The following is a 139693-nucleotide window of genomic DNA, read 5'->3' on the forward strand; positions in this document are numbered from 1 at the left end:
ATCCGACTAGAAACCATGAGGTTGCGGGCACCCTGGCCTCGTTCAGTGGGTTAAGGATCCGGCATTGCCGTGAGTTGTGGTGTAGGTCGCAGACACTCGGCTCGGATCTGGCCTTGATGTGGCTCTGGCGTAGGCCGGCAGCAACAGCTCGGATTAGACCCCTGGCCTGGGAACCTCCATATGCCGCGGGTGCGGCCCTCAAAAGACAGAAAAAAAAAAATCCTTTCCAATCTCGCTTCCAGCCCAGGAAATCCATTAGTCGCGCCCCTGAAACTTGACCACGCTCTGGGGACACTACGCATGCTCCGTCCCTAGCCAGCCCACCTCCGTGCTGAATGGGCACAAACCATTTCCACTCGTCCTACCGAGTGGGTAGGCCGCAGAAAATCTCTCGCAGGGGAAGGATGGAAGTTGCCCTTCCGCTTTCCTGAGGAATGCTCATAGACTCCGACTGACGTCTGAGTATGAACTCTGGCACAGGTGATAACTCGCGCTTCCGTATCTCCTCATTCTGTGGAGCCTCTGACTGGATTTCCACCCCCCCGGTGCTGCGTTGGTGTCGTCCGACCCGGTCACGTGGGTGATAAGATGGCGGCCCCCAGAGCGCTCAGTGAGCGTCGAGGTTGGTGAAGAGGTGGTGGCAGCGGCGGGGGCCGGACGGTCTGGTAGGTCTTTCGATCTGGGAGCTCGCTGGAGCGTTCTGGTGGCGGGGAGCACAGGGTGGGGTCCAGGCCTGGCGAGCGGGAAAGAGGAGGGCGCCTCATTTGGAATCCCGGCGCTGTTCGTTGGCTGGTGGGGGAGAGTAAAAGGGCCTCCTCCGACAGGTCCCGGCGAGATCTTTCCCCTGAGTTCTGGAGACCCTGTCTCTGAGGATCCATTCGCTGAAGAGTCAAAGTGTGGGGCGGGGGTCCCAGATAGGGCGACTCCTTTCTCGGGGTTCTGGAAAAACCAGCCTGTGAGGGGTCCAGTACTGGGGATCCACGTAAACAATTCTAGAGACATCCAGATGCTAGGAGACTCTTCCAAAGAGCTTTGAGAAGCCTGTCCTCGCTGGGGGATCCTGCAAGCAGCCCTGAGGTATGCCTTGTCGGAGCGATCCCTCTTTGAGAAAGGTGTCTGTCAGAAGTCTTTTTGTTGGGAATTCTTGGTTTAGAGGGGCCAGATTTCGGGGATCCTGAACTCTTCATCCCTTACTAATTCTTCTTGTCTGTCTCTAAGACACACCTTCGCAAGAGTGAGCGGATCCCCAGATTCTGACTTGGCTGAGGGCGGGTCCTCCAACCCCACGCCCACACCCTTGAAAAATGGGCCTGAGGTATGAGTGGCAGGCTTCAAGTGGTTAGGTGTGCCACTTCAGAGCACAGAGATGGGTGTTGGACTCCCTGCTGGTATTTTAATACCAGCGCTGGTTTATCAAGTGCATCCTAAGTGCCATCCATGGTACTCAGTGCTCTACGAACATAACTTCATTCATAGCAACTCTGTGAGGTTGGTGTGGTCAATTCATTCAAGGGCACTTTTTGAATACCTGCTACCATGGTGACAGACGCTGTGCTAGGTCTTGGGGTCATGGCAGGGAAGAAAATAGTGTGTGTCTCTCCTTTGTGTCTTGAGGGAGGCCCTGCATAAATCGGGAGTCAGGAGTCCTGAGTCCTGTCTGACCTTGATTTGCTGTGTGACTCCAAACAGGTCACAGCTCATCTGTGTAGAACGAGGTCAGGTCTCAGTGGTCCCTAACACCTTGCCAGCTTGCTCACCCCTGGCTTCTGGGGTTTCTGTTGGTCCCTCTTTTCAGAGTCACCTCCTTTGATAGTCACTTATGCTCAGGCAGCCGCACCTCCCTCATTAAACCAGGTCTGCCCTGCCAGCACCACTGGGAGCTACAGCCTGCTTGTCAGGTTCATGAAGCATCCTTGTTGGTCTGGAAGATGGAGCGGGGTGGGGGTGGGGTGTGGGGAAATTTCTCCCAGGCTCAGCTGTGTCCTTACATTTTTTTTTTTTGGCTGAACCCATGGCATACGGAACTTTCCAGGCCGGGGATCAAATACAAGCTGCAGCTGTGACGTAGGCTGAAGCTGCAGCAATGCAGGATCCTTAATGTGCTGTGCCACAGCGGGAGCTCCTGTCCTTTCATCTTAACTCATCTGTTCAACATGGGGTATGTGGTTTAGAGCTTGACTCTGGAGCCCAGCTGCCTGGATTGATAACTCTTCACCCTGTTCCTAAGCAAGTGATTCGGCTCTCTATGCTTGTGTTTTCTCTCCTGTTAAAAGGTGGCGATCCCATTGCTTGTCTTAAAGGGTTATGGCAAGGATGAAATGAGTTCAGGAATTTAAAGGGCTCAGAGGAGACGCCTGGCACATCACACGTCCTATGTAAATGTCAGCTGCCGTTATCCTATGACCGTTGTTCTTACTGAGGAACTGTGTGCTGAAAGTAGGGGTGACTAAGAGAGACTCCATCCCTGCTTCATATTCTAGTGAGGGATAAGATGGACCATAAACAGCTAAACTGTATCAAATACAGTATCTTGTGGTGGTGAGTGCTTCAAAGAGCAATAAAGCAGAACGAGACTAGAATCGGAAGGGCTTCCCTAAGGAGCTGGCATTTGCCGTCTCAGGGATGAGCATGGTGGCCTTTGGGGAAGATGTTCCTGGGGAGGAGAACAGCCTATGCAGAGGTGCCTGGTGTGTTGAAGGAACACTGAGGAGGCCTGTTTGGTCGAGTGAAAGAAGCTAAGAAGAGAGAGGAGGTGATGGTGGCACATTGTGCAGGGCCTTTGAGACAATTAAGGAGCTTGAGTCAGGAGGCACCATAGGAGGATTTTGTGAGGGAGGCACTGGTCCAGTTTATATACTGAAAGGGTTCTCATGTCAGTTACCAATGCTTTGTAAATTACCCCATACTTAGCAGCCTTTAAACAATAGTAAACACTATCTCACAGTTTCTGTGGACTCGGATCTATGCCTGGTTTTGTTGGGTGGTTGTGGCTGTAATCTCTCATGAGGTTGCAGTGCAGACACTGGCCAGGGCTGCATCATCTGAAGGCTGGATCAGGCCTGGAGGAGCTGCTTTCAGCCTCTTCCTCTCTCCTGGCTGTTGGTGGGAGGCCTCAGTTCTGGGCCCCTGCATGAGGCTAGTTGAACTTCCTTACAGTATGGCTGCTGCCTTTCCTTAGAGCCAACAAGGAGAAAGCCAAGTGTCTCTTACCACCTACCGTCAGAAGTCACACTGCTGTTTCTTCCTATCCTGTTATTCACCCAGGTCAGCCCTATTCACTGGGGGTGGGGGGGACCAAGGGCACAAATACCAGGAGGTGGGTGTCATTGAGGGCCAGCCTGGGGACCAGTTACTACAGTCCCTCTGGCTGCTGTGTGGGGAGCAGACCAGCAGAGGTCATTGCTGATGTATAGGCCAGAGGCCCAGAGAGGGAAAGCACCTTAGGAAAGGCCACACAGCAAGTAGGCAGGGCGGGAGCTGGACTTTCAACCAGGCTGGTCAGCAGGTAGAAAACCATCCCACTGATGTCCTATCTCTGAAATAAAAAAATCAGCAAGCAACAAAGGGCACCTCTAACCTGGCCTCTCATTTTCTGCTGCAGGTCCTCCAGTCCCTGAGTCCCCTGCTTTAGCCTAAGCCCAGCAACTTGAGGAAGGCAGCAGCATCATGGTGACAGAGCAAGAGGTGGAGGCAGTGGGGCAGACGCTAGTGGACCCTGGGCAGCCCCTGCAGGCCCGCTTCCGGGCCCTGTTCACGCTTCGAGGGCTGGGAGGTCCAGGAGCCATCACCTGGATCAGTCAGGCCTTCGGTGATGACTCGGCACTGCTCAAGCATGAGCTGGCCTACTGCCTGGGCCAGATGCAGGACTCTCGGGCTATCCCCGTGTTAGTGGATGTGCTCCGTGACACCTGCCAGGAGCCCATGGTGCGCCATGAGGCAGGTGAGCGGCGGGTCCAGGCCTGGGCTCTGTGCCAGGCGGGCTCTGTGGGGGCGGGTGATGTGGATGTTCAGATGATCTCTATCCCCAGAGCTCAACTCTGCCACCAAAGCAAAAGAGCCATCCTAAGCCTCAGTCAACACGTAGGTGTGGCTGCAAGCCAGTTCGGCTTTAGTGGCGCTGAGGTTTGAATTTCACAATCCCTTCTCGCCACATAAAACGCGATCACTGGAGTTCCCGTTGTGGCTCGGTCGTAACAACCTGATGAGTATTCATGAGGATGTGGGCTCGATTCCTGGCCTCTCCTGAGCCATGACGGGAACTCCCCCAGTCATGTTATGATGGAAACACTTACGTAAGTGCTAAGGAGGGAAATAAACCTGGGAACAGCGGGTTCCTATTGTGGTGCAGTGGAAACAAATCTGACTCCTATCTATGAGGATGCGGGTTGGGTCCCTGGCCTCGCTCAGTGGGTTAAGGATCCAGTGTTGCTGTGAGCTGTGGTGTAGGTTGCAGACAGGGCTCGGATCCCGAGTTGCTGTGGCTGTGGTGTAGGCCAGCAACTGTAGCCCTGATTTGACCCCTAGCCTGGGAACTTCCATATGCTGCAGGTGTGGCCCTAAAAAGCAGAAAAAAAAAGCTGGGAACGGATGGGGGCGCGGGAGGTGCCACTGCACTTTTTTTGGGGCGGGGGGACACCCGTGGCATGAGGAAATTCCCAGCCCAGGGATTGAACCTGCACCACAGCAGCAGCCTGAGCCATGGCAGTGTCAATGCCAGGTCCTTAACACACTGTGCCACAGGGGAACTCTGGTCCTGCTGCTTTTTTCTTTTTTTCCTTTTTTTTGTCTTTTGCCTTTTGTCTTTTTATGGCCATACCCGCGGCATACGGAGGTTCCCAGGCTAGGGGTCGAATCGGAGCTGAAGCCACAGGCCTATGCCACAGCCATAGCAATTCGTGATACAAGCCAAGTCTGTGACCTACACCACAGCTCATGGCAACGCTGGATCCTTAACCCACTGAACAAGGCCAGGGATGGAACCTGTCTCCTCATGGATGCTAGTCGGGTTCACTAACCGCTTAGCCATGATGGGAACTCCCAGGTACTGCTGCTGTCTAATCAGTGGACAGAGATCGAGTGAAGTAGGGAGTTTTCTAGGTGGATGTCTGGGGAATGGTGCTCTAGGTAGAGGGCACAGCAGGTGCAAAGACCCTGCGGCCTGTCTGCTGACCCTCCTTGCCTGCGTCACAACTTAAAACCTTCAGGTTTTCAGGGCTCTCCTTAACAGGCTCAACCAGACTGGATGTTCTTGGCTCCTTGCCACCAGTGCCCCCAAGTTGTTACAACACACTTGTCTGCATCTCCCCTCTAGGCCATGGACTCTAGGGGTGCCGGCCAGGGCGGGTTCCAGCCAGGTTCCAGTGATGTCTGATTTCTGGGGAAGGGACTCTAATTGGTGCAGCTTGGGGGCTGGACCAGCTCCTGTTCTGCTCTGCCACAGTTGGGGCGGTGGTTGGGGCCACAACGCAGGATCCAGGCAGAGTGGGGGGTGGGGCACGAAGGAGGCCATGGTGCTGGTTAGTGCCTCTCCACACCTTCCCACACTGCCGAGGCATCCCTGGTTGGTTTCCCAACCAACCAACGAGAACTTTGCCCTGTTCTTCTTAGGGGAGGCCCTGGGGGCCATTGGGAACCCGGAAGTTCTGGAGATCCTGAAGCAGTACTCTACTGACCCTGTCGTTGAGGTATCAAAGCCTGGCTCTCCCTCCCCCTCCCTGTCTCTGGTCTAGGAACCAGCCTCAGACTCTGTGGTTGCCAGGGTGACCACCTGGCCCAGGGATGCTGAGAGAGGCCAGCTAGCTACTGCCCCTTTGGACAAAATTGCACTCTTTTTTTTTTTTTGTCTTTTTGCTATTTCTTGGGCCACTCCCGCGGCGTATGGAGGTTCCCAGGCTAGGGGTCGAATCGGAGCTGTAGCCACCGGCCTACGCCAGACCCACAGCAACGAGGGATCCGAGCCGCGTCTGCGACCTACACCACAGCTCACGGCAACGCCGGACCCTTAACCCACTGAGCAAGGGCAGGGATCGAACCTGCAACCTCATGGTTCCTAGTCAGATTCGTTAACCACTGCGCCACGACGGGAACTCCAAAATTGCACTCTTGATTCACACGTAACCCCTGCCCTGCCCTGCCCTGCCCTGCTCGGCCGGCCCCGCCCCCTCTCACCTCTGTCCCTCAGTGTCCACAGGCAGCCCCTCCACCCGTGGGAGATCCTCTAGCCTCCCCCAACCCGACTTCTGTACTTCTGCTGCCCCAGCCAGCCTCACCCAGAGTCTGCTTGCTGCCTGCTTTCTTCTTTCTTTATTTTTTTTTTGTCTTTTTGCCTTTTCTTGGGCCGTTCCTGCGGCATATGGAGGTTCCCAGGCTAGGGGTCCAATCAGAGCTGTAGCCACCGGCCTACGCCAGACCCACAGCAATGCGGGATCCGAGCTGCGCCTGCGACCTACACCACAGCTCACGGCAGTGCGGATCCTCAACCCACTGAGCAAGGGCAGGGACCGAACCCGCAACCTCATGGTTCCTAGTCGGATTCATTAACCACTGCGCCACGATGGGAACTCCTCATTTCTTTTAATAACAGCTTTATTGAGATACGTGACATACTATAAAATCCACCCTTGAAAATGTACACTCTTAGGTGGATTTTAGTACATCCACAGTGTTGTGCAGCCATCACTTCTGATTCCAGAACATTCCATCACCTCAAAAGGAAACACTGTCCCCTTTAGCAGCCATTCCCCACCCCCTCCCCTGACAACCAGGAACCCACTCTTTGTCTCTGTGGATGCGCCTGTTCTGGTTGTTTCCTGTCCATGGAATCCCACACTGTGTCCTTCTGTCTGCTGCTCTCATTGAGCATCCTGTTCTCAAAGTCCATCGCATCTCTGGCAGCCAGGGGGTGTATGTAAAACTTAAATCTGTTGACCTTTTCTGTGCCTAAAGACTCATGGCTTGTCATGGCCTGTAGGACAAAATCCTAAGTCCTCACCTTAGCCCACAGGCCCTCAGTAGTCTGGCCTGGTCCCTTCAGGTCACTTCTGTTACTGCCTCTTTCCTGATGGGTCCAGCATGTCCTGCCCCAGGGCCTTTGCACTGGCTGATTCCACATGACGCCCTCTCTACTGGTTCTGATGTCCACCTCTGAGTGAGCCCCTCCTGGCCTACTGTCCTGGTCACTCCCTAATCACAGCAGCCCCTGCTGCTTTGTTTGGAAGGATTAGTTAGTCCTCTGCCCAGCTCTGCCCCTGCTAAACCTGGTGGCCGGGGGAGGGCCTGTCACATATGCCCACCCTGTCCCCAGTAGCCACCTGTGTGCCCTTCTCCCCCCAGGTGGCTGAGACCTGCCAGCTGGCTGTCCGGCGGCTGGAGTGGTTACAGCAGCACAGTGGGGAGCCTGTGGCTCAGGGGCCCTACCTCTCCGTGGACCCCGCTCCACCCGCCCAGGAGCGTGATGTGGGCCAGCTTCGGGAGATGCTGCTGGATGAGGCCCAGCCACTCTTTGACCGATACCGAGCCATGTTTGCCCTGCGTGACATTGGTGGCGAGGAGGCTGCCCTGGCGCTGGCTGAGGGTGAGGAGGGGTCTGCGGTTGGGGGTCGGGGTCAGGGCCTGCATCTGTGATACCAGCAAGTTGTCCCAGAGCACATGTGTCCTGGTCTCTGCATGAAAATACCCATCCTCAGGTGGGCAGGTATGCTTATTACCCTCTTTTCTCTGTGAGGAAAACCAAGGCCCAGAGAGGCAGAGAGACTTGCCTGAGGTCACACAGCGGTCTGAGTGACAGTGGAGTTGGGATCTGATCCCTGACAGCCTGGCTCTTAATTCCTTAGCCCTCTTTTATCACTGCCATTTTCAACCCAACTTTGTATTGAGCCCTGTGCAGGCCTGGGGTGCTGGGTTCCCCCCCACCTGCAAAGGAGAGGAGGTAACTTGGAGCATCCCAGGGTCCCCTGCCCAACCTCTTAGGCCCAAGGTGTCCTGCTTCCCATCCAGCCCCTCTCTGCTCTGCCCTCCTGGAGCTTCCTGTCTGTCAGGGACCCAGGGAGGCTGGGCAGGAGCCAGGTGGTAGGTTTGTTCTGGGGGGTGCTTGGGGCAGTGGCTGCACAATCCTCCTCAAAAGTGGCATCTGATCACAGGCAGGCCAAACTGTCCGGCCATGAGTTCCCCATCAGGAGAGGCAAGGGCTGTCTGTGAGGCTGTGGAGGGTGAATGGCCAGGGACCCTTATCATGTGTGGGAGCATGTAGAAAGCCAGAAGCACAAATGTACAACACATCTGAAAATGACACTGGGAGGTGTGGGGACCACACAGAAGTCCAGGGGGAGGCAGGGAGGGACCCTGGGCCTGGGAAGGAGCAGGCCAAGTCCAGCACACCCACAGGCAGGGAGGGAGGGCTGAGTTCCCAGTGTGGCTGGGTTCTCACTGCTTCTCTTGCCGGGAGACTCTGGGTCCCGTGAGCTGTGCTAAGCACCAGGACAGGGCTGCGGTATTCTTGAGACTGGAACCCCCTTTCCACCCCTTCAGTCCCTTCTGACTCCCAGTGCCCCACCCCAGGTCCCCTCCTGTCCCGACGATGCCCCCAGGCCTTGACCCTCTCTCCCACAGGCTTGCTCTGCGGCAGCGCCCTCTTCCGCCATGAGATCGGCTATGTCCTGGGCCAGCTCCAGCACGAGGCGGCGGTGCCCCACCTGACGGCGGCCCTGGCACGACCGGCTGAGAGCCCCATGGTGCGACACGAGTGCGCGGAGGCCCTGGGGGCCATCGCCCAGCCCGCCTGCCTGGCTACCCTGCGGGCCTACGCGGCGGACCCCGAGCGCGTGGTGCGGGAGAGCTGTGAGGTGGCTCTGGACATGTACGAGTATGAAACGGGGCCAGCCTTCCAGTACGCGGATGGGTTGGAGCAGCTGCGCGCACCCCCCTCCTGAAGCTTCACCGGGGTCTCCCCTGTGGACTTCGCATTTAAATGACCTCACGTATAAACCACGTTGGAGTGAATTGCGTCTTGCGTCCTGTCTCCTGGCTGCTTTGGCATCTTGACCCCCCAGGGAACTGCAGGCTTCTGGGGCCAGGCTGAGGTCTCTTCTCTCCCCCACTGAGCACAGGGCTGCAGTGTCGGTGTGGGACGGGGCATCTGAACAGGGGCAGGGCTGTGCTTGGGGGCATTGGGATGCTGTGGCCCAGCTTTGCTAGGAATGTGGGGGTGTGGGGAAAGGTGCTGGGGGGAAACCCACCCCCTTCAGGCTGAGTAGGGTCTGGGGGCAGCAGAGTGCTGTTCTTGGGGTAAGGAGGTGATCCCTGGGTCGGGTGGGCTGGGCTGGAGCTCAAGGCCTGGGGAGGGACGAGCAGGTCCCAGGATACTGCCCATGTGGACTATTAAATTATTTTTGTCAAGTGATGACTCTCTGTGTTGTGGGGGTGGCAGAGGGAAGGGTCGGGTGCTCTAAGGAAACATCTTTTTCTACTTTTTTTGGCCTCACTAGAGGCATATGGAAGTTCCCAGACTAGGAGTCAAATCAGAGCTGCAGCTGAGGGCCTACATCACAGCCATGGCAACAGCAAGACCAGACCCGAGCCGCATCTGCGACCTATGCTGCAACTCAGGGGAATGCTGGATTTTTAACCCACTGAGCAAGGCCAGGGATTGAACCTGCATTCTCATGGATATTAGTTGTGTCTTTAACCCACTGAGCCACAACGGACACTCCTAAAGGAATATCTTTTAAGTGTGGAGGGCCAGGGCCTTTGGAGAGCTCAGCTCTGGGATCTGCCCTGCTCCAGATGCTGTGCTCCTATTTCACCATCAGTTCCCAGAAGTAAAGCCTGCCCAGCCAGCCTTCTCCAAGGGGGTTGAGGGGAATAGCCCTTCAGCTGGCCCTCCCCAAGACCTTATCTTCACCCAGCCCATATTGGGGGCATGGGGGAAAGGGTTTAGTGGTATGGCCAAGAGCTCGGGCTATGGGTTCCCATTCCCACTAACCTCCCCTACTTCCTCCACATGCAGTCTCAAGCAGCCCACACACCACTCTATAAAATAAGTGTTAACAGTAGAACCTAATTTCACATTTGACGCACTTTCCACACCAAGCAATTTTCCCATTTCTCCTTGGACATCAGTTGGGCGTCCTACGATTCAGTTCTGTTCTGACGCTCTCTACCCAGAGTCAGCGAAGACCCTACAGGTTCAGGGCTCAGTCCTGCAGGACAGCCTCCACTTTAGACGCCGGTCCCAAGACCAGGCCTCCTATACTTCTGGCTATAAATTGGGGCTCCCACCACCCCCTCACATTGCATGATTTGTGAGAATGGCGCACAGGACTCCGGAAAGCATTTTTCTTACCTGTTGATCATAAAGGAGGCAGATGAACAGCCAGGTGAAGAGGCACGGGGTCCAGAAGGTCCCAGAACACAGGAACGTCTGTGGAGTTTGGGATGCATTCCTCCTCAGACACTTCTGTCCACCTGGAAGCTCTTCAAGCCCCTTCCTTTAGGGTTTTTGTGGCTTTTATGGTGGTTCCATCATGTGGGCACCACTGATTATATCATTGGCTATTGATGATTAGCTCAATTCCCAACCCTTCACCTCTCCCTGGGGGCAGGGGGGCTGAAAATTCCATCCCTCTAATCCCAGGGTCAGTTCCCTTGACCACCAGCCCCCATCCCCAAGCTACCCCTGCCCCCGTCCTCGTTAGCATACATGCAGGTGTGGAAAGGGGCTGATTATGAACCATAAAGTTCGCTCCTCTGGCCCCCATCACTTAAGAAATTACAGGGTTCTAGGAGTTCCTGTCGTGGTGCAGTGGTTAACGAATCCGACTAGGAACCATGAAGTTGAGGGTTCGGTCCCTGCCCTTGCTCAGTGGGTTAACGATCCGGCGTTGCTGTGAGCTGTGGTGTAGGTTGCAGACGCGGCTCTGATCCCGCGTTGCTGTGGCTCTGGCGTAGGCTGGTGGCTACAGCTCCGATTCGACCCCTAGCCTGGGAACCTCCATATGCCGCAGGAGCGGCCCAAGAAATAGCAACAACAACAACAACAACAAAAAAAAAAAAAAAAAAGAAAGAAAAAAAAAGAAATTACAGGGTTCTAGGAACTCCATGCCAGGCATCAGGACAAAGATCAAACACTTGTTATTTCACGTGAGCCTCAGGTGCTGGCTGGGAGCCACTTCCACCATGTAGTCCCTGGACGCCAGCCCCATTTGCCAATTTGGCCATCATTTCAGCCATTCTCCCTTCCCCCGGTTTCTCTCATTGCCCATTAGCATAGGCAGGCTGTAATTTCTTAAAAACAGAAAAACAGCAATCACCTGCAGCACTTCCTGACCCCAGCCTTTCAGCGCTCACCCCCATAAGCTCTAGAAGGTTGTCAGACTCTCACAAGCTCTCATTTCCCTTCCTTCTTTCCTTCCTGTCTTCAGAACTGTTCTTGCTTACAGGTAACCTCCCAGTGTCCAAATCTAATGGTCATATCTCAGTCTGCACTCCACCCCTCTCTGCAGCCTCTGACCCAGCCTGCCCTTCTACTCTAGGGAACTTGTCCTCCATCTCCCCTTCCTCTCCCTCACTGGCCCAGGTCTGGACTCTCAGGCCCCACCCATACCCCACCCAAGTGGCCTCATTCACTCTTGGAGCTGGTATTCTATGTCCAGTGACAGCCACAGCCCTGACTGCAGCAGGGGCCTCCTCTGAGTTCCCGATTTGGGGTCTAGTCTGGGCATCTCCACTTAGACATTGATGAGCATCGCAAACTTAGCATGTCCTTGGGATTTCCTCATGTTACGTTCCAAAGTAGGTCCTCCTACAGGAAGTGGAAACGCCATCATTCCAGGTGCTCAGCCTGAAAACACTAGGGTTTGGTCAGTTTAAAATCTATCCCTAAAACAAAACAAAGAAAGAGAAAGAGGGAGGGAGAAAGGGAGGGAGGGAAAAAGACAAAAAGAAAAAAAAATAGAAAAAAACAGGAAAAGAAAAAAAAAGAAATAAAATCTACCTCACTTCTGCCCACACCCAACCTCCCGCCCTGCCTCCACCTGGACCAGAGCAGTCCCTCCCCACCAGAATCCCTGGTTCCTACCCTCACTCCCACAGTCTGTCCTCTACATAGAAGCCACCAGAGGGCGCCCAGTGAACCAGTCTCGCCCTCGGGCATCCCACCATCCTCAACCCCAGTCTGTCCTCCCCGCAGCTGCAACTAGAGGGCACCAGTGAACACCCAGGTCAAGTCCAGGCACGGCCGCTGCAGGGCCTTTGCACCTGTTGTTTCCTCTGCCTGGAAAGCTTTTCCTCCTGGTACTCCCATGACTAATTCCCTTTGTCCTCTAGGTCTTGGGTCAAATGTCATCTGAACATGGCCCTGTCTGCTCTACTTAAACTTTAACTCCCCTCCAAGCAGTCCCACCCCTTAAACCATGGTCTCCCCCACCCCCAAATCACTTTTCATTTTCTTTCTTTTTTCTTTTTTTCTTTTGGCCTTTTTAGGTCCGCATCCAAGGTACATGGAGGTTCCCAAGCCAGGGGTCGAGTTGGAGCTGTAGCTGCCAGTCTACACCACAGCCACAGCAAACGTGGGATCTGAGCTGCGTCTGTGATCTACAGCACTGCTCATGGCAACGCTGGATCCTCAACCCACTGAGTGAGGCCAGGGATTGAACCCGCAATCTCAAGGTTACCAGTTGGGTTCGTTAACCACTGAGCCACAACAGAAACTACACTTTTCATTTTCTAACACATCATTTATTCTAAGGCTATACATTTCTCAGAGTCTATGTCCCCGTCTTGAACATCGGATCCATAAGGGCAGGGAACGTCATCCCAGAAGAGGGAACAGCATGTGCAAGGGACCTGAGGTGGAAATGAACATGCAGGGTAGCACTTGGTGAGGCTGGAGCTGAGTGGGGGGGGTGGGGGGTGCTGCGGGCGGAAGTGATTTGCGATGTGATCAATCCAGGCAGATGGTGGCCACGGGGAGCCCCAATCCTCTTACCCAAAGCTCCTTAATACTTCCACCACGAGGGTCACCTCCCGGCCTCTCCTGCGCTGGGTGGCTGCCATGCCAGGGCGGGCGGTCGAGGAGGGCATGGAGGGCTGGAGCCCAGCCCCGCCACTCTATGAGGAGTACCATCCGCCACCACTGGACACCATCCGCCTGCCCAGGTACGTGCTGTACCTGCTGCTGGCTGCGCTCCTGGTGGTGGCCGTGGCCTATGCCATTGTTGGGCATCTCATCAAGGACCTCGCCCACGACCTGGCCGGTGAGCCGCTATGCACCACGAGTCTGGCTTGGCCTAGTGCTGGACCACTGGGCGGGGGGTGGGGGATGAGGGGGTGGTCCAAGGGCCTCTCCTGGCCAGGGAGGGAGCCAAGGGGCGTGGCCCGACCCTGGGAGGCTTCTGACCAGCCTCCCGCCCATAGACTGGCTTTTTGGCCCAAAGCCAGACCAGGAGGACGCCCCCCGGGAGCTGCCGGAGAGCCCAGAGGGCGAGGATCTGGAAGAGCTGGACCTGCAGCTGGCGCTGGCCTGGCGGGGTGACGAGGATGCCACCTATGGGGGCGGCGAGGGGGCCCCTGCAGAAGCCCCAGCCCGCATGCCCCGCCGCCCCTCCATCGCCTTCAAAGATCCACCATCCCGAAGCTCCTTCTGGAGGCTGGGCTGAGCCAGGGGAGCCGGTTTAAATGCCGTTGTAGAGACGGGATGTGTGCCCATCAGAGCCCTTCACTTATCTGCAGCTGCCTTGACAGAGAACATCCTTGTTCTTGGCTGGCAGGCGCCAGTGGTTGGAGGCTGGTTTATTTCTAACACTCCTGCTCCCCCTGTATTCCCAGAACCTAAGCTACCCAGCCCCCTCCAAGCACTTGGCAACCTGTAAACCGAAAACGCTAAGAAGCTTTTTAAAAATAATAATAATTATAGTGGCCAGTCCTTAGCTAGTGCTTTGAATGTGCTGGCTGTTGTGCTAAGCAAGCCCTTTCCTTGTATTATTTCACTGAATCCTCTGAGGTAGGATTTATCGACCCCATTTATCAGGTGGGAAAATGGAGGCACACAGCCCAGGAATGACTTGGTCAGAGGAAAGAGAACATTTTGCGGACCGAGGCCAGCCCAGCCACCTGCCTTGAAAAGCAGCAGAAGCCTGCTCCGCTGTGCTCCTCCGCCTCGCACAGCATTGCTGCAGGGCTGCGGGATCCAGCCGTCTCTGAGGGTCTTGACTTCCCAACTGGCGGCACGGAGATTTCCTTCCCTCCTGAGTTTTGCACAGGACAGGGCACACAGGGGGAGCTTCACCTGTGCCTGCCTGCCTGGTTGCAGTCGACTTGTCCCGGAGCTCCGCGGAGGCCATTGTGCACAAGGACAGCTGTGATCAGCCCTCAGGAAGGGAGGGGCTCCGGAAATATGCAGGCCCTCTGGCCCTGCACTGTGGGAGCCATGGGGCTGGCATCCCCCAGCCCCTAGGGGCCCTGCCAAGGGCTCAGGCCTGGAGAAGGGCCTCCCCACTCTGGCCTTCTTGCCACGTGACTGGGCCGTGGCTGCCCCGTGGCAGCTGGGGTGCGGTTCCCCCTTCGCCCAGGCAGGCTCCCCTATCTAATCAACCTGGGATCAAGGTTGACAGGAGAGCCTAGAGCCTGAGTCATCAGCTGCTCGGGCGGCGAGTGGTGGGGGTGGGGGGGGCATTCTCCGGCCCCACGGGAGTGGCTGGGCTTGGAAGTGGACTGTGGGCATGTGGCCCATCCCTGTGCTCAGCCCTGAGCTGGCTGCAGGTCCCCAGGGCTCAGGGAGCCGGAGGGAGGGGGGGCGGGAGGCGGGGGAGGAAGCAGTATAAGCAGGTGGTGAGGGAACCCACGTTCATGTCCCAGCTCCAGCTCTTTTTGCCGGGTCTGGTGCTCCTGGCCTCCATGGCTTCTCTGCAAAGTGCAGGTGGCAGCATCTCCTGGGATGTGTAGAGAGGCAAAAGTAATGATGGGGAAACACACTGAGTGGGGAAGGAGGATCAGGGCCGCCTCAGCAGGGAGCCTGGAGGACCATGAGGCTGGCGGTCCTGGGGCGGGGCACTGGGATCTGAGTTAATTGTTACACAGGGTCCAGAGTCTGCCCTCCAGGAAGGCGGGGGAGAGGGGGTGGGATGCCAACCAGGTGGGGCACAGGGAGGGCCCCTGTGCTGGGCCTGCTCCGCCTCCAGACCTGCCTGCCCTCTTATCAGGGGCTGGGCAGGGCTTCCCCTGGCTCTGACCAGGACTGCGCACTCCAGCACCCTGGCTGCTGGCTCCTCGGTGCCATGGGGACCCTGGAGACCCTTCTTCTGCTCAGCGCCCTGCTCCTGTCGCCAGCTGAGGCCCAGCAGGGTAGGGCTCTAACCTCTGGGGCTTGGGAGGGCGGACAGGGGAGGAGGGGTCTGGGGATGGGCTTGGCCGTGGGCGGGCCATCTCCCCATCTGATGAGAAACTGAGGCACCTGAGAGGAGGGGCAGGCAGAAGAGGAATGGGGTCAGGCCCCTCTCGGAGGCCCCCTTCCTAACTCCAGCTCTGAGAGTACCCCCCAAAACACCCCTCTGAATCCCAGACCTTTTCCAAGACCCCTCTGTCTGACCATTCCCAGCCTCCTTCTCCCTCTCTCCTTTTGGGAGCTCCTTACCTTGCCATTTCTGAGTCCCCTCCCTGCCACCTTCCGACAGCCTCAGAGTATCGCCTGAAGCCCTGGCTGGTGGGCCTGGCTGCGGTTGTGGGGTTCCTGTTCATCGTCTTTGTCCTCATGCTGACCAACCGTCTCTGGTGCTCCAAAGAGAGGTGGGAACCCCTTTCCCCAGCCTCCTGGCCGCCTATCCCTGGGCCCCCCTCCCCTGCCCTCCCCCCTCTCTCCAAAGTGCTGGGCACCTCCTCCCACTTCATGACCCTCTCTGGTCCCTTTCCCCATGTCCCCATTTCCCTGCTCCACCTATACCCCACACCGAGGACAGCCATGTAGTACACGCTTATGCTTCCTGGAGTCCCCCCCCGCCAACTTGGGGGAGACAGACTGAGGCTGTCCCTGCTCTTGTCCTTCTCCCAACCTCACCCCTCCATCTTTATCTCTTCTGCAGAGCTGAGGATGAAGAGGGGTCCATACTGAGAATGAATACCAACCCGTATGAGAATGTGGACTTGAGGTATGCCTGTGTGGTGTGTATAGACATGGGGGGGTTCAGGGGGGTCTGTGTGAGTTCCCTCCTCAGGAAGGGCTCCTTAGGGGCTCTCCTCAGGGGAGGGGTAGGTGTGCAAGATGACCTCTGCTGTCCTTGAACACCTCAATAACATTCCTGCCCCAGGGCCTTTGCACTTACTGTTGATTCTGATTGATAACACTTTTCCCCATATCATCTGGCTGGCTCTGTCCCTCCTTGAGTCCCTGCTCAGATGTTTCTTCCTCACAGAAGCCCACTCTGCCCATCAGCCTTCCTGACACTCTACCCCACAGCCCTGTATCTTTCTCTGAACATTCTGCCAGCTGAAATTATCTTTGTCATTTATCAATTTCTCAGCACTAGAGAGTGGCTTTCAGTAGGTGAATTAGCTTTGGTCCTGGCTGTGTCCCCAGTGCCCAACACAGAGCCTGGCACACAGTAGGGTCTTAACAAAGACCTATTGAACAAGGCTATGGTGTGGGATTGTGTAGGTGTCTCTGCACAAGTGTGTGAAGTGGTGTGGATGACACTCTTGGACTCAGCATCTCCCATGGTCCTGTTTCAAGACACGATTCTGACAGAGGGCTCAAGGATATGGTCAGGGCTAGGGGCTCTGCTGGGGCAAGATCCCAACTTGGGCAAAGGCATGAGGACAGGAGTAGGAGTGCAGGAGCTGGAAGGAGACTATCCTAGAAGAGTCTCAGCTGAGCTCAGGATGCACCTGAGGGAGAGGTGCAGGCTAGACTATGCTTTGTTTAAGACCCAATTCAGCCCTAGTAAAATGTGATTCCTACTCTGAGGATGTGTTGAAGGCTCTAGATCTCACAGGTGCCCCTAATTGGTAGTGTTCTCCCAGGCTTGTTCCTTCTTCCTTCCATCCATCCATCCACCCATCCATCCATCCATCCACTCATCCATCTACCCATCCATCCCTTCATCCATCCACCCATTCATCCACCCATCTGCCTATCCACCCATCCGACCATCCATCTTATCATCCATCCATTCATCCACATATCCATTCATCCATCCACCCATCCATCTATCCTCTCATCACTCATCCTTCCTTAGGGCAATTGAGACTTAGTTTCTGCCTTTGTAAAATGGAAAAAACAATGCTGACTTGTTAGGGCTGTTTTGAAGATTAAACAAAGATATATAATATATTTTTTTGTAAAACACTCATCACAAGGCCTACCATAGGTAAGTGTTCATTAAGTGGCAGTGACTCTGTTCCTTATTGTGGTCTGGGGCCTTTGTGTCCCTACAGTAAAGAAGGCAAGAAGGAGAAGAAAGAGAAAGAGAAAAAGACTAATAACAACAAAAAGGCTGAGGACAAAGAGTCCAAGAAGAAAGGAGAGAGCAACTTGGGGCTGGAGCTGGAGGAGAAAGAGGAGCCCCAGGACGAGGAGAAAGTCAAGAACACGGCCATGTGAAGATTCCACAGCCACCACCTCCAGGCAGCCCCCCAGAGATGCCACTTCCACGCCCTAGAAGCTATGACCTGGACGTGAAGCCAGCACAGTGACTTCATCTGGGGTTGAGAGTACAGTGCCCTGAATGAAGACACTTGGGACCCACCCTCCCCCCTCAAGGAAGGCTCTTTGTGCATTATGTGGTCTATATGTGTTATGATTGGTTCTGCCTGGTGATTCTTCTTGCACTTGAAGAGCATTCCTGGTTACCAAGAAACCCCCAAGCCGCTGCAGTCTCGTGGCTCCACTTGCTTCTACCCACCATCTGCTTTCTTTCCTCTCTGCCTGATATCTGTCAGCCAGAACTTCCTCCCTCCCACTCAGCCTCAGGACCAGTATTGGCCAGAGGCTGCCTCTTGGGGAGCCTTTCAGAGGGCTCCCATCATCCCTCGGGACTTAGTTTCTGCTGTGGGAGACAGGGTGGGGGCAATGCCCCGGCAGGTGTGGGAGACCAAACTCCACAGAGCCCAGATGCCCAGGGCAGATTAAACGCTCCCCCTGTGATCTTGATTCTGTTGTCCTGAGTCCTGGACTTTGAGCCTGAAGGCCTGTCTCCTAGGAAATCCTTGCCCCCCCCCCACCCCAGGGTTTTGGGTCATGTGACTCCATTTCTGGGAACTGGGTCCTGGAGGGTGGAGGGCCCCAGGGTGCACTATCTTGGGAAGAGACAAGCACTCTCCTCTCCCTGTTTCCATCTTCCCTGTTTTCTCCCCCCTCTTCTCACTTTCTCTGGGCCATGGACCTTGCCCTGCATGTTAACCATTTCCTGACGAGAACTCTGATAAAGGCTGGCAATTGGGGCTCCCTTGTGGAGCACGTAGCGGTGGGGTTGGTACAGGAACCAAACTAGAAGGCAGGGAGTTTCTGTCTGAGGACATCCCAGGATGGTCCACCAGGGGGCAGAAAAACCATAAATTAAAAAATGTAGCAACCGCCGTAATAGGTGCTGGGGCTGAACACCTAGCACCCTTCTGGTCTCAATCTCTGTCAGTAGGCATTTAGTCCCACTTTCCAGCTGACACTTAGAGACTTAGTCTCTTCCTGAGACTTAGAAAGAGATAAGTCACTGGCCAGATCTCCCTGACTGCTGTTGGCAGAGCTGGGATGGAAGCCCAGGCTGCCCAAAGGATGGGGCACATGCAGGCTCTGGCTAAGGTGAAATTTGGAGGTTCATGTCCCAGGATGGGAGAGGGTTGTGGTAGGGGGTTATTTCTCCTGGCTAGCTGGGAGAACACTATCCCTCTGGAATGCTGTGTGGCCCCAGGGAAGTGGCCTGACCTCTCTGAGCCTCAAGTTGGTTCCTATTCTGCAACGTGAGGACAGGAGTTCTGACCACCTGACTGCGAAGCTTGAAGGAAATGCAAACGGCTTAAGAGTCATTGCATGGCCTGGCACATAGTAGGTGCTCAGAAAATGAATTCCCCACATTTCCAGAGCCTCCCCTCCCTTGGCTCAGGCTGTAGGGAGTGACTAGGTCAGGGTGGGCCTGGGGTGGGGAACCCAGTGCTGGGATGCTTGAGACGCTGAGCCCCTCCCCATGGTGCCCGGAACCCAGGGAGGGGAGGCCCACCTCCCACTTCCTGCGGCACCGGCCACACCCTGCCCTGGGTTGCCCTGGGTAGGCCACTTCCTACTCCTCAGAACTTTCTGACCAGGGGCGAGGACAGGTGGAGCAGAATGGATATATTCTGGACGACCCCTGGCCAACTCTCCCTTCTCACAGCTCTGGTACCGCGGCTGGTTCAGGCCCAACCCTGTAAGGTCTTGGGAGGGACTGGGGATGGGGTGGGGAAGCGAGTCCCAACCGGGCGGCCAGGCCGCTGACCCCACCCTGCTCCCATCAGCAGTGGCCCAGCGGAAGCCGTGGCTGGTGGGGCTGGGGGCTGCGCTGGCCTTCCTCTTCCTCATCTTTATCCTCACCTTGGTCTATGCCATCTGGTGCCGCGAGTCCCGGGACAGGTAGGTCCTTATCCTTCTGAGCCCCTCCCTCCAGAAATCTCTCTCTCCCCTCTGAGCCCCTCCCCTCTCTGAGCCCCGCCCCTCTAAGCCCCTCCTTGCGCCGAGCCACCTCCCTCTCTGAGTCCTGCCCCTTTAAGCCCCTCCCCGCGCCGAGCCCCCTCCGCTGTCTGAGTCCCGCCCCTCTAAGCCCCCCGCCCCTCTCGGAGTTCCGCCCCTCTAAGCTCCTCCCCGTGTCAAGATCCTCCCCTCTCTGAGCCCCTCCTCTCTCTGACCATCCTCCTGGGAGGTCGGGCAGGACCGGGGAGCTATTCTTTGAACCAGAATCCACGCGGGCCTGACATAACCTCAGTTACTTCTCTGCTGTCTCCCTACCTGCAAAACGAGGATGGCTTCCTTACAGAGAACCCCATCCCTAACATGTGTTTCAAATGGGGCCTGTAAAGTCTTTATCATCCCCACACCAACTGCATCCACAAATCCATCCATCTATGCACAGCCACTTATCCATCCACCCTCTAGCTGTCCATTATCCATTCATCCACTCATCTTCCCGCCACCCATCCGCACGTCCATCCCCCATCTCTTTGCTCGTCGTTCACTCATCCACGGTTTTGACACCCAGGAAGCCAGAGAGGCCAGACGTTAAGAGCTGAGTTTTGGCTCAGGCAGCTCAAGTGCAGGCTTCTGCGCTTCCTTTGAGTTCAAACAGGGCTTGTGTCCCAAGCTGCCTGAGCCTCGGCGTCCCCTTCTGTACCAGGGGAACAGGAGGGGGATGCTGCAGGACTCAGAGGTTCTGCGTGAATTGTAAGAGGCCTGGAACACTGTTAGTCCTTATTAACTTGGGTTATCTGGGCTCTTATCTCCACAGCAATAAAGAGAATGAAGAGAAGACTGTGAGAAAGGAGGAGAAGGAGGGGGAGGACGACTGGGGGCTGGAACTGGAGGAGAAAGAGGGGCCACCAAACCATGAAACGGTGGTGAGCTCCTCCATGTGAAGGCGTCCCAATCACCTCCTCCAGGCAGCCACCCGCCCCCATGCCTCAACACCTTCTCCACACCCTATCTGCAAAGACCAGGGGAATGACTCCGGCTGGGACTCGGGGTAAAGCATCCCTGAGTGCAAGGACTCAGGACCTGCCCCTGGTTCCTCTGGGAGGGCTCTATGTGCATCACGTGGTCATCATGTACCCCTGCCCAAGCCTGGTCTCCACCTAATGATTCTTCCTGAGCTTGGAGGGCACCCCTGGACAAGGAGCCACTCACATTCCTGAGAACCTCCCCACTCTCTCATTTCTCTACCCATCTGCATCACGGGCTCTCTTTTTACTCACTGATTTCTTCTCCTGCCTCTGATTTCTCTTGCCCTTTGGATATCATCAGAGAAGCCAGCTCTACCACTCGTCCAAGTGCTTTTGAGGCCCTGCTTCAGTGAGGCCCTAGGAATAAAGTGGATCCCATCCCCTCTCCTGGCCTCAATTTGCATTTCTGCCATGTGGGAGCTGGGGGAGCCCCCTGCGCCTCCTATCCAAGCCCCCTTTTCACTGGTCAGAGGGATGGTGGGGAGAAACCATGCAGATGGTTCTTCAAGTCTTAGCAGAATCCAGGGCAGATCCAGCCCTCCTCCTGGTCTCGCTTTTGCTGCTAGGGAACTCGAACTTTGAGCTGGTTCAGAGCAGGGCTGTTTTCTGGGAGATGAGGGCCCCTCCTACTCTGTGCTGAGTTTCAGGCCACTGTCCTGGAAGCTGGGACTCTCAGGGACCCAAGTGAAGGTGCAGGAGTGGGAGTGAGGGGATTCTGCATGACTACAGTCTCTAACTGTCCTGCGCTTCTGGTGGTGGCTCCATGGTGAAGGAGAAGGTGCTAGAGTCTCAACCTCTTTGCTGTGTGGCCCCACGGCAAGTAACTTATCTTCTCTGTGCCTAAGTGTCCTGTCCTGTGAAAGGCAGGATAATAGATCCTTCATAAGTTGTCTTGAGGACTGAATGAAATACTGTCCACAAAACCCCTGAGTGCTGAACCCAGTACCCAGAAGACGTCTAATAAACGTCAGCTTTTTCTACGCTAAAATGGTAAAGATGTGTGGGCCTCCTCCCTCAGACTTGGGGGCTCCTGAAGGTCAAAGGGAGTGTTTCCAGACAGCAGCTCTGGAAGCGGAGAAGTTTTCTGCGTCAGGTCTCCTCTGTGCGTGGCCTGGGGCTTCGGTGGGTGGCGGTGCTGGGGGCGGGGCAGGGGCGTTGAGGGGGGAGAAGGGAGGGGCTGTCAGGGCTCCTCCCTTTCCGCAGGGACAGGATTTCCCCACTAGGGGGCGCCTGGGGCTTTTTTTTTCAGTTGTCACAAGCCTGCCCCTTTTTATGGCATTCAGTGGGAAGCCAGTACTGGGACAGACCCTCAAAACCAAAAACTGCTTCACCCCAGAGGCCCATGGCCGAACGACAACAAAGGCTTTCCTTGAGATTAAAGGCCAGATTGAGCCCCCTATCCCTGCTGGCCCTGACCCCAGAATGAACCTCCAGACCGCAGCTGAACACTCCATCCCAGCTGAACCCCCATATGCCGCTGGGCCCCCACTTTCAGCTGAGACCGTGACCTCCGGACTGAGCCCCTTACCCCGACCCCTTCCCCTCAGCGAGTATGAGTTATTTTCTTTTTTTTTGTTCCTTTTCTAGGGCCACTCCCGTGGCATATGGAGGTTCCCGGGCTAGGGGTCTAATCGGAGCTGTAGCCGCTGGCCTATGCCACAGCCACAGCAACCCCAGATCTGAGCCGCGTCTGCGACCTGAGCCACAGCTCACGACAACGCGGGATCCTTAACCCACTGAGCAAGGCCAGGGACCGAACCCGCAACCTCATGGTTCCTAGTCGGATTCATTAACCACTGCACCACGACGGGAACTCCGCAAGTATGAGTTCTGTACCTGTTACTGGGCGGTGTGGTTGGGCTGGCACCTGCCTGGGTGCCTCTCAGTGTGTCTCGCAGTCTCTCCGTGCCTCAGTTTCCCTGTCAGTGAAAGGGGATATAAACGTCCCTCCCTGTCCCTCCCGGAGGCTTGGAGGTAAGACGGAGGGAGCTTGTGCAGCAAAGAATTTTTTTTGTTTTGTTTTGTTTTTCTAGGGCCGTACCCACGGCATATGGAGGTTCCCAGGCTAGGGGTAGAATTGGAGCTGCAGCTGCCGGTCTACACCCCAGCCAGAGCAACCAACGCCAGCCAGATACGAGCCACGTCTGCGACCTGCACTACAGCTCACGGCAATGCCAGATCCATAACCTACTGAGCCAGGCCAGGGATTGACCCTCTGTCCTCTTGGATGCTATTCAGGTTCCTTAACCGCTGAGCCATGATGGGAACTCCCAGCAAAGAGCTTTTAATGCACGTCTGGGGGCGGTGGTGGCAGGGGGCGTGTCTCTGGGGGACTTGAAATGAGAGGCAGGCAGGATAGGGGATAGGGATTCAGATCTCAGCCCCCAAGAAAGTGAAGGGACTGCCCCCCACGCCCATGGTGCTTCCCTGACCCCAGCCTTTGAGGGGTCCCTTTGGCTTCAGGGAATGAGTTGGGCATGGACACAGCCAGCTCTGAGTGGTCAGGGGTTGGGTGGGAGAGGCTGGGGGATTGGAGTGCTGGGAGGGCCAGCAGGGGCTCTGCCCAGGCAGTTAGGGAGGGCTTCCTGGAGGAGAGGGTATTGGAACCAAGTTAATTCCCACCCCCTCCTCCTCTGCCCACAGCCCTCCAGGGCTCCCATCTGCCCGAGGGAAAAGCCCAAGTCCTCCCATGGCCCACAAGGCCCTGTACAACTTGTTCCTGTCCCCTCCCTGCTCCCACCTCCTCCCTCTCTCCCCTTAGCTCCCTCTGCTCCAGGCACATGAGCCTCCTTCCTGTTCCTCCAACACACCAGGCACAGTCCTGCCCCACGGCCTTTGCACTGGCTGTACCCCCTGCCTGGTAAAGTCTCCTGTCAGGAGGTTGTTTCCCTCCCTCTCTTCAAATCTCTGATTAAATGCTCTTTCCTCCCATGAAGCTGACTCTCCTACCCCTTTATTTGTCTCACTGGTGCTCACCTCTTCTGACATACACTTTTATTTTTTGGCTGCACCCGTAGCACATGAAAGTTCCCGGGTCAGGGACTGAATCTGAGCTGCGGCAAGGCTGGATCCTTAATGCACTGTGCTAGGCTGGGGATTGAACCTGCACCTCAGCAGCCACCCAACTCGACGCAGAGAAAATGCTGGATCCTTAACCCACAGTGGGAACTCCAGACATACTTATTTGTATTGTTTATTGTCCTTTCCCCCCAACTTGGAATTGTAAGTGCCATGAGGGCAGATCATTTGGGGTGTTTTTTCTCCATTGTGTCCCCAGTACTTGGTACCCAGCAGATACTCAGGAGAAAAAATACTTTTTTTTAGGGCTGCACCTGCAGCATATGGAAGTTCCCAGGCTAGGGGTCAAATCAGAGCTGCAGCTGCTGCCTATGCCACAGCCACAGCAGCGCGAGATCCGAGCTGCTTCTGAGAACTACGCCGCATCTGTGGCGATGCTGGATCCTTAACCCATTGAGCAAAGCCAAGGATTAAACCTACATCTTCATGGACACCAGTAGGGTTCTTAATCCACTGAGCCACAACGGGAACTCCTACTCAAATAAATGGGAGTTTGCTAGGTGGGAAAAAAAAAAAAAAAGAAAAAGGAAAGGCATTCTGTGCATATATAGAGCACAAACTGTCCTTGGAGCCAGGTAGGAGGTGAATTCCCTGTGCTTGGCACAGAGCAGGTGCTCCATGGATGCCCATGAAATTTGTTGATCAAAGAGTCTGGGGAATTCTGAGACTGGTGGGGGAGGGAGCCAGGCTGGGGAATAGAGGGAAGGCTTCCTGGAGGAAGAGGGTGTTGCTGTGGGACCTGAAGGATTCTACACAGATAGGGAGACAGTGACGGGCAGAGGGGAAGCTGGAGCAAAGGTGTGTGAAATGGCCCACCCCAGGAAGGGAACTCCCTTGGGGCAGGGGGGATAGAGGAGCTGCATCCACAGTGGTTGTAACCACAAGGTGTCCAGATATTGCAAAATGTCCCCTGGGGCACCTCTGATCTGAAGGTCTCAGAACACCCGCCAGCTCCCTCAGGGTTGGGGGTCCCTGTTTCCTGAGGCCACCTGCCCCTTGGCTTGGGCACACAACGCAGAACAGCTCAAACAGAAAGGAGGACCCGAGACAGCCAGAAAGAGTCGAAGCATAGCTTGTTTAATTTTTATACATTTTTTCTTTTTTCTTTTTTTTTTGCCTTTTATTGAATCTTTTATGGAACCCCCCCTTTCATTTTTTTCTTTTTTTCTTTTTTTTGCATAGGGAAACAAACAAACAAAATAATAACAGCCAGAGTCACTTTCTGTAAATGGTACTTAGGTAGGCGCGTCCGCGGAAAACCGAAATGACTGCTTAATATACAAGGTTATGATCGGAGTATGATGTGAAGGAGCAGGGCGGGGGAGCCGGGCCAGGAGAAGGCTGGGCCTGGCTCTGCCCCATGTCCCCTGGTCCCCCATCCTGTCCCCACCTTAGGGAGGAGGAGGGGCAGGAGGTGGGTAGTGGGCCTGGCCCGAACCTTCTCATGACATGGGTTCATGAGCATGGTGTGTGTGTGTGTGTGTGTGTGTGTGTGTGTGTGTGTGTGTGTGTGTGTGTGTGTGTGTGTGTGTGTGTGTTTATCCGTTGTGTGCAGCAAGCAGAAAGCGAGAAACAGAGAGTAAACTATCCTGGTAATATCGGTAAAATACAAAATGGGGAAAAAAAAACTCAAAAATTATCTGAGGGAAAAGAATGAACAGCAACACCACTAAAAAATCTTAGAAAGAAAAGAGATGAAGAAAAGGGAGGAAAGAAAGTTCAGAGAGGAAAATGGGTTTCTCCCTCTCTCCCCACCAACCCACCACTGCCCCCCATGACCTGCGTTCTGTCCTCAGGCACTCTGCCTTTCTGTCCCCACGTGCGGTTCTGGGAGGGGGGAGAGGCCAGGACCCCTGGATTTGAAGGGGCTTTGGTTTCAGGGGGGCCTGGCTGGGACCTGAGGTGGGAGGATGGGGTGTTGATGCATTTGGGGAATGGGCTTTGGGGGCTCACAACTGGAGGGGGGATGAGGTGGCCCGGACCCCTTTCCAGTGGGTCCCCTTCTAGCCAGGTGGTGTGAAGCAAGGGCTGCAGGGAGAGTGGTGGCTTGGGCGTGTGTGACTTCCTTCCTCTCCTGGAGCCCTTAGTCCCGCTGGATCCCGCCTCCTCTTTCCTGAGGCCTGGGGGACCCCCAGGGAGTGGGGGAGGAGAACCCCAAAGCCACACCAGCAGACAAGTGAGGCACTGCTTGGGAAAAGACTGTTTTGGTATCGCTGGCAACAAGTCCTGCTGGGATTGCTTTGGGTCTGTCTCCCCGTCTTGCTTGGGGGGAGAGGGTGGGTGGGGGGTGGGCCTCCGGGGCCAGCTCGGACCCCACACGCTCTGAAATGCTTAGGGATGGATGGACGCGGGGGAGGGGGTGGGGGTGGGGAGGCGGTGTCAGTTTGGAGTTGAGACTCTCAGGAAGTGTCCAAAGGGGCAGAAACGGAAAGACAGGAGGATGCAGGGGAAAAGTAGGCCTCAGAGAGAATCCAGGCCAAAATAAAAAGTAGCCACTGTATAATCTGTAGTATGAGAAAAGAAAGTCCAAAAGTATATATATATATATGTATATGTATACTCTAGCCCTACACTGGAGTCAAAGTACCGTTGGAGAAGCCAGAGTGGGGGTTGGGGACCCTGTGTGTGGTCTCTTCCAGGGGCTAGACGGGTGCTCCCGGCCCCGGGTCCTGCCTCACTGGCCGCTGTCCAGCCATATCTGCTTCCTCCTGGAACACTGCTGTCTCTGGGGACAGAAAGTTCTGGAGCTGTCTGCTGCTTGGGGAGCTGCAGCAAGGCACTCCCTCCCAAGTCTCTCCTTTGGGGTTCCTTTCCAGTCTGATTGTCTAGCTTGGAGTGGGATCTGGGCTCAGGGCTCTGCCAGAACCTGAGTTCCAGCCATGGGCATGGGGGACCCCAGACGGCCCCATCTCCGCGAGGGCCGGGTCTGCTCCCTCTCAATACCTCCCTCTCCACCTCAGCTGGGGTCTGGTGCCCTCATCCAAAGGGAGAAATGGGGCAACCTGCATCTATTGGGGAGGTCTCCCTAGTCCACAGCAAGGGCTGGATCCCAAGGTCAGGCTAGGGGACTCTCCATGGGATAGACAGTGGGTGAGTGGGTGACAGTGGGCTTGGGAGGGGATGGGGTTTGCCAAGATATCAGTTTCATACATGTCAAAAAACCACCCAACACACCCTGCAGGCCCCCCGCCCCCGCCCCCTCCCAGACATGAACCCAAAGTGCAAAGGCGGGTTCGGGGTCTGGTTCCTAGTGTTTCTGCCTTATTCAGACACACAGCTGGGGGCCAGGAAGGGTGGTGCTCTGGGTGCTGTGAGGTGTGGGTCATGAGGGACAAGATGGTCCCAGTGAAACCCTTGGGGAGGGGTCCTGTGGGGATGTGCCACCCACTCCCTCTGCCACTGGCTGCTCCCACATCCCTGGCGTGGGCCTGGGGAGTGAAAACCAGCAATCAGCCCTGGGGAAACTGACAGGCATGGCCTTGGGCTCTCAGGCCAAAGGGCAGTCCTTAAGGGCAGTGTCAAGGCCAGTGGAGGCCTCAATCTGGGCTCTCCCTCTTCCCTGGGGCTTGCTGAGGTGTCTTTTTGGAAGAAAACATGGCATGAGCATGTGGTGGTGCATGAAAGCCAGGGCCTGTCTGCAAGGCCCCACCTGGCTCTGGAGACAATTCGAAAATCTGAGGTGTAGGCTGGAGGATGAGTGGGGACCTTTCTCCTGGTGTATCCCCATGGGAGATGGCTGAGGGGCGTGGGGGCGGGGAGGGCCAGTGGTGGCCAGGAGGGATGGCCTGAGGTTGCAGGACCCAGCCCTTTGGTCCTCCTGCCCAGACACCCCACTAACAGCTACTGTCTCAGCTTTGGTTGAGTTAAAGTCAAGGAAATTGGGGGGGGGGGGGTGGAGTGGAAAGAATCAAAAAAAAAAAAAAAAGGAAGAAAGAAAGAAAAAAAAAGAGAGAGAGAAGATAAAACCGAGGAAAAGACAACAGCATGGCCAGCCCCCAGGACAGGGCTTGGGACGCGGTGCCCGCGGCCACTCCTCACGCCCTGGCCCCCTGCCGCCGGGCCTCCAATGGCTGAGCTAGACCTACAGGTACAGACAGACAAATATTGCATATATCGGGTTTGGTTTTCATCTTTTTGTTTCACACCAGACCCCCTCCACAGTCACAGCTGGAAGACTTGGTGGAACTGGGTGGGTGGGGCAGGAGGGACCTGCCACCCAAGGCCAGTCTCCACGGGTGGGTCCTTTGGCAAGAAGGAAGGGGCTGCACAGGGGGACGGAGTGGGGGGTGGGACAGCGATGTGACCCTGAGCCAGGGGGACGCCAGCTTGCAGGAGAGGTGGGTGGGGGAGGTCTGGCTGCCAGCAGGGTGGTTCCCCCGTGGGGACACTACCTGGGTCGTGGGTGCACGCGTGGCGTCTGGGGGGCTGGCCAGCGGCCCAGTGAGGGGAGAAGCCCTTGCTGAGGGCCCACCCCTGAGGTCTGTCCGCTGCTTGTGGGCAGGGGATTCAGAAATGACCCCTCTGGAGCCCGAGGGTGGGACCAGGGGTTGCAGAGCACCAGGGGGCACCCCCAAAGCAGCAGGAGGCGTGGAGACAGAGCTGAGGGTGGGCTGGGGGTAGGGCGATTGTTCCATGGATTGATTTTTTAGCAATGTGATTTTTAAGCATGTGATTTTTCTTTTTTAAATTCTTAATTTCTTTTACAAATAGAAATACGTCCCTTTTCAATTTTTACTTTTTATTTCATGTCATTGTCTTTTTTTTTTTTTTTTTTTAAACTACACGAGCAGTGCATGCAGCTATCTGTGTGCGCTGATATTGTTTAAAGGTAATACTTATTTTCGGAAGGCAAGGCACATCATGTGGTAGAAAATTTCGTGCAAATTAGGAAACATGGAATTTTTTTAAGGTTTTTTTTTGTATCTTTTTTTTCTTTTAAAGAGGAGGGGGTAGGGGGAGGGCTGGGGGAGGGCTGGGGAAGGGAGATAGAGCCAGGTATAATTTGCCATGCAGTTATCAGCCACCGCGAGCTGACGTCAGGAGCCAGGTCACAGGAGTCCTTGACTAAGCACCATGCAAAGTTAGGTAGCTGGGGGCCCGCCAGGTGCCCCCTCCCCTACCCCGCCTACCCGCACCCTAAGGTTCCCAGCTGAGAAGCTTCCAGACACCACCAACTGCACGACCCATCCCTCCTGCCCTGCCAGAGAGCGGCCCATGCTTTGGTCCCCAACAGCCACCTGGTGGAGGGGCCCTGGGGACAGCCAGACCAAGGGTTCTGAAACCCCTCCGGACAGCGGGAGGGGGGCTGGTGGGAAGGGTCTTGGGTCTTTCTCCTTATGATCGAGTGGGTTTGCCAAGCCCCTTGGGCTCGTTTGGGAGGAAAGTCTGGTGTCTGGGGAGGTGGGAGGAGGCTGACCAGGCCCGGGGTACAGGCAACCGGAGGAGAGGGCCAGGCTGGGAGCAGAAGAGGTGGAGGCCCTGCCCAGGGCAATGGCTTTGACCTAGGCCCAGGGATGGGGGATGTGGTGGGGAAGAGATTCCCCAGCGCCAGGCATGGAGGAGACCAGTTGGGGCTCAGACGGATGGGCCTGGTGACCCTAGAACACCTAACACCCCCTCCCAGGCCCCCCCCACCCAAGATGGCCATCCTGGGGTGGGGGCAGGGATGGAGCTGGGCAGCTGGGGTGAGGGGGCACCTGGTATCCCCAGGTTTAGTGTTTTTGGAGCGGCTCAACGGAAAACGCTTAGCGGATGAGATCCCCTAAACGGCTGCAGGGAGCCCGGAGGCGCTGACCCTCCCCACCCCCATCCAGAACCCTCCCTGTCCAGGCGCCATGTGGACTGCACTCGGCCTGGCTTTCTCTCCTTCTGGTGGGCCAGCTGCAATGAACCTCCCGGTTGTGCCCCACTTTGGGGAGGGGGATGAAAGTGCAAACCATGGTCCCCTTTTGGGCCGGGAGGCACCAGGGAGGGGGTGTTGCTCCAGGATGTAAGGCACTGGCAGAGGAGGTGTGGGGGGGGGGGCGCACCGGCTTCCCCAGATCCCACCCCTGCGCCACAGCATGGCAGGATGCTGGGGGGATGCCCAGCTCTGCCCCTTGGGCCCACTTGGGGCGGGGGTCCCATCTCTCTAGCTCCCAGGGAGGCATAGCAATGAGGGGTCAGCGACGGGAGGGACCAGGTTTCGGGGGAGGAGGGCGGAGGATGCCCACGGCCACTTGCGTCCCAGCTGGACAAAGGGGAGGGGGGCGGGCGGTGGGAATCAGGCACTTAAACCACTCGCTCTCACCTCCCACCTCCATGGGCTAAGTGGGGGGTCCTCCCCTTTCAGGGCTTGGGTGGAAGGAGAGTCAGAAGGGTGCCCCCTTGGGAGCTCCGGGTCTCTCCCCTCCACCGCCCCCAGCCCCTTCCTCGGAAAGTGCATTTCTTACAGTGTGTGCAACTCGGAGCCCTCCCCCCCTCCCCCAGGGGTGTGGGGCCGGGGCTGGGGTGCGGTGGGGTGGCCTCCTATGCTTGGGGTGGGGCTGGGGGTCATTTGCATAGAGACATCTCCCAAACCGGGTGGCGTGGGGCTTCGCGAAAGACCAAGTCCCCAGTGCGCTCTGGGGCAGGCGGAGGTCCATGACTACAGGACACTCCTGAGAGTATTGGCCACGTGTCCTGGGCCCCTGGCGACGCCCGGGGTCTCCCCACAACCCTCTTCTGCCCTCGTCACTTCCCTGCCCACCTTGGCCTCTGTGGTAGCCTCCAATGCCCGCTGCTGGGGTCCTCCACGGCCCCGGCCCCGTGGGGCCTGCCTCCCCACTTGGCAAACAGTCGCAGGGGCCCAGCTGATGTCCAGTGGAGGTGGCCTCACTGGGTGTACCGCCCTGTTGGCCGGGCGCGGGCACCAGGCTGCGCTCACCTGGTCCTGGGCGGAGGTGGGAGCGGCCGTCCCTCCCAGAGCAGCAGCAGCGAGAGGAGATGAATAACTTAGGGAGGCCCCTTCGCGCCGGCTCCCAGGGGTGGCAGGGCCTGGCCCTCTGGTCCAGTCCATCCGGCCGTGGCTTCCCAAGAGTCTGAAGCGTTGCCATCTTTACCTTTTGTCTTCTTGGTTGGGTGGGTTTGTTTTTATGTGTGGCTTTTTTCTTTTTCCCTTGTTTGTCTTTTTTTTTTTTCCTTTTTTTCTTTCTTTTTTTCCTCCTGTGTGTATGTGTCTGTATGGTTTGTCTTTCGGCCGGGCTGGGCGTCGGCGGGGTGTTCTTGCTTGCTTTAGCTTTCCACCGAAAACGTGGGCCGGGGGCCAGCTATGCAGCCCCCCGGGGATTCCCGGGACGAAGGAGCAGGGCGTGGGAAGAAATCTTTCTTATCCCAGATACCAGGACTGGGTGGCCCAGAGAGAGAGAGGGAGAAAAAGACAGAGAGATGGGGGTCAGGCTCTGACAGCTACTGCCCATACCCACCACGGCCCCCCGACCTCCAACCCCGGGACATGTGACCTCTGTCTCCCCTATCCCAGATCTGTCATAACCTGCTGGCTGAACCCTGGGCAAGTGACCTTGCCCCTAAACAGTGCTGCTACATAAAAGTCAGGATGCCCAGGGAAAGCAGAATTCTGGATACAATGAAGAGACCTTTTAACACAAGTATATCCCTTTCAATTTTGGGAATATGCTTATGCTTAAAAAAATTTTTTTTTCTTCAATCCTTCGATTATCTGGAATTGAAATCTTCATTTTGCTTTTCTTTTTTAGGGCTGCATCTGTGGCATATGGAAGTTCCCAGGACAGGGTTCCCTACACCACAGCCACAGCAACACTGGATCCAAGCCACGCCTGCAAGCTACACTGTAGCTTTTGGCAACACCGGATCCTTAACCCACTGAAGGAGGCCAGGGACTGAACCCACATCCTCATGGATACTAGTCGGGTTCTTAACCCAGTAAACCACAACAAGAACTCCTGGAATTGAAATCTACCTGAGCATCCTGTAGTTTTGTTTGCTAAATCTGGCAACCCAACGCCTTGGGCCTTGAGTATAAAACGGGGCGGGGGGGGGGGGGCGATGGTTGAATTTTTATGAAGCACCACCATATTGAGGCTCTGGCACTACAGTGGCTTGTTTCCTTTTTTGTTTTTAACATTTGCCTACTTAATGGTTTCCCCAGAACACCCACAAAAGAGGAACCCTTGCTTCCCACTCTGTTTTGCAGAGGAAAAACCAGGCTCATAGAAGTAAAGTAACTTGCCCAGGTCCACCAGTGTGGGAGGGGCAGAGCCGGAACTCAAACCCAGGCCTGTGAGGCCCCAGCTGTTGCTTGTCCCTTGCCTGGGGCTGACCCCTTAGCCTGGCCTCTGGGGGGGTCATGACCCCCACTTTACAAAAAAGGAGACGGAGGCTCCAGGACAGGAGGCCGGCCTGCACAGACTGCCCCGGCCTGGGTCTCCCCAGGGAAGCGGCTGTACAGCCCCTTCCCCTGGAAGTACATCTTCCGCCCCACACTGCTGAGGTCACAGCAGAGCTGTCCCCCCAACCCCTGCTGTAAATCAGTAACACCCCTTCCCACCAGGCTGCCCTCCAGCCGAAGGGCCATCCCATAGAACTGGCGCCGAGGCTCCCAGCCCCCCACCTCCAGCCAAGTTCAAGTTCATCTTGGCCATTACCTCATGTCTGGTTTCCGTTGGCAACCAGACAGATTCTGGGCGTGACCCTCCCTGAGGTGGCTGGCCTCCCCTAGGCCCTTCCTCCCTGCCTCCTCCCCTCCTAGGCTCTCTGCTAGGCTCTGGCCGCCCTCTGTATTGGGGGGAGGGGGGCAGACACCCTCAATATCCTTCCCCATCTGCAGTGCCAGGGGCAAGGTCTGGGCTCTGGCATTCCCCTGACCTGGGCGGAGCCACCAGTGTGGCTTTGGGCACATGGCTTAATCCCTCTGGTCCTTGGTTTGCTCATCTGCTGAATGGGTGTGATGCTGAAGGAAGCTGATGGTGTCTGGTGTAAGCGGGGTGGGGGGTTGGAGAGGGGGGGTGTCAGAGCCCACAGGCCCCATTCTGGGGGCCACAGTGAAGGACGGCTCAGGACTGGGGGGATTGACTGTGAGAGCCGAGGGGTGGGGGGATACAAAGTGCGCAATGGATCAGGGAGAGAACAAGTGACATTGATCATGGGGAGGGGATATCGATCAGGGGGAGAGGCCCTGACTGGGGGCAAGGCAGGAGAAGGAAGGGCACGTGGCGGCGAGGGGGCGGGGGCGGGGGTCAGAGGAAAGCAAACCCACCAGGGCTAATGAAGGCAGAGGAAGTGCTGACTGGGCCAGAAATGAGAGGCCTCTCAGCACTGAGCCCTTTGCACAGGGGCTCCAAGAGGGGGGAGCGGGTCTCCCGGCTCCCTCCTCACCTTTCCCTCCCTCTGGGGTCTTCTGGGGCCTTGGGCACCCTTAGTGCAGGGACATTTAGTGCAGGGCCTGCCTGCATGGTGCTGGAGGGGTCCTCCCTCAGACTCAGACTGAGGGCCTTGCCTTCCCACAACCCCTGGGGGCCTGTCACCCACCTGTCACCTTCTGTACCTTCTCCCCCCACCGCCACCAGCCCAACACAGTTCTTTCCAATTCCCAGCCCTGGCTGTGCCCCTCCCTCCCTCTAATCCCTCCCAAGGCTCCCTCTGGCCCCCAGGCCAAAGCCCACGTTTGAGGGTTTTCCACATGCAGGCTGCCTCTCCATCGTTTCCGGCCTTTGGCAGTGCTGAGCCCCCTGACTGGACACCCATATCCTTCTCTGCCTGACACCAGGCTCCCCTCCCCGCCCAGAGAGGGCCCAGGATGCCCCTCTCCCAGGCACCCCCATAGTCCTGGTCCCACCTGCTCTGCGTCCCCAGAGGGGCCTGCTGGCCTGAGAGGGGTGACTAGAAGCACAAAGAACCAAAGGTGTCCCCCCACTTGCCTTGGTTTCCCTCTTTCCAGGCCATCTGTTGGGGTGGTGGGGGTGGTCCCACCTTCCTCCACGCAAGGCTGATAATGGGGAGGGAAGGTGGAGGGGGGGAGGCTGGGGAAGGGTTAAGAGGGCAGGGCCCCCTCCCTGTCACTTTTATTAGCTTTGGTTTCTGAAGCAATTAGGACATTCCCAGCCTCCCGTGGGGAGGGAGGTGAGTAGAGGCGGGAGAGGAAACGCTTGGCTCCCTGAGCACTGTGGGGGCAGGGGTGTCCATGGCTGGACAAAAGCCAAAACCCAAATCAGGGAGTCCTGGGGCTGCCGAGACTGGTGGGTGACCCTGACTAAATGACCCCTCTGTCTGGGTCCTGGCCTGGGCTCCATAAGGCAGGACACAATATTTTGGGTGTACGAGGGTGTATGTATGTTTGTGTGGGGGGGGTGGCCTTGGCCTTTCAGTGCCCTTTTTGGATAAAATTGTCCCCTAATGGTCCAGACCCTTCAAAGACTCCCCAGGAGGTGCCCAAGGCCAGAAGAGACTGAGGTTCAGAGTGGGAGAAGTGGATCTCCAGTCTCCTGATCCCAGCAGCCCCAGTTAAAGTCTGGGCAGGGAGGGAAGGGGACAGCCAGGTCCTTCCTACCCACTCTGACCCCCTGAGCCACCAGCAGGAATCTGGTCAAATGCTCTCCAGGCAGTCAGGCTGTGGTGGGAGGTTCCTTGGGCCTGGTCAGTGTGGCTGATTCTGGTCTGTAGAGAATGGGGGACATGGCTACCTCCCACCTCCTCCCGCCCCCTGTCTGTGGCCTCTGCTGCAGGAGACCCTCTCACAGTGGCTTCAGGATCTGAACATGACCCTGGGGGACCCCAGAAGTCCCTATGCTCTCTGGCTCTGGTGATCTGGAGAGGCTGGGGGGCCGAAGTTGGGTCTTGGAGGGCCTGTGGCAGCTGGTGCCTCCCTCTGTTTTATATCCCTTGACCCCTTCCCCAGCACACATCAGGGAGTGGGCCCTGGGGCCCAGCCACCACCCTGGAACACCATCTGCCAGCTTGCTCACGTACACAGGTATGGGCCCCAGCCCGAAGGCGGGTGTCAGGGCCACATGGGCTGGGGCTGAGGCTACCTTCCACCCCGAGGGAGGCTGGGAGCCAGGAGTCTCAGTTCTGGACCCACTGAGGCTCTGCCACATACGACTGTGCAGCCTCAGGCAGCTCACTCCCCCTCTCTGAGCCTCCCTGTCTGGCCCTCAGCCAGCCTACCCTGGGGCAGCAATGTCAACTCCGCCTCTGCCCCCTCCTCCCAACCTTGCAAGAGGGGGACTCGCACGCTCTATTGGGAGGCCCTGCCCCCTGCCATGGGCCTGTCCCTGGGATCCTGGGGTCCTCTGCCACCCCCGACCCCCTCTCCTGTGGGCCCTCTGGCTGGTGTGGGAGTGGATGAAGGCTGGGGGTTGAAAGCATGGGCGGACGCGCTGTGTGATCCTGGGCAAATCTCCTCGCCTCTGTGAGCCTCAGTCTTCCCGTCTGTACAAGTGGGGCCAGGGTTGTGATAACCTCAGCCCCACGGCAGCTCTGCCATGACTGTGCCCTGGCAGGAAGTGGCAGGCAGAATTTGGGGCCATACCACATCCCTGAGTGTGGGCTCGAGGCCCTGGAAGGCTGGCCCCCTGCCACGCTCAACAGCCACGGCGCCAGGGGTGTGGCTGTGCAAGTGGCATAGGACCCAGCGGGCCGGCCTCTCCCTGCGCGCCCGGCCGGACCCTCTGCCCTGCCCCTCCCCCCCCCCCCCCAGCAGCCGGCCTCTTGGCCCCTACCTGTGCCTGATAAATGCCCGTTGGATCCCTTGGTCCTAATCCCACAAAGGAACGGTTTGCAGGGGACGTGCCGGGCGTAGAGTAGGCTGCGGGGAGGAGAGAGACCGAGAGCCCGTTAGCGCAGGGGCGGTGCAGGAGCACCAGAGAGGGTGGCTACTGCCCAGGGTCACACAGCCGGGCCTTCGCACCCAGCACCGAGTGCCTCTGAGCTTGCCGCCCTCCCCTGGACAGTCCGGGCCCCCCTGAAAAGCCCACAGTCTTGGGCCCTGAGGGTCACGCGGGCGGGCGTCAGCTGAGAGGGAAGGCACAGGATGAGAGATTCATCATCTAGTAACCGCCTGTGAATTATTCAGGGTGTTCCACTGCCTGGTCCATCCTGCTCCTGTGGCCTGCATCCTGCGCAGGGCACCATGAATTATTGAGGGCGTTTTATTTATTAATTTTCCTCCTGGAGAGGGCCTGGGGAAGGATGGGTGTGCGCACACACATATATATTTATATTTTAATCTCACTGATTACGTCTTGTCAGTGAGTGAATGATTCACAAGCCAGGCTGGGGAGGGGACAGCGGGGAGGAGAGATGGCAGGGGGGTCCCCCACATGGTCTCAGCCACAGCGCGGGTCCGTGGGAGGTAGTGAGGCTTGGGGGGGTGCTTGTGGGAGGTAGGCTGGACCTGCAGTTAAGAAGCCGGTGCAGGGGAAAGGAGAAGATATCCACCTTTATTCCTCATCTATTAAGTGTCTACTGTATGCTAGCACTGGGCACCACCCCACTCAGCACAGCAGACATGATTAGTATGTCCATTTCACAGACAAGAAAGTAGGTAGAGAAGGGTGAAAACCAGCTCTGCGTGCCGACTCTGTACTTTGCACCCGGCCTCCCACTAAACACTCTCCCTGATTTGTTTCATGGACTTGCTCTCCACTGTCCGCAGGTGACTGTCCCATTTTGCAACTGAGAGAACTGAGGCTCAGAGAGGGGAGGACGTTTGCCCAAGGTCACACAGGGAGCAAGCTGAAGGGGCAGGATTCGAACCCAGTGTGTGCACCACACCCGGTGTTCAGAGAAGGCCTGTCTGCATGCGAAGCTGCCCCGAGTGTTGGCAGACAGTGGGTGCTGGGGAATAAACATAGGGGCTGGGGTGCTGCGTGTGGGGAGTGGGGCCAAGAGTGCCCAGACGGACCAGCTGGCCCCTCCTGCTCGGGTGGGGGAGGAATCTCACTTGGGGAGCAAGGGAGAGAGATACACTCAACAGGGGAGGGTTAGGAGGAGAGGCTGGGGGCAGAGCCACTGCTGATGGGGTGGACCCTGGGACAGGTGAGCCACATTTAGAAAGTGGAAGAAAGCTCTAGAAGGTAAGGAGACCCACCCAGGGCCCTCCACCAGGCTATCAGCTGGGAATGCAGCCAGAGAGTGGGAAGTTCTAGAAGGCCAGGCAGCCAACCCAGGGCCTCCTTAGGTCAGGCAGGCAGGTGGGGACTGTCCTGACTAAAGGTGTGGCCCAGCCCCAGTTACCAGCAGGAATAGGTCCGTTTACCCCCAGAATCCAGAACTCTGGAATTTTTATGTAAGACGTTCTGATTTTAAAACAGTAGCAGCAGCAGCAGCAGCAACAACAACAACAACAAAGGATTCTCCACATTTTTTTCCACAAACAAAATGCATCTGGAGGCCGGGCCTGGCCCTCCCGCCTGCCTCCCGCTTAAAATCTTCATCTACTGTCAGCTGCTGGTTACGGGGAGGGTTTAGAGGCCCAGAGCAGAACACGGGGGCCCAGGCCACTGGGCCAATGGGGGCAGACCCCGGACTTGTCCTTGGCCATCCCCTAGGGCTGCCTTGGCCCTTGTGGACCTGACCACGCAGTCCCAGGCCCCTATCTGGGGACCCACCAAACTCGCCGGGACCCACCGGGTGGGCCTGAGCCCCTGACCCCAGTAGCAGGGCCAGGGAGGGGAGGGGCCCCTCGGGGATGCCCGCCCTGCCACGGGCACCACTTCCCGAGTGCTTACAGGGCGAGGTCGGCGACGAGCTTCCTCCCTCGGAGGTGGGTTTGGTGGCAGGGGGGAGCGCCAGCCGCGGCAGCCCGGGGGGCGGGGGTGCCAGCATCTGAGCGGAAAGGCAGTGACTGGACATTTTGAGCTGGCCACTTCCATTTAACTGAGGGGAACAGAGAGACAGGTGGTTAAGGCGGCAGGCGCCCGCGCCGCCTTGGGCTGCATTTGCCTGTGGCCCCCCGGGGTCGGGTGGGGGCCCAAAGGGCATGGCCGGGGCGAGTTTGGTGGGTGCCCGGTGCTGGCCTGGCCCCGCAGGCCTCCAGAATCCTGGGATGCGCTCCCTTTGCCGCCTCCTCAGGTCGCTTGGTACCCACTCACTTTCCTTGCTCCTAAACAACATGGTTCAAGCTCGCGGGTGGCCCGGGCGCATTTCCCTGTTTGCTGCCATACACCTTCATCCACCACCTTGCCCGTGGCTCCCAAAAGGCTCCCAACACCCAAAGCTTTGGTGGGCGTTTGGCCAAAGCCAGCCTGAGCGCAGCCGTAACTGTGTTTGATTTCGGGGCTTCCTAGGTTACATGTGGTCCATTCTGACACCTGAAAAAGCCTCAATTCCCACCCCGTCTGGTTCCAGGGCCTGCAGACCAGCCATTTGCAAAACAGAAGTTGTGCGGAGGAGCAAGGGCCTCCTGACGCTGGCAGAGATGCGCCAGGGCCCCGGGGAGGTCGTGCCCCCCAAAACTCACCGGTCCAGGTTGCTGACTGGCCGGGTCGCAGGCCAGGGAGACCAGATCTTTGAGCGGGTCCTGGGGGTTGAGGTGAGGCGGGTAGCGGATGGCCGTGTGGGGGAAGTAGGTGGAGGCCGTCTGGGGCAGGATGGAGGTCGTGGGGAAGTGCAGGGCCGAGGATGGGTGAGGGCTCCGGGCGATCCCTGTGGAGAGGGGGCAGTTAGTCCGCTCTGTCTCCCAGTGACTGTGGACATGGGTCACACCTGCGTCTCCATGTGCTTATAATACTAATGTAGCGAGAGCCAGTGGCACCTGCCATGACCAGGCCCTGCTGTCATTTACACCCCCCAATTCGCTGACTCCACTGTGACCCCACAGAGTTCTGCTATCATCCCCAGTTTTTCGTTTTGTGTTTGGCTGTAGTGTGCAGGAGCTTGATGTGGGATCTCAGTTCCCAGACCAGGGAACAAACCCAGGCCGCAGTGGTAAAAGCACCAAGTCCTAACTACTAGGCCACCAAGGAGCTCCCACCCCAGTTTTTTTATTTTTTTAAATAAAAAAACACTGTCTGGTGGCTCTCAAAGGGAATTTCCCCTCCCCCAGGCCACATGGTAAGCAGGCAGCAGAGCTGGGGTTGGAGCCCAGGCTGACTGGGCGATTTGGATTTTTTCAACTGAAATATAATTTCCACACTATAAAAGTTACTCTTTTTATTCTTTCTTTTTCTTCCTTTCTTCCTTTCTTTTGTTCCTTCCTTCCTTCCTTTCTTTTTTTGCCTTTTAGAGCCAGAGCTTCTCAGGCTAGGGGCTGAATTGGACCTCCAGCTGCTGGCCTACACCACAGCCACAGCAATGAGGGATCTGAGCGCATCTGCGACCTACACCACAGCTCACCTCAATGCCAGATCCTTAACCCACTGACCAAGGCCAGGGATCAAACCCGTGTCCTCATGGTTCCTAGTTGGGTTCGTTAACCACTGAGCCAAGAAAGGAACGTCTCTTTCTTTTTTTGGTCATGCCCGAGGCATGTGGAAGTTCCAAGGCCAAGGACTGAACTAGCACCACAGTAGTGACAATGCTGGATCCTTAACTTGTCGTGCTACAGAACTCCAAAATTCACCCTTCTAAAATGTACTACTTACTGTTTTTTAGAACATTCGTGGAGCTGGGCAACTGTGACTATAGTCTCTTTTAGAGCATTCCATCGCCCTCCAAAGAAACCCTGTCCCCATCAGGAATCAGCCCCATCTCCCCTCTCCCCAGCCCCTAACAACCAGGAACTCACCCTCTCTGTCTGTGGATGTGTCTGTACTGGATGTTCCCATCCATGGACTCACACACTGTGTGACCTGTGTCTGCTCTCTCACTGAGCATTGTGGTCTCAAGGTCTGTCCTCGTGATAGCGAGTGTCAGGGCTTCTCTCCTATTTGTGGCTGAGTGATGCTCCCGTGTGGTATTTGCTTTTTTCCCTCTTTCTAGACAATTCAGTGACTTTTACTATATTCGCTTTGTAATTCCAAAGAAGCCCTATGCCCATTAGTGGTCACTCCCCCTCCCTCTCTCTCTAGCCCCTGGCTGGATAGGAAATATTTTTAACTTTTCAGGCCATAGGGTCTCATAGCCTGAAAGCTGCTACAGATGTCCATGTAAATGGATGGGCATGGCCTTGCGCCCATAAAACTTCATTTACAAGAACAGGCGGTGGTGGGCAGGGCGGAGGGGTGCTGCTTTGCTGGCTCCTGGTCTAAACCGCTGACCTCTTTTGACTTTTGCCCCCTCCCTGTTATGTGTGCATGTGTGATTGTATGGACTAAATCACCATCAAAACCAAGGGGCAACAAGTGATATCTGAGCTCTTATTTAACTCATTCGGTTCAACAGACAGCCTGGAGGGGGCTGTTTCTGAGGCTGAGTGAGACAGGCGACTGGCTCATCTCATGCCTAACAGTTGCTGGAAGTCTGTCTCCTCTGCTGTGAGTGTGATGATTCCCATCTGTGTGGCCAGGGGCACGTGTATCCCTGTGTGACCTCTGTGTGTGTGTGTATGTGTCTGCCTCCTTCTGTTGCCATCCAACTCCAGTCTGTCCAAGTGTCACTCAGTTGTGACATATAAGGAGCAGATTGAGGGGTGAACCCTGGGCTGCACCTCCTCATACAGAAGGGGAAAATGAGGCCCCAAGACTTGGGCCAAGCAGTCTCTACCATGGCACCTGTAGGCTTTCTTGCCTGGTTGGGAGGCTACAGCAATAGGACTTGTGGTCAGATAGCTGATGGGACTTCCCTGGCCACCAGGGGGCTGATCAGAGGGCCCAGCTGCCCCTCCCCGCCTGGGGCCCTCAGTGCTTACCACTGTGCACGGCAATGACGGGCCGGTGGTGCTGGGTGAAGCTGGAGAGGCGAGGCGAATCCTGGGGAGATGGGCTATTGAAAGGTGACTTGTCCATCTCTGTTTTCTTCACCGGGGATGAGATGCCTGTGGGGAGGACCATGGGGTCAAGGGCCTGCAGGCAGGGTCGCTCCACTCCCAGGACCCCTGGACTGCCTTCTCCTAGCAACTGTGGGTGAGGGGATGGGGCCCAATGTATGGAAGAGCAAACCGAGGTTCAGAGCTGGGAAGGGGGCACCCAGGGTCACAAGGCCGTGGGATGAGTCTGATGCTACACGCGGCCCCAGGACGGCACAGCTTGGCCCCCACCTCCTGTTCTTCGATATGAGGCTTGGCTCAGGGCTGCCCTAGTCCTCTGGCAATGCCTGAGCCCTGGACAAGGTGGCAGGGCAGGTAGCGGGGAGGGTCTGGTCCAAAGCCCAAGTGGCTCTGGCTTGTAGCCGCTGGTCCATCCTGGGGGAACCGAACTTTCCCTCTAGGATCATCCCCACGAGTAGATGAGACACAACACGTAAAATCATTACACCAGGACCTGGCACACACCCATGTGCTAGCATTACTTGCTGCCATTTCTCTGCAGACTGGGGCCTCCTGACCTCCCCCGGGTGCCCTCAGGATCCCAGACAGTACTCAGCTCAGCCTCAGTGAGTGAAGAATGTAAGATGGGTACAGACTCCGTGGAGGCTGTGGCGCAGGGCAAACACTGGTGCAGAAGGATCCTTGTCATGATGTGCAGGACGGACTGCCCTGGAGGAGCGCAGATTTCCCCGCGTGCCTCCCAGCAGCCCCTCCCTGCCGCCATCTGCAGAGGCTTTTTCAGGTCTAGAGACCTGAGGATGACGATGGCCCTGAATAAGGACAGAGTCCCGGCCCCGCCCCGTCCCTGGAAGAGGACTCTCAGGGAAGTGGGGCCTGGAGATGGACATGTTGAGAAATTATTTTAAAATTCATTTTAGGGTGAAAGGCACCCCCTCAAGCCCCACAGCGGATTCACACACGGTGAGGGGTTTGACATCCTTCCCACCCAGCACAAGTGGCTTCTCTGCTGACACTGGGGGCACTCTCTGTGGGGCCGTTCTAGGCGCTGCAGAGGTGGAGCCACAGTCCTGGCCCCACCCACTTGATGCCAGGTGCCCCCCCATGACAACTACAGATGTCCCCATACAAGGCCCAGGGTCCCCTGGGGCAAAACCACCTGAGGTAGAACCCCCGCCTCTCTATAAGTCCACTGTTTCTGGGGTCTCTTGCCCATGGTTCTGTGAGCAGGCATCTCTGTCCATCCCCCACGCTGAGGCATCTTCCCCTGTGTGAGGCTATGTGTATGTGTGCATGTGTGTGGAAGGTGGCGGGCTCCCTGCTGGCGCAGGGCTGCGGTGGGAATGAGGTTAGGGCTGTCAGATGTGCACTTAGGAGGATTTCCTAGAACAGCCTGTCCCGGATGGAAATAGCCCAGAGTGGATCCCGCCCCCAGGCCCTGCTAGAGCTTTCTGAGATGGGGCCTGCTTGAACCAGGGTGGAGGGGAGGGGCGACTGCCTGGGATTGCAAGAAACAGTGAGCCCTGGAGCTCTCTTGTGGTGCAGCAGGCTAAGGATTGGTACCGTCCATCATGGACACGTGGGATAGACATGTTTGCCGGGGCGGAGAGGAAGGGAGTGGGGTGAATTGGGAGTCTAGGGTTAGTAGATGAAAACTCTTGCATTTGGAGTGGACAGGCAATGCGATCCTGCTGTACAGCACAGGGAATTGTATATCTAATCACTTGTGATGGAACATGATGGAGAAAAACGTGAGAAAAGGAATCATATATATATGTGTGACTGGGTCACTTTGCTGTACAACAGAAATTGACGGAACACTGTAAATCGATCATAATAATATAATAATAATAATAATAATAAAAGATTGGTATTGTCACTGCAATGGCTGGGGTCACTGCTGTGCACCTGTTTGACCCCTGGCCCAGGAGTATCCACATGCCATGGGCATGGCCAAGAAAAAAAAAAATGTGACCTCTTGGGTAGGCTCCAGGAGGGCCCCGCACACGTCTGTGTTCCCGCATCTGAACAGCCCCCGTGTGTTCAACAAACATGCCAGTAACGGCCCCAGGCCAGCAACCGCCGTCCGGGTAACACAGTGCGTGCCCTCAACGTCCCTGGATCCGAGCAGCCATCTACTTGCTCAACATACATGTCTACAGGCCCCCATATGAGCACCTCTATGTCCCCCGTTGAAGATATAAACCCTAAGGGACACACATGAGGAAGTTCCTGGGCCAGGGATCGAAGCCGTGCCACAGCAGTGACAACGCCGGATCCTTTTGTTGCTAGGCCACCAGGGAGTTCCCTGAGTGATTTACCACCTGCCTGTCATACATGTCCGTCTGTCCCCTGTCAAAGCACATACTCTTCATTTAACAGGCAGCCCTATGCATCCTCATGTGGGCACCCACTCACCTGCTCAACAAACTAGCCCATGCCCTGCACAACGCCAGCTCCAATGGGGAGGACACTGCAGCCGACTGCTGGGCCTCTGGGGTCCAGAATACAGGGGCGGGTGGGAGCACGTGGAGTGGACAGCTGGGTGGACAGAGCCCAGTTCTGCTTGCCATGGCCACCACCCATGGGTACTTACTATGCCAGAGGGTCATCCCCTCTCCTAGCACTGCTGACGTGGGGGCTGGGTTGCCCTGTGGGGCTGTCCTGGGCACTATGGGACATGGAATAGCCTCTCCTGGTTTCATCCACTGCACGCCAGGAATCCCCAGTCATGATAACCAGAGATGTCCCCAGACATCGCCCCGCGGCCAGAACTGACCTGGGTGAGGACCTTTATGAGGTCCTAAGGAGCCAAGAGGTGGTGGATCTGGGATTCAAAGGCAACTCGTAACTCCACAGACCATACTCTGCCACCCCCTGCCCCCCAAGTTCAAAAAGATATGGGGGAAGTCCTCCTGGGTAGCAGAGCAGAGAGATGGGAGTTACCTGTTTCATTTCATATAACAAACAACTGCCTGTGGCAGGAGGGTTGGGGGGAGGATATGTCCCCTGTGGAAAGGCCACAGAAACAGCAAGAGCAAAGTGCTTTGGGGCCCCCTTTCTGCCCTGTCTGGGTGGGTATCAGGAAATGCCTCAGGAAGAGCAAGGGCACTCCTGGCCTGGGCACAGGGGGCGGGGGGAGGGGGGCAAAAGGACTGGAAGCTGGCACATGGGGCCTGAGAGATGTGGTTGCAGGAGTCTAGCTTGGGTGGGGGGTCTTGCCTGGGTGGGGCTGGCATGATTCCCCCCAGCCTCCACCCGCTTCTGCCCTTCCCAGGCACCACAGCGTGGAGGCTGGGGCTGGGCTTAGCCGAGCGCTGCCCACAGTGGCCACGGCAGAGGAAGGGAGAGAATGCTCTAATCAGCTTAACCCCCTTAATGAACAGCTAATTGGGGGCTGTCTAGACAGGAAGCTGGAGGAAGCCAGGAGGAGGAGGAGGGGAAAAAGAGTGAGGAGGAGCAGGGGTGGTGGTGGGGGAATAGAATCCATCTCCAACTAGCCTGTGAGCACCCAGAAGGCAGGGGCAGGCACACACCAGAGGTTTCTACTGAGGCTCCCACAGGAAGGAGGGAGTTTGCCATCACCCGAGGCAACCAATGGGAGGGACAGGGGGACTGACCTCCTCTGGCATTCCCTTCCAGCTCTGTGAGTCCCCATCACACACCAGAAGCTAGTATGGGCTCCTCCTTGTCCTGCCCCAGTGGCCACTTTATTCTCAGGGCAGGAAGGCCAGACCAAACCCCAGTGGCTAACATTTCCTTTGCCTTCAAATTGTCCTTTTCTTTGTTGAGTGTCCTCAATTTCAACCTCGGTTCTTTATTTCCAGACTTTCTCTTTTTCTAATCAACAGACATAAAGGCTATAATTTTTCCTCTCGGGCTGCTGTGGCTACATCACAGAGGCTGTCTTTCAGTTCTAAGTAGTATACACTTTATACATAGACACCCTCTTCAATCACAGAGTTAATGTGAAGTGCTTTTGAGTTCCCAATCAGCAAATGACAGGGAAGAAATTAAATGTCTCCCAATATCTGCCTTACCCTTCTTCTTCAGTAATGGAACCCTTGAATTTGCGATGGGTACACAGTTACCCAAAATAAGACTACATTTCCCAATATCCCTGACAGCAGAGTATATCCCTACTACTAACTCAGAGGCCTAGAGATAAGTAGAAGAGGTAAATCCATCTTCTTCTTTTTTTTTGTCTTTTTAAGGCTGCACCCATGGCAATATGGAGGATCCCAGGCTAGGGGCTGAACTGGAGCTGCAGCTGCCAGCCTACACCACAGCCACAGTGATGTAGGATCCGAGCCACATCTACAACCTACACCACAGCTTACGGCAACACAAGATCCTTAACCCACTGAACAAGGCCAGGGATGGAACCTACATCCTCATGGATGCTAGTTGGGTTCGTTACCACTGAGCCACAATAGGAACTCTGCCTGCAGCACGCAAAAGCTCCTAGGTCAGTGATCAAAACCGAGCCACAGGAGTGACATGGCCAGATCCTTAATTGATAGGTCACCAGGGAATGCCCCTGAGAATCATTTTTTTTTAAAAAAGTCATTCTTAAAGGGAGAGGACATGCCCAGATTTGACCCTTCTTCTTTCCTGCTGGCTGGAAAGCAGACATGATGGCTGGAGCTCCAACAGTTACCTTGGACCATGAAGTAGCAATGAACCCCACATTCAGTGAAACATAAGGCAGGAGACTAAGTCCTTCACATTACACTTGCCCAGGGCTACTGATTGCTGGACGTTTACTCATGAGAGAAATGTACTTCCTTTTGAGTTTTCTGTTATCCACAATCAGACTTAAAGCTTACTGAATAAAGAGTCTTTATAGAGACAGACTTGAGACAGATGGGAGACCCACAGAAATAAAACCATAGAGACACTCAGACCCATAAATTCAAGCCTAATAAATAGACAGGCCCTCCTAGCATTAAGTACCTGCTCTGGAAGCCCTCCTGAGGAAGGAGGACACATGGAACCTCCAATGTCACAACCAGATGTGTTAGAGACCGATTTAAAGAGATGAGAATTTTTATAAAGACATGGAAGTGTTGACCAAGAAACTTCCGTTTCCTGGGCACTTCTTTTGTTGTTTGTTTGGTCTTTTGTCTTTTTAGGGCTGCACCCGTGGCATATGGAGGTTCCCAGGCTAGGGGTCGAATCAGAGCTACAATTGCCGGACCATGCCACAATCACAGCAACACTAGATTCAAGCTGCATCTGCAGATTGCGGCAACACCGGATCCTTAACTCACTGAGCGAGGCCAGGAATTGAACCCACATTCTCACCGATACTCTAATGGGTTCTTAACCTGCTGAGCCACAGTGGGAACTTCAGTATGGCCCTTTTTACAGACAGATCTTTTTTTTTTTTTTTGTCTTTTCTAGGGCCGCTCCCGTGGCATATGGAGGTTCCTGGGCTAGGGGTCTAATCGGAGCTGTGGTTGCCAGCCTACGCCAGAGCCACAGCAACGCGGGATCCGAGCCACATCTGCAACCTACACCACAGCTCACGGCAATGCCAGATCCTTAACCCACTGAGCAAGGCCAGGGATCGAACCCGCAACTTCATGGTACCTAGTTGGATTCGTTAACCACTGAGCCACGACGGGAACTCCCTAGATCTTTTTTTTTTTTTTTTGTACAGACAGATCTTTATGACAAATTGGGCTCTATAAGGATAAGTAGCAGGGAGAGAAGAGAAGGAGAGAGGGAAATAATCATAAGGTATTCTGGGCACTTATTATGTGCCAAGCTTGTTTTAGGGATCATATGTATTAATTCACTTAGTTCCCACAACAACCCTATGAGGTGGTTACTGCCAGGTATTAACATACCTATTTTACAGATGAAGAAACTGAGGCCCAGAGTTCCCTTAGTGGCTCAGTGGTTAACAAACCCGACTAGGATCCATGAGGATGCGGGTTTGATCCCAGGCCTCGTTCAGTGGGTTAAGGACCCTGAGTTGCCATGAGCTGCTGTGCTGTAGGCTGAAGACACAGCTGGGATCCCGTGCTGCTGTGGCTGTGGCCGTGGCCATGGCTTAAGCTGGCAGCTGCTGCTCCCTCCCCTAGTCTGGGAACTCACTTTGACCCCTGGCCTGGGAACTTCCATATGCCGAGGGTTCAGGCACCACACCGCACCCCCCCTCCACAAAGAAACTGAGGCCCAGAGAGGTGGAGTCACCAGGAAGCTAAGGGCTGAGGGACTCGACTGTCCATGTTTGTAACCACTAGGCTATCCTCTGGCATGAAGTTTTGATACAAGATGGGGGCTGGGTAGAGCCATGCTTCTAAAATTTTGGGGCACAGACCCAGCTGAGGATCTGAGGAATGCCAGGGTCACCCTTCCTTCAGGCTACTTTGCAAACAATTTCCTGAAAGTCACGGATGCTGACCCGCTAGAGAGCAGCAAAATCAGAAGGTGAAAGGGATTTTTTAGATGAGAACCACATTGAAGGGAACTCCACAGGGAAATCTTCAGAAAAAGCTCCTGGGGAGACGGTAAACAAACAAAGAATCCCGATGAAGCAGCGCTCGACAGAAAAGAGACCCTTCGGAACCACTGACCCTACAGAACAGGAATCCCATGAAAGGAATCCTCTGGAGAGGACCCTAGGAGGACAGAAGAGCAACAAGAAAATCTACGGGAAAAAGACGCTATGAGAAAAGAGGCGGGGCTCCTATGGAAATGGAATCACATGGAGCAAGATCCTACGGAGATGGAAATCCTGTAAAAACAGGAACTCCAAGGAGGACACAGCGAGAAGGGAGCCTACATCGCAGGACCTTCTAGCAACGACCCTTATAGGTGACGGTCTATAGCAGACTCCAGGAAGAAGCATCCTGTCGATCACAACCGCTACTAAGTCAATTCTGTAGATCCGGAACCCCACAGAGATTGGCCCTTACAGGCAAAGCGCAGGAAAGCCGGGGAATTGATAATCTCCGCCCACCCCGGCCAAAGCGGAACCAACGAGTTCCGGAATGTGAACCTGGACTTTACTTCCAAACATGCACAAGCCGGCGCGACTACAATTCCCAGGAGGTCCCAGGCTCCAGGCCGGTTCCCAGCTCCCTAGCGTCTCCCGCAGTGCCTGACGGAATACGTAGTCCCAGCCCAGCCGCGGTAACCTCGACCGGAAGGCCGGCCAGCCCCCGCCGCGCCGCCAGCCCCACCTCCTTCCATGTCCTCCGTCCAGTTGCGGTTGCTACTCGTGGGAGAACTGGGCGAGGTGTAGTAATCGCCGCCGGGGCTCGTGTCCACGTCTTCCTCCATCGAGCCCGATTTGTGCCTCTTGCTCCTAAGGGACGAGGGGAGGAAGCCAATAAGACGGTTACTAGAGAGACGCAGTGGGCCAGGCGGGCTTCGCTCTTTCCGGCTCTTAGGGGGCGGGGCGAAGGCAGTGCTATCGCGAGACAGAATGCGAGCCGTAGACTTGCAGCTGGTTCTCACTTAACACCTGTTTCAACCTGCCAGTTACTGGGATGGGATGCCTGGGGCTAGAGGCAGGGAAGGACTCAGTCGAGGTCCAAGCTAGCAAGCTAGCAGAGTGGAGCCTAAAGTGCTGAAGGCCTTGGCCTACTGCGATCCTCTGAATAATTCAGTAGGAGTATGATCCCATTTTACAGATGGGGAAACCGAGGCAGACACTGCGATCGACTCATGGTTATATAGCGTATCTCAGAAAGAACCGGTGTCTGCATTCTTATGTAGTCTTAAGGTGTGGGCTTGCAGGACTCGAGGCTGTGGGAGCCCAGAGTAGGACATTAGGGCTGGGGAAAGAATCACTTGGGAGCTGGGTTTTGAAGGATGAGTAAGTTTCTCAGGTGGAATGTGAAAACAGAGAGAGGAATGAACAAGATGGGGCTGGATGGAAGTGGGCGGGGGGCCGTCAAATGACCATAGGTTTGGCTTTGGGCACATACCCGCTGGAGGAAGTGCTGGGTAGCGTTCTTCTCATGCCGGTGCTGGCTGGATTTAGGTCATATGCCAGGTGCCCCTGAAGCTCCCCCAGGGAGAAGTTGGGTCCTGTTCCAGTCACCACAGGTGCTGTGGAGGGCAACAGAGAGGAGAGTGAGGGAGGGAACAAAGCCCAGGGCTGCAGTTTGCCCTGGAGAGGTTGGGGGAGCCATCTGAGGGCTGGCAGTCTGAAAGGGAACCCCTTCCCAAATTGACCTGGTTCCCAATTTCGCTGAAGCTGGCCTTATTCTATGGATCAGAAGCACCAGGCCACTGAAAGAGGCCAAGGTCACACTGTGAGGTAGAGGCATAGCCAGAGCTGGAGGCCAGGCTTCCTGGCACTCCCAGAGGCCAGGCTCTGCTGATCTGGGCAGGGAGGGCAATGGTTAGGGTTAAGGCAGGACAATGCCCAGAGCTTTTTGTGGCAGGATTCAAGCAGGGGTGTCTGGGGGGGGGGTTTCAGATGGGTCCCCGGCAGGTCCACAAATAAGGCAAGAGGATAGGGAGCAAAGCAGATGGGGGAGGGGCCCTCTGGGGTCTCCTCCTGGGGGGGTGAGGGAGGCCCCAGGAAGTGGGGATGCTGGGGCAGAAGTTTCTTTAGCCCTTCCACCAATCACCTGGAGTCTTTCCTGGGGAAGAGCATTTTGCCCTAACCTTGGGCTCTGGGGTCTGGATACCGCCCTTCCTAGGAACTTTGGCTCGGTGACAGTTGTGGCTGGAGAGGACATGGGGGAGTGGGGCAGGGTGCTGGGCTCCTTCTTCCTCTCTGAGCCCTGCCTCTCCCCAAATCCCTTTTCCTCTTGGAGCCCCCATCCTGAAGACACTTCTCCTTTCCAATCCCCCTCCCCACTGTGGGTCCCAGCACAGGGTGGGTGAGGACACTTACTCCGGGACACTTGGATGAGCTCAGTGACACTGAACACACCAGAGGTGACGAAGCTCTCCTGGAAGTCGGTGGTGTCTGGAAGAGTAGGAGGACGGGGGTCAGCAAGCGGTCACCCAAGCTAGGTCTGCTCCCCGCCCCCCCCTTGATACCTTTAGGCCACCCTGACTCTGGGGGCTGGACCCAGCCTCGGTGCCCCCCGTCCCCTGCAGCCCAAGGATGGCCAGCTAAGCCCTCCAGTCCGATGGCAGAGTCCTAACACAGCTGGAGTGGATAGTCTTTCCTGAGTGTGCTGTGTTTTTCTCCCTGCAGCCTCACCCAGCCTCCCCTTCTCCAGCCCGAGCCTTCACACAGCCTCCCTGTGGGTCATGGTGTTCCTGGCAGTGGGAACAGCCAGTGCAAAGTCCCTGGGGTTGGGATGCACTTGGCAAATCAGAGGCCAACAGGGCTGGAGTCAGGGAGAGACTTCAGACTGGAGGTGGGACCCTCAGGTGGGCAGCTCCTATCTTTCTGGGGTAGTAGAAGAAGTTCTTGTCTTGGCCCCCAGGGGGCAGCATGGGTCACAGGGAGCTCACAGCAGCGCCCAGTTCCCCAGAGGTCTGCTACCCCGATCCCTGCTTTGTGCACACCATTTCTTGAGCAATTACTACCTGCCCAAGCCCACGATGGGAGGCTCGGGACCATAACATCCCAAGGAGGACAGGGCGGTGGCCCTCAGTGTCCGGGGAAGTGGCCATGGCCATTTCCTGCTGACCCATCTGGCCAGCTGGTGTCAGCATGTCCCTGAGCCCTCCCCCCACCGGGGTTTCCTGTTTGTGTAGCGCTAGCCCAGCTCCATCTCCAAGGGACTCCCTGGCGGGTGGGGAGGAAGTGATTTCCTCCACCAGACGCTGGAACTCCCAACGGGACCAGGCCAAGCACCGCAGCCCCCACCGCCTGCCTTGAACATCTGGCTTGGAGGGAGGTGCCTGGAGATCACAGGAGGCCAGGGAGGACTCGGGTCACAGATGGCCAGTGAGGTGTGGCCTGGGGGCCTGTGAACCTCCTGGAAACATACAGCCTCCCTTTGCATGCCTGTGCTGGACCTTCCAAGGACGATGCCCTCACCCACTGGCTGTTTTGTCTTTCTCTCTTTTCATCTCTCCTTCTTCACTGCTGATGTACTGTCTCTTTAGTTTCTCTTCTCCCCTCTGCTTCATCCCTCCGTCTCTCTCTCTCTCTCTTTTTTTTTTGGCTGCACCCGTGGCACATGGAAGTTCCCAGGCTAGGGGTTGAATCAGAGCTGTAGCTGTCAGCCTACACCACAGCCATGGCAACGCAGGACCTGAGCCAGGTCTGCAACCTACACCACAGCTCTTGGCAACGCTGGATCCCTAACCTACTAAGCAAGGCCAGGGCTCAAACCTGCATTATCATGGACTAGTTGGGTCCATTACCACTAAGCCACAATGGGAACTCCTCCTTCTCTCCTTCTTTTTTTTTTGTCTTTTGTCTTTTTAGGGCCGTACCTGCGGCATGTGGAGGTTCCCAGGCTAGGGGTCGAATAGGAGCTACAGCTGCTGGCCTATGCCAGAGCCACAGCAATGCAGGATCTGAGCCATGTCTGTGACCTACACCACAGCTCACAGCAAGGCCGGATCCTTAACCCACTGAGTGAGGCCAGGGATCGAACCCGCAACCTCATGGTTACTAGTCAGGTTCGTTAACCACTGAGCCATGATGGGAAGTCCCCTTTTTTGATTTCTACAAATATTTTTTGAGTACCTACTGTGTTCCAGGTCCTGTTCTAGGCCCTGAGCATACAATACTGATCAAGACAAACATCTCTGCCCTTGAGGAGGTGATGGTCCACCAAGTGAGATAAGCAAACACATATGCAATCACTAATTTCCTCTAAAGGAAATAAAATTGAGGGCTGCCATTGAGAGTGGCTGAGGCTGCTTGGGCTGAGGAGCTCAGGGAAGATATGCCTGAGATGGAGGCAACTGAGCTGAGACCCGGGTGATCTGGAGAGAGAGTGAGCAGTTAGCTGTCCAGACAGAGGTCACAGCACATGCGAAGGTCCTGGGGGCATGATGGTGCCTGGCATGTTAGAGGAACAGTGATGAGGCCCATGTAGGTGGAGTGGAATGAATGAACTGGAGAAACGGAGGAGGTGAGGACAGGGGAGGGATGAGGGAGGTTGCAGGGCCTGTGGTCTGAGGGTAAGAGGTGGGCTTTTACCCTGAAGGAGGTGGGAGCCATGGAGAACTGTAGGCAGAAGAGGGGCAGGAACTGACTCAGGTGTTCCCAAGCACCCTCTGACTAGGGAGGACAGTCTGGGGGTGGGGAAGCGCAGGGGCCAGGGGACCAGAGTAGAAGCGGGGCCTCTACAGCTTCCAAATCCTTTCTGTCCAGGGCATGGATCCCTGTCCCCCTTAACACAGAACTGACTTGTACTACTCATCCTTAAGTGTCACATGAGACTGCAGGGCCTCTCCCATGGGGGGAGCACCTCAGAGCTCAGACACTAGAGCTCTGGGTCGTGGGTTCCAACCCCAGCTCCCTGGCTGCCCCTGGGAAGGCCCATGAGCCTCTCCTGGCCTCAGTCTCCTCATCTGCAAAACGGAACAACAACAGCACCCACCCCACTTGCAGGGCTGTGAGGAATGACTTAGGTGCTCACACAGGACCATATAGAATCCAGAGGGAGTGCTCTGAAGATGTTTCCTAAGTAAAAGATGGGGACGAGCTGTGCCCCCATCCACGCTCTCCCCAGACTCACCCAGTGTGATGGGCTTGCTGTCCTCCTGGTCGGAGCCCATCCCTGCCCGCGGACTGCCGCTCTGCTCCGCATCTGCAAAGAGATGGCAAGGGAGTTGGTGGCATGGCAGGTATGCCCCCCACCCCAGAGGGGTGGGGACATCAGTCCCATGCTAGGCTGGGCCAGCACCATGGAGATGGTGGTTCGGAGCATGGCGTGGCCCCGGCATCTCTGATTGGCCCCCTCCCCTACAGCTGCCCAGGGGTTCATGGATGTCTGAGGTCACTGGGTTCCAGCCTGCCTGTGTGCGGGACCATAGTGAGAACCTGTGGGTAGGGGTGGGTGCAGTGGTGGGGAAGTGCTCCCCAGACTGTCTCTTCAGCGGCAAAGTGAGGACCACTCATTCATCCTGCCTCTATTGTATGAAGTGGGAGCTCTTGTTATGCCCATTTTACAGACAGGAAAACTGAGGGCCAGAGAGATGAGTACTTGCCCCCTCTGGACCTTCCCCTCTGCCTCTACCTTCGAAGTCCTGGGGGCCCATACTGTGGTCTTGGGTTGCTACTCAGGGCTCCCAGAGAGGGGGCTGAGGGGCATCTTTCTGCAGCCCATAATGTCCCCCCCGCCCACCCGCCTGGCTTGGAGGCTCCCTCCCACCCTGGCGCCCGCCCCTCCATCTTATCTAAAAATAATCAGGCTCCTTGGCAGACAGACGAAGCAGACAGACGCTGAGCTCAGCGTTATCGGCTCCTGAGGCCTGGATAGAGGGCGGGTGGAGCCAGCCCACTCTGCAGCCCCCACACCCTCCACCCCAGACTACGGGGGAGCACATGGCTAAGCCAAGCCGGACAGAACCCCCAGCCCTACCCATTTGTTTCTCTGGTCAAGGATGAAAGTGGTGGGAATCACCATCAAATGCCAGAGAAAGAAAATCAGGCCCCTCCCACCTTCCACGCTCCACAGCCCAGAGGTAAATTGCTGTGTGACTTCAGGCAGGTTGCTTAACTGCCCTGGGCCTCAGAGTTTTCTCTTTCAAATATGTGAAAGCTGAGTTCCCTGTGGTGCAACTGCTAAGGATCTGGCTTTGTCACTGCAGTGGCCTGGGTCACTGTGGTGGTGCAGGTTCTATCCATGGCTTGGGAACTTCCACATGCCCCCAGGGCAGCCCCAAAAATAACAATAATAATAATAACAAGTATGTGAAAGCATCTCAAGGCCTGCCTAGGTTGCCAGGAAGTGGCAAGGAGATAACAATATGAGGCGCTTAGGGCATACTGAGCTCCAGATATATGGTAACGTCCATCCCATGATTATTACTGTTATTGATTGATTTTCTTTTTAGGACCACACCCACAGCACATGGAAATGCCCCAGCTAGGAGTTGAATCAGAGCTGCAGCTGCCAGCCTACACCACAGCCACAGCAACAGGGGATCCGAGCTGCATCTGTGACCTCACGGCAACGCAGAAGCCATAACCCACTGAACAGGGCCAGGGATGGAACCCGCGTCCTCATGAATACTAGTCGGTTTCCTTAAAGCTGAGCCACAATGGGAACTCCTGTTACTGTTATTTTTAAATCCCCTCTGATGACTGCAGATGTGGAGCTTTGCTGTTCCCATTTCATATGTTCCCTTAGGTCCTTAAGAGAGCCACAAATCTGGTACTGGGATTGTACCCATTGTGTAGACATGGAAAACCGAGGGTAAGAAGGAAGGAAAACTGCTGGCCCCACACCCTGTATTGTAATTGCTGGTTTGCGCATGCATCTAGACATCTAGCCGGCTGCCGGCTGCTGATGCCAGCATGAGTCTCCGAGCTTCATCGATCAGCGGGCACACGTTCGCATGGAGCAAGTTCGCAACCCGGCTCTAGGAGTCTAGGAGGTCGCCTGGTCCTGGGGAGGTCACTTCCCCTCCTGGGGCCTAAGTTTATGCAGGGTTGCTGTGGGGATAATGATGACGTTTCCTACAACAGTCACCGTGCGCTTGCTGTTTGCCTGGCATCGCACTAGTGGCTTTGCACACGCTGTATGCTGAGCACCTACTGGCAGCCAAGAGCGGGGATGCTGTAAACAGTATGGGAGCAGTCCCACCCTGCCTCAGTTTCCCCATCCGCGACAGGAGCAGATGCACAGCCCTCCTTGGCTTGGCTGAGTAGCCCCTGTGTAGCCAACTGCGCTGGGCAGCGGTGAGGGGACTGTGCCCGGCTCGGCCCCACGCCCTGTGGCCACTCCTGGGCTTGCTGGGCAGCCAGCAGCCCCTTGGAGCCGGCCTGTCCCGCTTGGATGGCCACATGGCTGGGCACGGGTGGCCACTCCGTTGGGAAGGGCCCAGCCTGGGCAGCCAGCCGTCGGGCTCCAGGCCTCGGGCACAGACCCTCTTCCGGAATCAGCGTCCACAGGGCCTCAGCGGGCAGCAGTGCCCGGCTGGCACTCAGGCGCTTATTCAAGAAGGGGGATGTGTCCTGAGCTCAGATTATGTGCTTGAGCTTTGGAACCTGGCAGCCAGGGCTGTGGGCCCCAGTCGAGTCCCCTCATTGCTCTCTGTGCCTTACTTCCTCCATCTGTGAAATGGGCACAATTACCGCATCTCTCTCAGAGGCTGTTCAAGAGGGGAAAGGTAACAATGAATGCAATCAAGTAACCCAAACAAGTGGCTGGTATGTAGCAAGCACTTCACTCCCTGGAGGGAGGGGTTCATTACTATTATTACTATCTCCTTGCTGTTTCTGCCTTGGGTGCTGTTACTTCCTATGGATTGAAAATCATAGCCAGTCTATGGCTGGCTCTAGTTTGGAGCCCTTATCCATTAATCTGTGACCTCAGGCCATACCACCTGTCTGAGCCTCAGTTTTCTCATCTGTAAAATGGGAATATAATAAAACCCACCTCCCAGGTGTCCAAGTCAGCTAATAACGAATATAAAAGAGTTGGCACTTGGAGTTCCCGTTGTAGTTCTGCGTTAACAAATTGGACTAGGAACCATGAGGTTGTGAGTTCAATCCCTGGCCTTTCTCAGTGGGTTAAGGATCCTGCGTTGCTGTGGCTGTGGTGTAGGCTGGCAGCAACAGCTCCGATTAGACCCCTAGCCTGGGAACCTCCATATGCCGAGGGTGTGGCCCTCAAAAGACAAAAAGACCAAAAAAAAAAAAAAAGAGTTGGCACCAAATTGACAGTATATGGTGGGTTTGGGGAGCAATTATAAATAAGAGTTTTAGGGTTTTTTTTTTTGTTTTTACAGCCACACGTGCGGCATATGAAAGTTCCCAGGATAGGGGTTGAATCCGAGCCACATCTACACCCACTTGAAGCTTGTGGCAATGCCAGGTCCTTAACCCACTGAGCAAGGCCAGGGACCGGACCTGAATCCTCATGGATACTAGTCAGAATCTTAACCTGCTGAACCACAATGGGAACTCCTAAATGACTGTTTTTAAAATTTAGGTATCTAATTGTTCATTGCTAGCATTTAGAAATGCCATTGGTTTGGGGGTGTTAATCTTGTATTCTGCAACCTTATTGAAAACACATACTAGTTCTAAGAGCAAATTTTTTTTTTTAGGTAGATTCCTTGGGATCTTCTATGTAGACCATCATGACACTTGCAAATAGAGCTAATTTTATTTCTTCCTTCCTAATCTGTATGCCTCTGATTTCTTTTTCTTGCTTTACTGTACTGGCTAGACTTCTAGAACCATGTTGACTAGACATGATGAGAGCAGATGTCCCAGTTTCTGATGTTAGGGTAGCCCATTCAGTCTCTCACCACTAAGAATGATATTAGCTATGGGTTTCTGCAGATCCCTTTATTGGGCTGAAGAAGCTCTTTTTTGCTATAGTCCTGGGAGGTTTTTTTTTTTTTTTAATTTAAATAAGTGCAGCTTCTAAATAATATGATGCTGTAATTATATGCCATCTCATTAAAACTTTTCAAATTCATTTTTAGATACGGTTGAAATATACACACACAAAATTTAACATTTAACCATTTATAAATGCACAGTTATATTAAGCATATTCACATTGTTGTGCAACCATCCCTACCATCCATCTCCAGGACTTTCTCTATCTTCCCAAACTGAAACTCTGTCTGCATGAAATACTGACTCTCCCTCCCCTCCGGCAGCCCCCGCCCCACCATCTCCTTCCTGTCTCTGTGGATCTGACTCCTCTAGGGACCTCCTGGGAGTGGAATCAGACAGTCTTTGTCCTTCTCTGCCTGGCTTCTCTCACTGAGCATCACATCCTCAAGGTTGATCCACGTTGTAGCAGGTGTCAGAATCTCCTTCCTTTTTTGTTATGCCGTCTTATTTTTAGTCATCTCTAAAACCTCAAACTATTTCTCACCCACCTGTTGACAACTTTCCTGTCATTTGGCTCCTGGAAACTCCCTGTCTTCCAGAGCTGTCCATTATGCAGCCCCTCACCATGTGTGATTTGAAATTTAAATTGGCTAAACTGAAATTAAGTTCAATTTTCAGGACTTCAGCCATACCTCTCAATACTCAACAGGCACATGTGGTTGGTGGTGACTGAACTGGACGGCGCCACATATGCTGTCATTACAGAAAGTTCTATCAGGTTGAGCTACCCTGGATGTTTCCATGAAAAATCAGGAAAAAAAAAAAAAAACCCACAACACAAAAAACAGGGCACAGATAATTCTTCCTCCCTCCTATCTACTTAGAGATCCAGCCCTAAAATGGACCCAGATGTGCCCTGAATGGATAATGCCTAAAGGCTGGCTCATGTCCAGAGTCCCAAGATGCCCCAGCCCCCAGGCAGGCAGCTTTCATCTGCTGAATTTTTACTGTGTTAAGAGCTTCGTGACACCATAGATCAAATCAACTGATTGTTGAGGTTAGTAAACTGGGGCCCAGCTCGGAGAGTCTACATCCCAAAGCTGATGTCTATTTAATTTATTTATTTATTATGCTTTTTAGGGCTGTACCCACAGCATGGGGAAGTTCCAAGGCTAGGGGTTGAATCAGAGCTACATCCACTGGCCTACACCACAGCCACAGCAATGCGGGATCCAAGCTGCATCTGCGATGCTGGATCCTCAACCCACTGATCAAGGCCAGGGATCGAACCCATGTCCTCATGGATACTAGGCGCATTCATTTCCACTGCGCCACAACGGGAACTCCCTGATGTCCATTTAAAGAAATTGTCTGCCTAGGACAGAGATTCTTAACTGGGGCGATCCTGCCTCCTAAGATGATGTTTGGGGACACCTGTATTTGTCACCACTGGGGGGCTCCTGGCATCGAGGGGGTGGGGGCAGGGAGGCTGCTCCATGCCCCACAGAACCCAGAACAGCCCCACAGAGAATGACCCCATCCCATGTCAGCAGAGGGGAGAAACCCTGTTCTAGATCCATCCATTCTCAGTGGGGGCAAAAATTGGTTTTTGGTGGGGGGGGGGATGAAGGGGGCTAAAAATTTTTGTTCTTTTTATGTATATACACATATAGATACAGTATATAAATAGATATATACTATAGCTGTGCTATTAAAACTCCATGGGGTGAGTGATTAGGGAGAAAACTGTCTAAAACAGCTCTTTAGAGGAGGCAATAATGAAGAAAAAGGTTCTTGTACAATTTTAAAGGGTTGTCAAAAGAGAAAGAAGACTATGCAATAGAAACCACAGGTGATCCGACAGGTCTAACACATTTACATTATGGGAAGTCTGCTGACTCTGGCTATGTGTCCTCGTGCAAGTCATTTGACATCTCTGAGCCTCTATTTTTCTCATCCATATACTGGAGCCGAACTGCACCACCGTTTACTTCTCTCCTTTGATCACTCGGCAAATTGATGACTGAGCACTTTCTGCGTGCCACATGCCTCGGGGAACATGGCAGCCACCATGAGGACAAAATTTCCTGCCCTCACGGCACTGACCTCCTAATGGGGGAGCGTCAGGTAATGAACAATAAGCAAACAAACCAGGGCTATAATTTCAGGCTGTGTCAGGTGCAAGGGAGGCCACACAACCCAGATATGTGAATGGCAGCCCCTGCGGGATGAGGGGCTGCGATGAGCACCTAGGAGGGTTGACAAGCCCGTGCCATATGAAATGGTATACCTTCCAACAGTTAATACTTAGTCATTCCTTTGACTATGGTGGGCTGCAAGTTATACCTCCAATGACTCATTTAATCTTTGAAACTTCTCCAAAAGGGACATGTGATCATCACCCCCATTTTTAAGATGGGGAAACTGAGGTACGAAGAGAGGGGACGACATATTCAAACTCACACAGCACCAGGTGGTAGCGATGAGCCTGGGATCAATACACAGACAGCCTGAGGCCTCACTTTTGGGTCTTGTGCTTTTGACTAGGAGGGGTCTGGTGGGTCCTTGGAGGAGGGGGCTCAGTTCCCCTCCAACTCCAGGATCCCTTTCTTGTGAAAGGTTTGGATTGATCACCGGTGTTTGGACCCTGTTGTCTGACCGTCAGCTAAAGCCCCCAGGTGGGTCTCCCCGCTACTCTGTTTCTGCCAAAGATCCCTTCTGGCACTAATTGTGGTGCTGGGGGGCAGAAAAATTGTTTGCACATTCCTGTTCCACGTATGCCAAAAACACCCCATGGGAACAGAGCCCCGAGACCCTGCTGCACAGGCCAGGGAAATTTCAGAGCACCCCCACTTCACTGAGATGGGAGCTGAGGTGTGGAGTGAGAAGATACAGGCTAATAACAGTAACAATGGTAACTGCTGAGCACAGCTTACCTAATGTCAGATGTCACGCTATGCATTTAACAGTCTTGTCAAACACCCTCCAGCACTCCTTAACCGAGGCTGACAACCATAGGTTACCCAGAGAAGGTAATTAAGTTACCCAGGGCCACACAGCAAGGAAAGCTGATGGGCCGACCTGGTTTTATCTGTTCCTCTCTTAAAAACATATACATGAGGAGTTCCTGCTGTGGTACAACAGGATTGGAAGCATCTCTGTAGCAGCTGGACGGATGCAGGTTGGACCCCTGCCTGTTACAGTGGGTTAAAGGATCTGGCGTTCTGCAGGTCACAACTGCGGCTCAGATCTGATCCCTGGCCTGGAAACTCCATATCCCGCAGGGTACCCAAAACAAAATGTATATACAGATATAAATACATGAACATCTTGTTGAGTTTTATATCATGTTGACTGCCGGCTTTGAAAACCTGGCTACCTGGAGTTCCCATCATGGCTGTTAACGAACCTGTCCAGTATCCATGAGGATGCAGGTTCTATCCTTGGCCTTGCTCAGTGGGTTAAGGATCCGGTGTTGCCGTGAGCTGTGGTGTAGGCTGCAGATGCGGCTGGGATCCAGCATTGCTGTGGCTGTGGTGTAGGCCGGCAGCTACGGCTCCATTTTGACCCCTAGCCTGGGAACCTCCATATGCTGCAGATGTGGCCCTAAAAAGACAAAAACCAAAAAAAAAAAAACCACAAACAAACAAACCCCACCGTAGCTGCCTGTTTATGAGTTTTCTCCTGACTTAGTCACCTTCCTCGATTGCCTACCCCTGAATATGAGTTTTCTGTGGCCCCACTCAGATCAGGTGTTCGATTTCACACTTGGTATGGCTCAAAAGGCACCCCCAACCCCACGAGAAAAACAAGGAGCAGGACTGTGGAACCAAGATGCATGCTCTCAGCCGTCAAGATGGAGACTTGGGGGTTTCCCATAGATGTGCCTCGGGGTGTTCACAGACTCCACTTGAGTGTGGGGTTTGTGGTCAAACAGTGTGAGCATTGCCACTGATTCCAGAGGGCAGCAGGGGGACTTTTCAGAGTCTTTAAAATGCACGAGTGTTGTGAAGAAGAGGCCATGGGTCCCAAACACCTGATACTCGGTTATCTTTTTTTTTTTTTTTTTTTTTTTTTACTTTTGTTGGCAAAGCCCACGGCATGCCAAGTTCCCAGGCCAGGGACTAGACCAGTGCCACAGCAGTAACCAGAGCCACAGCAGTGACAACACCGGATCCTTAACCTGCTGAGCCAGCAAGGAACTAGAAGCTAGAGCTACACCCTGAAACTTGGGTTTGAGCCCCAACCCTGGCACAACCTGGTGTGTGACCTGGGACCAATCAGGTATCTCTCCTCTCTGAGCCTCGGTTTTCCCCATCTGTAAAGTGGGCTTTCCCTGTTGTCTTACTTTATACAGACGTGAGGCTGAAAGTCCTGGGAGTGGATAAATACTGTTCGGGTGACAGCATTTTTTTTCAAAGTCAGAAGCTAAATGAACTTTGTCCCTCCTCTGCCCACAGCCCTCCGGGGCTCCTACCTCCCTTGGAGTGAAAGCCTGAGTCCTCCCCATGGCCCACAAAGCCCTGCACGACCCGCCCTGTCCCCTCCCTGCCCTCCCTTTCTCCCTCTCTCCCCCTCGTTCACTATGCCCCAGCCACACAGGCCTCCTTGCTGTTCCTCCAACACACCATGCACTGTCCTTAGCACTGGCTAGTCCCTCTGCCTAGAAAACCATTCCCTCCATATCTACATGACTCGTATCTCCCCTCACTCTGGGGCCTTCCTGAAACATCTCCTTCTCAGAGAGACACACAGGATTCTTCAGCACCATGCATGAAGTGGAGGTAACCACACTCACGCTAGTAGAAGTGACGGCCCTGGATAGCAGCTGTGTTTCAAATGACACCCTGATTTGGCCTGGGACCAGTTCTCTCAACTTCCCAGATCCGTGGGATGTTCATGGACAGCCGGAATGTCACCATCCCCTGTGGCCTTTTGCTCAAACACATGATCACAGCAACAATAGAAATGTAAACTGGATCCCATTGACAGAGTGTACAAACTGTTCTTTCCTGTCGTGGCCAGGAGCCCAAATTTGGTCTGTCCCAACCCATGACAAAGGCGCCCGCTGTGGCCTCCGGACCAGCCCTTCCTGCCCTGGAGCACCTACCCACTTTGCACCAGACAACTCCCTCCATCCTGGGGGCTGAGACGCCCCCAGTTCCTAACTGGGAGATCAAGACACCGCCCTGGCATTCATCTCCCAGATGTTTATCGACCACCTACTACTTGCCAGGCACTGGGGGGATGGCAGGGGGCCAAGGGAGGGGCCACAGACAGGAAACAAGCCAACAGAAGGAGCCCCAGATAATTTCGATGGTTCTAAGTTCCAGGCAATAAAACTGGGTGAGGACAGAGTGGCTGGGGGGTGGGGGTATGGGGGGGGTAACTTTTGACAGAAAAGTCAGGGCAGACCTCTCTGAGGACCTAGGGCTGGGAAGGAGCAAGCCAGGGGGAGAGCTGAGGGCAGATGGCACAGCAAGTGCAAAGGCCCTGGGGCAGCAGCAAACACAGGATGTTGGAGGAACAGACAGCACCATGGCCCAAACACGGTACCCAAACTGGGGAGACGTCAGACCCCTCAGGGCCCCATGGGCTGTGTCTGAAGCTTGATTTACCTTACATTTTAAAATGTCTTTGGCTATAAGGAGTTGAAGAAATTGGAAACCTCATGCAGGGCTGATGGCTCATGCAAGGCTATGCAGCTTGGTGGTCCCTTCAAAAGTTAAACATAGAATCACCATCTGACCCAGCAATGCCATGCCTATGTACACACCCCAAAGAACTGAGAACAGGGCTCAAGGAGATACCTGCCCACCCATGTTCACAACAGCAGGATTCAGAGCAGCCAAAGGAGAACACCCCAAGGGTCCACTTCAGCTGTGACAATAAATAAATAAATAAATAATAAAAAATCTAGCTACTGAGGGAAGAGAAGGGAGGTCCAGAAGGAGAGGTGGAAAAGCATCCTGCTAGGGGATAATAATAGCCTGGCCTGGGGTGATAGCCTGGGGGTGAAAAGGGGTTATATTTAATTGATCTTTGGGATGTAGAAAGGACAGGTCTTGCTGAAATCATAATTACACTTATTTAAACCTGGCAGGACATGGAAGAGTCTAGGGTTCCCACTGGGGCCCAGTGGTGCATCCGCTGGACCAGCATCAGCAGCCATGGTGACCTCGCCGGCAGGATTTCGCTTCCAAGCTTAGCGGGCTTCCAAATGTAGCTGGCTCTGCCGGCTGCCACGTCCACCTCCCCACATCAGCCAGCTAGAGAGAGAACCAAAGCCAGGCCCTGGAATTCCTAGCTCCTGAGTGTCACCAGCCATTTTTAAACATCACCCAGCTGAGGTTCAACTTTCTTTGTCCTGGAAGGCCACCCCATTACACATGACCCTGGCCTTCGTCTTCCTCGATCTTGCCATGAACCTTCGCTGCCCCCTCACTCCCAGGCAAACTCCAATCATCTCTCCAAGCCCAGTTCTAACCGCTCCTTCACTGGAACTCCTTCCGTTGGCACCTTGTCCAAGCTTTATCTTAGTTCCCACCACACTGGACTGAGTCTGGGTCTTTAAATGTACGAAAGTCCCAAGTCTTCCCCAGGGCCCATACGGCCTTGCACAACCTGCCCCATCTCCTCCATGCCCTCCCCTCCTTCCTCTCTCCCCCTCCCTCACTCTGCTCCAGCCACACAGGCCTCCTTACTGTTCCTCCAACACACCAGTGCCTGCCCCAGGACCTTTGCACATGCTATTCCCTGCCTTTCCTGCAAATGCCTGCCTGGCTCCCTCTCTTGCTTTATTCAGGTCTCTGCACAAGTGGGGTTTATGTGTCCACAGGGTCTGCACTTAATGCTCGGTAAGTCTGGGGATTCACGTCCTCCTCTCCTAAGAAGAGTGACAAAACTTTCCCATGTATGTCCAGTTATGTTACAACTTTTGTGTCCTGAAGCCTCCATCCCCACCCTATACAAGTATCTTGCAAACCCAAGCCTAAGGGGAAAGAAATGGTGATTCTTTCACTCAACACATACTGAGCACCTACTGCATATCAGGCCCTCTCCTAGGCTTTGGGGACACAGCAATGAACCAAAGAGACACAGAGTTCTGCCCCAAGAGGTTCATGGTCAAGGTTTCCTCCCAGCCAACCATAGGAGGGCCAGGGGTTGAGCCACTGCACAAAGGCTTCAGGCTAGACTGAACTCGGACTTCCCTGGCCTCTGCGGGGTTAAATGTGGTAGGAAGACCAGAACCAAAATTGCCCCCAGCTTCGAGGAGTTCCAGTACAAACCCTGACTCTCCCTGGAGACACTCCCTCCTGCTCCTCACCTGCAGGCTCAAGACCCTGGCCCCCAAGGCCAATAATCACAAGAACTGGATGTCCGTCTCACCAATGCTGTGTGACCCCAGCAAAAGTACTTTCCCTCTCTGAGCCTCACTTCCTAGCATGGAGGACCTAACACCCCCGGGGGCTGCACTCCTTCAGAGGCTGTTTGGACAAATCCAAAGGAAAAAAGCAAGAGGCTAGCTGGATGTTCTCCGCCCTCATGGGCCCCTGGGGGAAATCTGGATAAGGCGTCGGGGCGAGAGGCAGAAGGCCATGGCCGGGGTGACCTCCTGGACGCCGGCTCCCACCCGCCCGGGCCTCCCCCGCCTTGTCCTTCCTGACCCGCCGCGTTCCTCGAGTCTGGACCACACTTTCCATCTCCCTCTGCCCTGCCGCCGGCCGCCTGGGCCCCAGCCAACCTGCTTCGGAATCACTTTCAAAGAAAAGTTTCTTTTTTCTTCCCACCCGGCCCGGCTCTCGCCCCCGCCTGCTCCCCGGCCTGGCTGCGGGCCCCGCCGGGCACTCGTGGACACCTCAGGCCGATGGGTCAGGGCAGCGGCAGTCCAGCGCCCCCCGCCCGTCCGCTCCAGCGCCTGGTCTGGGCTGTGCCAAAGCACGGCCTGAGGCTGAACTTGGGGCGTTCGGCGGGCCCTGGGGGGCTCTGGCACGGGTGGTTTGGGGGCGTCTGGCCCGATTAGCCGGCGGGGAGGCCCCTGTGGGATGCGGGGCCCACTGCGAGGCCTACAGGCAGCGACTCGTCCCACCCCAGCCGCTCTTGGCGGCCACGCCACCTATGACATCAGCGCTCAGGCGGCCATTTTCTCAACGCTCCCTCCCGGGCTTCCAGATGCTTCTCTGGCCTTGGCGGCCATTTTGTAGGTGCGGGAGGAGCAGGCTGACGGGGCCTGGAGCACGGGCTCCCCTCCCAGGGGAGGAAGCTGTAGCGGGGGCCTGAGCGGCCTCTGCGGGGTTAAAGGCATTTGTGTCAGGAGGGTGGCGGTCGTACCAGGCTGGGGGAGGTGCGTGCCCGATGCCACCCCGGCCCCCTGTGCCCCCCGCCACCGTCGCTCGGCACAAACCAGACTCCGGGTGGCACCAAGGATGTGAAAAACAAGGTTAAAAATACCCACACGCGCAACCTCGTCCCCCCTCCCCTCCCCAGTCCCCTCCAATGTCAAATGTGTCAGCGCCACCCGGGGAGGGGGGCAGACCTAAAATAACTCGCTGTTTACATTTGGAGCAAATTCTTGGCTTCGCCAGCAGCCAAGCCAAGGCCTCGGCCTGCCTCCCTGGCAGCCCTGCCCTGGGGGGTGGAGGCGGGGGTGGGGGGGAGCTGGGGAGCCACATGTGCCCACGGGCTGAATGTGCACGTGTGACCTCAGGAGAAGACGCAGTCCGGGAAGCCGTCTGCAGCCACACGGTGGATGGAGGCAGCGGATGGAGGCAGCGGAAGTCCGCTGCAGGAGCATCACCCCTGCCGAGGACCAAGGATGGGGTGGGGGTGCCCGGCCCCTCCCAGTTTCCCTTCCTTCTGATGTTTCTGGGGCTGCGTCACCAACTCGGCAGCCCAGGGGGAAGTGGAGGGGGGAGGCCAGAAGCTGGCAGCCTGGCCAGGGAGGCGGGCACCAAGAGAAGGGCTCCGGAGCAGGGCAGGGTCCTGCCCCCAGCTGTGTGGCCATAGACCAGCCTTGCCCCTCTCTGGGCTGTGCCAGGGGTCCTCTCCTAGTCTTCCCGCGCACGGGGGCGGAGGGGGGGGAGGCAGGAGAGCGGCACAGAACATTGGAGCCTGCTTAGTACCTGTTTCCTTCTCTGCAGAAAGATTTTGAATTGCAAACATTTCAGAGTGCTGGGCCTCCATGTTAACAGAGGGGGTCAGAAACCGGAAGGGGCTTGCCCCAGGTCTTAAGCCAGTAGGTGGACAAGTGGACTGGAATTCAGTTACTCCAGTTCCAGCGCCTGCAATTTTTGACCTGCTGCCTGGGAGGAGGTTGGAAACCGGAATGCCCAAGCCTGGAGGGAAGGTCAGTGGGAGACTTTTCTCCTCCCCTGCCCTTCCTATGGTCTCTCTTCCCAGAGCATGGCATGCAGTCGGGGCTCAGTAAATGCTTATACAGAGCTGGCAGTCAATAGATGCTTGCAGACAAGTGAGTGCAATTATTCTAGCAGAGCCTGATGTACAGTAGGCACCCAATACATGCCTGCCACATGAATGATTGAGATGATCCTCATGGGGCCTGGCATACAATAGATGCAAAATAAATGCTTGTCAGGCAAAGGACTGTGAGGAATGCTGGGAAAACTGGGGGATATTCAGAAGGAAAGACTAGGTTTAGGGGTGTAGACTCCAACCAGTGGTGATACAAGGGATTTATTTCTACAATGGGCCCAGGCAGGGATATCACCCAAGCACTGCCCATCTCATCCCCCTTGGTCCTTTGAGGATCAGTGGAAATCATCTTTTGAGAAGCCCACCCAACTGCTCCAGGTCCTAGATATCAGAGGGAAGGACCTCTGGGCAGGAGGAGCTCAAGAAAGTAACAAAAACCTGACCTAGGAGGGCTTCCTGGAGGAGGGGACATTGGAGCTGGGACCTTGATGTCTGAGTAAGAGTTTGTCAGGCGCAGAAAGGGCTTGTGGGAAGAGAGAATAGTGTATGAAAATAATCATCATCATCACAACTTCCATTTACTGAGTGCATATATGCCAGGAACTACATAAAGATTTATAGAGGAGCAGAGGAGGCCTCAGGGAAGTTGGGTGGTTGGGCTGAGTACATGCAGCTAGGACACGAACCCAGGCAGAAAGACTTGGTCTTGGGCTTTGGGATGGAAATTCTATGAAATTAGATTGTTATGATCATTATACAACTACAGATGTGATAAATTCATTTGAGTAATTAAAAAAAATGAAAAAAAAAAAAGACTTGGTCACACCACCTGACACCTTAGTGAATGTGTGTGAGTCTGGCAGAGGCTGGGCAGGTGCCCAGTTGGTATACAGCAAAGGTCTGGGGTGGGCCAGACCGATCCAACTTGGAGCCAGGCCATCTGTTCCAGGGGCATCTCTTTGCCTGATTGGCCAAGTGACTCCTGGCTGAACCCCAGATTCTCTCTGGGTCTCAGTTTCCCCAGGTGGGGCTGAGACAGGGTAATAACAGCCTAGACACCTTTCTGTGCTGGCATCTGGCCAGGCTGGTCTCATTTTACAGGGACAAAACAGGGGCTCAGACAGGGGACTCAGTTAGTTGCCTAGTGGCCCATCTCAGTGAGCATTGTGGGTTTCCACATGCCTGCTTCCCATGGGGGGGGGGTTCCCTCCCTCCCAAGCCTCCTGCATTATTGCTGCTAATCACTGAATTGGCACCTACTGTATGCTGGTGCTTGTGGAACCTGCCAAGCAGTTACAGATGCTCACTTGCTCCCATTTTACAGGGGAGGAAACTGAGGCGCAGGGCGGGACAGGTTCTGGCTCAAGCTTACCCAGTGAGAGCGGGACTAAAAATGGAACAATGCAGCTATGTTAGTGTAACGCCCAGCTTGGGGCTGGGAACCGGCAGTTGCTCGCCCAGCCGGCCTTGAGCCCTGTGGGCTGCCTGGGCACCAGAGCCCTACCCCAGCTTGCCCATAAATAACGTCCTGACTCCAGGAGAGGTTCTGGGCATGTCTGGGGGGGCCCGTACCCTGCCCCCCCTCCTTTCCCTGTGTAGGTCCAGGCAGGGGGCAAGGGCAGGAGGGCGACTCCAGCCTCTGAAGGGCCATATGACCCACATGACCAATGTGGGGTGTCTCACTTGTCCCAGGCTGAAAACCTCCACTAAATCCTCACAATTCTGGAATCAGCCTGGAATCTGCCTCTGCCTGGCTGGCCCCCACTGCCGCTCCTCTGAACCAGGCCAGTGAGGTGGCCTCAGCCCAGGTCTCTCAATTCCCACCCTGCCTCCCACAGTCTGTTCTCCCCACTGTGGCCAGAGGGTGACCGAGAGCACCTGAGTCAGGTCCCACCCTCCTCCACCCACAGCCCTAGGGGTTCCCGCCTCCCAGGAGGTAAAGCCCCTGTCCCCTTCTTGCCCTTCCCTCCTTCTTCCCTCCCACCTCACTCACTCTGCTTCAGCCACGTGGACCTCCCTGCTGTCCCTCCAACAAGCCAGACACAATTCTGCCCCAGGGCCTTTGCACTGGCTGTGCCCTCTGCCTAGGGTGCCCTTCCCCTAGTTCTTCACACAACTGGTTCCTCTTCACCCCTCAGGTCTCAGCTCAAATGTCATGTCCTCAGAGAGTCCTCTCCTAACACCTCACCACTCTCTATTCCTTGCCTTTATCTTTCTCACAAATTTGTTCTTTGTCCGTCACCCCATCAGACTGTGACCCCCTGAGGGCTGGATTTTTGTCTGTCCTTTTCACTATGGTGTCCCCAGGACCTAGAACAGTGCTTGGCACACAGTAAGTGCTTAATAAATACTGACTTACCTCCAACCAGTTGTACACTGTACTAGCTGAGCGCTTGAAGGCGTGTGCCCTCAATGCCGTTCTAACCCTTCATGTGTCTTAACTCATTCCCCCGTGGCAAGCATATTTTAATACGGGAACCTGTTGTGGCGCAGTGGTTAACGAATCCGACTAGGAACCATGAGGTTATGGGTTCGGTCCCTGGCCTTGCTCAGTGGGTTAAGGATCCGGCATTGCCGTGAGCTGTGGTGTAGGTCACAGACGTGGCTCGGATCCCGCCTTGCTATGGCTCTGGCGTAGGCCAGTGGCTACGGCTTCGATTAGACCTCTAGCCTGGGAACCCCCATATGCCACCGGAGCGGCTCCAGAAAAGGCAAAAAGACAAAAAAACCCAAAAAGCCCACGGGGAAACCGAGGCCCAGAGAGGGTCACCATCTGCCTGAGGTCACACAGTAAGCAGGTGGTGGACCAACTCCCCCATTATGCCCCCCCTGCCTTCCTTCACTGACACCTTCCCTTGCCCAGACAGGGAAACTGAGGCTTAGGGAGAGAAGGGACGGATCAGCCTAGGGTTGGAGGCAGAGTGGGCTTTGTATCTCTTGGGAAAGAACAGAGTGATGATAAACAACATCAACAACAGTAATAATAATAATGACAATGATGGCGCTGATGACTGCAGAATTGGCCAGAATTTATAAGGCTCTCCTCCATGGGTTGGTGCAGGGCTTTGGAGGAGAGACTTGGGGGGCACCAGCTCCTTTAAGAGCCTCCCCCTCCCCAGCTGGGCGCTGGCCCGGCCTTCCCTTATGTAAGCAGGCCAGCTGCCCTTGCATAACCTGGTTACATAAGGAAGCAGGGAACAGGCTTGTCCATCCGGCAGCAACCTGTCCCAGGCTGTCTGTGGGGCCAGCCTGGGGCACAGGAGTGCCGAGGCCACTCAGAGCAGCCACTGGGTACAGCCCAGATCAGGGGCCCTCTGGCTTGGCTCCTGTCCGGGGTATGCCCAAGACACTCAGCCACAGCATCCTGTAGGCAGGAGAAGTGAAAGGCTCCCAGTCTGAAAGTGGATGTGGGCTGTCCCCATTGCTGTGAAGGGGAAACTGAGGCCCAGAAAGGGCAAGGGAGGAGCCTGAAGCTTCATGGCCCCAAGTAGAGGGTGGAGGTGGCAAAGCTGGGTGAAATCTGGGCTACTGTAGCCTCAGTTCTCAGCGCAGCCTGGTGTGCAGCTGGCGCTCAGTAAGTGCAGCCTGAAACTCAGCACTCTGCCCAATGACACCCTGTTCCAAAGCCTTTTAATTCTATTAACTGGCTTCACCCTTGCCTCATTCTACATTTGAGGAACGGAGGCACAGAGGAAGGTGAAGAGGTTAACTGCTCAATCCACACAGCGGGTGAATGCCACGAGGCTCAAGAGGTGCCAAGGCAATGGGTGCTACATAATTGCATCATGGGCACAGAAAAGTGCCAACTGTGTATCAAATCTTGGCCTAGACATTATTCCATCTGCCCAGTGGGCCGGGCACACGGAACTCCAGATAATAGATGGGGAAACGGAGGCTGAGAGAAAGATTTCGTCCTAGATCAAACCCAAGCGCCACCATGTACACACAGCCCTAGGGCCACCGTCTGACCACGTGGGGTTGGGGTGTCCAGGTACAGTGCTCCCCTCTCATGCATGCACTTCAGTTCCCCCATCCTTGGGAGGCTCAGGGCTGGTGCTTAGGAACAAGGCGGCCCCCTCTTTTCCCCCCTCTCTGGGTACTGGCCCTTTAAGGCAGTAGGCTGCCAGGATTTGTCCTGGGGTAACCCCAAGGGGCGGGTGTGGTTGGGAACAAGGGGCCCATTCAGCTGCTGTTGCCGCCTCCGGGCAGCCCACGGGTGGTGAGGGGAGGAGACTGGCCAAGACTGGAAGAGACAGGTTGGGCAGACTAGAGACAGGGGCTAAGAGAGAGACAAAGAGACAAAATCAGAGACAGAGACTGCAAGGGAGACATGTGGCCTTAGCTGCATCCCTCAATCTCTCACTTACCTGGTCCCCCCCCCCCCAGCCCCCAGCCTTGCTGCAGCCTCTAAAAGTGCTCCTTGATCCAGCTGAACCTGGCACCCACTCACTAGCACCAAAGTCCTCCAGGCCCAAAGGCGGGATCCTGGGATATTCTGGGGAGGTCCCTGACACACCCCAACAGCCCCTTCCCAGGGGACCACTGTGGGCCCTCAGATCTGCTAGACCTAGGTTCAAATCCTGACTCTACCCTTTAGCTGTGTGACCTGAGGCTGGTGTCTTAACTTCTCTGGGCCTCAATTTTCCATGTGTTAAATGTGGTTTGTGATAATCCCTACCTTTGCGGAATTAAGGTGAAATGAAATGGTGCTAATAATTCCTAACGTTTACTGGGGATTTAACTTCGTAAGTCCTGAACATGCAGCAGTTCTCCTATCTGTGCACCCCAACATCCCAGACACACACAGACAACCCCTGCCTCCTGCCAGATGTCACAGTTGCCAACTAAAGCCACTGCCTTCCACCAAGGACCTACTAAGTATCCTGTCTCCACAACAGCCTCTGGGAAACATCCAGGTTCCACATCGTCACATCCAATAAACAGCCTTTTTTTTTTGCTTTTTAGAGCTGTACCCGCAGCACATGGAGGTTCCCAGGCCAGGGGTCAAATCGGAGCTGTAGCCTCTGGCCTCCACCACAGCCACGGCCACTTGGGATCCGAGCCACATCTGTGACCTACACCACGGCTCACGGCAACGCCGGATCTTTAACCCACTGAGCAAGGCCAGGGATCGAACTTGCACCCTCATGGATACTAGTTGGATTTGTTTCCGCTGTGCCACGATGGGAACTCCAAAGAGACATTTACTGAGGACTAAATGAAGTCCTGATTCTTATTCCCAGCCTCACCAAGTCCCAGGTTCCCAATGTCACGAATCCCTACAAACTGCTCCAGAACACCTCTGCCCACACCAGGGCCCCCATCCATCTGGCTGCCTACAAGCAGACAGTCCCAGCCTCAGCCACTCTGGAAGGAGCCTCGAAGAAATGACAATCTACCTCCTTCCCCTTCTACAGCCATCTTTTCTGGAATATTCTGATCAGACACCCAGTGTCTGAAGACAGGCTTCCTTGATTCGGACCCGAACTTTCTGGCTCTCCGACTCAAGGAATTCTAGAAACTGCCCTGGGTGTTCTAGAACCCAGCTGGAGAAATTTCCAGAGCTTGTCCTTGGGCGTGCAAAACCCAACATGTAGGATTCTGGAAACTGCCGTCCATGATCATGAGTATGCTTCATGGTTTCTTGTATGTGGATGAAACCAACACCTGATTGATGATCGATTGGGGAGTTTTATAATCTGTCCTCAGAGTCTCAAGAACCCCAAAACTGGGAGACTTAGGATCTGCTCCCCAAAACGCAATGTAAAAAATTATAGACCTTGTTTTTGGATGCTCAGAAACCCAACTCAGGAAGTTCTGGATCCTGCTGAAGTCAAGAATACACATGAGGAATTCTAGATCAACCAGCTTGGAGGATTCTAGAACTGTTTCTTAGATGGTGGTGAAATAACTTCAAAGAAGTCTAAGGTTTCCCTTACTACAGTGGTTCTCAGCCAGGGGTGCTTCTGCCCCCAGGAGACACTGGGCCATGCCTGGGGACATCTGTGGTTGTCACAACTGAGGGGCTCCCGGTATCGAGGGGGTGGGGACAGGGATGTTGCTCCACACCCCACAGCACCCAGGACCGCCCCTACAGAGAGACCCGGCCCCCTGTCCACAGTGCCATGGGGAGAAGCCCCGTATTTCCACATTAAAGAGCCCTGGTAAGAACCTACTCTTTGCAGCCTCAAACCAATTTGAGAGATTTGAGATCTGCCTTGGAATTCTCTAGAACTCAAATGCTCTAGCATGGACACGGCAGCCACTGGCCACATGTGGCAGTGAGTACCTGAAATGTGGCCGGTCTGAATGGAGGTGTGAGTATAAAACACACACCGAGTCACAAAGACTTAGGACAACAGAGAGTGTGAAACATTTTGATCACATTTTCCTATTAATTAGGGCTCAAAATGACAATATTTTGGATGTCTTGGGTTAAACAGAATAGGTGGTTAAAATTAATGTTCCCTGTAGGTTGACACTTTTAAGTGTGGACACCAGAAAAATGCTAACTTATCCAAATGGCTTGCGTTGTTTTTCTATTGGACTGTTGCTGTCCTGAACCCACCTGGGAGAATTCTAGAACTGTCAGATAATGAATGGCCTAGCTCTGAAGAGTCTCAAACTCAGCCTTGGGGATTCCAGAACTTGTCCCCTGGAGGGTCTAGAAGCCACCTCAGCTTTGGCAATCTGGAGCCCCTTGAAACCCCTTTCCCATTTGTAAGCCATTTACCCTGAGGTACTGGGGTCCCCCCTTTTTCCCAGTCCTGGCACCCTTCCAGTCAGCCTGGGACAGACAGAAGGTGGGACAGAATGGGAGTTCCCTTGTGGTACAGCAGGTTAAGGATCTGGCATTGCCACTGCTGTGGCTAGGGTCACTGCCGAGGCATGGGTTCAATCCCTGGTCTGGGAACTTCCATATGCCTCGGGTGTGCCCCCGCCCAGCCGAAAAAAAAGGGTAGGATGGGACAGAATGGACCAGAGGTAGGGCCCTTACTGGGCAGCCCTGGGCCAGGCCGCACCCCTCGCTGGCCCTCAGTTTTCTGCTCTGGACAAGATACCCAGTGTTCCCACGCGCCCCCTCCCTCATCCCTCACCAGCTCTGACCATCTGTGACTTCCTGCCCACACCCAGCTGGAGGGAGAGGGGCTAGCCTGGCAGCTGTCTGGGGAGGGGGGGCCCGGAGATGTCCCGAGCTGCCCTCAGCCTCCCCTTGGCTCCCCGGGCACAGGGCCAGGGTGGCAACTGCAGCCTCACCACAGGTGCATGGAGATGCCTCCCGCTTCTGTGGGCTCCGCGGAGGGCCGGCCCTGCGTGCGTGGACCCCAGCACCCCGAGGGTCCTCAGAGCCTTGGCAGGTGTGGACGTGCGAGATGGGAGCCCGTGCAGGGGTGTCCTACTCATGTAAGAACTCCCAAATTCTTCTGAGCTCTCATCATGTGCTGAGAGGTTTCTTTCTCATAGATAGTATCTTAACTTCAATTGCTGGACACTCCCTATGCTCATTTCGCAGATGAAGAAATAGAAGCCCAGAGATGGGCACCAACTTGCCCAAGGTTGCCCAGCGGGCCAGAGAGCAGAGTGGAGACCAGAACCACTGTAGTGATAATGATAATAAAGGCGGTGGTAATAACTATATTACCATCACTGACCTTATGGTTATTATTTATCATTGCATCATAATAAGGAATGTATTATTATTCATTATTATTATCATTTGACGGGGACATTTTATTTTATTTTTTTGGCCACACCTGCAGCACACACAAGTTCCCAGGCCAGGGATCGAACCCTTGCCACAGCAGTGACAATGCCTGATCCTTAATCACTAAGCCACCAAAGAATTCCCTTTTTTGAAAATTTTAAATTGAAATATAGTTGATTTACAAATGATTATTATTAACAACAAATAATTTTATAAAAATTGTGATAAAATATCAATAACATAAAATTTACCATTTTAAGCCCTTTTTTTTTTTTTTTTTTGGCTGCATCTATGTCATATGGAAGCTCCCAGGCCAGGGATCAAATCTGACACTGCAGAGACAATGTCAAATCCTTAACCTGCTACATCACTGTGGGAAGTCCTTCACCTTTTTTTTTTTTTTTTTGGCCATGTCCTTGGCATGTTGAAGTTCCCCAGCCAGGGACTGAACCTGCACCACAGAAGTGACAATGCCAGATCCTTAACACACTGAGCCACCAGGGAACTCCCATTTTTAAGTGCACAGCTCAGTGGCATTAAGCACATTCACACTGTCACACGAATATCCCCATTATCCATCTCCAGAACTTTCTCATCTTCCTAAACTGCAACACTCCCCTTTAAATACTGACTCCCCTTGGAGCGCCCATCGTGGCTCAGCAGTAACAAATCTGACTAGTACCCATGAGGATGCGGGTTCAGTGCATTAAGAATCTGGTGTTGCTGTGAACTGTGGTGTAGGTCGCAGAGTCAGCTCCGATCCTGTACTGCTGTGGCTGTGGTGTAGGCTGGCAGCTGCAGCTCCAATTCAATCCCTAGCCTAGGACCTTTCATATGCCGCGAGTGTAGACCTAAAAAGACAAACAAAATAAAACAAACAAATGGAAAAAACTCCCACACGGACTCCTCGCGCCCTCCCCAGCCCCTGACCCCACCATCTCCTTCCTGTCTCTGTGGATCTCACTCTTCTAGGGACCAACTGGGAGTGAAATCAGATAGTCTTTGTCCCTCTGTGTCTGGCTTCTCTCACTGAACATCACGTCCTCAAGGTTCATCCACTTTGCTAGAACAGGTGGATTCTAGCAGTCTTCATGCATTAACTCACTTCACCCTACACAGCCTGGTAAGGTGGGCACCATCTGCTTCATGGCCCATTTAGGAGAGAAGGAAACTGAGGCCCAGAGCAGTGACATCGCTTGCTGAGGGTCATGCAGCTCATGAGTGGTGGAATTTGAACTTGGGCCATCTGGCTACAGACTATGTTCCTCCCTTTCCTGACACTGGGCTCTGACCTGCTGCGTTAGCACCCCACCTGCCAGAGTCCCTCTCTGCCACTAACCAAGAGCCCATAGGCTTCCCCCCGCTGCTATAAATACATCGTCAGCTGTTGTCTGGACCTCACCCGGGGTAGCCACCTTCCCCGCACTGACAGACTGCTAATCCACCTGGCTGTCCGGCCCTGAGGGAGGCCAGGCTGCCAGGAGCCCCTTGCCCCTCCACCACCCAGACACCTGAAGAGGTGGCCTCTAGCAGGCGCCTGTCCTGAGGCTCAAGTGCCCCTGATGGTTCCCTCTCTGCACTGTAGTTCTTCCCCTTTGCCTCCTGGGGCTGGGGAGAGGATGTAGAGAGCGACTGAGCATTTATGGAGTGCCTCCGGTATGCTGTTCAGGAAGCAGCAACTCCAACCGTCAATGCAGTAGACATAGTTTTTGTCCTCTCCACTTCCAGATGGGGAAACTAAGCCTCAGAGAGGGGGACACACCTTACACAGCCTGGAGCCAGCACAGACCCAAACTGTGTCTACTACACAAACAAACCGTGCCCTCATGCGCCCTCCTGTCCATGTTCACCCTGTCTCCTGAGCACAGCGCCCAGTGCTGGGATGAAGATTTACAGCAGTCAAAGGAGGTGGGAGACCCTCAGTCAGGATCTGGCTTCCTTCTCTCTATGGCCCACAAGGTCTTACCTTCCTGGCCTCAGTTCTTCCCCAATCCCAGACCAGAGAGGGCAGGACTCCGTCCTAAGGCACACAGCAAGCCAGGAGCTGAGCTGAGGCTGACCTAGGCCCCCTCACTCCAGGTTGAGGCCCTTTCTCCTGCCACCGAGCCCAGGGTGTGCTTTATGGGGACCTGGCCTCCCAAGCTTGGGCATGGCAGGCACTTTAGGATAGGTCACTGGTATTCATTCCTTTATTCACTATGTATTCTGGACCTGCTCTTTTCATGATCCTTATGACTGGGAAGGTGTGGGTTCCATCTGATAAGCTCAAAAGTGGTTTTCAGGTTTTTTTCCTGTAGTGGTTTCAAGGACTTGGAATCTATGGGTTCCAATTCTGTCCTACCTCTTAGGAGCTATGTGACCTTGGGCAAGTGGCTGACCTTCGCTGAGCCTGTTTCTTTCTTCCTTTCTTTCTTTCTTTCTTTTTTGTCTTTTTAGGGCTGCACTGGTAGCATATGGAGGTTCCCAGACTAAGGGTTGAATCGGAGCTGCAGCTGTCGGCCTACACCACGGCCACAGCAATGCTGGATCCAAGCTGCGTCTGTGCAACCTATACCACAGCTCACGGCAATGCCAGATCCTTAACCCACTGAGCGAGGCCAGGGATCGAACCTGCATCCTCATGGATGCTGGTCGGATTCGTTTCCACTGAGCCACAGCAGGAACTCCTGAGCCTGTTTCTTTATCTGAAACATGGGAGAAGGTAAGAGTCCTTCACTCCCAGGGCGGTGGAGAGAACTAAATCAGAGGTAGGGTGGGCTCAGCACCAGGCATACGATGTGTGGTTACTATTATCTCTGTCGTTATTACTGCTCCTGGTTCCATTCAAGTGGGGATGGGACCTCCAGTTCCTTCTGTCCCCTCTCGGGGCACCCTGGGCAGCCCCTCTAGCAGCTGTGAGTTTCCCAAGCCGGCCCCTGCCCACAGCACCATTCCAGGAGGTTGGCACCGAACAAGGCGGGAACAGGAGGCGGGAACGGGAGGCCAGCCCACGGCAGCGTCAGCAGATGGGCACCATCTGGGCTGGCGGCTCAGGGCGGGCTGGCAGCTGCCGGAGCGGGCGGGCCTGGCAGCCCCTCCCCCGCCCGCCCTGGCATGGTGCCCGCCAGCGCCTCAGGTTTCTCAGGCCGCCAGAGGGGGCAGGGAGGCCTGGCTGAGCTTCGGGGCTGGGCAGACGGCTTCCCTCTCTGGGCCCTGCTTCCTCCAGGCTCCTTCCCAAGTGTAAGGCAGGAGAGGAAGGCCAGTCTCACCTGCTCCTGGCTTCACCATCACCAAGCGAAGCCCAGTGGCTACTCAGCGGGCCTCACCTCCCCCTCCAGCACTCCCTGCGGCCTCCATGCTCTGCTCCCTACACTCAGGGCCATTCCAGCCCCAGGGCCTTTGCGCTGGCTGTGCCCCCCCACCTGCGGCACACTCACTCAAATGCCTCCATGGCTCCCTTACTTCCTTCACGCCTCATCTCCAGGGTCACCTCAACCAAGCCCTCCCATCCACGGTACACCCCTGCCCCTCTCCTACACCCATCCCTGCCACCAGGCTTTTATTAATTTGAGAGTTGTCATTTTTCCCAGCCCCCACTCAGTTGCACATGCAACCCCCCCATCACAAAGTGCATGTATTTGGCTGGCAGCCCCTATGTCCCAAGCTGGAGCACATGTCACCCCCTCATCACGGTCCTCCAGCTGTCCCCTAGGCCACCCCCAGGGCACACACTGAATCCACCCGTGTCCACAACGGCGCCAGATGGATGCCTGGGGCGGCCAAATTCGGCCCCAGGTGGTGCCTTAGGCTCTGACCAGCCTGGCAGCCCCAGCACTCAAGGGACATTTTCATGGCTCGTCCCCACCCCTCCGTCCTTCAAAATAAACCAGAGGATAGAGGGCTGGGATTCCCCTTTGGGGTGCGGCCCCAGCAGTCCACCTGACACCCTCTGGGAGAGATACAAAGGCTGTGGGGGAGGAGGGAGCCGGGCCTCGTCCCCTGGTCCAAGGACAGGGAAGAGCTAAGGGTACCTTGTCTCTGTGGGTCTCTCTGTGTCTCTCCATGTCTCTGGATCCCTTTGTCTCTCCATCTCTCTCTGTCATTCTGTCCGCTCTGAGGTCCTACTTCTGATGCTAGAGGTTGCACCTCCTTTCAGCTGTATGGCAGGTGCCCGTCCCGACACCCACCCTGTCACAGCCTCCCCCTGACCCCACCCCAGGCCAACCGAGGCTCACTTCCCCCACTCCCCATCAACCACATGGCCTCCCAGCAGGGCTGATTTGTGCTCTGGTCTTGGCCCGGACCTCCTGCAGTCCTGAGACCCACAAGGTGAGCAGGCCAGGGGTGGGGGGGAAGGTAGCCAGTTCCCTCTATAGTCAGATGACTACCTGGCTGAGAACAGAGACATACTTCTGGCCCAGAGGAGGACAGGGGTCTTGTGATAGAAATTGGGATGCTGGGGCTCAGCTGGGGGGGGTCCTGGAGGGCAGCCTTGGCCGGTGGGACTCTAGAACACAGGCCAGGCTTGGAAGTGGCCAAGCCACACTGACTGGATACCCACATGGTACACTGTGGTTTACCTCCATCCCCTTCAGCCACTGAGTGTGGAAGGCTAGCAGAGGTGTCAGCAACAAGCTGCCCATGTTCAAACCCTACCTCTGCCCTCTCATAGCCGTGTGGCCTTGGGCAGAGCAGTTATCGTCTTTGGGTTTCTGACTCCTCATCTGTAAAATGTGTACAACAATGATCCCTGCCTTGCAGGGCTGCTGTGAGAATGGAGTATTGATAAGCCCTCAGCACAAATGCCTGATAGAAAGTGGAGCTAGGAGTTTGGGTTTGGAAGCATAAGTAGGAGTTTTCCAGATGGGAAAGGCATTCCAGGCAGAGGGAACAGCATGGGCAAAGGCACAGATGTGGGAAATCATTACCCTAATGAGGATGGTAACATTAATAGTAACAGTCCAGGAGTTCCTGCCATGGGGCAGTGGCTTAAGAATCCGAATGCAGCAGCTCGGGTCACTGGGGAGGTGCAAGTTTGATCCCCAGCCCTGCACAGTGAGTTAAAGGATTTAGTGTTGATGCTGCAGCTGTGGCTTGGATTCAATCCCTGACCTGTGAACTTCCATAGGCTGTGGGTACAGCCATAAATTAAAAAAAAAAAAAAAAAAGGAGTTCCTGTAGTGACTCTGTGGTTAACCAACCTGACTAGTATCTATGAGGACGTGAGTTTGATCCCTGGCCTTGCTCAGTGGGTTAGGGATCCGGTGTTGCCGTGAGCTGTGGTATAGGTTGCACAGACGCAGCTTGGATCCAGCATTGCTGTGGCTCTGGTGTAGGCTGGTAGCTGCAGCTCTGATTCGACCCCTAGCCTGGGAACCTCCATATGCTGTAGATGTGGCACTAAAAAGACAAATAATAATGATAATAATAGTAGTAACGGTCCACAGAGCCCTAGCCCTGTGACTGGCACTTGTTTTCATGACCCCATAGGGGTTATTTGTTGAACACTTACTATGAGAACTCTGCTCCTACCAGGTGGCTATTTTTGAGCGTCCCATTTTAAAGACAAGAAAAGCAGGCGCAGAGAGATTAAGTGACTTGGCTGAGCTGGGGTTGGGTTCCAGGCCCAGCCCTCACACCGGACCCTCACTCCTACACTCCTAGCCAGCTGAAGCTGGGTCAGCTGGGTCGGTTTGAGCAGAGATCCCCTGGGATGCTGGAGCCGGCTGGAAGCAGGGGAGGGTGCAGCCTTGACCTTCCCAAGCCCTCATGCGAGGAGACTGACCAGACTGGTGAGCAAAGACAAGGCAGTCGGACACGGAGGTGTCTGGGGAGGCCTGGAGGCCTGGTCTGCCTGCTGAGTGGAGGGGGGAGGGGCCGAGGGGGGAGGGGAGGCACCCGGAGATTGTGCTGACACTGGCAGAAAACTCGCTTCAAAATTTTATCAGCTCAGCGTGGAGGAGGTGGGGGCGGGGCAGGGCACGGAGGATGGATGTGGTGGGAGAGACCGAGACCTGCATGGCAATGAGCACTGCAGACCCCAAGGCTGCCCCTGCCCACCCCATTCCGCCCACCGGCAAACAGTCACCTTGCCCACCCCTCTGCCTCTGGCCCACCCCTCTGCCTCTGGTGCCAGTTGGTGGGGTCAGGGAAGGGGGCAGATGGGGCCAAGGTCGAGGAATCAAGGTCAAGACTGGGAATCTCTGCTCTGGCTCTCCCTCCTGTACACCATGGAGACCAGGAGACCTCATCAAATTCACACCATCATTAGGAGTTGGCACAGTTGTTACCCCCACTGAGGTGTCCAAAGTCACAGAGCCAGCACGTGGCAGAGCTGCATTCATTCTGACCCTGGGCTGTCCCGCCCCAGGATCCCCCCTCCTCTCACCACCCCTTCCCCAGCCCTCCTCCATCATTTCTGGTTGTGTGATCATGTGGGCTCATGTAGGGTCCACAGGGGCAGGGGCTGGATTTGCACCCCAAATGCATACCTGACATGCTCAGGCAGCTCCAGGTTCAAGCCCATGTGTGGACCACGCACAGCACACCTGATTCCATCCACATGAAGACAGTCACAGCTGACAGCTGCCCACGTGGCAGGCCAGAGTTCAACATGCTACACACAGGATCTCAGAGAATCTCCTGAGGCCCAATCCAGGTAGGGACTCTGATAACCTCCATTTGCCAGTTCCATTGGACACACAACCAGGAAGATCCCACCATCCTCTCAGCCAGGCCCACCCTTGGTGGCCGGCACCTGCAGGCAGGCTATACTTCCAGCCTCCACATCTCTGCCCAGGCTACGACCACTGGGGCTATCCCCACACTCATCACTGTCCGGTGATCCTGCAGAGCTCAGCACAGGGGAGCCTCCTCATCCAGGGAGTGCTGTGGATTTCCTCATCCTCACAAACCCTGCTGATCTCATTTGATCACAGAGTCAACAAACATCCAGCTGGAAGGGCCAGAATGGAGGACACTGACGACCAGAAAGGGTGGTGAGCTAGCCAAAGGCACATAGTACCCCAGCTTCACACTGGGCACAAACATGGGACCTGTCAAGTCTCTGGGGGAGGTCTGTGAGTCAATCAACCAGCATTCTTCCAGCTTTCCCCACAGAGATAAGACACTCCCTCTCCCATGGGTCGCTCGCCTATCCTCCCCCCAGTTCTCAACAGACCTGCTGGGACAGGGTCTCACTCCCTGAGACCTGCTGCCCCCCTCAGACATCAAGGTCAGAGCCTGCCTCTACCTTCAGGCTCCCATGAAGCTCTTCCTCCACCCCAGGCTCTCCTTGAACCATATCGCTATCTCTTAGACCTTCACAGGGCAGAGGCCTGCCCCTTCCGACCCCAGCATAGGCCCAACTTCCCTGCTCTGACCCTTCCAGTGCAGCTTCTTCCCCTCTCAGACAACCTGCGCCAGCCTCCTCCCTCAGACCTGCCTCCTTGCTGGTACCTTGTGTGAGCAAGCCTCCCCACTGGGTAGACCACCTTGTGTGGACAAGCCTCCGCCCTCAGACCTCTTATAGGTCAGCCTGCCCACCTCAGGCTGCGCGTGCCAGCCTGGTCCCTCAGGCCTGCGGGTCCACTTTCCTCAGGACTTCCGCTCTGCGGATGCCCGGCGCATCCCCTCTCGGCGGTCAGACCCGTGTCCACGCGCACGCCCCGCCTCACCTCGCTCCCGCACGAAGTAGGCCAGGTAGAGGTCGAGCTCCTTGACCGCCACCCCAATGTGGTGCGGCTGCACGCAGAGCACCGGGTGGCCGCACTGTGCCGCCTTGACCAGGCGCTCGCCGTCGGTGCTCTCCAGCGGGATGCCCTTGAAGAGGATGACCATGACCAGGTCCAGCCGCCACACCTTGTCGGCCTGGCGCAGGCAGTCGATGCGGCGCATCTTGCCCTTCTGGTCGGGGTTGGAGAGCACGCAGCCTGGCGCCTTCTTGCCGGTGATGGCCAGCACAAAGTCCTCGCGGCATTCGGGCCGGATGTCCTTGCGCAGCTTGGCCAGCAGCCGCGACGCCCACTTCTGCTTGACCTCGGCCTTCTCGCCCAGCAGCTCGTCCTTCACCGCGCGCTCCTCGTCCTTTGACATCCGCTTCTCATGCTTCTTGAAGTACTTGCGCTTCCGCGCCTGCAGATTGAACCAGGTGTAGGCGAAGGCGCGGACGTGAGGCAGCAGCGCCTCGATGAATGGGTGGAACTCATCCTGCGGGCGCGAGAAGCCAGAGGTCAGGAGGTGCTGGGGCCCGTGGACCCACTGCCCGGCCCAGAAGACTGAGGCCGCAGGGGCCCCAGGCAGACCCACTAGAGGGAGGGAGGGCAGAGGTGTTCAGGGGGCTGCTGCAGAGCCCTCTACCTCTTGGAGAAAATGAGGCCAGAGGGGGCCCTGCCGAAGTTCACTGGGTCAGACGAGAGCCCATTGCCCAGATGGGGAAACAAGAGGCTTGGACCACATGGCAGGCACGGGCCAAGGCAGATGTTTATGGACTGTCCTGAATCCCAACATACAGGTAGGACAAGATGAGGGTCCCAGGTAGAATCTGATGGGGACCCATTGTACAGATGGGGAAAACTGAGGATAGTAGAATGGGGGTAGCATGGACCCATTCTCTGCCTTCTAGAACTGGGGTCAGCAAACTTTAAAAGTACCATAAAGAATCAAATAACGAGTATTTCAGTCTCTGTTGCAACCGCTCCACTCTGCGCTGTAGTGTAAGACTGGTCACAGAGGAGATGTAAGTGATGGCTGTGACAGTGTTCCAATAAAACTTTATTGATAAAGACGAGCAGTGGGGACTTCCTGTCATGGGGGTTAACCAACCCGACTAGCATCCATGAGGACTTGGGTTCCATCCCTGGCCTCACTTAGTGGGTTAAGGATCTGGTGTTGCCATGATGTAGGTTGCAGAAGTGGCTTGGATCTGGAGTTGCTGTGGCTCTGGCATAGGCTGATGGCTACAGCTCCGATTAGACCTCTAGCCTGGGTACCTCCATATGCCATGGGTGTGGCCCTAAAAAGACCAAAAAAAAAAAAAAAAAGATGGGTGGGGGGGCATGGCCCCCTGGGGCTTGCAAACCCCTAAACTAGAGTGTGAGCTGGAATGTCTAGAGCAAGACTGAGCAAACACTGGGTGTTCAATGATTGTAAGAGAAACCAGGTTCAAAGAGTGTTGCTGGGCCTTGTTTCTCAGACCTACTGCTCAGCAGAGGAAGCTCATGCCAGACAGGGGTCCAAGGGCTGCCTCTACTGGCTCTTGGCAGTGATGAAAAAATGAGGACAAGATGTCATTCCTATGGCCCAGGTGTACAGACAGGACTGGCTGAGGCCCAAGGCCAGACTGGGGCCACCTGGATGTCAGGGGCTGATGGAAGGGTGGGGCGTGGTTCCTGCATAGGCCCTTTGCAGGGGCTGGGAAAGTTTAGGCCTAAGGAGGCTAGAGATTAGAATGCACCAAAGAAAGGGGAGCTTGGCCATGGAGGTTCAAAGCTGGAGAGAGGAGCCCAAGGGGGTCAGTTCACCCTTGCCTGTCTCCCCACAGACCCACTCCACCGATGGAGAAGGAGAGGCCTGGGGAGGCTCTGAGACCTGGCCAGAGCTGTAACTTCTATATCCCCTCCTTTTGCCTCATTTGTGTTGCTGGGCGCCCACAACACCCATTTTATGGATGAAGAAACTGAGACCCCAAGAGAGGACCCTGTCACGAGGGGCAGAGCTGGGACTGGAACCCACGCCCATCTGGCTTCTCCCCAGAAACAGTAGCAGCCCCAGTTGGGCCCCTTGGAGAACAAGGGGTCCGGGGAGGCCCCCATCCCCTCTACTTGGGTCGGGGGGAGGGCTGTCTCATTCTCATCATTTTTTCAGCAAGGGAGACTGGGTCTGAAGGACATCCAGGAGCTGGCTTCTCAGCTTCCAGGGTGAAAAATTCAAAGAGAAAGGAAGACAGACAAACAAAAAGAAAGACAAAGAAGAAAATCTTCGGTTCCTCTTTCCTACTCTTGCCTGGAGGGCTGTGGTGGGCTTCTGGAATGGGGGTGATGTCTTTTCCTAGCATGTGAACCTCATTATCCACCCAGCTCTCAAAAACCTGTGTTATGCTATTATCATTATTATTATTGACATTGTTATCGCTGTAAGGATTCTTTTGGTTGCTTACAATCGTCCAAGGGCAGCAAAAGGCCCAAGGCTCCACTTCACATTGTGTGATGGGGAAACTAAAGCTCAGAGAAGGGCAGAGACCTGGCCAAGTTACTGCAGGGTCTCCAGGCCTGTGTAAGGACGTGAATCCAGGACATCCTTGGCCCCTTTCTCAGGGCAGCCTGTACTCCATGCAGCTGAGGTCTCTCAGGGAGACAAGAAAACAGCTACTCTGGGCTATGAGTTGGTTTCTAGATGGACGTGGCTGGGCTTGGTCCCACCTCCAGGCCTGAATACACAGGGTAGCCCCTGCCCAGTGCCCCCTCCCTGCCCTGTGCCCCATCTCCCCTGGGCCACCTCTAGCCATGGGGTGCTGGGCCTCCTCAGATCTCCCCTATTACTGAGGCTCTGAAAATAGCCTCCTGCCCTCGCAGGGTGGGGCAGGCCAGGGCTCAGCTTGTGCCAGCCCAGTTCCCCCACTCCAATGTCCCCCAACGTGTGAGTCACCATGACAGCTGTGGCAGGGACTGGACCTCAGGGCCCTTTTCCGCTGCCCCCACCCCCACCCCGCCTGGTCCCAGCTGACTTGCTGAGGCAGAGGGCGGATGGAAGGGTCCCATCCCCTAATGGCCTCTGTCCAACCTCAGAGGTGCTTTTCCTGTGTCTCTGTGCCACTCAGCATGCCAGCCCTAGCATGGGAAGTGACTCGCTCAGGGTCACACAGCCAGTTAGCAGAGCCAGGACACAGCCCGGGCTGTCTGGCCAGAGAAGCCAGGGTGGGGAATCAACAGAGGCACAGGGTGCTGCCCCCTGTGGAGGGGACACTAGCGTGACAGAAGGCCCAGGCAATGGCACTGATGCTGCCACCAGAGGCCATCTGTGGCTGCCATCAGAGGCCTGGAGCTTACTGGAGTTGTGATAAGAGGAAGCTGGGAAGGGGCAGCTGGGGTATCAGCCAGCTGACCTTCTTGAAGGAGGTGCTGTCTCTTCTTAGCATATGAACCCCGTTATCTGCCCAGCACTCAAAAGCCTGCATTATGTTATTATTATTATTGACATTGTTGTTATGATTATTTTGAATCCAGACTCTTCCTCTCCTTGAGCCCCTTTGTCTCTGAGCCCCCTCCCCTTCCAGCTCCTCCCCTCTCCAAGCTCCCGTGCCCCCGTCCTGTCCCTACCCCTCCTCTCTGGGCCCTCTCTAGGGAAAGGTGCCAGGGAGGCGGGCGGGGGCGGGAGCCCACGTCACTGGTGACCCCAGCTGGTCCTGGAGAAAGGAAGACAAACAGCCTGTAACTGGGTCATGGACCTGCTGCCCCAGCCTTCCACGTCCTCCATGGGAGGTCAACCTAGGTGAGAGGCAAGCCCGTCACTCTCTTTGTCCCATAAGACATATGACAATCAAGACCTCTTCCCCAGCCACCTCCCAATGCCCTCGCTGGCTAACAGGGCAAGGAAGACAGCCAAGTCAGTTAGATGCCAAGGATCCTCCTGAACTCCTATACATCCCTCAAAGCCCTGTCTCCAGAGTGCCTTCCTTCAGGCAGACTTTCCTGCTCTCAGAGTTCTCTGAGACCTAGCGGTCTCTGAGTCCGGCACAGTCATTCCCCCCCAACCCTGAGGCCCAGGGCTGAGGCACTCATGGCCAGGACAGACTTGTCGAGGGAATGAGGTTGGGTGACAGTGGCTTCCTTTGTATGATCCAGGGACAAATCACTGCTGCACTCTGGGCCTGTTTCTCATTCTGTGCAGTCGGCAGTAAGGGACATTGAACCCTGCTGGGGTTTGGCTGGGGGCTCATCCATCTCTGGGGTAACCAGAGATGCCAGGTGAGGGGAGGCAGCAAGGCCAGGCCTTTCCCAGAAACCCCGCTTGGCCCACTGGGACTTCTTGGCCAAACATGGCGGCAACAGCTGGAAGGCAGACACCTGAGTCCAAGCCCTTGTTGGGCGCTATGGACTAGACAACTGTGCACAGGACTGTGCCCTTCTCTGGGCCTCCTTGTGGCCCTCCCACCCTGATTGTCCAGGGCAGCAAACGAGGACATGAAACTCCAATTCCCAAACCAAAAGTTTTCCATGAAGGAGTCTCTCTCCTTCATTCACTCAGTGATTAAACAAATGTTACTGAGAATCTCTTATCCACTAAGTTCTTATCCAAACACTATGCATCCCTCAAAGCCCTGGTTCCAATAACCCCTCCTCCACGTTAAGCCCAGGTCAAGAGTCAAACAGCAGAGCTCATATTTGAATGCAGGCCCACTTTGTGCCAAAGTAAGTGTTCCTAACATAGAATGATTCCTCCCTCCCCCCTCCACTGTGTGCCACCTCCATGCCTAATGCTGGGGACACAACAGTGTCCTGGGCTTGGCCCTCACCTGGATCCTGATGTGGGCAAGGATGGCTATTAAACAACCTAAGAAACAGGTAATAAAGTAGTTCCCGTCACGGCACAGAGGAAACAAACCCAACTAGGAACCATAAAGTTGCAGGTTTGATCCCTGGCCTCGCTCAGGGGGTTAGGGATCTGGCGTTGCCGTGAGCTGTGGTGTAGGTCGCAGACGCGGCTCGGATCCCGCATTGCTGTGGCTGTGGCATAGGCCGGCAGCAACAGCTCCGATTCGACCCCTAGCCTGGGAACTTCCATATGCCGTGGGAGCAGCCCTAGAAAAGGCAAAAAGACCAAAAAAAAAAAAAAAGAAAAAAGAAACAGGTAATAAAATGTCACATTGAACAAAGTGCTCTGAAGAAATTCAAAGGAGTTTGAGGAGACGGCCAGGGAATCTGGGGGGGGGGGGTTGTTTGTTTGTTTTGTTTTGTTTTTTAGCTGGGGGTAGTCAGGTAGGGTCTTTCAAAGGAGAGGATATTTGAACAAGGCCCTGAAAGGTGACAATGCATGGTAAGCTTTCCAGACAGAGAAGACAGCACATGCAAAGGTCCTAAGGCAGGACCATGCCTAATATTGGGGGAGAACAGTGAGGAGGTCAGTGAGGCTGGAGCAGAGTGAACAACTGGGAAAGTGGGGGTAGTAAGCATGGGGAGGTAACAGGGCCTACTGTGCAGCACCTTGAGGACCACTGGGAAGACTCTGGGTAAGCTAAGTCCAGGGAGTAGTTAAGTCCTGGCCCAAGTGACTAGTGATTCTGAGCCTTGGATCTCCTGACTTTTCTCTATGCCTTGCTGTCTTGGGAGGATGATGGGGGCTGAGCCAGAAGTCCAGGGTGTGGGAGAGAGAGACAGGGAGTGAGGTCATGCCATTTAGAGGCTGAGCATTTACTAAGCTATCAACTCTATGAAATGGGAATAATCATTGCACCCACTGTCCAGAGAGAGAGAGAGGCTAAGGTGCAGAGCACGGAAGCCACTGGCCCCAAGTCACACAGCCATGAAGGAGCTGAGCTGGGTCTTGAACTTGAATCCCCTATGACCATGTACCTCCTGACTCCTTGGCCCCACCTGCCAGCTCCCCAAGCATTGGGTCTCACCCCATCCTTTGGGCTCCCCAGAAATGTCCGTTCTGCACCCTACCTGCCCTCTCTGAAATCTGGGTGGCCTCTTGCCCCTGCTCAGTCCTGGGTCATGTACCACTTCCTCCTCGAGGAGGCAAAGCAGCAGCTGGGTCCTGTCATCCCTTCACCTAGCCTGCAGCCCCTGGAGGGTGTGCCTTTGATCTCTCTGGTGCACTGCTATGTTCCCAGCATCCAGATCCGCAAAGGACCAACCTCATCTCCACTTGTTACCTATGCACACACCCCAATGGACAAAGGATGCTGGTATCCACGTGCGTCTGGCCAAACTCAGGGAGACCTTGGACAGGGCTGGGCTGGGAGGAAAGACTAATGGAAAAAAACCTGGGGGTTCAGGGCTCAAGGTTTTGGGGAGTCACCGCTGTCCCTGTCACCTGGCCCATGCTGAGCAGACAGCAACAGAAGGAAAAGAGGGAGAATTGGAAAATGCCCATGGGATGTTTAATCCAATTATTAGTTTAGTGACAATCACAGCCACGCTGATTTGGCACCTACTGTACACCAGGCCCTGGGCTAAGGGTAACAGAGGAAGACACTATTATGTGTATCAGTCTCCAAGGGAAGAGGCTGAGACTCAGAAAGACTGCAGCACCGTCTCTCAACTGGCAGAACCATTCACTCCCTCAACAAATGTTTGGGAGCACCTACTATGTGCCAGGCCCTGAGCAGAGCACACCCCAGAGGTGTCCTGCCTCCCGAGTCCTCATGCGGCCCAAGGAGGTGGGGATTACCGTTAACTTCACTCCACAGAGAGGCCACCAGGGCGACGAAGGGCAAGATCACCTGGCCAGAGTCACACAGCAACCTGGGCAAGATCAGCATGTGGATCATGCGTGTGTTTCGGTGACCCCCGCAGGACATGCGTGTGTTCACCTTTCTGTGCTCTCGCATGTGGGAGCGTTGGCTTCAGGCACTATGTGCTGAGGGTCCACATGTACCCAGGTGAGGAGGTAGCATGCATCCGTGTGATAAAGAGGCCCCAGGACATTTGGTGTGTCCCATCCATTTGATGTAAGACAGGGAGGGAGGTGGCTCAGGTAGAGAGAGAAGAGATTGGAGAGAGAGAGAGGAGAGACAGAGAGAGAGAGAAGAGAGGCAGAACGCTGACTCTGCCAGAATCCCAGCATCCCAGCTTCCTGATTTACAAGGCGCCCGACCCTGACAGCGCTGAGGCACCTCCGCTGCAGAGGAGGGAGGGGGGAGAGACACAGAGAGACGGAGAGAGGGAGGGAGACATGGAACGAGATTGTGTCTTGTTTGGGAGCCAATCAGAGGCCATCAGACCATGAGGACTTGGGGGAGGGGACACAGGCAGTGCCCACCTGCCCAGGCCTGGCCAAACAGCCGGGTGGGCACTGGCCCCAATGCCTAGCCTCATCAGCCATGCTATGCCACCCTGGGCAGGCCCTGGCCCTCTCTAGTCTTGGCCCCTCTCCCAGCCCTGAAGATCTGGGGAACTCCAATCCCAGAAGAGCCTCCAGGAACCCACACCAGGCTGGCACCTGGATGACTCCTGCCCACCCCACCCCCACACACACCTGGCCCACAGGAGGCGCTTCATGAAGCTCTATTATGAAAACAAGCAAAATTCGGGGACTTCAGTCTCCCCATGGAGAAATGGTAGCAAAAAGGAGTGCCACCCTGCGAGGCACCTAGGTGAAGGAATGAAGGAAAGAATGAATGAACAAGGGAGGGGGCCCTGGCGGTTGGCGCTGCCATGGCCTCGGCCCAGGCTCAGCCTGCAGGCCCCGGGAAATCCTGGGCACTGCAGCCAAGAGGGATTTGGCCCCAAACCCGGAATAACTAACGTGGCGGTAGAGGCGGGTGGAAGGGAGGCGGGGGGCGGGGAGGCCCAGAGTGGGGCAAACGCGGGGAGGCCGGCCTTCCCGCCGGCAGGATTTATGGAAGTAACGGCCACTCCACACAGTTCCTCTTAAGAGTAAAAGTGAAAAGCACTTGAGTCACCATTGAAACAGGGACTTGGCTCCCAGAATCCTCCAGGGCCGCCTGGGCCGCGGCTGCCCCCCCTTGGTGGGGCACAGGGCGGGCTGGCACCAGAGCAGCCCGGCCCTCCCTTCACACACCCTGAGCTGGTCTCGGCTCGGAGTGAAGGATCCGGGTCGGATCAGCTAAAAGGGAGCTATTTTAGGATGGGCTCAGGTTGTAAAATTAGTCAGGAAAGGGGGGAGATGGAAGCCCAGAGATGGAGAGACAGGGAAAGACAGAGATGGAGTGGGAAAGAGACGGAGAGGGGGAGAGATGGTGCCAGGTAGAGAGAATTGGGTAGGGTGTGACTAGGCAGCCAGAAGTGGGGGTCCTTCATGGGCAGTCTGAGTCCTTCAGGTCCCCCAGGCTGGGCCTGCAAGGAGCTTCAGGGACTACACTGAAGCTCCCCATGAGAAGGGGTCCCAGGTTCCCCTCCAGGGAGGGGGTGCCCAATGGAGAAAAACAGAGGAGGGGGAGCCCCCTGAGCTTGGGCCACCCCATTCCCACCCTGGCCTGGGAACTCCCTGGTCCCTGGTCCGTCTGTCTTTCTATCTCCTAGTCGCCCTGTCCCTTGCACCCAGCAACCTCAGGTTATTTCTCACTGTTCTGAGAGCCTGCCCGGTTGCTCCTTGCCCAGCGCCTGGGGAAAGCCAGGCCCAGAGCGCAACACCAGCTCTGCTTCTCACCGCCACCCCCTCTGGGCAACGTGGACGGAGGCCTGTCTCCCGAGGAGTTCTGATGGGGGAATTCCAGGGCGCAGTGACAATAGGCAGCCGTCCAACCTCCTCGCCTGGAATAGCCTCCCTGGGTTCAGCCCACCGGGTGGCTCTGGGAGCTAGAGCTCCGGGAACGCTGGAGGGGGCGGGGACACCCCAGGGCCACCTGGGCCACCCCCCTGAGCCCAGAGACTGGGAAGCCCAAGGTCAACCCCACCTAGGACCTTAGCTGTTCTTGGGGAGCTTCAGGGTGATGGGAGGCAGAGGTGGGCCAGCAATGACTGCTTAGGGGGGACCCCCAAAGTTGCTCTGAAAGAGAAGAGAGGTCTGGAAAGGGACAGGGAGGTGCCCAAGGTCACCCAGGGGATCATGGGTAGGACAAGCCTTGAGACCCCTCAGCACCAACCCTCACATTCCCTTTGGGGAGCCAGGAACTGGAGAATTTGGAGGAGGCCAGCGGTAAAAACCCTGTCATGAATGAGGGGCACCCCAGGATCATGAATGGGGGGACCCCCCCACAGAGACTGGCATCCATGTGTTCCTACTGCAGTGCTCCTCAGGACGCTCAGGTTCCTGCTGGACTCCCACGTCCAGTGCACTTTACAGCCTGGAGCCCACACTGCCCTTCTCTCCAGAACCCACCTTCGCCCCATGTCACCTCAGGGGAAACTGAGGCCGGTACCCCAGAGGCCTAAAGAGACACAAGGACATGGAGTGGGGGCGGAGCTTGAAAATAGAACCCGAAGCCCTGGGTGGGGGGGATCCAGAGGGAGCTGGGGGAGGGAAGGGGTCCGCGATGCCGGCAGTGCAGGGGCAGCGGCCCCCTCCCCACAACCACCTTGCTCGTTGCACAAGGGCTGAGCCCCGGGCAGTCTGGGAGCGCGGCCAGGGGTGAGAGGCTACGGGAGGGGACAGGGGCAGGGGCAGGGGCAGGTGCCGGGCTGGCGAGGGCGTCCGCAGCGCCGCAGTGCCCGGGCCAGACCCCGGAACGCCCGGCCTCCCGGCTCCTCCCGGCGGCGGCTGCTCGATAACCCACAACCGATGCGGCGAAAATATCGGGACGCAGTTGAGGGGCGGGCGGGAGAGGGAGACCCAGCTGGGACATCGGGGCATCCCCTCCCCCCCCCCACAGCTGGCGCCTCCAACTTCGAGTGCCTCCTCCCCCTCCTCGCACACGTGGGCCAATAATGGGGGGAAAGGCGGCCCAGGGCTGGGGTGGCGGAGCACAACCTGGGGGGGGGTTGGGGGAACACATCAGTAGGGTCCTCCCCTCAAGAGTCCCAGGGCCCCCAGTGTCCAGCCAGGACCCCCCTCGATTCCTTTTAGGGGCAGGGCCGGGTCCAGGCCGGGGGTTCGGCAGAGCCCCGCCTTTGGCCTTCTCCCGGGCACCCCCCCACATACCTTCCCGGGTGGGGTGGAGAAGCGCGTCCTGAGTGGGGGGGAGGGCAAGACTGCAGTGCGAGCCCCCAAGGTCTGCCAGGGGGAGAAGTACCGGGGGTGGGGCGGGAATCCCGCGTGAGGGTCCCGGGTTGCGGGGGGGGGGTGTCCGGGCCCAGCCCATCCCCCACCGGACCCAGGCCCGTGGCGGGGGCATTCCGGCCGCCGCCACGGGAGGGACGCGCGCCTTTTTTGTCCCGCCTCTGTCTCCCAAACTCCGGGGCCCGGCTGTGGGGGACGCGGTGCTGGGGCGCAGGGGGCGCGGGCAGGGGCCAGGCGGGGGGCGTACCTGGGTCAGGCAGAGCGGGGACGAATACATCCCGGGGCGCGGCGGGAGGCGCAGGGCCGGCCGGAGCGGGCGCGCTGAACTTACTGAGTCATTTTTCCAAACCCCCCCCCCCCCCGCGCGGCCGGCGCGCTCCTCGCCGCCTCCTCCCTCAGTCTCCCTCCCTCCTCCCTCCCGCGCTCTCCCTCTCTCCTGCGCCCGACTCCCTCTCTCTCTCCCTCTTTCTGTCTCTCTCCCTTCCTTTCTTGTCCCTCCTCCCTCTCTCCTCCTCCGTCTCTGTCTCTCTCAGCGTCTCTGTCTCTCCTCCCCTTGGCAATCTCCTTCCTCCCTCCCTCCCCCAATTTTTCTCCCCTCCCACTTCTCAACATCCAACTTTCAAAGAAACGAGGGAAAAAAGAGCGCGAGAGGGGATGGAAAGCGGCTCCCCCCTCCCCATGCCTCCTGAACCCCCATCATGGCTTATTACAAATTTCGAGCCGCCCTGGGCCGGGGCACCAGACGGGGACCAACTGGCCGCGCGCACCCCAACTACAGCGGGTCCCCCTGGACCGCCCGCCCTAGTCGAGTGGGGAGGGGTGGGCTGTTGCGGGACATTTTGGGGCCGGAGGTGGATTCTGAAGACACCCCCCCCCCACCCCCACCCCCGCAACCCGCCCCGAGCTGGCCGGGAAGTTGGAGAAAGGAGCCAAGGGGGGGGGGAGGGAAAGAATGAAGAAGTGACGTGTGCAGAGGCCCTGCGCGAGCGCGCGTCTTTCCCCTTAAAGATGTAGGACCCGGGGTGCCAGGCAGGAGAAGGGGTTCCACGGCACCCTCCCCCGCTGCTCTCCCATGAGCCAGATAGGGGCTGCAGTACCTGGGCAGAGGGGCTTGGCCACAACTGTCCTTCCTGGCCAGAAGGGACACAACCAACAGAAGAGCCTCTAGGAATCTGCTTTCTCCTCCTCAGCCAGAATCAAGGGGAAACTGGGAGTTGGGGGCCTTGGTCTCCCCCATATGCAGCCCCAGAACCCCAGGAGGAAGATGTCAGGCAGAACCTCAGGCTGGCCAGATAAACCCTTGCAGCCTCTTCCTGAGTGTCCAGTAATTTCTACTGATCCCAGCAGCGTGCCCATTTTCCAGATCCAGAAACTGAGGCAGTCAATGGCTTGGAGCCCAGCTCCCTGGCCCCAGGGCCCACACTCTTCAAGCTCTGTTGTTTCCCTCCAGAATAAATGGGTACAGACCTGCCCTCTCACAGCCTGAGCCCCCAGGGAGCCTGAAGAACTACAAGGACCTAGCTTCACCCACTCCGCAGGTTCACTAGCAATCCTCCAAGCTTCGCTCAGAGGCAACTGCAGGTCTGGGGACTGCCACCTCGCAGACTAGGGCACTCCCCCCTTGGTGTCCCCCCCTGTGAAGTGGACCAACAGTGCCCAGCCCATGGGGTTGGTCGGCATAGGAATAATGGCACTTAACAGAGCCTTGACCTTCCGTCAAATACACACTGAGACATTCTTAGAAAGCTTGGCCATTTCGACTCATCTCTCTGAGAGTCCTGAGGGCAAATGATACCCTCCCGTCACCCTGGGGCCGCTGCCCCGTGTCCAGGGGCATGGAAGATCCCAGCCACCCTGTTATCCTCCCGCGTCACAGGGGAGGAAACCGAGGCCCCAGAACGGTCGCTACTGACCGGGGCCCAGGAAGACATGCGCAGCACTGATGCCCTGTCTCACCGCTCCCCCTGCACGTGGGTAATGGTCATTCAAATAGTTCACAAATAGCTTTTTTAAAAAGCCCACTTTGTAGCTAGGGAGCAAGATGGGGGGGGGGGGAAGGGGCACTTAAACCTCAGGATGTAGGGGAAAGGCAAGTGTCTCAGAATCGAAATGCCAACATAAATAACATAAAGCACTCTTTTATTAAAAAAAAAAAAAACACGAAAACTCCAGGAGCATCCTCCCAGGTAGCAGCGAACCCCACTGCCCCCCACGGCACCTTCACAAGGCAGTTTAGGTAATTTAGATTCCATTCCAAGGCAAAGTTGGAGAGTACAGACTGCCCCCCTCCGACACCTCAGTTTCCACATCTGTAAAATGGTAACAATAGAGGCATCTCACATTTTGGAAGGTTAGGGCGACTGGAGTCCTTGAGATAATGTGTGGAAAGACCATATTAATATACTAGTGGTGGCGGCTGGTAGAACCTTCTGCTAGTTCACAAACAGCAGTGAAGTACATAAAATAAATTTTATGTATATATAAAATCCAGTTCAGGCAGGAAGGTCCCCTGCAGTGCACACATCAGGTCCACAGCCGGCCAGGTGGAGTGCAGGGCTGCAGACTGGGTCTATGTCTCCCACAGCCAGGAGCTTAAACCTTCCTGTGCCTTAGCTTCCCGCCCAAAGAAATGGAGCGAGCGACCATCATTTCTAGCCCTCTGGGTTGTTGTGGGTAAACCAGCCTGTGTTTGGACTGAGTTTAGAACTGTGCCCCTCACACACTGGTTTCTAAACAAAGTGGTGGGGGGATTGGACCTGTGTGTGTTAACACTTCAGAAGCGGGGGGCATGATTTAGCTCCTGGCACTTTGGAGTGCAATTTAGCTCATTTGTTTAAAAACGTACTCTCCCCATCACTCACTCTCAAGCTCCTCTGTAACTGTTCCACATACAGATGCACAAGGGTGTTGACTGTCATCCTGTAAGGCTAATGCCAACATTTCGGAGCCAGCCACTGTGTCCACCTGTGAGGACCAATTCAGCAACGCTGCACAGTCACAGGCTGGAATACTACACAGCTCCACAAAAGAATAAGGGATTCCCACCTGGAGATGCCTCCGAGAGCTGGGGGCTGGGATGGGGGGAGCAAGATGCAGACAAGGGCTCCTCTCCGCTCAGGCACCAGGGACCATGCTCTGTGGGGGGGTGGAGCAGCCTCCCTGCCCCCATGCACTGGATGCCAAGAGCACCCCCAGGACAATACTCAGTGTCCCCTGGGGTGTCTCCACCCTAGTTGAGAACCCCTGCTATAAACTCAGCAAGCAGCCTCAAGATCTCATTTGAGATTTTTTTTTTTAAAGAGAATATACATATGCCCTTTATAAGGATACATATGCATTTGTTCAGACAAAGCTGGATAAAAACAAGGCCCTTCTGGAGCGGGGAGAGGGGGGTGTCCCACCAGAGTGGGGGTGATTTTCACTCTGGGTACTTCTGCATCCTTTTGAGATGTTCCTGAATGGCTTGTGTTATTCAAAAATGTGAGTGGAATTCACAGCAAAATTTTAAAAAATGAGACTAGCTCAGGCAGGGGGACCAAGGAGCCCAAATGGCCTGGGAACACCACCACTACCACACCCAGGGAAGAGAGAACACAGCATGGGACCAGAACCTGGGTATGCATGGCTGACATTGCCACCCCTCCTCTGACTGTGCAGGGCATCCTGTGTGTTCCATTTTACAGATAAGAAATTGAGCCTCTAGAAGGGGCTGTTAGGGTCCTTGGCCTTGAGAAGTAAAGGTGGGATATAACATTAGGGTGGCAGAGACATACAACACAGAGACACATGAACACACAAAACATGCCACCAAGAGACACAAAGACACACAGACATTCAGAAACACACAAATGCTCAGATGTCACACAGACTGCAACAGATACAGATATCCAGACCCAAGGTGACACATGGTCATACAGATTCACACAGAGGGACACACAACCCACATGAGTGCCTGCACAACCCCAAGCACAACACACACAAGCAGCTACAACACACTCATACCTGAACACAACTATACCAGCACACTCATGCCAGGCAGAACTCCTTCCAGTATTTATACACTGCCACTCACAACACACACGCACACAGTAACCTACAGCACACCGCATTTCTGCTCTTCCCTTGGGCTGGTCCCCGCCAGCTCCTGCCACAACTGGGGTCTTTGCCCCCCAGACCCTGCAAGGACAGGACCTGGCTTGGAGTGGAGGTAGGCAGAGGGTAGGATGGGCTTATCTCTTCTGCTTTCCACAAATGCAGGTGCCTGTCTGTGAGTGTGTGTGTTTGTGTGCCTCTGTGTGTGGCTGTGGGTGCACCTGTTTGTGGGCAGAGTTCTGGACATGTGTGGCTGTGAGGGTGTGTCATGGGAGTGTGCACCAAGTGACAGGAGGGGATGGAGGTGAGTGAGGCGAAGGGCAGAGGGCAGTGCTCCGATTGGGCTGGGGAGCTGTGTGTCTGAGCAAGGGTAGAGGGGAGGGTGAGTGCCAGAGTGGAGGGGACTGAGGGTGGGCAAGCTTACCTGAGCTGGGGACCCTGAGTGTTATGTATGCATGGACACCTGTGTCCATGTGAGACCTTTTTTTCTCCCCTTCCCAAACAGCTCCTCAAAAGGGGGTGCATGTTGAAGGTAAAAAGGACTCAGGCCTTGGGGCTTTTATATATAGAAAATTATATAAAGTGCCCTGGGGTGGGGGGTGGGGACCTAGCGGTGATTCCCCTGGATAGGAGAATAACAACACGGTGTGTCTGGCCCAGTCTGGGGGTGAACGCTTGGGAGGGAGAGCGTCTCCCAGCCCAACAGGGCAAAGGGGGTCTTCTGGGCCACCTCCTGGTCCAGACGGAACCCGCACATATCGGTAACCACCCACCCATCCCTCGAGACCTCCTCATAGGCGGGGTCGGGAGGGGGGGGGAAACCCGCTGCCCCGCCCCCCTCTGGGCCAGGTCCCCGCGCAGGCGCAGCCCCTGACGGGAGACGTCGCCGGCCAAGTGATCGCGTCCCGGCGCCACCTCGCGCCCGAACCTCAAGCTGGGACCACCTGGAGCTGCGCGGCTGGGGGACCCTAAGGCAGGGGGAACTGGAGGAGACCCTGTGGGGAGTGAGTGGAGGAGGCAGAGCTGTGGCAAGGTAGAGGAAGTATTCTTCCGGCACCTCGAAGCCTGGATTAAAGGAAAAATGGAACTGGAGGGGTGGGTGAAGAGTGTAGACCCATCCCCAGGAATAGTCACTCAACGCCAAAGGTACACAGCGACATTAAACTGCCCCCTGAGATGCACCCACACGACACAGATCCCCACTCACTGGCAACCCCCTAACCCCCACATACGCACATGGGGACACCCCCACGGTCACCCAGGGACATCACGTCCCCGGGGAACACACAACCCTGCCACACAACTTCACAACACCGCCCCAAAGGGGACGCATGGCACAGTCGCCCAGTTACCTCAACACACACACTGTCCCATAGCCGCACAATGCTCTTAACACACGCAACACAACACACACAGCCACGTGGATGCGCAGACACACAGATACATAAAGAAGAAGACCCCACGCCTGGGGACCATGGACATGGATGGGGCCACCCAGCCGCACAGACCCGCGAACGCACTCCCCGGACTACTGCGCCGACTCGTTTGAGAGCACAGGGGTCTCCAAACGCACCCATCGAGTGAGGATGCCACCAACAACAGCGGACCGGACACCGGAACCCTCAAGAGCCGCTACCGGCGCTGGCGGGCCTGGGGCGCGCCCGGCCTAGACCCCTTGACCCCTCTCGGCTGGGACCCGGCCTGATCAGCAGCAGGGCCGGGGTCGGCCCGGGGGCGGGGCTCAGGCGGCACGAGGGCTAGTCGGGCGGCTGCTCCTGCGCGGCGCTCAGCACGGCCGCCCGCCCGGCTCCAAGTTCAAGGCGCCCGGCGGCGGCCGCTGCGCGCTCTCCGCCCCTCTCCGCAGCGGCCATTTTCCGCTAGCTGGCGCGCCGCGCTTACCCGGGCCGGGACACCCCGCGGGGGCTGCCGCGACCCCAACCCCTCACGGCCCGGTTTCGCGCCCCCTCCCTGGCCCCGGCTCCCCCGCGGGCTGCGAGCTTGGGGGTCTTGTGCCCTGGGTCGCGCCCTCCCGCCTCCAGCCTGGCCAGGGAGGGGGCGGGGGCCTGGCCTGGGGGGGACCCTCTCTCGGGAGCCCCGCCCTCCCCACCAACTCCGCGGCGCCTTCGAGGGGCCCCCATTTGGGGTCCCCGGCTGCGACCCGCGCACCAGCTCCGCCCCCAGCCGCTGGCGGGGGGGTTGTGGATCGGCGGGCGGAGGTCCTGGGGCTGCGGGCGGGAAGGGGGGGGTCCTCACATTGAGCCCCTCCCCTGGGCGGCCCCCGCCCCCTGCCCCCCCAGACATCGCAACTTTCGCCCGGAGCCCACGCACCACCCCAAAAACTCCCCGGGCGAAAACGAAAGTGGGGGCGGCGACGTACCATGGCGCTGCTGCGAGGAGGCGAGGCCGGCGCCGGAGCGAGCGCGCTCGGTCCCCGGCGAGGGGGGGGCCGGAGGCAGCGGGAGGAGGCGGCGAGGGAGGGCGCGCGGGGGAGGGAGCGAGCGCGCGAGGGAGGGGGCTCGCCGCGCCCGCCCCCCCCTCGGCCCAGGACCCTCCCCTCGGCCCGCCCTCCCCCCCGGTCCCGCGCACCGCCCGCGCCTCAGGCGGCTCCGCGCCCCGGCCCGGACTGCGGCGGCTCCCTCTGCGGCTCCATCCTCCGTCCGGCCCTCACCAGGGAAGGCCAGGCGAGCGGTCGTAGCGACGGGTAGTGGGGCCCGAGTCGGGCTCGCTGCGGAGGGAACGGATCCACCTTCACCGCGCGCGCGCGCGCTCACACACATATACACACACACATACACACACACACACGCACGCAGACGGCTGGGGACACGCGCGGACCGGGCCTCCTCGACTCCGACACCGACACAGAACGCACACCGCCGCGCCTGCATCGTGTTACAGACACACAGCCTACGGGTGTCACCTAGATACCCACGGGGCCCACGCTCACAGCCGATGAGGTTCTCGGACACACACCTCTTGCAGGATGCCACGAACACAGACTCACACTCACAGCTTGTGGGTGTCACCCAGACAGACACACGGGGACCCACATGCTCACAGCCTGCTGGGTGTCACCCAGACACCCACAGCCTCCATGCTGTCGCATACACAGACTCACAGCCTGCAGGGGCACTCAGACACTCACACGGATTGACAATAGTAGAAAGACACTTCAGACCTTGGACGGACCCACAAGCCGACCCCCAGGACCCCTTCCCCTAGGCCATCGCTGCAGCCACCCTTGCCAGTGAGTGCAGGTGTCCCGGATACACAGACACAAACAAGCACAGCGGGGAGACGGGACAGATGAGGATACAGACAGAGACTTGGACACCGAGGGCGACAGACCTGGGGGGGGCAGGGGTTCCCTGAGGGTCCCGAAGGGGCTCCAGGCAGGGCAGGGGGCGGGGAGAACGCGCAGCGGCTCGGTAGGTGTATGGGGGGGAGCGGGCGCCCCCTCCCCAAGTCAGGATTAATGGCGAGGCCTCCGCGGGGTGGGGGGGAGGGGTCGGGCCGAGGAGGGTCAGCGCCCCCGCCCCTGCTGCGCGGGCCGCGGGCTGGGAAGCCGTGCCGCAGCGCCCCCCCCACCACCCGGCCGAGCGCTTTCCCGCAGTCCCCCCTCCTCCTCCTCCGGCAGCCGCAGAGTAGGCACCGCCCCCTTCTCCCTGTCCCCCCGCCCCCCTTCCCGGCTCTGCGTCTGGCGCAACTGGGGAACGACGGGAGGGAGGCTGGCAGGTACCCCATGGGGTAAAGGAGATTCTGTTGCGGTTCTGCTGTCTGGATTCCCCACCCCCCGCCTGCGACCTCACTTCCCCTCAACTGGGGCTCCAGGATTCTGGGACCCCTTTGGGGAAGTGGTTCCCAGCTCCCCCAGGGAGGAGCCAGGGTTTAGGATGAGTGCAGGCGGACCCCGGGAGGGGAATCAGGCCCTGGACCACCCTTCTGGAGCCACAGCTCACTCTGGGGGCTTCTGAAAGTTAATTCTATGCGATGCTGGCACCCTGGGAAATGTCCCAGGCGAACAATAGTAACAACAGCCCCGATACATAGTAGGTGCTCAGAACGTATGGGCTCCATGGAGCCAGCATCTCAGGCGTTCACTCTAGGACGCAGAGGTTTCTCCTTTCGTCTGTCCTCTGTCCGCACATTCCTTTCCCCGTTTTTAAGAGAAGAGTGAGGCCCCAAGAGGGGAACCCATCAACCAGGCTGTCAGAAGCCCAAGGGTCCTTATCCTAACACTGCTTTCAAGGTGCTCCGCTGGTGGGCAGGGGGATTCTGGAGGTGGCCGCTGCTCTCATACACCAGAAGGCAAAAGGAAGCAGAGTGGCTCCAGAGAGGAAAGGGTTAAGAGGATAGAGACCCCCCCCTCCCCAGGCACTTGCTCTCTCTCAGCTCCTCTCTAATCTGCCTCAGTTAATCCCCAGCTTGAATCCTCGGTCCCTCCCCTGCCTCAGGGAATTAGGTACCTGGGAGGAGAGGAGAGGAGGCTAGGGATGGATCGATAACAGCCAGGCAAGGATTGGGGTCCAGAGGGCACTAAGGGGGGCACAGAAGTAGCCCCCCACCCATCATTCTCTCCATGAGGCCACCTGACTGGGCCTGTGCACATAGAATTAAATGCTTTCCACAAGGCTATCCACTGACCCTCACAACAGCCTTATGAGGTGGGTGCTTACCTTTGTATCCCCATTTCACAGATAAGAAAACTGAGCCTCAGACAGGTTTAGACTCTTGCCCAAGGTCCCCAGCTGGTAAGTGATGATTGTCTGGAGCACGATTTCCTGACCGTGAACCTCCTAATTTTAGCATCTTTTGTGATCTGCCTTGACTGAGAATCTCCCAAATCATCAAGTCCTGGTTCCTTTTTGCTTAACAGTTTTCCCCTCCATCTATCTCTTTCCCCTCACATTTTACTATTAGCAGTGAGAAAGAAACTGGGCTGCACCTTTAAACACTTGACTGGAAATTCCCCTCTGCTAAATATCCAAGTTCATCACTTACAAGTTCTGCTTTCTGAATAACCATAGGGCACAACTCAGCTAAGTTACTGCCACTGTATATAAAAGATCCCCTTTCTTCCAGATGTGCTGGCTTGCATCTCTTCCACTCTAGAACATTCCCGAAAGACAGACAGACTGGCAAACATAAAAAATGTCCAGCCTTACAGAGACCAAAGAAAGGATGACAAGCAATAGGAAACCGACTACCCTTTGGCACCTATCAAAATCAGTATAAATTCTTAAATTGATGAAACCTAGTGCTAGTGAGGGTATGGTAAAACAGGTGAATGTGTATATGAACTGGGAAAGCAATTTGGCAGGCATGGCAGAGGCCTAAGACAAGCTCAGACCTTATAGTCCAAATTCCAGGAACTCAGGAACTTGGGAAAAGATATGTATACCCCAGTGAGGTTCATTGCCATAGACTTGTGAAAATTGCTATGAACCAGTATTTTTCAGCCTTTTTTCCTTATCACCCCCCTCCTCAGTTGTTTCAGATATTTTTCCTAAAAACTCCTTATGAAATTTTAATGTCACAGGTATACTGTTTATTTGTTTATATATCGTATGTATATCTGCATTTTGTACATTAAAAGAGTTAGATTTTTTCACCCCCCAAGAACTGATTTTTGCTCTTGCTGAGAATACATGCTCTGAATGATGGTATAGCCCTCTGATGGAATGATATTGTCCTTTAAAAAGAAGCTTTGATATGAAAAAGGCAGCTACCCAAAAAGAAAATGTGCAAAAACATGTGAACAACGAGACATGGGTGGCCAACAAGTGCATGAAGAGATTCCAACCTCCTTGGGGATCATGGGGATGCATAACAAGGCCATATCAAGGCCCCATTTCTCCCCTATATCATTGCCCCAAATTTATTTTTTAACTCAGTGAATTTTATTACAATTTATAGTTGTACAATGATCATCACAACCCAATTTTATAGCATTTCCATCCCAAACCCCCAGCCTATCCCTGATCTCCCAACCTGTCTCCTTTGGAAACCATAAGTTTTCCAAAGTCTGTGAGTCAGTATCTGTTCTGCAAAGAAGTTCATTGTGTCTTTTTTTAGATTCCACACGTAAGTGATAGCATATAACGCTTGTGTCTCACTGTCTGACTAACTTCACTTAGCATGATAATGTCTGGGTCCATCCATGATGCTGCAAATGCCATTATTTCTTTCCTTTTAATTCATTGCCCCAAATTGAAAATGTCCAACAATACTAAATGATGGAGAGGCTGTGGATACACAGTGCTCTTCCACACTGCAACCCCTTTGGAAAACACACTAAACATTCATGTGCCACATAATATAGCCTTTCCTTATCCAGATCCATAGACACAAGAAACCCTGGCTTTTTGCCTCAGGAAACATGCACCAAAATGCTCATCCCTGCACTGGGAAGAAGGTGGACACTCAGAAAGAACCCAAATGCTTATCTCTGCAAGAATAGAGAAATGCACCACGGAAGATTCACCCAGTGGTATATTAACCAAAATCCCCAGTGGTGTTCTCAGCCACAGGCAAACGATAAGGATGGACTTAGCAATATCACATGGAGTGGAACAATAAACTCCCAAATATTACAGAACCAGTCTCTCTTTATGAGTTCCTAGTAACTAAAATGAGAAGAAAATTTAAGGAAATACCTATTTGGGATGCAATTATTTTCAAGCAAAGAGCGATTAGGAGGGTGGTTAACTGTGGGGAGAGGAACCCAGGAAGCTGGGGGAGAAGTATTTTGGCTTATGAGTTACTGCAAAAGTTGTTTACCCTGGTGATATTTATTTGGGGTGTTTGGGTATTTAGTCTATTAGCAAACATTTAAATGTACTAGTAAATGCAACAATGATAAGAAGTTATGAGTTAGACTGGGATTAAACTCATGTCAGCATTGAAAGCCCAAAGAAACAGCTAAATCACAAACTCACAATTAGGATTTGCTGGGAATAGATGGTCAACTCCCTGTTGGAGGGGAGAAGGGTGTCTGTTTTGTTCACAGTTGTGTCCCTGACCCTGAGACCAGTGCCTGGTATATACAGTAGGCTCTCAGTAAATACTTGATGAGTAAGTGAAAGTTCTCGGAGGGACAAGGCCTGTTTAAAATCCCATTTTTTTTTTTTTTGGAGTTCCTGTCGTGGCTCAGTGGTAACAAACCCGACTAGTATCCATGAGGATGCAGATTCAATCCCTGGCCCCGCTCAATGGGTTAAGGATCTGACATTGCCATGAGCCGTAGTATAGGTTGCAGACAAGGCTGGGATCCAGTGTTGCTGTGGCTGTGGTGTAGGGTGGTAACTGCAGCTCTGATTCGACTCCTAGCCTGGTAGTTTCCATATGCTGCAGGTGTGCCCTAAAAAGACCAAAAAAAAAAAAAAATCCCACTTTTATTTTATTTTTGACTGTGGCGTGCAGTGGCTTAATGTGGGATCTTAGTTCCCAGACCAGGGACTGAACCCGGGTCCTAACCACTAGACCACCAGGGAACTCCCACGAAAATATTGGGTCTTTTTCTCTTTTGCCCACTCTGCAGCATATGGAGTTCCCAGGCCAGGGATCAGGTCTGAGCCATAGCTGCCACCCAAACTGCATGTGTAGCAGTGCTGGATCCCCAATTCTCAGTGCCAGGCCAGGGATCGAACCTGTGTCCCAGTGCTCCCAAGACACCACTGATCCCACTGTACCACAGCAGAACTCCTAAAGATCTCATTTTTGAAAAGAACCATATATGTGTGTTTGTTGAGTCTTATATATACATCTAAAAATGTATCATAAAGAATAATTAAAATTTTTTTAAAACAAAAAACTTTAAAAGAAAAAAGAAAAACAAAAAAATGCATCTTATAAAATGTATATACACTAAACATGTGTTATGTAGTATATATTGTAAACACAACTTTATCTTTTTTTTAGGGCTGCTCCTATGGTACATGGAGGTTCCCAGGCTAGGGGTCAAATCAGAGCTGTAGCCACCAGCTATAGCCACAGCAACACCAGATCCAAGCCTCATCCTCGACGTACACCACAGTGGCAATGCCAGATCCTTAACTCACTGCGAGGCAGGGATTGAACCCGCAACCTCATGGATACTAGTCAGGTTCTTAACATGCTAAGCCACAACAGGAACTCCTAAACACAATTATTATATATTATATAATTCATACTTGTACATTAATCTATGTATATATGAAACGTATATTAATATATATTTAAAAGAATCACACACATCAGGGTTCCTCCACCACAGCATCAATATGAACTAATCTCCAAGATGCTTTCTTATAGAGAGGAAGAAAGAAAACCCAAACCACTGGATGATAAAGATATGGGTCTAACGTTTTGTAAGAACATGAACAAAGACACCCAGCACTATAGCTGTAGTTACCTGCACCTGTGCGTGGATCATATGCTTATCCCCATTTTGCAGACGTGGCAACTGAGGCCCAGAGAGTTATATGCTAAGTAACCAAAGTTACTTACTACTCAGCGCCATACCCAAGAGCAGACAGACGGTAAGTAAGTGAATAGGTGGGCCACATGTCAGTTCCATTCCTTGTGTCTGGCTTTTTTCACTCAGCATACTTATTTTGAGGTTCATCCACACTGTTTTTTTTCCACACCCAAAGCGTGTGGAAGTTCCCGGGCCAGGGATCGAACCCAGCCACACTTGCGACCTGCACCACAGCTGCGGCAATGCCAGATCCCTAACCTGCTGCACCACACGGAACTTCCATCATCCACATTGTTGAGTGGACTGAGAGTTCCTGCCTTTTTATCACTGACTAGTATTCCGTTGTCTGGATAGGTTACCATGTTTATCCTTTCACCAGCTGATGTTCCCCGTTCTGGACTATTACAAATAAAGCTGCTATGGACCTCCATGCATAAGCCTTCGTAGGAACATTTGTTTTCATTCTTCCTGGTAAATGCCTGGGAGTGGAAGGGGTCATACGCTAATGGCGTTTATGTACAAGTCTTTCATGGCCATGGGCTTTCATTTCTCTTGGGCAAAGACCCAGGAGTAGAGATGGGATCCCAGGGTGGTAAGGTGTGTGTTTAACTTTTTAAGAACCTGCCAAACTGTTTTCCGAAGTGGTTGCACCATTTGACACACCCTCCAGCAGGGATCAGGGATTTCAGTTGCCCAACATCCAGGGGCCAAGATGCATCATTTCAGACCCTATGAATGATGGGGAGCATGCCAATCAGATGGCAGCAGGGGTGGAGGAGAGAGCAAGGTGAAGGGTAAATCCAGCAGAGGCTGGATTCTGCAGGGTGCTGCTGGCCCCCTTTCCCCCTGGAACCCCAGGAGGAAAAGCAGCTACAGGTTTGGGGTGGGGATCCTAAATCCAGACCTGAATTCCACCCAGGGCTTGTCACTTCCCTGTCTTGGCAGGGATGGCCAGTTCGCCTGGTGACTCTCAGAGTCCAGGGCCTGGCCTCGGGAAGTCATAGATGGGGCTCAAGCCTCAAACCCCATGTTGGCCCTAAGTGATCTCCAGATGTGTCTGGTGGGGACATTTGCCAGTAAACGACTAGAGTCTTTGACTCCTTGTCCTTCTCTGCTTCTAGGTCTTTACCTCAAGGAACGAAGCAGGCGCCCAAGGCACTGACAGGAGTCACCCAGCCTGGGTTTATGTCCCAGCGGTGTGATCCTAGGCAATTCACCTCAACTTACTGAGCCTGTTTGCCCATCTGTAAATGGGCCTGGGGGGCACATGGTCTTCCTGGCAAGGATGAAATAGATGATATTTGCAAAGTGCCTAGAACAGGACCCACTGCAGCTCTGTCTTAGCAACTGGGAGCAACCTAAGCACTCAGCCTTAGACAATCATGGAGGAGATGGCACAGGATGGGGGAGTAAGGCAAGCTCCCAAGAATTGTAAGTGGTGTGGGGAAAATACTGGCCATTCGATCTTCACGGGGGAGGGGGGAAATAGCACCAATTTAATAACAATGGCAAACACGCCTGCACCAAGCTCATTTCGCAGCCCACCACAGTTCAAAGCAATCCAGGGCTTGCAAGCTTTTTCTGCAAAGAGTTAGAGAGTGACTCTTTTCAGCCTTGTGGGCCAGACGGTCTCTGCGGCACACACTCGGCTCTGCGCTTGCAGCTGGAAAGCTGGTGTGGGCATGTCAACGAGTGGGCATGGCCGGGTGCCAATAAAGCTTTATTTATAAACACTAAACTGTGAATTTCGCGTGATTTTCACTTGTCACAAAATTATTATTCATTATTCTTTTGAGGCCTTTCAACCATGTAAACATTCTTAGCTGGATGGCTGAACAGAAAAAATCCAGTCCCCGCCTCCTCCCACCCCATACATTCCCATGGTACAGGTGAGGAGGCTGAGGCACAGAGAGGTTGAGGGGGTTGCCCAAGGTCACACACCCAGTAGGCCTTTTCAGTGTTTTTCCAGGAGGGGTGGGGGTGGGGGTCCAGGCTTCCCAGTAGAAGCCACTGTGCCCAGCTTCACAGAACTTTCTCAGCCTTCAGATGGTCCCTCTGCCAAGCATCACTATTCCCTTTTGAACCCTCAAGAGCCCTGGGAGGTGCAGGTATCATTATGCCCATTTTATAGATGAGGAAATTGAGGCCCACAGGTGGCCCTGAAGCCCTAATAACAGCTTACATTGTGTAGGCAACTATTTCCGGCTATTATGCCATTTCATGCACAAACAGCCCTCCAGGCAGGCAGGAAACTCTCATTAGCTTGTTTGATGGAAGAGGCTCACTCTGACCCAGAGAAGAAAATGACTTGCCCAGGATCACACAGTGGGTAAACTGCATGTCCAGGGGCTGAGCAATTCTGGGGCCCCTCCACTATCACCCGTGACTCTCGCCTGTACAGCATCTGTCTCCCTTGGTGGGGGTCAGATGTCTGATCTTTGTATGCTTTGCCTTGTCTCCGTCCCCTGGCTTGGGTTTCAGGCTGGCATGAACTAGGTCCCTGGGGCTGACATGTGGGTGAGGCATTTATGGAGATTCAACCTTTAAGGGGGGAGGCACCAAAAGCTCAGCTGTCAAGATAACTAGTCTTTTAAAGTATCTGCAGGGAGTTCTCTTGTGGTGCAGCAGGGGTTAGGGATTCAGCATTGTCACTGCAGCTGCAGCGGCTCAGGTCCCTGTTGTGCCAAAGGTTTGATCCCTGGCCCGGGAAATTCTGCATGCCACAGTACAGCCAAAACATAATAATAATCCGCAGAAAATCTACAAGGAAGAAAATGCCATCTTTAAATAAAGTCCAAATTGGTATTACTGATTTTCTATTTTTTGGCCATGCTCAGGCATGTGGATATTCTCAGGCCAGGGATTGAACTCATGCCACAGTAGTGACCAGAGCCACTGCAGAGACAACACCATATCCTTAAGCACTAGGCCACCAAGGAACGCCTACTGATTTTTTAAAATACATACATACGTACATATAAATATATATTTTTCTTTTTACGGTGATGTCTGCGGCATATGGAAGTTCCCAGGCTAGGTGTCAAATCCAAGTTGCAGCTGCTGGCCTACACCACAGCCACAGCAACACTGGATCCAAGCCACATCTGTGACCTACACCACAGCTCATGGTAATGCCAGATCTTTCACCCACTGAGCGAGGCCAGGGATCAAACCCACATCCTCACAGAGACAACATTGGGTCCTTAACCAGCTGAGTCACAACAGAAAATCTATACTGATTTTTTTTTTTTTTTTTGGCCTCCTGCTCCAACCTGAGGCCTGTAGGTCCAGAGAGATGGAAGACTAGATTTGAGGGGGCCTGGGGAGGCACTGAGAGGGATGGGAAGAGCATCCCAGGTGGAAGGAACAGCCTAAGAGAAGGTATGGAGGCTGAGAAGCCTACTGAGTAGCTGGTGGGAGAAGGAGGAGCAGCCAGGTGGGGCTTTGAAGGTCAGGTCTTCCAGGAGGCTGCCCCCCCCTTTCTGCAAAATTCAGGGATGCCGGTGGAGGATGAGACGCGCCATCAGCCCTTCCTGCCACCCCTCCTCCAGCTGCCGAGCGCAAGGCCAGGAGTGATTCAGAGTGAGCCTGGCCTAGGCTTGGCTCCAATCCCTTCCTCCTGCCAATAGCTAGCTCTCTCTTCTCCTTTGGATTCAGTTGGAAAAAAAACAAAAAACAAAAAACCCTCTCCCCCCCCCCCCCCCCCCCGCTGGGAGGAATTTGACATGGCAGCGGGCCCAGGCCTCCACCCTCCCCCAGGCCATCCTCTGCCAAGCACGACGTGGCCAAACTGGGGGACCCTCTGAGGATGGCACCCCCCACCCTGGACACAGAGGAGCTCCTGGCCTCAGTGATTCTTCTAGGGGGCCATAGCGCCCCTCCAGGACTCAGCCCGGCACCCCACTCCCCGCTCGGCCCCAGACCATCTGTTCATCATTGAAAACCTCAGCACCAGGGCTTGGTTGGCAGAGACTCTGGAGCTAAGAGGCAGGAACCCTGGGGCAAAATGCAGGAGGAGAGGGCTTGCCCAAGCCTCAGTGCCCCCTCCTTGCTCAGGGTGGGCCAAGCTGGGCTTCTGGGCCCCCTGAGAGATCAAGACCCCTACATACGTCTGCACACACCCACATGGACCCATTTCCTCAGTTCCCCCACAACCCCGCCCCGCGGGAACCAGGCCAAACTGAGTCCCAGCCAGCCGCCTAGCAAGGCCTCGCCAGGCCACGAAGTCTCCCCACAAACACAAACACGCCCTGCCCCATCTCCCCCCTCCTCTAATTCCAAAAGCAGATCTGCTGGATGTGGAAGTGGCTCGTGGCTGCTGGAGGTGGCTGCCCTGCTGCCAGGACAGGGGGTCCTGTCCTGACCTTAGCCCTGGGGGACCCCTGCCTGGTTCTTCTTGCTACATCTGCTCTTCCCTTTCTCAGCCCAGTGAACCCCAGGGGCTCCCCCAGGACAGTGTGTGGGAGCGCACAGGGCAGGGGGCATGAAAGGGGACAGAGGCTAAGCTGGAGCAGTGTGGGGAGGGGTAAAGATAATTAAAGTCGGAGTTCCCATCGTGGTGCAGTGGTTAATGAATCCGACTAGGAACCATGAGGTTGCGGGTTCGATCCCTGGCCTTGCTCAGTGGGTTAACATCCGGCGTTGCAGTGAGCTGTGGTGTAGGTTGCAGACACGGCTCGGATCCCACGTTGTTGTGGCTCTGGCGTAGGCTGGCAGCTACAGCTCCGATTCGACCCCTAGCCTGGGAACCTCCATATGCCATGGGAATGGCCCAAGAAATGGCAAAAAAACAAAAAAAACAAACAAAAAAAAGATAATTAAAGTATTCTCTCATTAATTCATCCATCAACATTTATCCAGCCCCTAATGTGCACCAGGCGCTGTTCTGGGTACTGAGGATACACCAGGGAACAAGAGTCAATATTCCCACTCTCATGGAGCTGAAAATGCAGTGGTGGGGGTTAGACGTGGAGGTGCAATTTAATAAGCTGAGACCTGAAGGAGAGGGAGCCATGTGGGGGAGAGTCTGGGGTGGGGGAGTGTTCCAGAAGGCACAACCCTGTGCAAAGGCCCTGGGGCAGGACGTGCCTGGTGTGTTGGAGGAACAGTGAGGAGGGCAATATGGCTGGAGCAGCGTGAGCGAGGGAGGAGGGGAGGGCAGGGAGGAGACAGGAACGGGTAGTGCAGGGCCTCATGGGCCCAGCACCGGGACGACTTGGGCTTTTACCCGCAGGGAGGCAGGAGCCCTGGAGGGCTGAGGGCAGAGGAGGGGCGGGACCTGACTCTGGGGCTCACAAGCGCCCTCTGGCTACTGAGGGGAGAACAGACTGAGGGCATGGGTGGGAGCGGCGGGGGGCGGCGGGGGGGCAGGATGAAGACAATGTGGTGGTCCAGGTGAGTGGTAATGGGGGCTGGATCAGGTGAGGGCTGGGTACCTACTACGTGCCAGCTCCTCAGGTAGGTACTGTCAGCCTCTTATTTGATGAATAAGGAGATGATGGCCCAGAGAAGGGAAGGACCTCACCTCAAATCCTAGTTTTTAGATGTCTACAGACATCTTCCCACTTTCTAAAACCCTCCAGGGCTCCCCACTGCCCTGCACCACCTGCCTTGTCCCCTTCCTGCCCTCCCCTCCTCCCTCTCTTCCCTTCACTCTCTCTGCTCCAGCCCCATGGGCCTCCTCCCTATCTCTCTAACACACCAGGCACAGTCCTGCCCCAGGGCCTTTGCACGGGCTATGCCTGCTGCCCTGACTCCTCTCCTTGCAAAGTGACTTTCCCTCTACATCTGTCTTGTTCATCTTCACCTGCTCAGTGCCCAGACGTGGTATCGGCTAAGTAAGTGTTTAGGTAATGATTTACTGAACTTGTAAGTATAATTCTGGCTTTGATAAGGTGATAACAGCCCAGGGGCACATATCCGAGCAGGGAGCTCCTTCAAACCAACCCTTAGGCCTCCAAGTTAGGAAGGACCAGCAGAGGGATGTCTGTGAGGGACCAAGAGTGCTGGATTTAGGGAACCAAAGGGACCCATTCATTGGTCCAATGGGCTTCGCCTCCAGATGGGGCCTGACTCGCTAGGGCATTCTCATTGGTCAGAACATACCCAGCCGTGTCCTGATAGGCCACACAAGCAAGGCGCCTTCTCTGATTGGGTCCTTCTTCTTCCTCGGTCGTCCCCGTGCCTGGGATTCCACCATTTGTCTTTGTGCCCAGTTCTGAGTTGCTTTTTCTTTCCTGGCGGTGCCCTCGGGGCCGAGGAGGTGGCACTGCCCAGGCACGCCAGCCCGCCGCCCTCAGATTTTGCAACTGTGGCATGCCCTGGGATCCTTCTTCCAATTCCTGGAACCCTGGCATGGCCCGCGGTGTTGCCTGCTCGCCCCTCCCCAGGTGGGCCCAGAGTCGTCCGCAGCTGCGGATGCCCGGGGCGGCAACAGGGCCTGGCACTACCCTGAAGTGCTGTGATCCCTCTCTGAGCCTGAATCCTCTTCTCTGCTAAAGGAGCTGGCTGAACCTTGCCGAAAGTGCTTGAGAGGTTCTCGAGGTTCTACCCCCCCCCCAGGGGACACTGGGCCCCGTGGACACTTACAGGGTGGGCTTTATTTATTCTCCTAACAGCTAAGGGAGGTGGGAACAAGGAAAGCGGGACAGGTTTATGAGGCACCTTCTGTGTGCCAGGTACCTCCCGTGCCTCTTCTGCCTGTGACTCCATCACACACACACTAAATCGACATGGTCTTTTCTCCTTAACCCATTTCACAGGTGTGCAAACTGAGGCACTGGCCCACAGTCACACACTGAGCCCCCAGGCTCTCTGTGTGCTCTGCCTGGTGACCAGTGACCACTGGGTCTGCTTCCCCAAGCTGCCCTGGGCTCCACAAGAGCACACAGTAGGTGGGCCTGCAGTCCAGCCCCCACCCACACCCCTGGTGCTTACCTGGGACAGAGCCTCCTGTTCACCCGCCCAGAGGTCCGCCTCCAGCGTCCACACCTGACATCTATTCTCATTAGTCAGACCAGACTCTGGTGCTTGTTAAATGGTTTGGGTGCATGCAGTGTAGACAGATTCACTTGTACCATAGTAGGAATATCAATAGCTGATATCAAATAGTGACTTCTGGGTGCCTGACTCTGTGCTAAATCTTTTTGGTGGTTGTTGCACCCTTGGCATGTGAAAGCTTCCAGGCCGGGGATGGAACCCCCATCACAGCAGTGACCTGAGCCACAGAAGTGAGAACAACATGTCCTTAACCTGCTGCACCACAAGGGAACTCCCCGAGTGCTAATTTTTTTTTCTTTTTCGGGCCTCACCCGCAGCATATGGAGGTTCCCAGGCTAGGGGTTGAATCGGAGCTACAGCTGCTGGCCTACACCACAGTCACAGCAATATAGGATCTGAGCCACATCTGTAACCTACACCACAGCTCACAGCGACACCAGATCCTCAACCCACTGAGCGAGACCAGGAATCAAACCCACAACCTCATGGTTCCGTCGGATTCATTTCCACTGCACCATGCTGGGAACTCCCAAGTGCTAATTTTTTCACTTACTCAATGCATGAATTCTCAGAGCAGCTCTCTGTGGGGGAAGTAGTACTATTGCCCCAATTCTACAGATGGGAAAAATGAGGCCCACAGAGGAATGGGTCTGTTCCAGGGCTCTGTGGTCCTATGCAACGTGTAGTTTCCCAGATCACCTCAAACTTGCTTCCTTGTTTCTGCTGAGCTGGGCTCCCCCCAGCGCCTCACCCTAACCAGCTGGGAGATGCCGCTGTCTATCTGCTCAGGGTGTGGCCCCCCGCTTCTCTGGGCTCATCCCTGTGGCCCTGCAAACAGCTGGGAAGGGATGCAAAGCAGCAAGAGAAACTGGGGTTAGACACCTGGTAGCACTTCCCGGGTTTGGAGACCTGTGGATCCGGATATCTACCCCAAATTTCTCCCCCTCTGGACAAATTTCACACCCTTGAAAATGGAGCAGAGAAAAGAGCAGGTGAGTGACATCCCTTCTGAACAAGACAGGGAGACTGCAGCTCTGGAAGATGCTGGAAAATGGCCACATGCCTGTGGGCAGGGGCACTCCCAGCGGGCCAGGGAGCTGTATCCTTGAACAATCTTTGAAATTCTCCAGGCATCTCAGCTTTGGAGTCTGGCTGAGCTGCTCTGGGATCCCGGTTTGCCACTTGCTTGCTTGCCCTGTGACTTTGAGTGGGGAGCTTGTCATGTTTGGGGACAGTGAGAAGGCCATGGAGGGTGGCAGCCAGAGCCAAGCCCAGGCCTCTGCAGAGGCACTGGGGGAAGGCCTCCACCCAGTGCCATTGCCGGCGGGGCCTGGCTCGGGCACCTGGGTGTGGGCTCGGGCACCGCCTGGAACCCCTGAGCCTGCCCACACATGCCGGCCCTGGCCCGGCCTCCGCAGTCATGCTCCCGTCTCTCTGGCCTCTCCTTCAGATAGAGAAACTGAGGCTGGAACTCACGGGGTGGGAGGTGCTGAAGGGCCGTGGGTGGGCATGGGGACACTGCCTACCTGGCCCTCCTGGACCCAGCGTCTCCCACTGTTGCCTGCGAACCGGACAGGTTGCCTCTATTTTCTGGGCCTCAGTTTCCCCACCTGTCCAAGAGGAGCTCAAGGACACGCCTGGCAGGGGCTGCTGCAGGGAACAGATCATCCAATTCTGCGCAGCAAGGATGGCGGGATAGCACTAGGATTTCCAGCCCCAGAGAGCCCACGAGGCCTCCCCACCGACTCCTACCCTGCCAGGCCCCAGCAGTCAGGCCTTTGGAGCTCAGACCCCAACTCGGCTGCTCACAGGGGACATTGGCTCTGGCAGGAGGCATCCTTGCCTCTATTTCCCCATCTGTAAAATGGGCACAGTCATATGATGACTGGGCTTATCATTTGCCGGCTACCCTGCTGGCTGGAGGAATGTTCCCAGAGACACTGGGGGGTCCCTCTTGCCTTGGGGAGGGAGCTTTGCACCGTGGGGGCTCCCTCTTGCCTCCTGCCAGCTGCTCAGAAAAGTCTTGCCAAAAGGGAAACTTCTTTCCCTTGCAGAAACTGGGGGCAACTCCTGCCCCTCTAGATCTGAAAAAGGGCCTCTTTGGACTTTGCCCTTTGCCCTCTGACCTCCAGCTGCAGGTAGGGGGCAGCCAGCAAGTGGCATAAGGAGCCATGAACACACCCAGGTAGATGTGCTGCTCGGGGGAAGATGCTTTCCTAGGAGTGGGTACCTGGGGTGAGATTGGACCCCTCAGCACTGTGGCCTGGGGTGGGGGTTGGGAGCGGGTGGCTGGCACCCAAGGTGGATCATAACGGCAGGAAGTCGGTTACAGAGGGAGAGAGTCGTTGGCACCGTGATTTCCGGCTGTGCTGCTGGGTTATGTAAAGGGGCAGAGCAGCAGGGTGGAGAAGGCAGGCACCCCGACATCGCCGCCCACCCAGCCCGCCTGAACAGAGGAGGGAAACGGGGTTCAGAGCAGGATGGCTGCCAGCTGGAGGCCACCCTGGGGAGTTTGAATCAGGCCATGGGGACTGATGCCCTCACCTCATTTCTCCATCTCCTCAGCCTCCCTCCCTCTGGATGCCAAGGGGCAGAGGGCTGGGGGAGAGCCCGCTGGGGTTTCTCAGCTCCCAACGCTACCACGGACCCACAGGGGCACCCAGCCTCAGTTTGCCCAACTGTGCAATGGGCCTGGTTTATGGATTTGTTTATTTACATAGCTTTTGGTGCTCACTTTATTTTTTCTCAAGAGGCTTTTTCATTTATTTTAGTTGTTTTGATTACTACCAGAAGTTACTCATCATCTCAGGTAGACACAAAATTAAAAAAGGGGGACCAGGGCCATTCTCGTGCTACCTGTACCCAGTGTCCCATGGGGTGAGGGTGGGCATCCCACCCCTGGGTTCATCAGAATGGCGACCAGCCCGCCTTAACTGAGCACCTACTCTGTGCTCACTCCTTTAGTGGCCTTCTCCACAACCTGGAGGTGGGAACCCCACTTTCTGGAGGCGAAAACAGGCAACATGTCCTGGATCAGAGCAGGGCCAGAGCCTGACTCCGGTGCCCTGGCTGTGGGCCCTCAGTGCCCATCTCCCAGACACGCTCCATCTGCCACACCCAGCGGCCCCGCCGCTCCCACCAGCTGGACCTGGCCTTGGCCGGGGGAGAGGCCCCCACTTGCGTCTCCACAGACAGAGATGGGGGGTGACAGGGAGTTGGGCTACAGACAACCCCTCCTAGGATAGGCCTGGCCTCCAGCACCGCACCCCCAGTTCTGTTAACAGGGAGATTAAAGAGTGACAGATGAGGGGGAAAGCCTGAAAGAATTAAACAAACGAAGGGAGAGGTTGGTTTATATAATCGCTAGTACAACGTGTCCTCTGGAGCCAGGATTAGGCACTGGCAATTCCCGGGTGGCCCTGGGGGTGGGTGGTGGCACCCTGTTCCCACTCTGCCTTGCCCCAGGGTCTTCCCTGCCACCTTCCTGCTGGGTGGAGCTGGGCCTGGAGCGGAGGGCACCAGCTCTGCCTGAGAAGTGGGGGAGCGGCCAGGAAGTCTGCCACCGGGCAGATCAGCTCCCAGGCCCTGCCTGCACAGCCAGCTCCTGAGCTTGGACAAAACTAAGACCTCACTTTCTCTCCCGGGAAACAGGCTTTTGGAGGGTTAAGCATTTCAAGCGTGGTATGCAGAGGGCGCTAAATAATCACACCCCTTGGAAAGCCAGGGAAGCTGCAATGTGGGCTCGCCATGCCATCCATGGGCCACCACCAACATCTATCACAACAATAATAAAGTCTAACCACCGGGGGCTCAGGGTCTTTCGACATCCTGGCTTCTTTTTCCTCTGTGGTCGGTCTTTCTCCCTGGAATGTCAGCTCCACAGGGACCCGGCACCCGGGAAGCGCCCTGCACGTGTCTGGGGAGCTGTCTGAGTGGACGGCATAGGCACTCAGGACCATGGTCTGTGCTGGGCATTTGGGTTCCCACTGGAGCCTCACAAAACCAGGAAGCGCCCTTTTCTTGCTCCCATTTCCCAGGGACAGAAACTGAAGCTCAGAAAGGGAGGGTCACCTGCTCAAGGTCACCCTGCAAAGAAGTGAAAGAACCAAGGGTCAAATCCAGCTCCCCCCCAAATCTGAGGCTCCTGGCTCCTCCTGGGCCCAAGGGCTGAGGAAGCTTGGGGCAGCCAGGGCTGCCTTTTTCTGCACCTACTTGTCAGGCCTTGGGGAGAGCCAGGATGGGGTGGGGGATGGGAGTGGTGGCGGTGTCACTCCAAGGTCCCTGCAGTTGGGGGAGTGTGGGCATGGGGTGGGGGTAGAGAGTTGGGGAGGAGGAAGGAACTTGGCCCGGTCACACATCATGGCCATGGTACCCTGGGGACCCAGAGAGAACCCCCCACCCCGCCAGCAGCCTCTCAGCTGGCTTAGATTTCCAGTAACAATTACTCAGCTCCGGGATCTGGGAGAAAGGTCAGGGCCTTGGGCAGCGGCAGTAACTAGGCAGGATGAGGGAGGGCCTGGAGTTCCCACTGCTTCCAACTGGCTGCCCACTGCCCCTTGCAGGCGGCTGGTGTCCCCAGAGGCAGGGAGGGCACAGTAGAGGTTCCCTGACTTTGACACAGGCCAGACCGTCCCATGGGCTGGTCCCCGAGCTGGTCTACCCCACCACCACCTCCCATCCAACTGTCTCCAGCCTTCAGCAGCCACACCCCCCATAATAACCAAACCCACCAGGCAGCCTCTCCTGGGGACCCCATGCTGTGACTGGCACAGACCCAGGGGGAGTGAAAATGAGTGGAAAGGGCTCTGCCCCCCAGGACTTGCCCATGGGGGCCTGACTTCAATCCTTCATCCTCTGCTCCCCACCCCATCCCATTCCTCTGTCTTCAGAATGGACAGGTACCCAATTTCCTCATGCCCTATAGCATCCCTGTGGCCCTACTCTGCGCAGGGCACCTACTGGGCATGCGCAATTTCTAAGAGCTCAGGGTAAACCTTGGAACTGCCTCTGGCTGCTAGACCTGCACATATGAACACCCCGTGGGCTCTCACTTTGCTGTGTGAGAAAGTTGGTTTCAGGGGTCCCATCTGCCGAGTGGAAGCTGCTGCAGCTTCTCTCTGGTTTCTGGACTTCCCTCCTCCCTCTCTCTCCCTCGATCACTCTGCTCCTGCTGCAGGGGCCTCCTTGCTCTTCCTCTAATGGGGTCAAGCACTGGCCTGCCCCCGGGGCCTTTGCACAGGCTGTGCCATCTGCCTGGGTCACCTTTCCCCAATATCTTTGAGGCTGGCTTCTCATTTTTCAGGACATCTTCTCTATGACGCCTTCCTTCCCACTTGCCACTCACCTATCATCCTGTTTTTTTTGTTGTTGTTTGTTTTGTTTTGTAGACTCATAATTGTCTGAAGTCATCTTACTCATTTCTATGTTTGTGTACCCATGTCTTGGTCACTGCTATGCCTTGGAACAGGGCTTGATACCCAATAGGAATTTGATAACCCTTTAGGCCAGTGGTCAGCAAACAATAGCCAGAGGTCAAGTCCAGCCCACCACTTGTCTTTATAAATAAAGTTTTATTGGCACACAACCATCCTGTTCGGTTCCATGTCATCTACAGCTGCTTTTATGTTGCCACTGCAGAGTTGAGGAGTCACGACAGAGACTGGCCCGCCAAGTTAAATATTGACTATCTACCCCTTTATTGGAAAAGTTTGTGGCTCCCCCCCCACCCCACACACCACCTTAGATTAACAGCAATAAATAGAACCAAAGAAAACATTCAAGCTGCCCCAGCTTATGACTCTACCCTCGACCACCCACAGTACAACTTTGGGAGCTCTCTTCCCTTCCCTGAGCCTCAGTTTCTCCAACTGTTAAATAGAATAAGAGTCCACACCTCACCATGGGCATCAAGTGGGGCAAGGTGTTTAAAATAATCAAATGGACCAATCAGAGAGATTTAAGAACCCCAAGGCACATCCTCAGGTATCTGCAGAGGTGATACCACAAGGCAAGGAGGAAACAACCCGGGTGGGGAAAACTGCTTGTGCTCCGTGAGAAAACTCAAACTGTTCCCTGACTGACGTCCCCTGTGGATGAATGGACCCTGGATTAAAGACCTAATTGTGAAAGATAAAGAAGAACACTGATAGAAGATGTAGAAGAGCTTTAGGACCTGGGAGTGAGAAAGTATTTTTTTTTTTTTTTGGCAGCACCTACAGCATGTGGAAGTTCCCAGGATCAAACCTGTACCACAGCAGTGACAACACCAGATTCTTAACCTGCTGTGCCACCAGGGAACTCCAAGAAAGTACTTCTTCTTTTTTTTTTTCTGTCTTTTTAGGGGTTCACCCAGTGCATATGTAGGTTCCCATGCTAGGGGATGAATTGGAGCTGTAGCCGCTGGCCTACACTACAACCACATCAATGCGGGATCTGAGCCTCATCCACAACTGACACCACAGTTCATGGCAACATCAGATCCTTAACCCACTGTGCAAGGCCAAAGATCAAACCTGCATCCTCATGGATGCTAGTCAGATTCGTTTCCAATGAGCCATGACAGGAACTCCCAGGAAAGTACTTAAACAAAACTTCTGAAGCAAAGCCAGAAGGCATAAGATGTATGGATTTAATAACATTAAAGTGAAGGATTTCTGTCCAGTGAAAGAAAGACACCAGGACAGAATGAGTAGAATGATGATGGGACAGGAAGAGAAATGGCAGGGCTGATAGCTGGAGCATATAAGGATCTCCTCCCCAGGGCTGCTGTGTTGCTTACTGCAGGGGGAGTCATTCTCACTCTAATCTAATTGAGTCCCAAGATGTCCCAGTGAGAATGTTTACCTTGAAAAAGTATACACAGTGGCCCTGCTCCTCAAACCCACTGTAAGAGGTGGCATCCTCAGGGCAAAGGGGACAACATGTATGAATAAGTGACTTTCAGAGGAGATAAGAAGTGGTCAGCCCAGGAACAATGCAGAGTAGCACAGCAGTGAAGTACCACTTTACCCCTGCCAGAGGGGCAAAAGTGAGAAAGACAGATGTTGCTGAGGGTTGCTAAGAGCCTGTGTGTGAGTGAGTGTGTGTGTGTGTGTGTGTGTGTGTGGACTGGCAAGTGGCCTGTCACTCCTAGTTGACATAGGTAGGTACACATCTAACAGTAATGCCACATGTATCCAGCAGAAGGCACACACAGGAACAGCCATGGCAGCTTCACTTGTAAGAACCCCAAACTGGAAGCAACCAGAATGCCCATTCTCACTAGGAGTAGAGTGAAAAAAGTAAGATATAATCATACAATGGAATATTATACAGCAAGGAGAAAGAATCATTTACATTTATAAGAAGTCAAACTGTATCCTCCCCAAATGCATACATTGGAGTCCTAGCCTCCAGGACCTTAGAATGTGACTGTATTTGGAGACTGGGTCTTTACAGAGACCTTTACAGAGGTGATCAAACTAAAAATGAGGTCATTTTTAGTTTGGAGGGGCCTGATCCAATATGCCCAGTGTCCTTCTAAGAAGAGGAAACTTGGGCAGAGATGTGCACACAGGGAGAGACCATGTGAACATGAAGACGGACAAGCCACGGAGGGGGCCATGGAAGATTCTCCATCACAGCCTCAGAAGGAACCAGCCCTGCAGACACCTTGATTTTGGACTCTAGCCTCTAGAGCTGCAAGAGAGCAAATTTCTGTGGTTCGAAACAGAACCTGGTTTGACATTTTGTTTTAACAGCCCCAGGGAACTAAGACACAGTTGTTGGATCAAATCCAACCTGAGAGGGTTAAATTTTGTGAACCCTCATCTAGGTACTGCCCTGCAGGAATTGTGTAGATACTGTTCACATTTACATCAGTTGATTTGAAGTGAAGGATGTACATGGCGCTCTGGAGTGTGGCTGGGCCACATCCAGTCAGTTGAAGGAAATGATGGCAAATACTGAGGTTTCCTGGGGAAAGAAGGAATTCTGCCTCAAAACTGTGACAGAGAAGTCCTGCCTGAGTCTTTAGCCCACCTGGCCAGTAGGCTCACGGTGGCAACACTGCCTCTTTACTAAATTTCCAGTCTGCTGGCCCTACAAATTTTAGACTTGCCAGCTCCCACATGGCATGAGACAACTCCTTAAAGTGAATATCTTTATCTATTTATAACTGTATCTCTAAATCTATCTGTCTATGTCTTTATACACACACACACACACCCACTCACACACACACCCTATTGTTTCTGCTTCTCTGAAGAACCTCGACAAATACACAGCCCATCCCTGGCTTTATAAATAAAGTTTTATTGGCACACAGCCACACTCATTCACTTAGGCATCATCTTTGGGTATTACTTCTCTGGGCAACCTAACAAAATACATTTTCAAGGGCACATAGAAATGAAAAAGATACACACTGAACACTTGAGACGTTTGCCTATGGAAGGTAAGTAATAGGGAAAAAAGGATATAAATACACACGTAAACAAAACAAAGCCAAAAGGAAGGAACAGAAGAAAGGGAATGGTCAGTAAAGAGCCAACGGTAGCAGAGCAACATTAAGGCGGGTCTCCCGGTGATGTGCTCCCCTCTAGCGGTATCCGTAGGTATTGCAGCCTGTATCATACAGGCTTGGTCTGAAGAGACAAACTTAGCAATTGCCCATCAAGAGCCAAAGCACCTTGCAAAGGGCTCCAGCGGTCCCCTGAATGCTTGCACAACAGTATTTTTTTTGTCTTTTTGTCTTTTCTAGGGCCACACCCACAGCATATGGAGGTTCCCAGGATAGGGGTCTAATCGGAGCTGTAGCCACCGGCCTACGCCAGAGCCACAGCAACATCGGATCCGAGCTGGTCTGCAACCTACACCAGAGCGCACGGCAACGCCAGACACTTAAGCCACTGAGCAAGGCCAGGGATAGAACCCGCAACCTCATGGTTGCTAGTCGGATTCGTTAATCACTGAGCAGCAACGGGAACTCCCCGACAGTATTTGTTTTAAATGGTGGTAAAATATATACACCATAAAGTTTACCATATTAACCATTTTAAGTGTATAGTTCAATAGCATCAAGCACTGCCACACTGTTTTACAACCATCCCCACCATCCATCTCCAGAACTTTCTCACCTTCCCGAACTGAAACTCTGTCCCCATGAAACACTGACTTCTCCTCCCCTCCCCCAGCCCTTGCCCCACCATCTCCTTCCTGTCTCTATGGATCTGACTCCTCTAGGGACCTCCTGGGAGTGGAGTCAAGACACTATTTGTCCTTGTGTCTGGCTTTTTTCATTCGGCACAATGTCTTCGAGGTTCATCCATGTTGGAGTGTGTGCCAGAATTTCCCTCCTTTTTTAAGATTGAATAATATATTTCATTGTACAGATGGACCACTTTTTGTTTACCCATTATCTGTCGCTGGACACTTGGGCTGCTTCCACCTTTTGGCTGCTGTGAATGATGCTGCCATGGACATGGGTGTGCAAAGCTCTCTTTGTGACTTTGCTTTGAATCACTTGGGTATAAGTCCAGGAGTGGAATTCCTGGAGCATATGATGATTCTGTGTTTAATTTTTTGAGGATGCATCATACTGTTTTCTGTTGACCATGGTTTCTATAAGTTAGTCTCCCTTTGATGCTAATTTTGCTTTTTGCCAGAATAACTTTGCTGTACACCTGAAACTAACACAATAGTGTAAATCAACCATACTTCAATTTTTTTTCTTTTTAGCAACACACTCGCAGCATATGGAAGTTCCCAGGCTAGGGGTCAAATTGGAGCTACAGATGCTGGCCTACACCACAGCCACAGGAAAGCAGGATCTGAGCCGAACCTGCGACCTACACCATAACTCACAGCAATGCCAGGTCCCTGACCTACTGAGCAAGGCCAGGGATTGAATCTGCATCCTCATGGATACTAGGCAGATTTGCTTCCACTGTACCACAATGGGAACACCTTCAATTTTAAAAAAATTATAAAAAGATGTTTGCATTTTAAACTAGCAGATACTACCGAATTGCCTCTAAAAAATGTATGTTTCCACAAATAATACACAAAAGAGCTTGCTTCCTTATTGACATTTCAGGCTGCGGTATTCTTGGCTCGGGGAAAGGACTTCTGTGCATTGTAGGGTTTCAGCATCATTCCCTGACCTCCTCTCGCTAAATACCCCTTAGTTACCATAATCAAAAACGTCTTCAGGAGTTCCTGTCGCGGTGCAGTGGTTAACGAATCCGACTAGGAACCATGAAGTTGCGGGTTTGGTCCCTGGTCTTGCTCAGTGGGTTAACAATCTGGTGTTGCCGTGAGCTGTGGTGTAGGTCGCAGACGCGGCTCGGATCCTGCATTGCTGTGGCTGTGGCGTAGACCGGCAGCTACAGCTCCGATTCGACCCCTAGCCTAGGAACCTCCATATGCCACGGGAGCGGCCCAAAGAAATAGCAAAAAGACAAAAAAAAAAAAAAAGGCTTCAGACTTTGCAGAGTATCCCCTGGTCAAAATCACTACTAGTTGAGAACCAGTGCCCTACGCCTTAAAGTGTAGCCAAAAAGCACATGAAAAGATGCTCAACGTGGTTAATTATTAGAGAAATGCAAGTCAAAACTACAATGAGGTATCACCTCACACAGTCAGAACGGCTGATGTCAAAGAGTCTACAAATACTAAATAGAGAGGGTGTGGGGAACAGGGAACCCTCCTACACTGTGGGTGGGAATATAAATTAATGCAGCCGCCACGAAGAACAGTATGGAGGTTCCTTAAAAAAAACAGAACAGAGTTACCATACGATCTGGCAATCCCATTCCTGGGCATCTATCTGGACAAAACTCTATTTAAAAAGATACATACATCCCTATAGCACCAGTCGTCATTGCTAAGACGTGGAAACAACCTACATGTCCATTGACAGAGGAATGGATTAAGAAGTGGTAATATATGCAATGGAATATCACTCAGTCATAAAAAAGAATGAAATACTGCCATTTGTAGCAACATGGATGGACTTAGAGATTATCATACTAAGTGAAGTAAATCAGAGAGAGACAAATATCCTACAATATCACATATATGGAATCTAAAAAAATGATACAAATGAACTTACAAAACAGAGGAGTTTTTTGTAGAAATCAAAAAAGGGGACTTCCCATCATGGCTCAGTAGTAACGAACCAGACTAGTATTCATGAGGATGCGGGTTTGATCCCTGGCCTTGCTCAGTGGGTTAAGGATCCGGTGTTGCCATGAGCTGTGGTGTAGGTCACAGACTCTGCTCGGATCTGGTGTTGCTGTGGCTGTGGCCGGCAGCTGTAGCTCTGATTTGACCCCTAGCCTGGGAACTTCCATACGCCACGGGTACAGCCCTAAAAAAAAGAAAAAAAAAACCTTACAAAACAGAAACAGAGTCACAGACATAGAAAACAAACTTAGGGTTACCAAAGGGGGAAGGGGGTGGAGAAGGGATTAATATGAAGTGTAGAATTAACAGATACGAACTATTACATATAAAATAAACAAGGTCCTACTGTATAGGCAGGGAGCTATATTCAGTATCTTGTAATAACTTAGATGGGGAAAGAATCTGAAAAAGAATATATGTATAAAACTGAATCACCTTTGCTGTACACTTGAAACTAACACACTATTGTAAATCAATGACATTCAATTTTAAAGAAAGTTTTTTTTTTGTTTGTTTGGTTTTTTTTTTTTTTTTGGTCTTTTTAGGGTCAAACCTGTGGCATTTGGAGGTTCCCAGGTTAGGGGTCTAATTGGAGTTGTAGCTGCTGGCCTACGCCTCAGCCACAGCAACGCCAGATCCAAGGCACATCTGTGACCTACACCATAGCTCACGGCAATGTGGGATCCTTGACCCACTGAGCAAGGCCAGGGATCGAACCCATAATCTCATGGTTCCTAGTCAGATTCGTTTCCACTGTGCCACGACGGGAACTCTGAATTTTATTTATTTATTTTTTGTCTTTTTGTCTATTCCAGGGCCGCACCTTCAGCATGTGGAGGTTCCCAGGCTAGGGGTCTAATCAGAGCTACAGTTGCCGACCTACACCACAGCTCAAGGCAATGCCGGATCCTTAACCTGCTGAGCGAGGCCAGGGATCAAACCCAAAACCTCATGGTTCCTAATCGGATTTGTTAACCACTGAGCCACGATGGGAACTCCCAGAACTCCGAATTTTAAAGAAAGGTTAACCTCAGGGTGATGTGGTGTGCGCGTCAGGAACCCTTGGTGGAGATGGGATGAGGACACCTCACCTCTGTGTTTTCCTCCCCCAAACCCACAACCCTGGTCTAATCCTAAGAAAATGTCCAAGAAACCCAGATCAGGGAACGTTTTCAGGATACCTGGTCCGTCCTCTTTGAGACAGTCAAGGTCATGAAAAACAGAGAAAGATGGGGAAATTGTCACAGACCAGGGGAGCCTCATGAGACAATGATGATGAAATGCCATGTGGGATCCGGAACCAAAAAGAGGACATCAATAGAAAAACTGGTAAAACTTGGATAAATTTTGGAGTTTAGTTAATACTATCATCCTGAGGTTAATTTCTTACTTGTGATGAATGCACTGCTGTTATGAAAGGGGAAGTCAGGTGGGGGGTACATGGGAATTCTCTGTGCTACCTTTGTGACTTTTCTCTAAATTTAAAAGTATTCCAAAATAAAATGTTGGGGTTTTTTTCTCCTTAAAGCTGTCCCATGAAAATTTATTTAAAAAAACTCTCATTTCTCCACCAATTGGAAAAGCCCCTCAATAGATTAAGTCTATCTCTGCCCTATGAATCTCTCTTATCCCATATATAACTGTGTCTTCGGTGGGGGCACCCCCAGTGGCATGTGGAAGTTCCTGGGCCAAGGATGGAACCCAGTGAGCCACCAGGGAACTCCTGTAAATGATTCTTAAAAAGGGAAAGTGAAAAGAAAAAACGAGAATGGCATCTATGAACTACTATTTTAACATAACCCTTCAGTCAGGCAGAGGAGGGGAAAGGAGGGTGAGGGGCCTGGAGATGGGAGTTCAAGGGGCCACTTGGCCCAATGCGTGTGATTTGTGTGATGTTTATTTCTGTGTTCATTTTCCAGTAAGCATTTATTTGGCACCTCCTGCATGCAGTACCCTATGTGGAGTGCTGGGGACTCAGAGGCCAGGGCAGAAATCCCTGCTCTGTGGTCCTGTGAGGGATAGAGAATTACACAGAATATAATTGCAATGTGTGATTGTTGCATTCAGAAGAATGGGGGAGGGGTGAGGACAGAACAGCAGAAGGACCTGCTTTAGTGGGAAGGGGGAGGACTGTCCTAGGGCCATTTGCGTTGAGAACAGAGGAAAGAGACAAAGGCAACTTGGCCAAGGGCATATGAAACAGCATTTTGGATGGAGGGCACAGTCTGTGCAAAGGCCCAGGGGCAGCACCATGCATGGTTCATTGAAGGCACAGCAAGGAGGCCCATGTGTGGAGCAGAGTAAGTGACGGGGAGAGAGGGAGGAGGGCAGGGGAGGGAGGGGGGCATGCAGCTCCTGCAGGGCCTTAAGAGCCACAAGGGGGACTTGGGTTTTTACCACAGGGAGGGCTCTGCACAGAGGAGGGGCGAGACCTGACTTGGTTGCTCACAGGCGCCCTCCTGTGGTTACTGTGGAGAGGACAGACTCTGGCGGGTGAGGGTGGGACTGTCTCAGGTGCTCTCACTCTCTCTCCTGTGGCTGCTGCGGGGAGGACAGGCTGTGAGGGTGAGGGTGGGAACTGACTCTGTTGCTCACAGGCGCCCTCCTGTGGCTTCTGTGGAGACTCTACAGTAGACTGTGAGACAGAGACTGAGACTGGGGGTGAAGGTGGGACTGACTCAGGTGTAGACGGGTGCCCTCTGGTGGCTGCTGCAAGGAGGACAGACTGTGGGGCAAGGGCCAAGCCTGACTCAGGGGCTCACGGGCGCCCTTCTGTGGCTGCTGCAGGGAGGACAATTAGGGCAGAAGGGATTGTACTAGTCTAGGCACAACACAGCAATGGTATCAGGTCAGTACATCTAATTGTGGGCTTCAGTGACACCATCCCTAAAATGGGAATGCTCAGCACATAGTAAGTGTCCAGTAATTACCAGTTTGCCCTGAATAGCTCACTGAATCCTCCCAACAGCTCTATGAGGAAGGGGTTATTATCATTCCCGTTTTACAGATGAGGAAAATGAGGCAAAGAAAGGGGAAAAAACCTACTGAAGACACACAGCTAGCAGATAGCAAAATGGAGTTCTTGCTCTTAACCCCTGCATATCCAAGAGGATAAGATTACACATATGAGTGGGTAGGGCAGATGCTTCTGAGAGTAAATGATTGGAATTGATCTAGCCTGGAGAGAGCTTCGTGGAGGTGGTGACATTAAACCTGAGACTTAAAAGATGAGCTGAAGCTACCAAGCAAAAGTGGGGGAAAAGAGCATCCCCACAGGACAGATTGCAGGACAGAGGGAGGGAGGACTCACTGGGATCCAGGGCCCAGGTGCGTCCACACCCAGAGCCCAGAACCATCTTCTTCCTTGTTTCCCCATCAGGAGACCACCGTATGGCCCTTCCTCTCTCCTCGGCAGCACTGCCTCCAGGGACCACCCCTTTCGTCTCCCTTTCAGATTGGGTGGCTTGGCACTGACCCCCTCCCCCAGCCACCTCCAGCTGGTAACAATCCCCAGAAGGGGGTCATTAAGTGGCCCAGCTGAGGCCGCCGATAACCAGCACACAGGCACTATTTTAATTTTCCACTGATTTGTCTGCGGTGGGCCCCCCAGAGCTGAGCCATGTGTGTGTGGAGAAGAACATCAAGGCCCACTGCCGTCTATGGGGAGTGAGGGCAGAGGAGAGGACTTGAGGGGAGGCCTCACCAAGAGACAGGGGGGAACTGGCATGGTTTCTGGGTCCCCCAAATCTCCCCATCCTGGCCATGTAGTGGGGGCTTTCCAGAGTTGTGCCGGGTCCTTTGCCTTCACACTCAGGGCAGGCACTTCTGCCTTCAGCCTCCACCCAACCATCCATCCAATCATCCATATGTTCATCCACGCACCCATCCATCCATCCACCTCCCCATCCATCCATCCACTCATCCACCCATTCATCCACCCCTCTATCCCTCTATCCAGATCTCATGGACCCTCCCTCCCTACCACAGACAAGCAGTTCTTGATTGTGTAAAATGCACTAGGCACTACTTTGGGCCCCATTGGTTTTCTCCACACCTTACTCAACATCTCCCCAGAACATCCTCTAGGGTCCCTAGACTCAGCATCTTCCTCCACAGTGCTGCTCCCCGCTCCCCCCCCCCGCCCATGTCCCCATCTCAGGGACAATTCCACCACTGCTCACTGTCCCTGAGGCAGGGATCCCATCACTGGGCCCTGCCTCCTCCCTGCTTCCCCCGCACCCCCCCCCCCAGCCTGTGAGTCCCCATGTTCAAGCCCATTCTCTCCCTCGGGCCTCTCCCTCATCCATGACCAGGTCTCCCTTTCTCCCACCAGGATCACCACGCCCATCTCCTCCTGGCCCCCATTCCCGGTCCCGCAGCTGCCTGAGATCTGGCCATCCCCCTCCCGACTCAAACACCTCACATGGCTCCCTGCTGCCCTGCAGAGAAAGCCCTGCTCCACATCCCGGCTTGCAAGGCCCACCAGGGGCTGGATTCACACATCTCTCTGGCCTTCCTTGCTCCCTGGCCTCCTCCCCACTTCACCTCTGTCACACCCAGCACACTCCCACTGCCACACCTGTGTCTGGGAACTTCCTTCTGCCTGGATGGCCTCCCCACTGTCTCTCTGAGTTGAAAGTCTTAGCAGCCCCAAGCTTGGCTCTGATGCCACTTTCTCCAGGTAGCCCCCAGCCAGGGTTTTCATCCAAGGACCAGGCCACCACCCTGCCTTCTGCTCTGCCCCTCAGGCTCTTGGAGCCTCTTGAGGCCACCAGGTGCCAAGGTGGACAGATGCACCATGTTATCAGCTTGTGGGAGGCTAGATGTGACACCCACCACCTGGGTGAGGTAACCTCCCAGAATATCAGCTACTTACAGAGCCAGTGGCTGATCCAGAGGGCAAGCTCTTTATTTTTGGTCACGCCCACAGCATGCAAATTTCCCAGGCCAGGGCTCGAACTCACACCATTGCAGTGACCCAAGCCATAGCAGTGACAGCACTGGATCCTTAACTGCTAGGCCACCAGGGAACTCCCCAGAGGGCAAGCTCTGAACCACCCTATTATCCTGGTCACACCCCTGCGCCCTCATACAGTGAATGCCTCTCTCTGAGCCTCAGTTTCCCCATTGATAGGATGGCGAGCATAGCACTGTCTTCTTCATAGGCTGGTTGGGATCCCTGAGCAAGACATAACATCGCAACTGGCGGTGACTCCAGCTGACTTGAGCTCTCAGCTCTCAGTTTGCTGTGTGACTCTGGGGAAGGTGCCATCCTTCTCTGAGCCACGGCTTTCCCTTCTTTTGATTTCTAGAATGAGCAGCAGCCCAGTTCCACCCAGCTCCTGGAGAGGCAGCCTCAGGAGCCCCCAGGGGAGAGTCTGAACACCCCATGTTTGCTTGCCCTGGAAAAGAAAGGATGGAAGCGAGGAAGGACTTCCAGAAAGGAGGAGAAGTGCTGGGGCCTGGAGCCAGGGTCGGGATGGGGGCTGACAGGTGCCAGGAGAAAGTGGTGTCTCAGGTCCACGTGAAAGGCGGAGCCTTTCCTGCCTTCATTCACTCAGAAAGACCATTCATTCATTCAATTGTTCTTTCATTCATTCACGAAAAGAATTGCACTGACTCCTCCAGCAGTTGAGGCCTCCAAGCTTTGCAGCCAGATGGCCGGGATTTGAAACCCTGTGCTGCCTGTGGACACCTCCGTTCACTGCCCTGTGCCTCAGTTTCCCCATCTGTAAAGTGGAGAGGCATCGCGGTGACAATGGCGTCCCTTCAGCCCTCCGTGCTGCTGGGTCCGCCCCCACCCCCTCCCTGGCCCTGCTTTCCGTGTCTCCCCAACTCTCCTCTCCGGGGCTCCCCGCCCTTCCCCTCCTCACCGCCGACATTCCCGGCCCGGGCGCTCCGGGAAACATTCCGTGGTTTGCAGCAGACTGTCCGGCTCCTCGGCGCCTCAGATGTGGGCAGAGTGGGCGGCGGCCGGGCGGGCGCGGGCCGGGGGCTGGGGAGACTACGTGCCCCTCGACCCCCCACCCCAGCGCTGGGCACACAGCGGGGGAAGCAGCTGGTGGCACTTCCAGCCGGGCAAGCGACCCGATGGGCAAATGGCGGCAGCCACCCCTTGCCTACAGCCCTCCAGGGCTCCCCCGTGTCCTGAACAAAACCCCACCACGTCCTCCCACAAAGGCCCTGCACGACCTGCCGGGCCTCTCCCTCCTGCCTCCCCTGCTCCAGACACATGTGCCTCCTCATTGTTCCTCCAACTCACCAGGTCTGGCCCTGCCCCAGGGCCTTTGCACCGGCTGTGCCCTCTGCCTCCAGACCTTTGTCCCCGAGATCACTGAGCCTGCACCTCAGCGGGGCCTTCCTTGCCCACCTGGCTTTCCTGTCAGGTTCACCCCCTTCCTCTCTAATGTCCTAGCAGGCCTCCTCCCAACTTGAAAGTATCTCCCGTGTTTATTCATTTTTCTCTCTTACTTTTCTCCCTGCAGGACCATGAGCCCCAGCAGGGCAGGGCTGGGTCAGCTTGGTCCACAGCTGACATGTAATAGGCACTGGCTGACTAGACAGACCATCTGGGGAAGTCCTCTTGGAGTCTAACCACAATCTCTCCTGCTTCAGCTGTGTGAGCATCACACAGTTCCAGACCTGCGCACAGCCCTTAACAGTTTGTAGATACCTCTATGGTCATCAGCTCATGGAATTTCCCACAGAGAGCCTATTGGACAGAGGCTTTATTATTCATGCCCCCACCCCCATCTCACAGATGAGGAAACTGAGGCACAGAGAGGTGAGATAATTTGCTCTTTGACCAAATGAACAGAGGAACAGGGATGCACTCTGATTTCTGAGGGCCCACTGCATTTTTACCATCCTTCTTAGAAAGAAAATGATTAAAAATGTTTTCTAGGTACATTGGTTTACAGATGAATCCATAAGGCTGGGGTTCATTGCTATATATTTAATATTATCATATTATGTGTTTTCTTCTCATTGTAAAAGAAGTTAAAATATTTCTGAGGGTCGTGGAAGTCCTGGGGACCCGGGGTGCTGTGCCTTCATGGCTATAGGAGATGTGGGGTCTGCCTGGGGCTTGGGGGCTGAGGCTGGAATCTTTGACTCCCACCCACTCCCCTCTGTCCAGTACTACATTTTGAATGCCTCCTGGGCCCCTCACCCACCTTGGGATCTTGGATGCTCTGCGTATAAAGGGATCTTTTCAGAATCACCTGGTTCACTCTGGAGAATGGAATTCCTACCAGTTCGGGCTTAGATGCCTCCTGTGACAGATGCCTCATTACCTTTCAGCCAGTGGGATGAAATTCCTTACCGAGGTTGAACTAATCCCTGTAGAGGTCAAGCTCTGCCCTCTGGGGTTGCAAAGAAACCCCCCCCCCCCAAGGGCAGCCCTAGTAGGAAGACTTGAGACCACTCTTGGGCCTGGCTGTTTCAGCTCTTGTGTTGGGGGCTCCTTGAGGGTGGGGGAGGGGCTGATCTTCTGTAGGGGGCCCAGATGACCCAGCTCAGGACTGAGCCCAGAGCAAGATTGTTAATTTAACCAAATTTGCCCAGGCATCTTTTTAGGGCTGAAGCCCTGAGTCTCTCTCTTGCTCTTTCTCTCTCTTTTTCTTTTTTAATGCTTTTTAGGGCCACTCCCACAGCATATGGAGGTTCCCAGGCTAGGGGTCTAATCGGAGCTATGGCTGCTGGCCTAGACCACAGCCACAGCAACACCAGATCTTTAACCCACTGAGCAAGGCCAGGGATCGAACCCACAACCTTGTGGTTCCTAGTCAGATTTGTTTCCAGTGCTCCACAACGGGAACTCCTGAAGCCCTGAGTCTCAATCTTTCCCTGCAGGCTGCTGAAACCCATCCTCTTTCCTCTTCTGAATATGCCCAAGTTTGACACCTGTCCTTAGCTGGTTAGTGAATCCATAACCTCCTCTGTACTGGGACTTCTACCTCTATTGATAAGACCTCACATTCGCACAGAACTATCCTCCTTGTCACAAACTGCCAGTTCTGCTTGACATTCCCAGGACCAGGGAGCTGGGGGATGGGGAATCACTCCCTCACCTCTGACCTCTAGCCCTAGGCCTCTTCTGCAGTTCCCAGCTCTGCTCTCCACTTGCCCTTTGACTTTAGGCAAATCACGCCATTATTTTGGCCTCTAATTTAATCACCAAGTCCCACCATTCTTCATCTGGAACCTACCCACTTCCCTCCACGCCCAGGCCCTCATGATGGCTGGCCTGGAGGCTGCACCAGCCTCCCCTTGGTACTAGCTGCCACGTCAGCCTCAGACCATCCCTTCTCCCCACAGAAGCCCAAGAGAGCTTTAAAGAATGTAAAACAGGTCCCATTCCTCCTCTGCCCACAGCCCCCCAGGGCTCCCACCCACCCAGGGTAAAAGCCCAAGTCCTCCCCACAGCCCCCAAGGCCCTGCACTATTTGCTCTGTCCCCTCCCTGCTCTCCCCTCCTCCCCCACTTCCCCTCCCTCTCTCTGCTCTAGCCACTTGGGCCCTCCTCGTTGATCCTATAATACACCAGGCACAGTCCTGCCCCAGGGCCTTTGCATGGGCTGTCCCTGCTGCTGGGAACACTCTTTCCCCTTCTCTTCTAGTGAATTCTGTCATCCGCCAGGTTTTCAATGAGATGTCACCTCCTCAGTGAAGCCCTCCTAGATTGCCCAGCCTAATTCAAAGCCCCCAGCTCCTTAGAATCCCTTCCATAAGCATAATTAAGTCTGATTTGGTACACTGATATCTTTATTTTCTGTCTCCCTCAGAGTAGCATCTGTTCCAAGAGGACAGGGATTTTGTCTGCCTGGGTCACTGCTGTGTCCTCAGCAGGAGAACAGGGCTGGAGACAGGTGTTTAATAAATGTTGGCTGAATGAGGAATGAAAAATGAAACCAACTCATGATGCTCCTCAAGGATGTGGGAACACCTCTGTCCTCATGGACCCCAAGACCTTAATATTCCAAGATCAAACAGCTCCCACTGCCCTCAGCCCTCCTGAGTCATCTAAACCCCAGAGGTGACAGTTAGAAAGGGTCCAGAGAGGTCATGAGGTGCCATCCCCAGCTGAAGCCCAGCTCTCTCTGGGGAGCACTGGCTGCCAAGCCTGAAATGTCCAGGCTGCAAACCATTGCTTCCATGGAGGAACCTAAGGACCAGAGAGGGCAAGCCACCAACTCAAGGTCACACAGCACACCCATGTTCAGACCCAGAACCACATAGATAAGGAGACGGTTTCTGCTTTGGGTGTCCTGTCAGTGCTGGGAGGGACAGATGTATGGATGGACAGCAGGGCAGACAATGGTGCACTGGCCTCATGGTGTCATGCTGGCTGGAGAGCCTCAGACGGTCAGTTTCTAGTGCCAGGTTCCACAGCCTGCCTTGATCCAGAATGTCCCCTCTCCCACCAGCTGGGTCCTGGGCTCTGGGAACGTGGCCATCCCACACCCTGCCATGGAAGCTTCCAGAAGGGAAGCTTAGGGGTGGACGGAACAGGGCGCCACTCCGCCCTTGGGGTCTGGGGGCACAGAAACTGGCAGAGGTGTGGCAGCTCAGGCCCTGAGCCTCCTGCTTCCTGCCTGTCAACCTGGGCTTCCCCCAGAGTCCCCAGCCCCCCGACCTCCCTGCACACAGAACTTGCCATCACAGGCCCTGGGGCAACCCAAGTCACGGCCGTTGCAAGGTTTCAGGTCCAGCTAACTCACTGCAAACCTCCCGAGAGGATGGCCGCCCTCGGCGCCCTCCCGGCCACGGACACCAGCGCATTTGGACTCTAATCGCCACTTGGCAGCCCCGGCCAGCTGCCCGGAGGACTGGGGGATGGTTTCTCCCCATGGTCTGGCCTCTGTTTCCCCCCTTCTGAGCACCTCTCCCCGTCTCCCAAAGGCCCAGGGAGCGGTCACCGCCTCCGCCAACAGCGCCTGACCGTCCTCACCGATATCCAAATATCCTTGAACTGGAGAGGCCAAAGACAGGGCGAGAAGCCCCCGGGCTTCCTGCGGGCCCCTCCTGCCCCCTGAGACGGCCACCCGAGCCCCCACCCCGCACCGGCAGGTACCTCCTCACTCACCATCCACCACATTTTGGCCGTCATGTCGTAGCAGAGCTGCCATTTGACGGAGGTCTCCCCGGGCTTGCTGGACACCAGGGGCCCGGGCACCTCCATGCTGGGAGGGAGGGCGAGGGTGGCCCAGGCCTCCTCACTCGGTCAGAAGCGCAGGATGGGCCGGCTGCCTGGGGTGCAGGTCCAGGGACCGGGCTTCCATGGCCCTGAGCGCGGGGCTTTCTCTAGGGGGGTCAGAAGAGGGTGCGGGGGGCTCTGGGAGCTGGAGATCACAGCGAGCGGGATGCAGATGCGCTCGTCTGAGACACACCAGGCCGGTCTCCTGCAAGTGGCCACCCACAGCCCAGGGAGGCCGTGTGTGTGTGTGTGTATGTGTGTGTGTGTGTGTGTGCGTGTGCGCGGTCGTCCCGTCATACCAGCCATGGATTTGTGAATGAGCCTCTGATTGGAATAGTCTGATCAGGATGCCCCCCTCCCACCCCCGGAAGGAGTGTGGCTTGTGTTGTCTCCCCCCGCCCCTTCCCCCCCCCCCCCCCCCCGCCTCTTTGCCTCTTGTCAACTCCATCAGGGAAGAAAGCCCAGGGGCCGGAGGGTGTTGGGTGTGCGCAGCAGGGGGCCTGACCCTCCCACCCACCCACCACCCAGGGGGCTGGCCAGGAAGGTGCCTGCGAACTGGCCCTGAGTCCTCATTAAACCCAGGGGTGGGGGGTAGAGGGTGGCAGCAGAAGGTGGGAAGAGAAAGCCGCTCTCCAGGCACAAAGAGGGTGGGCTACAAGGGCCGGGATTGTTGAGTCCTGGCTGTGTGATCTGGGACAAGTCCCTGGGCCTCTCTGAGCTTCACTCTCCAGGTCTTAAAGATGTCAGGTAATCGCTGAGGACAGGAGTGGGCTTGGGGTTCGAGACAAAATGCAGAAGCCTATAGGAGGGAATGTGACGGGCATTATTTCACTTTTTCTCTCCCCTCTCCCAAATGCTGAGCAGCAGCCAGCCAGGGCAATGTCTTTGATCTCACCCTCTAATCGTCACTGTGCATTTATGGAGCGCCAAGAGGGTGCCTAAGCTCCAGGAGAAGGGGCCGTCGCTGGTCTATGGGGGTGGAGGTTCTGGCCCCACACTGGCAGCAGGAGGGCCTGGAGAGGGACAGCAGGCAGGACTTCCGGCCCTGTGAGGGGTGGCCAGGAGCTCTGAAATGGCAGTGGTGTGCTCTGGCTGCAGAGCCTTTGGCCTCTGGGATCCAGCTGGCCCTTCAGGCTGCCAATTAGGAGTGGACAGAGGGAGGGGGAGATGTTGGCAGCAGGCACTGGCCACGAATGGGCACCAAAGCTGGTCCCTGTGGAATCTGGAGTGAGGACAGTGGCAGGCTGGGAATGTGGCCGCCCCAGGACTTCCCCTTCTGCTCTCCCAACAAGCTGGAGGATTCTTCCTAAATCTCGGCTCCAATGGGTTCCCCTCCTGCCTGCTGCCCTCCATGCTCCCCAGTGTCCCCAGGTTAAGTAAGGCCTCTACTGGGACTGGGCCCGGCCTCCTCCTTGTCCTCCCTGCCTGGCACACCTTACTCCTTTTTGTTACCTGGGGACTCCTATGCACACTTCAAAACCCAGCCCAACATTCCCCACCTCCCCCTGAGGGTGAGAGAGAGAGTTAGACAGAGATGCAGAGAAACAAAGATGAGACAACGAGAGAGACAGAGATGGAGAGACAGAGTGAGTGAGAGACAGAAAGAGAGACACCCTGTCCACTGTCTGGACTACACACACTTATCTCCTCCCTGAGGGGCTTGGATATCAGTCACCTTTTCCTCAATGAAAAGATATTGTGTGACCCACGCCCTTCAGCCCCAGGATCTGACCCTGAATACACGGGACTGAAGGTTTCTGTGCTAGGCCTGGGGACTCCTGGAGGACAGGACCCGGGTCCGAGCCCTCCAGCACACAACAGCCTCCAACAATCCCTGACAAAGCGTGAGGGTGTGGATTAGACCCAATTATTCAGATCACCACTCTTAATGGCAACTGTTTTCTTGAGCATGTACTCCACACCAAGAGCCATGTGAGTTCAGTACAGATGGGAAAACTGAGGCTCAGAGAAGGTTAGTCAGGAGTTCATAGACACAGAGCGAGTAGGACTCAGGTCTGTGATTGGGGGAATGCTGAATCCCTATCCAGCTCCCACCCTCACCTCCTTCATTTCTCAGCTCAGAGGACACCTCCTGAGGCAGGCTCCCACCCAGCTCCATTTGAAAGGGCTCCCCACCCGCACCGGTAGCTCCCTCAGCCTTGTTTTCCTTTATCACTGTACTTATTGCTTGTCTGTGGCCTTCAGGGGGACAGGGTGTCACCTCTTGTCTGTCTTCTTCATGGCTTTGGCCTCAATGCCTGGAACAGTGCCTGGCACAGAGCAGGCGCTGGGTAATCTATTTGTTGAATGAATGAATGAATGAATGAATAACGGGTCAGGGTTTTGCAAACACTGGCATTTCCTGCTGACTCTTCCCAAAGGCATTTTCATCTTGGCACAAAAGCTGCAGGTCTGGCAAGGGGGGTGGGGGTGGGGCGAGGGCTGGGCATGGCTCCCATGGCCTGAGCCGGGCCACGCCTCAGCCAGCTCGCCCCACGGAGGCCAGCAGGGCCCAGCCCAGCGGACGCGGTTCGCCCACATGGAGGCCCCCGCCCCGTAACTATAATTTGCCTCAGTACCTTGTGGTCGAAGGAGACAATTACCCCACAGATGTGCGGTTGGAGTGAGGCATTCAGACGGCGGGTCAGAGCCCGGGCCTTGGCGGAAGGCAGATGTGGGAGGTGGCTTTCAAACGGGAAGGGAGAGAGAGGGAGCCTTCACAGAGAGACACAGAGGCCAGGAGAGACAGAGATGGAGGCGCACAGAAAAAGCCACAGAGGAAGAAATGGAACGATAAAGGCCTAGAGACGAAGCCACGCCCTGTCCCACAGAGCAGGTGGCGAGGCTGCTGGGTCACCCCCTGTACAGCCAACAGAGAGGCCTGGGTTCTTGTTTGTTTTGTTGGTTTTCTTGGCTGTGGCCATGGCATGTGGACGTTCCCAGGCCAGGGATCAAACCTGCGCCACAGCAGTGACTCGAGCCACGGCAGTGACAACCCCACATCTTTAACCCTCTGAGCCACCAGGGAACTCTTGAGAGGCCTGGTTTATCAGCGACATTTCCACTCAAGGAAACAGAGAACCCTGAGGACAGCTCAGTGCCCAAATCTTCGGCAGCAGCTGAGCTGGGTCAGGGCCCATTGAGGGCCCCCTAGCACTTCCCCCCACTCCATGCCTGTTGCCCCAGCTGCAAAAGGAAGAGACAAGGTAGAGAAGCCTTCTCAACCTCCCGCCACACACAGACCCCCACTCCCCATTCTGCCTGGGTCCCAGTAGTACTGAATATTTTTCTTTCAATCCAACAATTTCTGGTAAAAGACTTAGAATGTGTTTAAAGAGAAAAGTTCAACTCATCACTACAGGCTGCCACCAGTCAAGGTCAGCTCTAAAGATAAATACAAAAACAAAAACCTCCCCAATCTTGGAGTTCCCATTGTGGCTTAGCAGAAAAAAATGAACCCGACTAGTATCCATGAAGATGCGGGTTTCATCCCTGGCCCCGCTCAGTGGTTTAAGGATCCAGTATTGCCGAAAACAGTGGTGTAGATCGCAGATGTGGCTGGGATCTGGGGTTGCTGTGGCTGTGGTGTAGGCCGGCAGCTGCAGCTCTGTCTGATTCGACCCCTAGCCTGGGAACCTCCATATGCCACACCTGCGGCTCTTAAAAAAAAAACCACCTCCCCAATCTTATCCAAATCTAACCAGAGGTCAAACCTGAAGCCCGCTCTGTCTTTGCTAAAAAGATAATCAAGTATGAAAAGAGGTGTTGTAGACAGGTTGGGGCCACCTGAAGGCTGTAGGACACGATCAAATGATCTAACAGGTGTATAACTGGAATCCCAGAAGGACAAGGAAAAGCGGGCTGAAGAATATTTTAAGAGAGAATGGCCAATAATTCTCCAAAATTAAAGACACCAAGAAGTTCCCTGGTGGCTTAGTGGGTTAAAGATCCTGCATTGTCACTGCAGTGGCTCTGGTTTCAGCTGCGGTGTGGGTCTAATTCCTAGCCCAGGAACCTCCACATGCCATGGACGTGGCGAAGAAAAGACACCGAATCACAGTTTCAAGAAACTTGGAAAATAACAGATGGAATACATATTCCCCCAAACATATACCCAGATATGTCATACTCAAAACTTGCAATTTAAAAATGAAGAGAATCCTTAAAGGCAGCCAAGGAGAAAAAGACTAAGTGCTGATAGGAAGACTGTCCACTCAGAGGTTTATGCCTAGTGAAAATATCATTTGAAAATGAAGGAAAGGAGTTCCCGTCCTGGCACAGTGGTTAATGAATCCGATTAGGAACCATGAGGTTGCAGGTTTGATCCCTGGCCTCGCTCAGTGGGTTAAGGATCCCACATTGCTGTGGCTCTGGCGTATGCCGGCAGCAACAGCTCCAATTAGACCCCCTAGCCTGGGAACCTCCATATTCCATGGGTGCAGCCCTAGAAAAGACAAAATAAAAAATCAAAATAAAAAATTTTAAAAAAAGAAAATGAAGGAGAAGCAAAGGCTTTTCAGCAAACAAAAGCAGGAAATTTGGAGTTCCCATTGTGGCTCAGTGGGTTAAGAACCCGACTAGTATCCATGAGGATGCAGGTTCGATCCCTGGGCCCGCTCAGTGGGTTAAAGGAGCCAGCTGTGGTGAGAGCTATGGTGTAGGTTGCAGACGTGGCTCGGATCCCACGTTCCTGTGGCCCTGACGTAGGCCAACAGGTGCAGCTCGGATTCGACTCCTAGCCCGGGGACTTCCATATGCCGCAGGTGCAACCCTAAAAAGAAAAAAAAAAACTGAGGAAATTCATAAATAGCCAGACATCTGCTTTAAGACTTAGAGAAAACTAAAAGGATGGGCAAAATATACCAAGGACATAGTCATTTTTAAAATATTGGAATACCACTATATATAAAATAGATGAACAACAAGGACTTACTGTATAGCACAGGGAACTATATATTTTTTTCATTAGTACCCAAGGCATATGGAAGTTCCTGAGTCAGGGATCGAATCAGAGCCCTTATCCTGCTGTGCCACAGAGCAACATAGGATCCTTATCCTGCTGTGCCACAGAGGGAACTCCTATATTCAATATCTTGTAATAACCTATGATGGAATAGAATTTGAAAAAGAATATATATATATACACATATGCATATAATACATATATATATACATATGTATCTGAATCACTTTGCTATATACATGAAACTAACATAGTGTGTAAATCAACTATAGTTCAATGAAAAACATTTTTTAATTAAACAAATGCTAAGTGACTGTATTAAAATCAGACAAAGCAGACATCATACAGAGGACATATATGGATAAAAGGGCCAATCCACAGATCTTGACTATATATGCATTTCACCATATACAACCAGCAAACAAACTACAACATACAGTTAAGATGCACGAAACAAAAACTGACAAAGTTGAAAGGAAAGCTGACAAATCTACAGTTATACTTGGAGACTTCAAACTATGTGCCCAGCAACTAGAAAAGTAGACAGAAAATCTGCAAAGATCTAGAAGGCCTTGATACATTATCAACCAACTTGAAATGACATTTCTAGAACACGACCCAACAATAGCAGAATATACATTGTTTTTAAGTTAACAAGGGCCATTCAACAAGATGGACCATATTCTTTAATCATACTCACCAATGTAGATCATAAAATGAACCTTAAGTAGTTTCTGCTGTGGGGCAGCAGGTTAAGGATTCCACGTGGTCACAGCTGTGGCTGATTTGATCCCTGGCCCAGAAACTTCCATATTCTGCAGATGTGGCCAAAAACCAAACCTTAAATTTAAGAGACGTCATCAGGCAATATTACAGAGACACAGTAGTCAAGACAGTGTGGTACTGTCACCAAAACAGACATACAGACCAATGGAACAGAATAGAGAACCCAGAAATAAACCCAGACACCTATGGTCAATTAATCTTCGACAAAGGAGGCAAGAATATAAAATGGGAAAAAGACAGTCTTTTCAGCAAGCAGTGCTGGGAAAACTGGACAGCTGCATGTAAATCAATGAAACTGGAACACACCCTCACAAAAATAAACTCAAAATGGCTTAAAGAGGAGTTCCCGTCGTGGCGCAGTGGTTAACGAATCTGACTAGGAACCATGAGGTGGCGGGTTCGGTCCCTGCCCTTGCTCAGTGGGTTAACGATCCTGCGTTGCCGTGAGCTGTGGTGTAGGTTGCAGACGCGGCTCGGATCCCGCGTTGCTGTGGCTCTGGCGTAGGCCGGTGGCTGCAGCTCCGATTCAACCCCTAGCCTGGGAACCTCCATATGCCACGGGAGCGGCCCAAGAAATAGCAACTACAACAACAACAACAACAACAAAAAGGCAAAAAGACAAAAAAAAAATGGCTTAAAGACCTAAATGTAAGACAAGACAACATCAAACTCCTAGAAGAGAACATAGGCAAAACATTCTCTGATATCAACCTTACAAATGTTTTCTCAGGTTAGTCTCAATCGAAGCAAAAATAAACCAATGAGACCTAATCAAACCGACAAGCTTCTGCACAGCAAAGGAAACCATAAAAAAAAAAAAAAGACAACTTACAGAATGGGAGAAAATAGTTTCAAACGATGCAATGGACAAGGGCTTAATCTCTAAAATATACAAACAGCTTATACAACTCAACAGCAAAAAAGCCAACAACCCAATGGAAAAATGGGCAAAAGACCTGAATGGACATTTCTCCAAAGAAGATGTACAGATGGCCAACAAGCACATGAAAAAATGCTCAACATCACTGGTTATTAGAGAAATGCAAATCAAAACTACCATGAGGTACCACCTCACACAGGTCAGAATGGCCATCATTAGTAAGTTGACAAATAACAAATGCTGGAGAGGGTGTGGAGAAAAGGGAACCCTCCTGCACTGCTGGTGGGAATGTAAATTGGTACAACCACTATGGAAAACAGTATGGAGGTACCTTAGAAAACTGTACATAGAACTACCATATGACCCAGCAATCCCATGCTTGGGCATATATCTGGACAAAATTTTCCTTGAAAAAGACACATGCACCCGCACGTTCATTGCAGCACTGTTCACAGTAGTAAAGACATGGAAACAACCTAAATGTCCATAGAGAGATAATTGGATTAAGATGTGGCATATAGGAGTTCCCAGTGTGGCGCAGTGGTTAACGAATCTGACTAGGAACCATGAGGTTGTGGGTTCAATCCCTGCCTCTTGCTCAGTGGGTTAACTATCCAGCCTTGCCGTGAGCTGCGTGCGGTGTAGGTTGCAGACGCGGCTCGGATCCAGCGTTGCTGTGGCTCTGGCCTAGGCCGGTGGCTACAGCTCCGATTCGACCCCTAGCCTGGGAACCTCCACATGCCGCGGGAGCAGCCCAAGAAATAGCAAAAAGACAAAAACAAAACAAAACAAAACAAAAAAAACCAAAAACAAGATGTGGCATATATACACATGGAGTACTACTCAGCCATAAAAGAACAAAATAATGCCATTTGCAGCAACATGGATGGAAATAGAGACTCTCATACCAAGTGAAGTAAGTCAGAAAAAGACAAATACCATGTGATTTCACTTATATCTGGAATCTAATATATGGCACAAATGAACCTCTCTACAGAAAAGAAAATCATGGACATAGAGAACAGACGTGTGGTTGCCAAGAGGGAGGTGGAGGGAGTGGGAGGGACTGGGAATTTGGGGTTAATAGATGCAAACTATTGCCTTTGGAATGGATAAGAAATGGGATCCTGCTGCATACCACTGGGAACTATGTCTGGTCACTTGTGATGGAGCATGATAATGTGAG

At 54.6% G+C, this 139693-nt stretch overlaps 5 protein-coding genes across 11 annotated transcripts; 4 read left to right on the forward strand and 1 right to left on the reverse strand.

Annotated features, from left to right (window-relative positions):
* Positions 1 to 405: 405 nt before the first annotated feature.
* Positions 406 to 8997, forward strand: DOHH (deoxyhypusine hydroxylase). Of its 2 annotated transcripts, XM_047777557.1 has the most exons (6): positions 629 to 665; positions 3179 to 3264; positions 3602 to 3940; positions 5608 to 5684; positions 7333 to 7573; positions 8608 to 8997. In XM_047777557.1, the coding sequence occupies exons 3-6, from the start codon at positions 3667 to 3669 to the stop codon at positions 8925 to 8927; spliced, it is 912 nt and encodes a 303-aa protein (XP_047633513.1). In that variant the 5' UTR covers positions 629 to 665; positions 3179 to 3264; positions 3602 to 3666; the 3' UTR covers positions 8928 to 8997. The 2 variants fall into 2 exon arrangements, with proteins under 2 accessions (XP_047633512.1, XP_047633513.1); XM_047777556.1 differs by lacking the exon at positions 3179 to 3264 and having other exon boundaries at positions 406 to 665.
* Positions 8998 to 13032: 4035 nt separating this feature from the next.
* Positions 13033 to 13916, forward strand: SMIM44 (small integral membrane protein 44). Its single transcript, XM_047777561.1, has 2 exons — positions 13033 to 13250; positions 13411 to 13916. Exons 1-2 carry the CDS (start codon positions 13049 to 13051, stop codon positions 13650 to 13652), a joined length of 444 nt encoding a protein of 147 aa, XP_047633517.1. The 5' UTR covers positions 13033 to 13048; the 3' UTR covers positions 13653 to 13916.
* Positions 13917 to 15099: 1183 nt separating this feature from the next.
* SMIM24 (small integral membrane protein 24) lies at positions 15100 to 18136 on the forward strand. The gene is made up of 4 exons (XM_047777558.1): positions 15100 to 15336; positions 15666 to 15777; positions 16071 to 16136; positions 17422 to 18136. The coding sequence occupies exons 1-4, from the start codon at positions 15117 to 15119 to the stop codon at positions 17585 to 17587; spliced, it is 564 nt and encodes a 187-aa protein (XP_047633514.1). The 5' UTR covers positions 15100 to 15116; the 3' UTR covers positions 17588 to 18136.
* Positions 18137 to 19200: 1064 nt separating this feature from the next.
* On the forward strand, positions 19201 to 21049 carry LOC125125890 (small integral membrane protein 24-like). Of its 2 annotated transcripts, none has more exons than XM_047777560.1 (3): positions 19201 to 19382; positions 19474 to 19585; positions 20454 to 21049. In XM_047777560.1, exons 1-3 carry the CDS (start codon positions 19304 to 19306, stop codon positions 20578 to 20580), a joined length of 318 nt encoding a protein of 105 aa, XP_047633516.1. In that variant the 5' UTR covers positions 19201 to 19303; the 3' UTR covers positions 20581 to 21049. The 2 variants fall into 2 exon arrangements, with proteins under 2 accessions (XP_047633516.1, XP_047633515.1); XM_047777559.1 differs by having other exon boundaries at positions 19203 to 19382; positions 19471 to 19585.
* A 6824-nt stretch (positions 21050 to 27873) lies between these two features.
* NFIC (nuclear factor I C) lies at positions 27874 to 97541 on the reverse strand. 5 transcript variants are annotated; one of them, XM_047777563.1, is made up of 11 exons: positions 97436 to 97541; positions 80802 to 81333; positions 52228 to 52299; positions 49467 to 49541; positions 48547 to 48670; positions 47797 to 47921; positions 40526 to 40651; positions 38198 to 38382; positions 37467 to 37614; positions 35457 to 35542; positions 27874 to 31105 (listed from the first exon to the last, which is right to left on the reverse strand). In XM_047777563.1, exons 1-11 carry the CDS (start codon positions 97436 to 97438, stop codon positions 31088 to 31090), a joined length of 1494 nt encoding a protein of 497 aa, XP_047633519.1. In that variant the 5' UTR covers positions 97439 to 97541; the 3' UTR covers positions 27874 to 31087. The 5 variants fall into 5 exon arrangements, with proteins under 5 accessions (XP_047633519.1, XP_047633518.1, XP_047633520.1 ...); XM_047777562.1 differs by lacking the exon at positions 97436 to 97541 and adding an exon at positions 91214 to 91330; XM_047777564.1 differs by lacking the exons at positions 37467 to 37614; positions 97436 to 97541 and adding an exon at positions 91214 to 91326.
* Positions 97542 to 139693: the final 42152 nt, after the last annotated feature.

The sequence above is a fragment of the Phacochoerus africanus genome, chromosome 4 (genome assembly GCF_016906955.1).
Source record: "Phacochoerus africanus isolate WHEZ1 chromosome 4, ROS_Pafr_v1, whole genome shotgun sequence".
NCBI lineage: Eukaryota > Metazoa > Chordata > Mammalia > Artiodactyla > Suidae > Phacochoerus > Phacochoerus africanus.

Bases quoted from the DNA above. Each gene is read 5' to 3' on its own strand.
- LOC125125890 (XM_047777559.1), top strand. From the start codon at position 19,304: ATGGATATATTCTGGACGACCCCTGGCCAACTCTCCCTTCTCACAGCT. The intron at 19,383-19,470 runs GTAAGGTCTTGG...TGCTCCCATCAG, and splicing joins GCTGGTTCAGGCCCAACCCT to CAGTGGCCCAGCGGAAGCCG. The intron at 19,586-20,453 runs GTAGGTCCTTAT...TTATCTCCACAG, and splicing joins TGCCGCGAGTCCCGGGACAG to CAATAAAGAGAATGAAGAGA.
- NFIC (XM_047777562.1), bottom strand. From the start codon at position 91,243: ATGTATTCGTCCCCGCTCTGCCTGACCCAG. The intron at 40,652-47,796 runs GTGGGGCTGGCG...TCCTCCCCACAG, and splicing joins GACGGAGGACATGGAAGGAG to GCATCTCATCCCCGGTGAAG. The intron at 38,383-40,525 runs GTAAGCACTGAG...CCCTCTCCACAG, and splicing joins CGTCATTGCCGTGCACAGTG to GGATCGCCCGGAGCCCTCAC.
- SMIM44 (XM_047777561.1), top strand. From the start codon at position 13,049: ATGCCAGGGCGGGCGGTCGAGGAGGGCATGGAGGGCTGGAGCCCAGCC. The intron at 13,251-13,410 runs GTGAGCCGCTAT...TCCCGCCCATAG, and splicing joins CCTCGCCCACGACCTGGCCG to ACTGGCTTTTTGGCCCAAAG.
- DOHH (XM_047777556.1), top strand. From the start codon at position 3,667: ATGGTGACAGAGCAAGAGGTGGAGGCAGTGGGGCAGACGCTAGTGGAC. The intron at 5,685-7,332 runs GTATCAAAGCCT...TTCTCCCCCCAG, and splicing joins CTACTGACCCTGTCGTTGAG to GTGGCTGAGACCTGCCAGCT. The intron at 7,574-8,607 runs GTGAGGAGGGGT...TCTCTCCCACAG, and splicing joins TGCCCTGGCGCTGGCTGAGG to GCTTGCTCTGCGGCAGCGCC.
- SMIM24 (XM_047777558.1), top strand. From the start codon at position 15,117: ATGCCAACCAGGTGGGGCACAGGGAGGGCCCCTGTGCTGGGCCTGCTC. The intron at 15,778-16,070 runs GTGGGAACCCCT...TCTCTTCTGCAG, and splicing joins CTCTGGTGCTCCAAAGAGAG to AGCTGAGGATGAAGAGGGGT. The intron at 16,137-17,421 runs GTATGCCTGTGT...GTGTCCCTACAG, and splicing joins TATGAGAATGTGGACTTGAG to TAAAGAAGGCAAGAAGGAGA.